This window comes from Schistocerca gregaria, chromosome 1, assembly GCF_023897955.1.
Source record: "Schistocerca gregaria isolate iqSchGreg1 chromosome 1, iqSchGreg1.2, whole genome shotgun sequence".
NCBI classification, from domain to species: Eukaryota; Metazoa; Arthropoda; class Insecta; order Orthoptera; family Acrididae; genus Schistocerca; species Schistocerca gregaria.
The window spans coordinates 250,404,281-250,548,459 of NC_064920.1; the positions used below are offsets into that span (position 1 = coordinate 250,404,281).

At 41.2% G+C, this 144,179-nt stretch overlaps 1 protein-coding gene across 3 annotated transcripts; it reads left to right on the top strand.

Moving 5' to 3' along the window:
• The first annotated feature begins 11,047 nt into the window (after positions 1 to 11,047).
• LOC126339203 (rab5 GDP/GTP exchange factor) lies at positions 11,048 to 78,900 on the top strand. Of its 3 annotated transcripts, none has more exons than XM_050001614.1 (11): positions 11,048 to 11,509; positions 12,043 to 12,209; positions 19,747 to 19,868; positions 22,229 to 22,489; positions 22,607 to 22,736; positions 26,348 to 26,445; positions 46,878 to 47,134; positions 58,001 to 58,132; positions 71,246 to 71,356; positions 73,407 to 73,538; positions 73,632 to 78,900. In XM_050001614.1, the coding sequence occupies exons 2-11, from the start codon at positions 12,046 to 12,048 to the stop codon at positions 74,346 to 74,348; spliced, it is 2,124 nt and encodes a 707-aa protein (XP_049857571.1). In that variant the 5' UTR covers positions 11,048 to 11,509; positions 12,043 to 12,045; the 3' UTR covers positions 74,349 to 78,900. The 3 variants fall into 3 exon arrangements, with proteins under 3 accessions (XP_049857571.1, XP_049857569.1, XP_049857568.1); XM_050001612.1 differs by having other exon boundaries at positions 11,377 to 11,774; positions 11,928 to 12,209; positions 73,632 to 75,473; XM_050001611.1 differs by having other exon boundaries at positions 11,378 to 11,774; positions 73,632 to 75,473.
• The last annotated feature ends 65,279 nt before the right edge of the window (positions 78,901 to 144,179 follow it).

Consider the following 144,179-nt stretch of genomic DNA (forward strand, 5'->3'; position numbering starts at 1 on the left):
GGAACACTGGTCCGATGTAAGAGAGGGCCTGATGGCCCTAATCTGATCAGGTTAAATAAATAAATAAATAAAGAATACCTGTTGGAGCTCCGGAACTACCATGAAGTTAAACGCCCATCGGAACGAGTCATCCCCTTTCGCCCTGGCGACATCGTGCTGATCCAAGAGGACCTTCGTCCACGACTTATGTGGAAGAAGGCCAGGATAGAAAAGGTACTACCAGGAAGAGACGCCAGGGTAAGGACGATAATACTCTGGACACCAGAAGGTCACATCATTAGTCGTCCTGTGCAGCTGGCCGTACCTTTGGAGGTCGACCAGGGTGGGGAGGATGTCACAGAATGATGTACTTCTGTCAAGTGAGAGACTGTTTGTTTACTCTTAGGACAATGTATCTTTGACATGTTGTATTGTATGTTCTGTGACTATGTAATAAAGTGTTATTAGACTGCTAATCGCTGCTCTACGGTGTTTCACGACGTCAGCCATCAAAACTTTTCTTGCTGGGAAACCTTAACGGCGCCGAGCATGGACACGTATTGGGAGAAAATTAGCTTCAAGGTCACATGATCAACAATGGGCAGATGACATCAGCCATCAAAACTTTTCTTGCTGAGAAACCTTAACTGCGCCGAGATGTGATGTGACCGCCAGTGTGGATGCCACAATTTGAAAAGCATTGCAGAATCTTTTGATGGGACAGGACATGATGTGACATGATGGCCAGAGTGAATTGTTCTTGAGACAGTCGACACCCCCCCACACATGAGTAACAGATCGCTACCATCCATTGCATGCGATTTCGCCTGCAATCGGTCGCTCATCATGACACCCCACGCATGAGTGATTTGCCCAGCAATTTCAATCATAATTATAGCTGTTACTATGTCGAGAACTTCTGATTTGGAGCATGGACTGTACGTTTAGCAGAAGTTACAGTTAATTTCAGTATCCTCGCACATAATTGCAATACATAATATTAAAATGAACGAGATTTGTAATTCATTAAACATGTTTTGAAATGCTTTCCTTGAGAACTGTAGGGTACTTTAAAGAATATATTATTTTTTCACTGTTGCTGAATGGAATGTATACATCTTTCCAGAGTACTGATACAATTCGTTTTACGTTTATTAGTCTTCGATTCCTTTTCTGTTTTTTAATCTTACAGTTTATCTGCAAGTATTTACACAATTTACTCAATGTGTCAATAGATATTTTACCAGTAACAGCATCACTGATTATCATAACTCTTTTTATAAATTGTATGAAGGAGAGTTATATGAAATGACAATTGACTTGAGTATAACTGTCTAACAGATTTGCCCTGAATATTTAAATTAAAAAGTTCTCTTGATGTTATGGTAGGTACATATACCACTCTATTTAGAAGTTAAGAACTTTAATAATGCTTTAGAAGTGCATGCACAAAATTTGTGATGGCTTTCTCGTGTCCTAACTTTGCATTATTCTGCAAGCAGCATGCTATGGATCCGCTTCTTTGCTTGGGAGTTTGTGCTGTGTTTATTGTGATGAAAAGGCAACAGAAAAAGAAAATGCAAAAGCTGCTGTAGGCAAAGAAGTATCTCAATAACATAGGTATGAGAAAGACAAAGCGACGGCAATATTTTGTTTGCAAATTTCAGAAGGAAGTCACAGTGAGATTTTTATTTACTGCTTGGGAAGCTCAGCAATAAGGCTAGCAATAAGATTTCGTTTGCTGGCAACCAGCGACATATATGCCAGTTTTAACTACTTATTTCATGTTTCAGAACAAAGTATTTCAATGATTATTACTGAAACTGAGAAATATTCAAGTGAGGTTCTTAGTCGTTTTGTTAATTAACTTTCAATGCATTATTCACAATATACTTTGTAGAAAAATTGTTCACACAGCTTTAATCTTGAGAGATTATAGGCTATGTAGATTAACACCTTGGGACTCGATAAAGTTGCATAGACACCAGAATCCATGTGGTGGATGGTGTGTTTTCCAATTTTGTATTCTTTGCATTATCAGAGTCCTTTATATGTATTTATAGTAGTTTGTTTAGGAGTTAAGCATATCCCATCATTTGTTTTGTTCAAATGTCAGGCTCCTCAGTACTTCTGTTAAGTCCATACAGTATGAATATTCGTCCACATTTTTAATATAAAATTTTGATAAATTTCTGTTTTATCGATCGTTGTTTTCCTACTTCGAAACTTATGGTATCCATTTCATTAAAGTAATATGATAGAGAATTTTTACCTAATATTTGACGCTCTTAGAATCACATCTCAAGTTTTTATTCAAATAATCTTTAAAAGCGGCATCCCATACGACTTTCTGTGTGTAAACATCTATAAATTTAAGTGTGCTTCTTCAGTAGGCAGCAAACATTACTGCACATAAATCGTTTCGCACCATAACTTCAACACACTACACAATGTAATGCACAGCTACTTGTCATCTGGTTATGGGGGGTTGTAATGGATTTTTGTCCAAAAAAAATCAATTTTTCAAAAATATTATTTTCTTGATCTACACAATTTAGTCTTAGTCGTGTGTGAATTTAATCATGATAGAAGCTTTAGAAATGCCTTTAAATTGCTAAACTGTTTAACTCTGCACTGGCGGCCACTCCTACCTTTTCCGATATTTGGGGAATTACTTGCTTCAGCAGAATTTTGTCAGTGTGAAGACTAGTTTCTTTCGATGTCTTTGGCTGACATCTATATCTCTGGCTGGCATCTATATCTTTGCCTGAGAACTATCTTGCACGTGGGTTATTTAAGTTTTGACAAAACTAACACATATTAGTAGATGAAAACTGAATTCGCAAACCTTTACTTGGAAGTCAAGATTTATGCATAATGGGTGGTTAAACTATGTTCAGGAAATGGAGGCTTCGTGGAAATCAGTTTACCAACAAAAAAGAGGAAGCAGGTTGGAATGAAGAACACAAGCTCTCAGCTTCATCATCGAAAATTGGAACAGGGGAATTGTACAGATGTGTGAATGATGTTGATATAGATTCCACTGGTTCCAGACTTATTGACTTAGAGTTTATCTGCCAGGGTATAAAATTTTCATGTTCATGTATTGGCTGTAAAAATATGGAATGCGTGATTGTTGTTGAAGAATGAATGGGAATAGATTGTGATTTTAAATTAATTTGTAATTCGTGTGGCGATGAATTTCATTTTCCTCCTTCAATAAAACTAACACTGGTACCTATGAAAGCAGTTGTAGGTTAGCATGTAATCTGAGATGACTTCGACAGAGTAGGGAAGTAGATAATTTATTGTGTGGTTTACTGAACCTTCCTCCACGTTGTGCAGGGACTGAAAAAATAAATAAAGAAATGTCTGATGGTTATGTGATATTGCCAAAGTTTCTATGAAAAAAGCAGTGGAGGAATTGGTGGAAATAAACCAAACAGAAATAGATTCTGGGGTAGATATTCATCACAGTTGATCTCCTGCAAATGTGTGTGTCTGTAGGTGGGACCTGGATGAAAAGGGGTCACAGCTCTGTATGAAGTTGCATCTGTTATTGGTGTCAACTCAGGGAAAGTTTTAGACGTAGAAATTATGTATATATACTGCCACTACTGTGAAATAAGGAACATGTACAACAATAAAGACAGTGAGAAACTGTGGCAAGAAAAGCATGCAGTAGCATGCTGTAAGAATTATAGTGGCTCAAGTGGGGGCATGGAGGCTGCTGCAGTATTGAGGATGTTCTCCAGATCTGAGGACCATTATGGTGTTAGATATACTAAATACCTGGGTGATGGTGACTCCTCTTCATTCAAACTGTAACAGATAGAAAAGTTGGAATGTGTTGGCCACATCCAAAAAGTGGCTTGGTGGTAGGCTTCATCGCTTGCTGAAAGAGAAGAAAGGTGAAGTACTTGAGGATGGAAAACAGCTAGGAGGAAAAAGCAGGCTTACTCTGAAAGAAGAACACACATAATTTACAGGCAATGAGGCAAGCTGTATGTGCAATTTTCTTCAATGAACTATCCACTGACCAAACACTAATGCACAATCTGTGTCCGAAATACGATTGTATATGTTCAACAACATAAATGAAACATATTCACATAAACTTTCATTACCAAAACCTTCTATGAATGCAAATAAGCCCACATTCAGGTTTCTCGCAAACCCTGATTTGTTGAGGAAGTGTTTTCACAGAAAAACACAAATACAAAAGAAAGCCTCAATAATTTATTTTGAATCAGATGTTCAAAAAGGACATTCTGTGGGCATGAAGTAATCAAAATAGGTGGCTATGATGAAGTTTTATGTTACAATAACGGAAATAATGGCAGAACTGTAATGCTGAAGAGAGTTGGTATAAATCCTGGTGTGTTTACAACAAAAGCATTTTACACCATCGATGAGAGCAGGATCAAGAAAGGCTAACAGTTCAGTGTCTTACCTGCAAATGCAGGCCAGGAAGATTCGAAGAGGAGAGAAGAGAATCCTGGAGTATGAGGAGTATCAGTATGGAGGATTTTAAAACCGAGATAAGCTTATTACATGTAGAAGTGTGAGAAGAAAATCTGTTTTCCATTTTTTACGTTATTAGAAGTGTTTACTCAGAAAGTATATGTACTAATGCTATGAAATTTTCAGGAACTGTTTGCAATGTGTTGCTATCTCCCTCGAACTAAAAAATACGAGATGCTGCAATTACATTCTGATTTTTAGATGATTGTCTGTAGAAAAAAGTTCATTTTGGATGTCCAAAATTAAAATCTCTGTTAGTTATACAATTTGTACTATAAATTAATAACTGTAGTTCAGTGGCCTTAAAACTTTCTAAGGAAACTACAATAAAATTTTCAGATTTCTTGCATGATTAGAATTTGAGTTATGGCTTTTTATAAAAAAGACAATAAAAAATTATTAATTCAAATTTATCATAAAATATTAATCCTGCATATTTTATTTTTCTGCTAAAACGTAGCTGTTCTTCTTTACACATGCAAAATTTTAGATTTGTACATTAATAAATATGGGTGTAATGATTTTTATAAATAAATGTTTGCATGTTCCGTTACAGCCCCCTTTAAAACGTAATGAAAGGCTTTCTTTTCAAAGATATTACTCCTGCAGAAATGGGCATGCATAGTTGCACTTTTGGAAATTTTTGCATGTGTGCAAAGCTGAACACAAAAAAGGCATCATGTGAACATGGATCCAAACCTCAACTTAGTGCATTGATTACTTAACAGGCGCTATAAGCCTTCAATAGAAAAATTTAGTCTCATACTTATTACAAGTAATAAATTCCATATTTCAAAGTTAGCGATATTTTTTTTCTCAATAAAACCTTCATGACTCTGTGGAGTGGGGGCAGGGGGTTTGGACCACCTCGTCATCGTCACCCCTCATCTTTGTCCCACCATATGTATCTATGCCCGTGTATATTACAGATACACATAGGCTACAGCTGGCACAGAAGACATCAAAAGGTACCCAGCCTCAGCAGTACCTCTCCTCGATTTTGACTGATACTCTTTATAACAAACATGTCTATGACAATGAAATCGAGTATTTGCACAATACCCAAAAACTAAACACAACTTTACCCTTCCATGATATGTCACAGGTAGCAAGAAAGCTGCTATTGGTCTTATTCGGCATCCTGCATATCGCAGAGGTTTTTTTCCTTGGCACTTCTTCGCACTGCTCTTAAACCTGATACAATTTGTTTGCAGTGGTGGATTTACATATTCGCCCATTATCACGAGCCAAGGGGCGGCACCTTAAGGGTGGTGTCATTTTTTGCTCTGTACTCATTTTAACTTTTTACATTTTAAAATAATTGAACCTACAAAAGACAATTTTTTTAATATTGTTAAACAACTTGCTAGTTTAAATAAGCCATAAGAACGAAATTCGACAATACAAATTTGGTAATATTCATAGTTTACTCGGGTTTCTATCTGGTATCATGTTCATGATTGTTCAAAATATTTTGAAGTAAGCTGTTAGGATGGTAATCTACACTACAATGTTTGAAACATTATTATTCCGAGAAAATCCTACCATATTTTCCTCATGAAAATACTGGGACCCTTGAACAGCTGTGATAAACTAATCAGCAGTTTCTTAAATATTGTAACATGTCTGGACCTCAGTATGTAAACCTCACTCTACTTAAATTTCTTGTAGAAATTGCAAGGACTTTTCAAGTCAGCCCTCCATTACTGTAATTAATGTAAACGCTCTGTGGTCTTCAGTATCTGAGCTTTGATTTAATGACACCCATTTAACAAAACAAGTTGGTACTCGGAATGTTTTACATTTTTAAACACATGTTAGACGAAAGAACATAAGCAGAATATTTATTAATGTGTGGAATACGCTTCATAACAGTTTAAAAATTATATTTATTTATTTAGTTCCTTTTTTTGGCGAAAAAAGAAGAAAAAACAAACTTTCGTTTTTCTCACTTATTGTGCTGCGGCCTGTACGATATCAAAGTTCCCACTCTGTACAGTTGAATAGTACATTGCATTGCAAATTTTACGTTAAACTTCTTAACTCAGGTTTTTTTCTTTGAGGAAACGTTATTTTCATTATATGTTTGAACAAAAGGTGCATTTGCGTGTAGACATAGCAGCAGTGTTCACACAAATGACAACACACCACATCAACTGCCAACAAGACTACTTAAACATGTGTAGTCTGTCTTCTCTGCCCACAGATTGGATTGGATCAAACAACAAGGTCATCGGTCTCATTGGATTAGGGAAGGACAGGGCAGGAAGTCAGCCGTGCCCTTTCAAAGGAACAATCCCTGCATTTGCCCGGAGCGATGTAGGGAAATCACGGAAAACCTAAATCAGGATGGCCGGATGTGGGATTGAACTGTCGTCCTCCCAAATGTGAGTCCAGTGTGCTAAACACTGATCCACCTCGCTCGATTTCTGCCCACAGAAACCACTAAAATGTTATAAGAATAAGTGGAATACGAGTCGATCCAGTATATCTCACTGCAAGAAACTGCAAAAATTATTTTCTTCTTAAATTAGAAAGACGGTGTCAAGAATATTCATATTTGCGTCCCAGCTAAAATTCCAGCGAAGCAGGGACAAAAGCCGAAAAAGGGACTGTCTCATTTTCTTTACGATACGAATTCCAACCGGCAGGTGTGCTTCTACTCTTCGCTGACAACAGAGAAGCAGGCGATAATGAAATTGAATTATTCTGCATTCATTGCTTTCATAGCACAGGTACATCTAGTAATCCGAGTTGGACAATTCATCACTCTGCGTTAAAAGGAAAAATCTTTGTGCTCATGTGCCATGTTTAACGTAAGCTTTCTGCTCATGTGTGGGGTAGTACGATTGGAACTGGATACAGTCTTTCTTTCATTCTGTCCTTTACAAATTTTTCTTTTGTTTTGACTGTTGGTTGACAATTTTGTAAGTGTCTTAACGTGAATAACAGTGAAAAAAGCAAAGTCCATAATTAAGGGGGGGGGGGGGGCATTTCGGAAATTATCGAAGAAAGGCGAGAACGAGAAGCCAATGTTTTAAAAACGTTTGGTAGAGTAGATAAAGTTTTTGCAAAAAATGTTGCTGGTTCGACTTTGGAGTTCAAGCAGTATGGATGATATTTCTGGCACTGTAGCTTTGTAAAAGAAGTACAGATAGGCGAAACAAAAATCAAAAATGAAGAAAAACAATTTGTTCCTGATTTCGAAAAACTGAGTGAGTCAGACATTACAAAAGGAAATAACCTCGTTAGCGATGATGATCCTGCAGAATGGTGTGTCAATGGATCAACAATCGACATTCTCTTTCAATGTGACATTAATCAATATTGTAACTTCGATTTTTCTAATTCAAGAAGATCAATAAAACCAGATATTTTACCAAAAAGTATTTTACTGTAAACTTTTAAATGGTGAATCAAATCTGCGCGATTTCCTAGTATATTCCTGCAGCACCGGTGCTGGTTTTCGTACACCATGTAAACTGTTCGGAGGTAAAGCCGCGATTGCTACTAATGGTATTGCAGATTGAAAATATATTTCTAATATTTTACCTCATCATGATAATTCACTTGAAGACAAAAATTCTGAGTTATCAGTCTTAAGAAGAAAAAAAGTGACTTGCAAGAATAGATAACCATTTTGAGTCATATGTTGAGACAGACAAGATGTACTGGCGCATTGTGCTGTAAAGGGTGTTTGCAGTAGTGATGAAGCAAGCAAGTCGTGGACTTCCACTATGTGGACACGTTGAAAGATTCCATTTATTACATAATGATCAATTTATGATGTCTCTTGAACTTATAGCCGAGTTTGATCGTTTTCTCACAGAGCACAATGAATGATTTGGAAATCCAGGGCAGGGACATACAAGTTATCTTTCTTCAATAATCTGTGATGAAATAATAGAGCTTCTTTCTGAACGAATAAAAAGAATTATCATAAGTGAAATATAACAGGCCAAATATTTCTCTATAATAGTATATTCTACTGCAGAAATTTCACATATTAATCTATTATCTTTCATGTTAAGATATGTGAACGAGAATGATGAACCTGTTTAACCTTTCTTCCTGTTTTTATCAGACCCAGGACATAAGTCAGAAAACTTAGCTGATGTAGTGCTAAAAGCCCTGTCTACAAATTCCATTGATATTATTGACTGTTGAAGCCAGTCATATGACAATGCAAGCAATATGTCAGGAAACTACACAGGTTTGGAGGCACATATTAAAGAACGAAATCCGAAAGCGCATTATGTGCCTTGTGCAGCGTATTCTTTCAATTTAGTTCCCACTAGTGCTACAAGTATGTACGGTTATAATTTTTTCTATGCTTCTATACGGAACTGGGATAAACTCCTTTCTTTCATGAAACCAGGAAGCAAAACGATAAAAAGTTTATCAAAAACGCATTGGTCAGCAAAAGAGGAAGTGTGTGTAAGTCTATATGAAAACTGAGAGGGCATTATCAATGCCCTCACACATATTGCCAATAATCTGTTTGAAAAACCACTTGTGCGAAATGAGGCTTCAGCTTTATTGAATCAACTCAGCAGGTTAGAAACAGTATTTGTGATGACAGTTTGGAAGGACATACACCAGAAGTTTAATAGTGTAAATATGAAACTGCAAAGTGTAAATATAGATACTAAAACAGTGCATGAATTATATGAATCACTTGTAGGATTATTGCTTCTATTTGTGCCTTGTTGGACTATTATGAAAATAAATCCATGGAGATTGTGACTGATATAGACTATGAATGCACCTATAAAAGATCACGAAAACACAAACTTCATGATGATGAAGGAGCAGACTCTGCAGAAGTTTTTCTGACTGAAAGGGAAAAGTTTAGAGTTGAAACATTTCTCCCAGTACTCGACAACTTATACACCGAATTAGAAAAGCTGTAGAACACTGTTGGACTCCTTCACAGTTTCAGTAACCTTAAGAACAGTTCACTTGACGATATCGCTGAACGTGCAGCAAAATGCCAAGCATCATATGACACGGATTAAGAGCCTTCCTTACCTAGTGTATGTGTACATTTCGTGGAACTTTTGAAATCTTCTGAGATTAGTGATATACCAGTCGAAATGAGTAACGTTTTACGAAAAGAAAGATTACAGTCCTTGTTTCCGAATGTTGACATTGGTCTTAAAATATTTCTTATGTATGGCACTTACAAATTGTTCAGCGGAACGCTCGTTTCCGGCTCTTAAAACACTGAAATCGTACCTACGCTCTACGTTATCTGAGGAGAAACTGAACGCCTTGTCCATTCCTCACATTGAAGCCGACCTCCTAACTGATAACCGGCTGAAATATGAAGATATGACCAACGAGTTTTCTGTCGTCAAAGCCAGACGCAAACATTACGGACTGGTGAGTTTGTTTATTTATTAATAATAGTTTTTAAAATTTTACAATTGCCGATTACAGACCACTGAACTAAAACTCGTTTACGCGCAGACGTGACCTAAGGCGCCCGACAATACTAAACAATACACGAATGACCCAGGCCGCTCGGCGCTGTACAGACAAATCCTACTGATACTGTACTATATTAAAATTGACACGTATTCTTGGCGTCTGCTGAAATGTATAGTTATCGCGCTAATATACGTTATTGGAGACTACGTTTGGATGAAAAAGAATTTAAGCAAAATGCAAGCATGTGAAATGAAATATTGCAGAAGCAGTGTAGGAGTGCACTACACATCAATCTGTTATTGGATCTTATTTTTGTTTTATGTATGTAGTTTGAAGTACAAGTGAACGTAGTTCAGTTCTGTCAACAAATACGTAAAAGCTTTGCTTGTACCGTTCGAAAGAGCTATAGTTAGAGCAGTAGCTGCAGTACAAAACTGTTCAGCCCTTACATGAATTAAGTTTGTTGTGTACACTTATTACGCAGCATCTAGCTAGACAGACCCTAATGCTTTACACGCCAACTATTAGATTCTAAAACAAGTTTAGTTTTTCCACACAAGTCTGTAAAATTACGTAATAGCAAATCCTGTTCTGTGTTTGTTTGTCTGTATTTAGTTATTAGTTCATGCACAGAAATCTCTATTTTATTTTCATTTCTTACGTTTTCCTATAGATTCACGTATTAGTACCGAACGCTTTTTTTTTTACCTGCTACACATTCAAGGTTTTAGATCGTAAAGCGACAGTTTAATCTTAATTTTGAACGCTTCTCTGTAAAAGTACGTATTAATTTTTTGTGTATGACACGTTCGCTTCAGTTTTTACATCGCAACACAACTTTTTTATTTTCATTTACGTGTAAAATAACATATAAAATGTGAATGTATAAGACAAATTTTTTGTCTCCTACGCCCTCTGCTGAACTTTTAGGCCATAAAAGAAATGTTATTTGCTTGTGTTCGTTTTTGTTGTCTTACGACAGAACAATGTGTTAAAACAATGCAGTTTTAAGTTTGTTCTATCCGCTGCCGTACTCCAAGTACAGTTCAGGAACCATACTACACTTTGAGCGCGACTAGACCGCTGACGCGTCCTTCAGAACAATGAAAAGCGGAGTACGGGAACAGCTCACAGCGCTCCCACCGGAAATGGCAATTGTGATCGGGTACTAGTTATTATTTGAGACGTGATTTTTTGGAGGTCATGTAGTACGGTGTGCCTTGAGGGGCAACATTTTTTAATTCGCCACTGATCGTTCGCTTTTCGACCACTTTTATGGCCCATGTTAGTGGTCCCAGATGCACGCACAACATAACTGCCGCACATCATGTGATTTTCTCGATTGAAACTAACAACACAAAAGAGACAGTTGAACTTTTGCGATGCTCACCACGTCAGTGTGGGCGTGGAAGGGTTCAGCCTTAAAAAAAAAAAAAGAGAGAGAAAAAAGTAAGACTCTAGACACAAGTCTTTCCGTCAATCTTTCTGCAAGTAAATCAACATCTTTGGCAAGGTACAAACAGCAGTTTGACGGCTAAAGAATGGCGAGGAAAACGATTGTCAACACACTGACGTAAGTAAAATGTACTAGTAAATGCAAATTGGCATTCACGTGTTAATATGCCTGTTGATGAAGTGTGCTGCAGAATGTTTGTTTACGACAGAAAGGAATGTTGTGATCCTGATTAGCTTGAAGTATTGCGTAAATACTGTTTTTTAAAGGACAAACAAAATTTGCAGTCGTTATTTACCGACAAAAAATTTCGCAGCTTTTATAAGAAGCAGTAACTGCTGCTGAATGATTAACAATTGTGAAAAATTGATTACTAAAGTGCTAGGTGAGCATAAGCATATAAGCTTGCATTTGCTACCCTTGTCCTTAGAGTAATACATTCGTGTACAAAACACCTTGATTTTAATGGAATTGACACTTTTGTGCGCAACGTTAGTGAGCTGCAACTGTTACAAACCTTTTTTTACTGGACTTTCAGATAAGAAGATTTTAAATTTGTGCCACATATTGAGGTTGAACTTGGTTTACATTTTTGTTGATTACACTACTTGCAGAACATGTCACTATGTTTTCTATTGTGAATCTTTGCGTAGATTATGTACGCAACGAAAGGTCCCAGTTTGAGAATTGGAGAAGACGACCTAAAGTGTAAAAATGGTTGCGGATTTTATGGTACGCCAGAATGGGGCGGTTATTGTTCTCAGTGCAACAGAGAACAACGGAGGAAGACTGGCCACAGCAGTTTATCTTCAGTTGAAAGGTAAATATATTTTTCGCTTATTGTAAATGCCTGTGTGATTTTGTTGAAAAGTGTTGTCTGTTATGGGGGACAGCACTTTTGTGTATTGACGGTTCAGTTATTCTTTGGAGTGTTTTTGACGTTGGTAATTGTCATAAGAGCATTGATTAAATCTTACTAATTACATGCCAAAGTCAAAATCTTTTCCATAATTCCAAAACGGCAGGACAGCACGAATATATTTCAGTCTTTGAACTTGAAATGGGCATACTATATTAATTTGCTGGCAGTGTAGTAACAAATTGTGTGTGTCCAAATGCATGGGATGTCAAAGCTGAAGTTCTGCGAAATAAAGTGATTTCTGTGGTAACTGAAACCATTAATACAAAAATTGCCATGTCTTTGAGTAATTAATTCGAAAAAATAGCTAAATCTTACTAGACTTAGTGAAGGTAACACAGCACTGTCCTTTGCAATGTTTTTACTGCTCTGTACAGACACAACTCATGAATTACATCTGCATCTTGAATTTTGGCAGTACCCCTCTCTTATTTTCAGTAAAACGGAGGTCTTGGTTGGAGTCCCAATGTCTCTCACATTTGTTATCAGTTGAAGTTTCTTAAAGGAAAATCTGATTGAGTAAAAAATTGGTGTGAAGTAAATCTTGAAAAGTGCAGTGAAGGTTGCGGTACGGTTGTTGTTGTTCTGATTAGAACAATGTCATCACTATCACCACTACTTACAAATGAAAGTAGTTGTGATGTACCAATCTCTTGCATAACTCAAGCTGTAGATGGTTTTGGAAGGTGATAAGTGCATTGTGGGTTGGTGAAGCCAACAAATGTGCCATGACAATCCATTTTCCCACTGTTGTCTGATATCTGCAAAATTTTGCTATATCTGAAACCTTTAATGACAAGAATATACCTACTCCAAACCCCAATATTCCCAAGGATGTCCTAGTAGTTTGTGTGAAGTCATAGTTGCCACAGTGAATGGTGAAATAGATCCTTTGTCAATGCTGTCATTGGTCAAAGCTGACAGTTTTTATTCTATGTTATTTCTTTCTTTTGAACAAAACTGATTTTAGTCAAGGACAAAACGTTACAAGAAATGTTAGGAGTGCTGACTGTGAATGACATGTTTTTTGGTGCTTTCTAAGATAGAGTTGGTGGCATTCATGTACAAGGAAGAGACATTGTTGAGGGTAATATTTAGAAGGATTGTGAAGAAAGAACACAGCTAAGATGCTTTTGGAAATATGGTACAGCTACATATCAACCGTTATTTTCTGTTAGCCCCATAGCAAACAATCCCTGAAAATGGAAGTTTAGTGTTTCTTTTGTGTGTGTGTGTGTGTGTGTGTGTGTGTGTTTGTGTCATAGTCTAGTTGTCCCTATTTCAGTAGCAGTTGTTGTTACATGCCTCTCTACAGTCTCACATCATGATCTCCACCTGTAAGAGGCATTTTCTTGTTATGGTATTCGCTGATCTTTTTTGCTCATTGTATGTGCTGTCTTGATTTACTCATTGTCATGTTTCAAGCCATGTTCTCAGTAATTTTTTTTTTTTTTTTTTTTTTTTTTGCTAATAAGCCTTTCCATTTTTTCTCTATCCTCTTACAACCATTCTGCCATAACTCTGCTCCTGTAGTGGTACTCGCTTTACCATCTCCCTGATCTCTTCATTTCTCATCCTGTACATCCTTGGTACTCCTACTCTGCTTCTGCAATATTTTATTTCACATGCTTGCATTTTGATTAAATTCTTTTTCTGAAATTGCCCGGTTTTAGAAGCATAGGCACATAGTAGGTTTGATGTATTATTCCCTTGATCTTCTGTGCGAGCCTCTGTTCCTCAACAAAATAAGGAGATTTCTCAGACATTTTACTGCTTGCTTCCCTCTCCCTTTGACTTCACCATTTCTCCCTTTTGTTTACATCACAATTTCGAGATTTATTAAGCTGTCAACTTCTCTGCTGTTCCTCTGCCAGCATGAATCTTGGAATAGTCTCCCTCTTGAAGGTCACAATTATGATCTCTGTCTTCCTTACATTATATTTCTTACCAGATAAGCCAATCACCTCTGCCCATGTGTCTAATTGCTGGGGAACCCCAACTTCATTACATCATCAGTAAAAGCCATTGTTATTCAGAGGCAACATTCTTTATTTCATGAATAGTTCAAGTTTTTGAAATACAGTTTTTGGCAAGTGATGCTAATTTTTTAGTGGGATTCAGAAGCTTTGGTATGAAAGAGAACAGTGTTATAATGCTTGTTAACGTTGACAGTGAAACTCACACAAAAGTATACAAGAAATGGGATGAAACAGAAATTGCAGTTACCGTGTCAATGGATGTTATGTTGCATGCCAATACTGGTAATGATTAATGTGATGAACGTTAGGAACTGAGTACAATGAATGGAATTGTTTGTCAATAGGGAATGATAATGTATGTTCATAATTTTCTATGGTTCATACATAAAATTACTGTGTATTTTGTTCTGTTAGGTTACAATTTAATCATGTTGTCACAGTTTTTGGTGAAATGGGAAGTAAGACTTACAAGTAGGTAATTGCAATGACGGACGTATGTTTCAGACTACACTACTTATCAGCCTGTTATTGGATCCTATTTTTGTTTTATATATGTAGTTTGAAGTAAAAGTGAAAATTTGTACCAAGGTGGGGAATTGAGCCTGTGTGTCCTGCTTACTAGGCAGATGTGTTAGCCACTTAGCCCCCCTTGGCACAGTGCGTCACAAAAAGGCACAGATTATCCTGGCATGCCTCCTTCCTGAATCTCAATTCTCACTGCTGCCCTAGTCTACTTTCTGTTCATCTCTAAGGAGGAATTTAAAGTAGTTTGGGGTAGCAATGAGTATCTGTACCAAGGAGGGAGGCATGGCAGGGTAATCCATGCAGTTGTGTAAATCACTGTGTCAAGGTGGCTTCATGGCTAATGCACCTGTCTAGTAAGCAGGAGACCTGGGTTAGTTTCCTGATCTTGGTACAAATTTTCACTCACTGTTTCAATTGGTTAACACAAAATCAAATCTGTAAGAGACCAGTAAGTCTCTGAAATTATGTCATTTAATTAGCCTATTTTTGTATTCATTTCTTGTCTTCGCCAACACTCAAGCAAATTGTCAGTGCCTGAGATAACTAATTTTTCCATTCACCAAATAAATACAAAAATCTGTAACCAACTTTAAAATTCATAATAACAAGATCAGTGAAAAATATTTGGCACTCTCCATATCAAGAACAAAAGTTATCAATTCGTATCTGCTGTCAAATGAAATCTTTAGATTCAGCGATTTTCATTGGCTACCATATACCATTGCCCATTTGGCTATGACAAACACCAATGAATTGCCAACATCAGCATGCAACACAGCAACTGCTGAAACCATAAGTGCACCTTAGCCTAATGTGGCTGGAATCAGATTTTTCAGTCCAAATACTGTCAAGTGAGTCTCTCATGCTAAGCTCCATCATTATACACAGAAAGAAAATAGGCCTGCACTAATAAGCTAAAATATATTTTCTCTTGACCCTCACTTTACGTGACGTAGAGGTAGAGTCAGCTAAGATATTTGTAGATTGAACTACATGCTAACTTCTAACAGATGATAAGGGGGCTAGGAAAGCTGTTCCAAATTTACATACATACTCGTGTTTAAGTGAACAGCTTTTGTAAATAAGTAAACAACCACAAGGCTTCATGCATGACAGAGTCTCTCATGAGAGACCCACTTGACAGTGTTAGTATATTCAGTGTTAGTATATTCCTTCCAAGTTGCCTGTCAGTTTTAGCAGATTTGTTGGATTTTTCGTGAAAAGTTATGAGTGCCAACATAACAAGCTTTATGTCACTATACTCATCCTTTCAAGAGCTTTTGAATCCTGGTAATAAGTATACTGTTAAATTAATTTTTTTTCAAATTATGTCTTCTCGCTTTCAGTTGTTAGTTGTTTCAGTTATTTTGTGATTGCAGTTTCGGCATTATGCCATGGTTATGTTAGACAGAGATGATAATGTAATATGCTCATCGAAAAACAGTTAATCAGTGATACTGTTCAATAATCCCTTTCATGTGCTGCAATCTTGAGTGGATTATATATATCATGACAGGTGACACATCTAAAAGTGTGCACTTGAATACAATAGAGTAAATGTCTAAAACACTAGACAAAAAATGTTAAATTTGAGTTCTGTTACTTGATTATGTATTGTGGTTGTCCCTTAAAGGTGCTACATATTTCAGTTTCTTCCAGAGTGTCCATTAATCTGCCTTCCTCTAACCTATCTAGTGCAAAGGGCGTTAAAGACGTTTTGCACAGTCGTCTCTAATTTTTTTATTTTTTGCAGGAGGAAAATTAAATTTTTTGTGAACATACTTGGAACATTTAGCTATACATAGAGCCTAATCAGTGTAGCCTCCATCAGCTGTGACCCATCTGGTCCAACGTTCTTTCCATGAAGTAAATGCACTTTGGTGAAATTCTGGGGATTGACTTTTACACCATTGTTTGACACAGGAAATAAGGTCTGTCTCACTGTCAAATGTTTTACCGCACAGGTGGGCCTTCAGACAACCAAAGAGGTAAAAATCAGACAGAGCCAAGTCTGGACTGTAGGGAGGATGAGGAACAATTTTCCAACCCATTTTCCTGATATTCTCCTGCATCATAAGGGCTGTATGGGGTTTGGCATTATCATGGTGTAGTCTGATGAGCCGACCCTGAAGCTGTGGTTTGTGGGTCTTGATCGCACATCACAGCATGTCCAATGACAAACAGTAACAATCCCAGTTCATTGTGGAGCCAGGATCCCGAAAGTCAATGAAAATGACACCACACTCATCCCAGGAGGAGGAGGCTATCACCTTTTGGACTGCTGTTCTTGAAAGTCTTGGTTTCTTCTTCAGAGGGGAACCTGGATGACGCCACTCCATGGGTCGGGTTTTGCTCTTAGTTAGGGGAAAAACAACTATGTTTCATCCTGGGTAATGACACCGTCAAAACACTGTTTTCACTCTTCAGTAAAGATCTTCATGAGAGTCTCGCATCCATTGTTCCTCATTATTTCCATTTCGCTTGAAAGTAATCTAGGCACCTAACGTGTATAGACTTTTCCCTAGTGACTGTGCCTGTGATACCACACTACCCAATGACAATCGAGTCATTTCAGCAAGCTGTTGTTTTGGATGATTTGGTCAGTGGTCTCCTTATTCACATCTCTTACTGCAGTCAGTGGTCTACCACATTGTGGATTGTCCAGTAGAGAGAAATCACCTTCTTTAACCATTTCACGTCAGCACTGTAATTGTTGCATTGTGCGCTGTGGATGAGCGCCAGTCCCACCTGGTCGTGCCCTCTGTATGGCGCATTTTTCACACTGCCTGCAGCGCTACTTGATCCTGCTTTCACACTCAAGTGTTATCACAATTATTGGACTTTATACTATATATTTCTTTGGGAAAATATTTATACAAATCGCACATGTTTCTGATAGCTTGTACAAATAGTCATTGTCATGAGGCTGTTCGTTATTGGGGAAATGTAAAAAAGTCCAAGATATGTTGAAATCGGTCTCTATGTAGCAGCTTAGGAAATATTGGTATATGAATAATGGTGCATGGGTCAGACTTCCACACAAGTGGAGCGTAGTGAAGCGGAGAAATATGACGTGAGGCAGAACTGCTACAGCAGTCCACTGGCTGGGCGGCACAGGCCATATTCAACTGTTGCAGCAGTACACTGACTGAGCAGCACGTTCGCTCCTGACTTCTACAGAAGTTCGCCGTAGCGAAAGGGTTGAACCTCTGCAACCACCTCTGGATACTGCTGTGATCCGCTGTGCCTCCCCTTAAACACGGAGCAGCTTCCTTTGAATTGATGTGGCAGAGTCTTTGCCAGTCTTGAAGAGGAACTCCATCACCCTGCATCGTCACAACGTAACATCTACTTCATAGTCCATTATGTCTCACCTGTAAATAAAAGAAAATACTTTTATATACCAACTTATAGCTAAATGTTCAAAGTATCTTCACAAAAAATTTCATTCTCCTCCTACAGAGAAAAAAAAAAATAATAGAGACAACAGTGCAAAACTTTTTGAACGCCCTTTGCACCCTTAAAGATTTCTCGGTGTTGCTGGTCTAGTATTATGATTGTAGTTTTGTAGGTGAGCACTAAATGAAGATTTACAGTTCTTGCTTCTGTTTGTGTGTTCTCTGAATCTGATAGGAAATGTCTATCTGTTTTCATCATATAAAAATTTTCAGTTTTGATTTGTACATTAGTTTTACATAAATTATCGGCACCATAGTAAGGTACACATTACATTGTAATCTCTGCCTTAACGTAAACCTCGATGTCGAAATCTTGTTGGTATATGAGCATGCTAACAAACAACAGAGTGATGATCTTGCAGATAATACTAACATGGGTAGCACCACATAGGGATACTGGGCTTTAATTTCAATACAAAGTCCCCCTCCTTAGGTGTTGTTGATGAAGGGACAGAGATGTCCACTCTTTCCTGTTTTCTTTTTGTTCTCTTCCTAAAATATGCCATAAATTTATAATATCCTGCTTACAAACTCAAGTAATTTTTCTTTTCACCTTCACGTGATGCTGCATGGGCAACAGTGCTTGTGTCTCAACTGTGCAGCTTTATTCTGCTGTGCGGTGGTGGCCATGGTTTGCTAGCTGTCTATGTGGAGCACTACAGACTGCATAAAGTAATAAGATGGCAGACCTAGTAGTCATAATGCAGCTTGTGTGTGTGGGGAGAGGGGGAAGACAGCTATGTGAATTATTATGTTTTGCGACATTTCAAATTGGCATAATACCAAAATTGCAGTTGTGAAATAAAACAAACTGACAACTGATAGCAAGATGAGATTTTTTTAAAAAAAATTATAGAATCTATGGACCCATATTACAAAAAAATGCTTGTTTCGGTATCTCAGTTGATATTAGATAAGAGGATTAAACATGCATCAAAATTATGGCTCCTCCATATACTATAACAATTTGCTGCTCTCTCTCTCTCTCTCTCTCTCTCTCTCTCTCTCTCTCTCTCTCTCTCCCCCCCCCTCACTCTCTCTCTCTCTCTCTCTCTCTCTCTCTCTCTCTCTCTCTCTCTCTCTCTCTCTCCCCCCCCCTCTCGCCTCTCCTCCTTGCTGTGTGTGTGTGTGTGTGTGTGTGTGTGTGTGTGTGTGTGTGTGTGTGATAGAGGACTGCTGACACTGTATAATATATTATAGCTCCTTTCTCATGCTTCCAATTTTTTTTATTGGGACTGTGATCCAAATTTTAGAAAATTCTTAGACTATAACGTTATCCCCCCCCCCTCCTCAAAGACTGTAAATATTTATAGTGCGCCTAGTTAACTTGGCATAGTGACTCTCACTTCATTTCACTTTGTGTCATTGTTCATGATGCATTTATTTCTTGTGATGCAGTTTTTAATTACCTGAAGTATCAATGGTGCATTAACCAGTAATAGAGGTGTGCAGAAATATTTCATCTTCTTTTTGCAGAGGACACAGTACTGAAGGACAGTCAAGAACTTCTGTTGCTGGATTCACAAAATTTGAAGTTAAGAAGCGTCAGCAAGCTGAAAAAAGAACAAAGCTGCCAAAATTTTTCAAGAAAACCAAAGGTATGATTATATTATCAGGAGGGAAAAAAAATAGGTGGAAAAAACTAAAGCTAAGCAAGCACAAATTATTCCAATTTTTGAATTGTAATAATTCTGGAATTTATATGATAGGAAAATTTTAGCCGAGAAAATTAATAACACATGTGAAAGAATTTCTGGCTGGTACTTACCTTCAGGATTCGTAATATGTAATACTACAGACACACACAGAAGTAAAAGGGACACACTACCTGCTTTTTGGAACTAAAAGGTGTTTTCTCAGTGAGAAAGTAGTATGTTAGCAAAAGTTAAAAGTAAGAACATGTCAGTCAGACCTCAGAATGAGAGAGGCCCATCTGTAATGAGGAGGAGAGTAGTCTACAGTGAAACAGTAATTGTGATAAAACTTCTGAATTCTACAAATATTTTTATGTTTATTAAGGAATGATAGAGGTCATAAGATTATCTCCTAATTCTGTAGAGAATTGGGGGAATTCCTAAAAGCCAAGGAAGTACTCTAAATGTTGGGTTATTTTAATAAACAGCTTACGAACAATTGAGTTTCATGGATAGAAGACTGGCAGTTTATCATCTTGTTAGTGTCCTTATTTTTCTAGATTCATTTTTACAAGTCTACCACTGCATTTGTTCCAGGTGCCAAGCATTGCTTGATTTGAGAGTGCAGCAGGGAGATGAAAATATAGTAGAAATTTCATAATAAAAGAAACAACAAACAAAAACTTTGGGCAGGCAATCACTCACCAGAAGATGATTGATACGTGGCAGGAAGGCTCCCTCAGAATTACTAAGTCATGGAAAGCGATTCGTTTTGTATCTGTTATATTTGAGTTATTGAAAATGGATTTGAGGAAGGATGTTGAATTCAGGTTTGAAGTATTGAATTTCTTGTGGTGGCTGTACATAAAGTTGGGAGAGAATCTTGCATGGCAAAATTCAAGGCAAATATTTGATTAATATGGCAATGGAATGAATGGTTGTGTGTAAAGCTGGGGGAGGATTGTGTTTGACAAAATTTAAGATGAGTATTTGATTAATATGTTAATGGAAATTCTCCGGTGGAATATAAATAATGGAAGGAGTAGGAATAAGAACTTGCCATATAGCTGAGGCGTTGATTTGTTGACAGGCAAATAAACAAGACAGAACATTGCTGGCTTTTGGACAGGTCATGCTTCAAGACTAACAGAATACATGCACATGTGGCACATTCCTCGCACCCCCCGCCCCCCCCTCCCCCCAACCAAAAAAAAAAGTAAAAAATAAACACACACACACACACACACACACACACACACACACACACACACACACACACACCTGCATGACAACTTAGTACTGGCTAACTGCATTGTTCCAGCTTAGCAGCCAGAAGGGGGTGACTGTCATATGTAGTGGGCAATGAGAAGAGGAAGACGGGGAGACAGAGGTTTGAGAAAGGTTGTCTGATGGTTGGGAGGGAAAAGCACCAGGGGCATGGGATACCTATGTGCAACTAGTGAGCTCATTATCTGTGATGATATTGGAAGCTGTGTGCATTGCACAATGCCATGGAGGAGAGGACTGGGAGGGGGTGATGTAACTGAGGTAGAGGAGACTATGGAGAAGTGAGTGTGAGTGCAGGATGAATGAAGTTAGTGACAGGGGTGGAAGTGTGTGTGTGGTAGGGGCTAGTGGTGATTAAGCCCAGGAGGAATATGGTATAGGAGGATGTGTTACATGGACAATTTCCACCTGTATAATTTAGAGAAGTTGGTATTTTGTGGAAGGATCCAGATGGTATGAGTTTGAAGCAGCCATTGAAATCTAGTATGTTGCACACAACAGTGCATACTGGTGCTGGGTGGTAAACCATGCTATTGGGCACAAGTTGGTAGTGCCTGTTCATTATGATGGTCAGTTGGTTGGTTGTCATGTCCACGTTAAATGCTGTGTAGAAGTTCATTAGAGCTGGTGTATGACTATGGTATCTTTCCTTCTTCTTTCCTCTGATTAAGAGGAAAAGGAGCTTTTTGTTCTCTCAGTTTGAAATTTTTGTATTCTGTGGTTTTTGTATGTATTGTCTATTCTATACTGTGGCTTGAATTTACAATTTCAGCATTTCTAGATGAAATACCAAGAAAGAGACTGCTAAAGGTCGCAACACTGGCTCATATTCTGGTTGACTTTTTATCTGATATGCTCACATTTTTAAGTTGATGTTAATAAAAATAACCTTTATAAATCACAGAGCCTATACTTCCACTATCTTTACTTTGTGTTCATAGTGAATGCAGTTGCAAAATGAAGATATTAGCTATAGCTTTCACTAAAAACCATATTTGGAAGGAATCAGTAGTGCATTTTGACATCTTTATTTTTAGATGCTGGAAGAACTGAACTGCTCCATGAAACACATGTCAGAACTCCAGAACTTGAAAAACTGCAGCAAGAGCATCAAGCTTTGTTTGAGGCTGTTGGACAGAGGGCTGATCAGGATGTTCACAAATATGTGCATTCAGTAATAAAGGCAGTTTCTAAAAGTGCAGAACAAATCACAGCTAGTGATGCAGATGTGTCAGAAGTTGTGCAGAACTTTTACCAAAATTTTGCAAAACGTATGGATGCAAGTGCCAGTTACTTTGGTGAGGGGCCATTCAATCAGCTTATTGAAGTAGGCTGTGTAAAATCAATGCTGGTCTAACTGCTGTTATTATCGTAAATAATTTCTTTTGTAAATATTGTCCTATATTTCTTTCTAGGTCTCACACAGGAGGACAAGGAAATGCTTTTGGATTATTTTGAGAAATATCTTATGATTGCTGTGTATAGACTACTGTTTTGTCCTCCTTGGACAACTGATGAAGAAAAGGATTTAGCAATCCAGAACAGGTATTCAGCTTTTATAATTTATTGTCGGTTCTATTAACTTGTTGTGAAAGTTAACCCATGAACATCACAAATTTGTCTGTATAATGTATGTTTTCCTCTAGGTAGGAAACATTGAGCTCTATAATGCATCTTTTGGATCATCAGAATCTCTGTTGTGTACATACTATTACTACCCACTCAAAATGAATACAGTTCCACATACTGATGGCTCTATCATAAAGGCTGTATGTGTCTGGCATTGCCTTAGATCTTCTGTGTTTTGAACTATGAGGCAATGCACGAAGACAAGATTAGGAAATCCATGCCATTAAATAGATCCCATATTTTAACACATCATGAACAATGTAAGGGAAACTACCTCAGTGAAAAACACGTTTCTAAAATATGTGCCAGGGAAAGACTTGCAGGAATGAAGAACAGCACAAAGCAGGCCAAGGGAAATAGTACGTTTCTGTCTTCCACTTAAGTAGCTGCCAGGTTTTGCCTTGACCATTGCTATACAATCAGTTAGTTGTTTTCACAATTTAAGCAAATAACATAGGCTTTGACAGCACTATTGTTGTCATGGAGCTTCTGAAGAACTCTTATTGTCTGCATATGTAGGAAGTTCAGTAGTTGACAACGACACTGCATTACAAGCAGTGATTTATGCTTTTAGTGGTGTCATGAAGAAGAAGGCATAAGCTATGGTTAGCCAATTGTATGATCAATTTCTCAGGCCTACTTTAATAACATTTTTTAAATAAGTTTTTTGATTATAAGTATAGGTCTGTGTGCAACTTCCTGGCAGATTAAAACTGTGTGCCGGACCGAGACTCGAACTCGGGACCTTTCTCCACGAAAGGCAAAGGTCCCGAGTTCGAGTCTCGGTCTGGCACACACTTTTAATCTGCCAGGAAGTTTCATATCAGTGCACACTCCGCTGCAGGGTGAAAATCTCAAAGGTCTGTGTACTAAAAATATTGCCTTCAGGAAAATGAAGGTATTTCAGGTATGCTCCAAGTTATCTGTATACTTTCAGAAGAGCTTCTGAGAGTAGTTTTGATGATATGGAATACCTTTACGTGATTCGTAACTTTTAGAAACTAAACAATGGAAAATCCAGGACGGAATGTAACAATATTATGAAAAATATAGTTGGTACTCACTGTATAGTGGAGGCGATGAATCACAGATAGGCACAACAAAAAGACTGTCACAAAATAAGCTTTTCTGAAGCCTCACTATGAGCAGCAGCAGTGCTTAATGGGAGAGGCAACTGGATGGGGGTAAGGAGGAGTGTGGGGCAGGGAGGGGGAGAGGTAACACGGTCGTGGTGGGGGACGGTGAAGTGCTGCTGGGAAGTGTGCAGGGATGAGTTAGAGAGAGGGTAAGGCAGCTAGGTGCAGTCAGGAAGTCAGACAGAGAGCGGGAGAGAAGTGTGGTAGTAGAAAAGGAGAGAAGTGAAATGTGTGTTGGTGGAATAGAGGGCTGTGTAGTGCTGGAATGGGAACAGAGAAGGAGCTGATCGGTGAGGACAATGACTAATGAAGGTTGAGGCCAGGAGGGTTACGGGAGTGTAGGATATATTGCAGGGAGAGTTCCAACTTGCACAATTCAGAAAAACTGGTGTGGGTAGGAAGGATCCATATGGCACAGGCTCTGAAGCAGTCACTGAAATGAAGAATGTTATGTTGGGCGGCGTGCTCAGCAACAGGGTGATCGAGTTGTTTCTTGATGATCATTTGTTGGTGGCCATTCGTGCGCACAGCCAGCTTGTTGGTTGTCATACCCACGAAGAATGCAGCAGCTTAGCTTGTAGATCATATGGCTGGTTTCTCGGGCAGCTCTGCCTTTGATGGGATATGTAATGTTTGTGACTGGACTGGAGTAGGTTGTGGTGGGAGAGTATATGGGACAGGTCTTGGATAGGTCTATTACAGGGGTGTGAGCCAAGTGGTAAGGGGTTGGGAGCAGAGGTTGTTTAGGGATGGGTGAGTATATTGTGTAGGTTTGGCAGATGGCAGAATGCCACTGTGGGAAGGGTGGGAAGGATATTGGGGAGGTCATTTCTCATTTCAGGGAATGATGAGAGGTAGTTGAAACCCTGGTGGAGAATTTAATTCAGTTGCTCCAGTCCTAGGTGGTACTGCGTTACAAGGGGAATGCTCCTCTGTGGCTGGATGGCGAGACTGGGAAGATGAGGCACAGGAGATTTGTTTTTGTACAAGATTGGGGGATAATTACCATCTGTAAAGGCCTCAGTTAGACCCTCAGTATATTTTGAGAGGGACCACTCATCACTGCAGATAGGGCGAACTTGGGTGGCTAGGCTGTATGGAAGGGACTTCTTGGCATGGAACGGGTGGCAGCTGTTGAAGTGGAGGTATTGCTGGTGGTTAGTAGGTTTGAAATGTTCAGAGACGTATAGCTGCTGTACTCTCTTTCCACCTCAGCCCTGCACGCTTCCTGGCTGTACTTCATCCCCCAGCCCCTACCCTGCTATCCTTCGTCCTTCCAGCCGCTGCCTCCTCCTTACCCCTACCCAATTGCCTCTCCCATCAGGCACTGCCACTGCTACTCGTAGTGTGGCTTCAGCTGCCACAGACTTTTGTTGTGTTTGTGTCAGCTGCACTTGCATGAGTGTGTGCATGTGTCTGTCGTCTATTTTCGACAAAGGCCTTGTTGACCAAAAGCTTATTTTGTTACAGTCTTTTTGTTGTTCTTATCTATGACTCAGCATCTCCATTGTATGTAGAGCAGCAACTATCCTTTTCATAATACTGCCATTATTCCATCCTGGATTTTCCATTCTTTCACTAACTGTTCTATTGTCTTTCATCTAATTTTCTAGGCGTTGCCTCAAGCCTCTTGCTCCTATTATCTTTGTCTTTTGTGTTTTGCATGTTGACGTGGAATATGCATTACCAATCAAAATTTTATTTGAAATGGAGATTTCATGTGTACACTACCTCATCAAATGAACACGGGGAAAATAAAAGGTTAACCTAATCTTGTTTTAAAGGATGTTCCTCTGTAACTCGGTGAAATGTCTAGTGTGATTGCAACCAATAAGTGTTGTGAAAATTGTCTGGATGTGTGATCATCTTATATAGCTAAACATTTTTTACCTCCCTTGGACTAGATAACAAGAACTGTTGTTGATTTCTTTTTTGGTTTAGAGGGCGTATTTTATAAAAGTCAGGTGCTTAAAAAGATTTATATATAAAAAAAGACATGTTTTTCTACTTATGAGGTGTTGTAAAAGTTTCGTACTTTATAATCTGTTCCCAAGAGTAACTCAGTAAATAATGATTAATTTGAAATGTATACGAGTTTATTCAGCCGTAGTACTGCCGTCAAACGTAATATCATAGTGAACGTTTTGTTCAGTGATTTTATTGTGGGCATACAAACCAGTTTAGTGCTCTCACATATGTACCTTCAGCTACTGTTTTCTTTTTCCATATTGGTTTCCATTGAACTGAAGATGTGTTATTGTTTGCACCCACCATCAGACACTGAAGAGAAGCTATTACTGGTTTATGTTAAAGTTATGGGTATTATTGCTGTGTCAGTATTTGTATAGTTAGAAGTGATTTTTGTAATAAATAGCATTTATTTGTTTGTAGGATACGGCAACTGAGTTGGGTTAGTGCTAAACATTTGGACTGCAGAATTGATGAAACAAATTTAGAAGTTCGTGATTTTGTGTACACTGCTATCACAGGTAAAGATAGTTTTCGTTAATTATGTTTCAAAAGTTTCAATTACAGTCTGTGTATAAAGTTCTTTAGAATACTGTAAACTGATAGACTTGCATCTGAATATGGAATCATTATATATGAAGTGCTCAGTGCTTCAGGAAATCTGTTGAATAATGTGCACTGACATAACTGGAGAATTTTGTAGTATGTGAGCAGCTGATTCATGATATAAATATAATGCTTGATTAAAATAACTATGTTATTTGCTGTTCCAGTGAGATGGGTGCTTGTGGTTAGCTGTAAGTTAATCACAGTTATTTCTTATATCTCAAATGTTCATTGTATTGCCTGTTTTGTATGTGCATGCAAAATCTTGTCAGGCGTGGCAGTTTAGAAATGGCAGAGGGGAAGGACCCAAATATTGATGGACTTTATATCATCCATTGTCTTTCTCTAAAAATATTTCTATCTAAAGAATCCAAATTATCATTCATTTATTTAGATTGTTTCTGGTCAAAGCTTTACTTTCTATATGAAAACTTAAAAACTTATTTCACATCTTGGCATTGCGTTGCAGCTTGGCAATCACACTTAATTCAAAGAGCTTGCAGTGGAAGATGCGCATACTAGATACATAGTGTTACATAAACTTAGAATTGTATCATATTTCTTTGTGAAACATGGTTATAATGTTCAAACTGATTTCTAAGCTTGAGTAAAGATACACTGAAGTATGTTATTTGGTGGTGGGAGGTCACATCCTGCTTGAAACTGTTCTCTCAGGCTTTGTCAGATTCATTGATGAGCTTCGTGTTTCTCTATTGGGATCTATTAATCAAGCACTCTGAGTCACAGTCAAAATCTACACTCAATTAACACTTGTTTTATTTTATGTTATTTAAAAGTTAATAGTATGGCTCTATGGTAAAGTGCCATGCTACAAATACAGAAGTCTCGGGTGCTATGTTTAGTCAATCCAATGATATTTATCTGTCACTTATCATGTCTTCCATTTCTGGCAGTGTTTGTTGAAGTAGAAAGTGCCAAGTTGCACCTTGCTTTGGAATCCATGTTAAACTGTAGGTCCCCCTGTAACTAGCTGGATAAGCCATTTCAAAGCTCCTCTTTTTTTGTAACATGTACTTAGTCTTCTTGGGTGCGAAAGATAATTTTAACTCCTTGGCACGTATTAAATAATTTTGGAAGAGCTGTGTTACATCCTTATTCCATGTTACTTCTGGAACTTCCCTTAATAACTATTATGTCATTGACTTAAGCCACTACTCCTACAACTGCATTGTCTTCTTTCAGTTGTTTTGTTACTTGTTAGTGTTCAGTTCCCAGAAGACTTGTGGATCCCAGTGAGCAGTCATTTGAAATTTCTTTTCTAAGTTTCTCTCCTGGGCACCACAGAGTTGCTTCTGTATTTAAGCAGTATTTATTAGAATGATTGTATACCAGTCATGGACAGTCAGAGACCCACAGGCAGTCAAAGAATGCTTTCCAAGTGATCGAATGCCCTTACGATATCTACCATTATGATTATAACGTATTTATTAGAATGATTGTATACCAGTCATGGACAGTCAGAGACCCACAGGCAGTCAAAGAATGCTTTCCAAGTGATCGAATGCCCTTACGATATCTACCATTATGATTATAACGTATTTATGCAGAGCATACACAGCGCCTCCTGTTGACTTCACACTTGTGAACTCATGTTGTGTGGAGTTGATTCCATGAAGTCTTTTTCTCCTGCACTGCACAGCATTTTCTTCAGCAGTTTCTCTGAGGTATTGAGAAACCAAGTTGATCTAGAACTTTGGAGCTAGGGGACATTAATCTTCACCCTTTGCAAGATAATCACATTTGGTTTTCATCCCAGTGTTTGATATTCTTCCCCACAGTAAACACAATGTTATAGAGTTAACACTAACATAAACTTAGGTGCATATGACGAGCATGTAAAACTTCAGCAGGGTTTCCATCAGGGTGAGTGATTTATTCCTTTTCAGTTCCTGGGTGTTTTTCCTGACACCCTATACTGAAAATGGAAAATCTGTCCCATTTCACCATATGCTTCCTTTCTTGTATTACACAGTTCTCTATCTTCCTCTGCAGTGTCATCTGGAAAGTGCATCTGCATCAGTAATTTTGCATATTGCCACCAATTTGTCGTGCTGCCATCTGCTCACTTTAAAGTTGATAACTTTGTCTGTGATTTTACCTGTTTACAGACAATTTCATGTGGTGTTCCAAATGGGTCAAGATATACATTCATTGCCAAGAATCATTTACAGCTCTCCATTTTTGCCTGCAGCAGGTGGTCTTTAAATAGCTGCTTAAGGTCTACATATCTGCCCTGTCTGTGAGTTCTTTCTTCCACAGTTTATCTTTTCTGGTAATGATTTGTATTCTCAGTCTTTGGACACCATTGTTCTGTGGTAATTGTGAACTCTTGACTCATTTGTTTTATGGCTAATATTGCACTTTTAATGGTCTCTTGTATTACAGTGATAAGGTCTACAGCTTTTGCCTCCCCATTGTCATATATTTCCACTGTGTCCAGACAGTCTAATATACTCCTTAGATGTTTCCAATCAGCTTTCCTTGTCTTGTATTGTGTCTTTAATGTGTTTAATGCATTATTATCTCTGAAGTTCATTTCTACAGAAATCAACAGTAGAGATTAGAACATTATCATCATTCATGGTCAGGCCTTTTTTAACTTTCCAGATTCTGATCTTCCTGGTAGCACATTTGCCAATTATTGTGATGTCTAAAATAAACTGGATTCCAGGCATCCCGCCATATGTGGAAGGATTTGCACTTCTGCCTTCATCTTACATATTTAATTCTTTTATGTATTTCCTTAGTAATATGGCTTCTTCGCTCCGCACTGAACTAAACCGTAATGTTAGCTTAAGGTTTGCATCTGTGGTATACTATTGGCTTCCTTTGGCTAGGGTGACTGATGTCTTTAAATTGCTCTACGTACTAATCTATGATGTCACTGAATGGGAAAACATTGTGTCCTTAAAAGAATGACCCATTATAAACTATGCTCGTATCAACTGTAAGGATTGTAGAGTGTTGATTCAAGGACACAATTAGATAAGTGTACTCGGTACTCTGCTTTGTTCTCTTCATGCTTGCAGCACATAATATGCAAAATGGCGACTCATGAGTTTACAGTGTTTTGTGTTCTGCAGTTTACTGAGAGTGAATCTGTAATTAAAGTTCAGCATGCATTTTGTTTAAATTTTTTTATTATCCGTGTTGCAAAAACATTTTCCAGTGCCTTAGTCGTATGAAACAGTCAGATGTGTGTGTAAAGGGTAAAGCATGGGACGACTGAAAGTATCCGAAGAGAAAGTTAACCATGTCATAGCATCTTATCTTTGTAGTCCTAAGAAGTCTGTTTGGAACGGAAGGCTTGAACTTCAGTTGCCAAAGACGGCAGTGTGAAACATTTTAAGAAAACGTTGACACATGTGTCTTTTTTGGTTACATTAAGTACATGTTTTAAACTCAGATAATTGTGGCTTATGTTATAACTATGCAACTGAAGTGTTAGTCTTGATCGTATGGTGTTGAAGAGGCAACTTTTCATGCAACAAAGGGACCACCCAGCAATGAGATTCTTGTAATTTTTTACAGTTATAGTATGTGCAGTTCAGAACTCAAATATACCTCTCCCAAAGCAGTTCAATGCACCTTAGCCTATTTTTGAAAGAATTTTTAGTTTTCCAACCATGTTTAGTATGCCAAAATAGGACTCTTTACTAGAGTGTTCATTCATGGAAGCCTGGTGGAATTAAATTTTTATACAAAAATGCATATTCTACAAGCATTACTGTGAAGGGTTGAATACATTAAGTGCACAAGACTTGCAATCACTAGATTGAGTCTTGTTTCAATCTTTTTTTCTGTTCAGTTCGATTACCTATGTCATTTAAATATGAAATGAATCAAATACATTCTAATTAACATACCTAATTGTCACAATATTATGAGAAGGGAAGTTGCTACTCACCATATAGCGGAGATGCTGAGTCACAGATACACACAATAAAAAGACTTTCACAATTACAGGGTGTATACGACCAAGGACAACCGGGAGATCTGGGAAAAACCCGGGAATTTTTTCATCCGGGAGAAAACCGGGAAAAACCCGGGAATCTTTTAGAATTCCGGGAAGTTTTCATTGTTTGTGTTTTCAGTTAACTTTTTGTAATTTTGACTGGCAGGAGCCGATACTCTAACAAAGGATATTACTGTATACCGCTATTTCAGAATAATACTGCAACAATAAAACATGAACGAGAGAAAAAACAAAGGCGCCGTATACAGCAACAAAACACAGTGCTCATACAAGCGTCTGCCAACAGCAAAAGGCTTTAGGAAGACTATGAAATGTTCCGTAACAACAAATTGCCTCTGATGAATGTAGTGTCACAACTGTTTACATTAGATTCGTTTTAGCAGTTATGAGCAGAATCATGCACATGCGCAGTTGACTAGTACCTTCTCCCGCTTCTGGCTACAGAAACTTGACTTTTGGCTGTGTAAGCAGTCGCAGAAAGCAACTAGTTGCTACAGGGAAAAATTTTACTGGAGTGGCCAAGCTGCCAGATTCTTGCATGCGCAGCAGGCCCAGTTCTAGGACGGGGGTGGGGGGCAAATTTATACTATTGAGGGGAAAAACCTTGTTTCACAAAGCGACTAGCATCCAGCGCACGTTAGTCTATCGATTATTCATATGACTTTGAAATGCATCCCTGTCGGTTTTTGAACATTTTTGAACACATTCTAATTTGATTTCTGAATCAATCATAAGTTGATTTGTGAATGCGCGCATAGTGTACATGATGTCTCTGTCAGGGGAATCCTTGTCACATGTAGAAACAAACTTTCCTACAGACAAAAGGTGCCATACGAGCTGAGTGGAGTGAGGCCGAAAGGATGAATGACAACCGCTGTGTGATTGTGTGGTTGATTGGGTTTGCGAAAGATGAGCATTGTTATAATTACTAGCTAAATCCATAGATTCAGACTAAAGGAGTGGAAATAATCAAATAACAGGTAAGAAAGATTACATATTACCTTCTTGATGTATCTAAGAAAATGAAATTTTGACAGAAAATTTTTAGCCAGATAGCTATATTAGTGAGGGCTAGTTGTACAGTCCCCAGCTAGCAGCTGCTTTAAATTCTATTCTGGAAGAAGTGCGGAAAACGCGTTGTACGAACATGTAGCAACGCCTAACCGGAGAATAATTGTGGGATAGCTAAACAGGCAATTCTGCCAGAGTTAGTGGAGTTAACATGCAAATAGTGCAAATAAGCTTTGACGTTGGCAGGAATAGTTTCAGAATTACTGATAACAAGACTGTTTGTTAGAACGAGGAAGGAGAAGAAACGGGGACATCACATAAATTATGGAACAATATGACGATTCCAAGTTTGTATACAAATTTCGTACTAGTACTTTTCAATCTTATACTTGAGAAACTGGAGCGCATAAATGAAGGGTGAAACTATTTCCTAATGTAAGGCTTTTTTCCTGTAGTAGGCCTGATAGGCATTTGATATTGGTACTTTGTGAATTATATTCTGTTGTTACAAAAAAGACCTTTTGTGCCCAAACAGTCTCGTTTATTTGGTGTGTATGACAACTGTTGCAGTATGAGAAAGGCCAATTTTGTTTTATCTAGCAGAGAGTGACAAAATAGACGTAATCAGATCGGGAAACCACACCAGTCTTGGGTTTATTTGCATTAACAGCTTTTTCAGTATTAAACAACGACATTTCGACTTTTGATGTAGCAAAACATTTGACGAACTTTCATGAAGTAATAGATTCTTTCGCAGAAAGGAAAGCACGCCATGTAAAGCTGTAGGAAGATTAGAGAGAAAAAATTCTAGGAGCTAAGGATTGTAGAAATGTGTATTGTCTTGCTGTTCTCATGTCTTTACTGGGTTTATGTATCGTATATTTAATTTTATGTCACACAAAGTAGCAAGTTGTTAGCTGATAGGGAATAAAGAGTGCAAATTTTCCGAAGAGTTATTTGCTTAAAAAAAGAGGAACAGGTTGTCAAACCGGCAATCTGTAAACAGGAGAGGCACCACAGGACATTTTAATTTCCACTGTCCTGAATATGGTTTGATGGCATCCTTTACAAAATATACATGTTTCAGTTCCACAGAGCGAAGTACAGTGTTGTGCGATAGAAGAATGCTGTGTGAGGAGGCGAGGCACTGTCCTTTGGCACTCTTACGACCAAATAACATGTCTTACGTTTCCTCAAACACATGTTTTATGTATCAGACTCTTCAGAAAGATGTGCGCTACAAAATGAACATATTTTTGGAAATTCGATTTTTTTAAATTTTTGAGTCATATCTCAAATGCTCGAGGGAGTGGCAGGTTATTGGATCGGATCGGAAATATCGCAGATCCGGGGCTGATGCGCAAGGCAGTCTGAGTTACAGTGGGGTAGTGGGTAGTCTCCACATGACCTGTATTTACATTTAGTAATTTTGCTGTGTCCTCTTCGTTCACTGCTCTCATGTCAAATGAAAACAACAGATTTCTGATTTCCGCCTTTCTGACAGTCAAGCATTAATTGCCATGCAGAACAATGAAGTTATTTTTGTCGGTTTGCTAAAGAAATTTTCTTTTTAATCCCACACACTGTTTGCTGCATTTCAAGTGCAAGTTTTCACCTTCCAGCACGTATGGCAGTATGCCATAATAAAGAACCAGAACCAATCATTAGATAACACAGTACTGGTACTCAAAGAAAATTTACATCCCGAAAACCACATTGAAAAGCTTAATATCAGGTCATGGCCTACTTAACTGGGACTATGGACATACAAATGTGCACTTTAAATGTGCACATTTTAGTATAGGTCTCGAAATTCCGATGCTTTTGGAGTATCCTTTGATATCTTGTTTCTTCTATGACATAAAGCACGATCTTTTAATGTTTTATGCATACAAACATACGTCCGTCATCTGGCACTGTCTGACAACTGCGGAAACGAACCTATTTCTAACAGGTCACGGGAAAATATCCGAATGGCGGTTTGAAAAGCGTTACCATCAAAGTACCATTCTGGCAGTTACAACAGAGCTATGTGCGATGAATTTCTTAAACCACAGAGTGTTTCACTCTCATTTAAAAATCAACTCTTTGATGACGAGCCATTGAGAAGAATTTCAAGCCCAGAAGATGAGACATTTAAGTAATTATTAAAAATTTTATGATCACATTTGTGTGATATATCTTAAATTGTAATACGAGCATAAAAGACCGACACTGTATGTGAAAGCTTAGCTTCTCTTGCAGCGTATTAATCTTAGAGACCAATATTATATGTGAAAGCATTGCTTTTCTTGTAGCAACACTATGTATATTAATTTAAGCTATTAACTTTCCCTGTTTGTGTGTTTGTGCTACTTAACAGTGATGTTGCTGTTGGCTGACTACATCACGTGTCCTATGCTCTGAATATCCGCTGTCATCGGCTGGCGAGATCATGTGACATGAGCTACGAACGGCTTACAAAAGCGCATCGCAAACTCTATTTCAATGCTTCGGAAAGTAACATGTGGTGTTTGGTGGAATTCGAATTTATACTTTCGTAATACGAAAATATGCAGCGTATATGTTGCTGCACATCAAAGATCTTTCCAAAACGTATGTTTTCCCCCCTGTGTTTAGTTTTATAATGCGCCGGAAATTCTACTCCCGTGTATAAAACCATAATCATTCAAAGGACTGATAAGTTATACAGTTCCGAGGGAAAATATACTGTCAGTTAACAGGGAAAAAGAATGTTTTCACCCGGGAGAAAGGGTATTTTTAACCGGTAAATCCGGGAGAAATCCAGAATTTTTTTTTCCTTGTCCACATATACACCCTGAATTAAAGCTTTCGGCCATAGGCCCTTATCAACAGTATACACACATACTCACATACGAACACACACACTCAAGCAAACACAACTCTCACTCACGGCTGCAGTCTCAGGCAACTGAAACACACACTTGACAGCAGCCGTGTGTGTGTGAGTTGCATTTGCTTGTGTGTGTGTGTGTGTGTGTGTGTGTGTGTGTGTGTGTGTGTGTATTGTTGATGAAGGCCAGTGGCCGAAAGCTTTAATTGTGAAAGTCTTTTTGTTGTGCCTATCTGTGACCCAGCATCTCCACTATATGGTGAGTAGCACCTTTCCTTCTCATAATATTGTTACATTCCATCATGGATTTTCCCATTGCAAAGAAAAATTCTTAGTTACTAATATTTTATGAAAGATTGTTAATCAAGGCTGTATAATTACAAAATATTACATCTATCTTTTTATAATTTAAGATTCTTGTTAATGCTCATAGAACATTCATCTTTGTTTAAAAATTTTATTCCGCTAGGATGATGGTCAGTACGAGAGAGGCCTTTTCCATTGTCCTCCATGTTCATCTGACCTCTCACCATATGATTTTTTTCTTTGTAGCTGTATCCCAACTCAGCAGTTTTGACGTAACCTAAAATGCTTTGTGTGTACTGTGTCCTCTAAAACTTTTCACTTAGAGATAAATTGTCAAAAGGTAATAAATAACTCCTTAAAAATACATAAATTTTTAAGCTAATTTCTATCAGTTTATGTATGTTTGTATTCTGTAATAATTTGGTTGACTTTTCAACACTGGTGAAGTGAATCGAGCATTTGCCATAGTTAAATTGCTTCTCAGTATAATATCTTGAGATAAGTAGATGGTTGCAACTTGTTTTCAATTACTAGACATCAGAGGCATTTCTTTCCTTCATCAACACACAAGAGTAGATAACTGGACATTACAAACTCTGTAAGAATATATATCACAGGTAGTATTCTCATGTCTGCTGACATGTGAGTGTACAAAACTGTACTTCAGTATCCAATACGTGACCTAACTCACTGAAAATGGTACCACATTTCATATTGTTTTGGTTTGTGAGGAGACCTCTCTTATTACAAAAGTTGTCAGTATGTTGTGTCATGCAGCTCTCATATTTTCTTCAGTTCTTCCCCTCCATTATTTTACTGAGTTACTTATAACTTCCTATCGTAAGTGGCCAGTGTAATAAATTTGTCTATCAGTCTCATTGGTAGTTGGTAAACACTACTGCCACTCAAGATCTTAAATGTGGAACAATCAGTTTTTATGTATGGAACCCAGGGAATAGTAAGTTTCTGTGTCATTCAGTATAATTTCATGTGAATGAAAAAAAAAAAAAAAAAAGTGAACTATTAACTCTATGCTCTGTGTTCATGTTTAGTTAATATCACTTATACAATAAATCAAATCAAGGTTTATTCTGTCATCTACATTATTTGACCCATAGCCTGCATGTTTTACGTACATTTGTACAGTCAGATCTGTGACAAACACAGCATGCTGAGATTTATGAAAAGGTTGATATTTGAACTATTGAATCTGTGCAGTCACAGTAGATGGTCAAGAATAAGTATTTTGTGAAGTCAAAAGTTGCAATAAGGACTTCACCTATCTTAGCTTCATCTCAGAAATACGTTTTATTGTGTTCGTGGGGGATGTTACACTGAAACTGGATCAATTTTGAGTCAGTGTTACATTAGTAGTGACTGCTAGAAAACATCAGTGGAGCAGCTCTTCAGTAAGCAAATTCTGAAAGGGTTACACAAACAGTAACAAAAGTACAATGGCTGCTCCTACACTCATTGCATACCAGTCCAATGCTCAAACATTTACTGTATGCAGTCTGTGTCAGTTTGTTCCAGAAGGTAGCTTAATTTTGAGCATAGCATTAATCAAGGATATCAAACTGTGGTGCAGGATTTCAATGGGAGTGGTCTTTGGCTAAGGGTTATGTGTGTTTGACAAACACTAACTATTTGGTTTTATTAACAATAATTTCCTGTGCCAGAGTGCTTACAGAAATAAACAAGGCAAACACATGCTTCCAGTTTTCACATCAATTAACCCTTCTAATACCGAATATTTATTGTCACATTGAGTACCATTGGGGTCTTTAGGGACCCCAACGGAATTTATTTTTATTAAGGATAGTTTTAATAATGGTAGAATAAAATCACATTCCTTATTTTTTCCACAATCTAAAACATGATGTCAATGACATTACATTAAATTGAAATGCATTTTTTAAAAATTATTTATTTCTGTAAAATTTACAAATGATTCTCATGAAACTACAAACATTTTGGATTGAATTCCGAATTGACATTTATGACGCATTACACTTACAGCAATAAATTGCAGAGTGATTTTCACACACAGAACATTCACATTTTGAACATTTATCGGTGAATTTTCTATCCTCGGACTTTTTTTTTGTCTGTACTGTTGATGGTAGTACTGGGGAAATAATTTTGTCCAGCTTTCTTCCGATGAGCTGCTTTCCTAATTCTATGAGATTGTAGCTGGTCCTTTCTGCCCAGTCTGGTGTAAGATGTAGCCATATGATAAATACATTCATTGCACTGATATCAGTCATGTTGTAAAATAATGCCTTTGGCCACCTTCTGCTCATCCTCTATGTATTGTACGTTCTAACCAGCTTGTCCATGGTATCTACTCCTGATTTTGTTTTATTACAATCCAGAATCATTACTTGCTAGCATTCTTCATGATCTTCCACTTCCTTCCTTGGGTACATTGTACTGAGCAAAGTTACAACTTTCCCCTTTTTCGGAAAATATGAAACAATAGATGAATATTTGACTCGACCTTTCGTCTGAGTGAAAGCTTATGGTAGTTTTCCTTTATTTTTTCTAATTGTTCCTAAAAATGTGAGAGTGATTTTCAGAAGTTATCTCGCCAAACTAAGGCTAGTGAAAAAATTTTCAGTTGTTATTTTTCTGCCACTGTTTTCTAAGTCTTTCACCATATCTAAAGCAACTCTCTTGCCTTGACCAACTTCACGAGATTCATTTTCTTGTCAACCAGTGTAAACTTGGATATTGAGAATGTAAGACGTTGCACTATCACATACAGCCCATAATTTCAATCCATATTGTCCTGGTTTTGATGGAATATATTGCCGAAATGGACATCTACCACGAAATGCCACAAGTTGTTCACCACTTGTTACGTTACTGTGAGGAACATATGCTCCTTGAAATGAGTGTACCCACATTTTAAATGTTTTTCTAATGGGAGCCAGCTTGTCAGGAGTACAGTTGTGATGTCTCACATCTGCGTCATCAAATCGGATGCACCTTGAAATTTGCGTAATGCGATTTCTAGCCATTGCTTCACTAAAAATGGGTCTACCATCCTTTTTGTTCCACAGATGTGTAACTGCTTCATTATGGGCCTTGTAAGCATCTGCTAGGATCAAGACACCGATAAAGCACTTCAGTTCAATGGCATCTCTTGGTTTTCATTTACTACCGGAAACAAGACTACCCTCTTTGTTAGCTCACTTTAGAATTACAACAACAATGTTTCTCCCAAGAAACAACAATAGGAAATAAGGTATATTTTACAGAAAATTATGGCCTGGGGTCATTATAGACCCCAGGGTATTAGGAGGGTTAACTTCAAATGAAACATTAACCAAACACTTGCCCTACTGTAATAAAATAATAAAATATTCGAAGGTGACACTAAGAACATAGAATAGTACTTAACCTAAGATATTTATATATGCATGTCATTCATAACAAATATGTCTTCAGTCCACAAAAACTGACTTTCAAAGGACACGGAAGTAATACTGCCCAACAATGCTAACCCATCAGAAAATGCATCACCCTACTACAACCAACACCTTAACCACAGTGTTCGGCCATCTTGATTTAAGTTCTCTGTGATTTACCTAAATCACTCCAGGCAAATGCCTGGATGGTCCCTTTGAAAGGGCACCAACGCCTTCCTTCCCTGTCCTTCCCTAATCCTATGAGACCGCCTTCCCTAATCCTATGAGACCGATGACCTCACAGTTTGATCTCTTCCCCCAAATAACCAACCCTTAACCACACACCAGACAGGCAACACAATTTACACGGACACAACAAGCTAACCTACAATCAAGTATTAACCAGTGGCACAATTACACAGTTTATCTCTGACACTGTTAAACACTTCACAGCCTCGCTGTCCCATTTTTATTCAATTATAACGCAATCAGAGTGCACCACAGCCTTGCCATACCTTTTCAATTACCACTGCATAAGTACTTGTCTACTAATACAGGTGCAACATGGCGTCACTGTGTTTTGACAGGTGCAGGTCGCTGTCACACACTAGTGCCAGCACATGTACAGTAGTGGTAGTGGACACACTCAATGGTGTAAGTAACTCATGCCCTGCTTTAGAATCATCATAAAGGAAACACTCTTTTGCAATTCCTCCCTGCTCCTAGCTGCCACATCTCCTGCACAAATGGAAATGCCATCTGCTGCCCCAGCCATATGATGTCCACGTGACAACCGGCCACACCACCTGTTGACCATTGCACTGCTCTGCTGCTCCACAGCACTGTCTGCTTCTCCAGGATCTGTCTTGTTTCACAGTTGTAGGCTAACTATCCACTCCACTGAAGCGCCCCCCCCCCCCCCCCCCCTCCTTGCAGGTTTGGGGGTTAGAATAGTTCTGAGGTATTCCTGCCTGTCGTAAGAGGTGACTAGGAGTCGTCCCACGCGTTTTGGCATTGGATTGTCCCCTGCAGTGTTGACCTCCATTTTTCAAAATTTCACAAAGAATGAGCCAATTGGGGAACTGGCCTTACATGGTGCATAATGTCCATCATGCGCTGAGACCTCTCGCATCCTTCGTCAATGTGGATCTGCACTTCCACTCATTCTTCAGCGAGGTCACCCTCTGGGTGCATTTTCCTCCATCCTCTGTGCAGTATAGCTTTCTGCACTGTTGACGATAATGGACTTTTTAGCTCGTTGTGCCTTATATCCAGCACAGTAGCCAGTCTGTTGTGGTGGGGTCGCCATGTACCCTGTTGGTTGTAGCCCCCTGATTACACAGGGGTCACTCTGCTGATGCCTCCACTGGATGTATGCCAAGGAGTAAATGACAGTCACCCTGGGTCATCGGGATTCCCGGCAATGGCTATCCTCCCAGGTGGCCTTTGCTGCGGTTGTGTTGCACCTGTGTGGTGGTGAATCCCTGGTTCGAGTGGGTGGCATCAGGATAGGTGACACGCCATGAAGCGTAGTACATCATCTATTGCTGGTGGTCAAGCACCAGGAGTCTCTAACAAGTCAAGGTCTAACTTCAATGCTAAGAAATACGACCCCAAATCATCACCCCCCCCCCCCCCTCCTCCCCGGCTTCACCATGGGAGGAACGCTGGGGTAAGGATGGCAGTGAAGCTTATTCAACCTGGTACTTCGTATGTACAAGAGTTGATGGGGAATCTTTCTTGTCAGTGAAACCTCAGTTTTTGTGGGGCATTTAGTGGACATGTTTGGGGAGGTGGAGGGCTTGTCCAAAATGCAGTCATGATCAGTCTTGATCAAAACAGCATTCTCTGCCGAGTCATGGGTACTATTCACCTGTGCAAACTGGGCGATGTCTCTGTTTCCATCACGCCCATACGATCTAAAATCTGGTCAAGGGTATCAATATTTCACAGGGACCTTCTTTCGTGGTCTGACGATGAACTGTGTGCCAATTTAGAGCGGCGAGGTGTCCATTTTGTCTGGTGTGTCCGCCAGGATCCGAGGGATAATCAGGTAGCCACCGGTGCCTTCATCTTGGCCTGAGAAGGTCAAGGTGATTCTCTGCCGCTGTGACATAAAGCCACATATCCCTCTCCCAATGCGGTGCTTTAAGTGCTGGAAGTTTGGGCATATGTCTTCCCACTGTACTTCCAGCGTCAGCTGTTGGGATTCTGGACATCCTGCACATCCCAATACTCCCTGTGCCGCGCTTCCAATCTGTGTCAACTGTGGAGAGCACCATCCGTCTTGCTCGCCAGAGTGCAGGATTCTCCAAAAAGAAAGAAAAAATAATGGAATACAAGACCCTGACCGACTCACTGAGGCTAAGAGAAAATTTGAGAGGTTACATCCTGTGCATATGACGTCAACCTATGCCGTCACTACGACAACGGCTCTACCATCTTCCGTTCTGCAGTATACAGTTGGCTCTCAGAGAGGTCAGACTCCACCTGCTCCCTTGATGGTGAGGGGCACTTCCGTCCCTGTTGCTCCTGCACAACCTTCTTCAGGTGCAACAACCCCCCCCCCCCCCCCCCCCCCCAATCATCGGGGACGTCAATGGCTTCATGTTGTTGCTATGTTCTCGTCATGTGCCAGATTACCCACAGCTGTGTCACACACTACAGCAAGGTACGACATGGTGCTGCCTGTGCCAGTATGCCAACACCAGCACCCACTGATGAAAGTTGAATGCCTGCTGACACAACTAGGTGAATAGGGAGAATACAAACATGCTGCGAAATTTCATTTTCACGAGAGAACAGCTTACATTCTAGGGTTGGATGGAGAAGGTGTTCAGCTCTACATCTGTACTTTGTAAACCACCATGAAATGCATGGCAGACGGTACTTTTGATTGTAACAGTGATTTGGACTTTTTTGTGTTCCAGTCAAGTATGGAATGTGAGAAGAATTATTGCTTAAATACCTCTGTGTACACCGTAGTTGGTCTAATTTTGTCTTCATGTTTCCTATGGGAGCAATTCATAGGGGATTGTATTATATTCATAGACCTATCGCTTAAAGTTAGTTGTACAGCTTTTTAAGTAGGCTTTCATGTGATATTCAGTTGTCTTTCAGTTCAGTTCATTTAGCAATTAGATGATACTATTTGATGAACACTACCAGTGATTGACCTACCGTAGCAATCACCAGAGAAGAACTACTCATATCTGCCTCAAGAGTCATGGAGACATATACTGAGCTATCTCATGGAAACTTTAGGGTTCACACACACAAACAAAAAAGTTCTGGGCCGTAATTGAGAGAATCTTAGTTTTCGCTTGACACACTAAGCCTTTGTCAATGTAAATCTCTTAGAAACCGAACTATTCCTGAATTTCAGTCTCAGTGAATGGGCAAATCCTTACCAATATCATACCTAGATTAAGGAACCTGGAACAACCAGTGTAAGGAAACCATTTCAACAAGGGGAGACATATAATGCTTTCAAAAATATTAACAGTGGCAAATCTGACGACCTTATAATATATTGAACTAATTAAATATCTTGGCAGTAAAGCAATTACATATGTTCCAGTGAACTTTCAATAGTTTCTCTTAAAATCACAAAAATTGACGACAATAATCACAAGTCATGGTATTTGTGTATTGAACCCGGGTCCTGGAAACGATGGAGAGACTTCATCTCCACCGTAGCCTTCTGTGGCTCACAGCCCCACAACAGGCTTCAGCAGTCCGCTCACCCCTCTGCTGCCCCACACCGAACCTAGGGTTATTGTGCGGTTTGGCCCACAGTGGACACCATCCCCGTCCCGGGAACATCTCGTACCAGACGAGTGTAACCCCAAATGTTTGCATGTACACATATGGGGTAACAGTGTTTGCTCAGCAATCGCTGACATAGTGTAACTGAGTTGGGATAAGGGGAACCAGTCCGCATTTGGCGAGGCAGAAGGAAAACTGCCTTAAAAACCATCCACAGGCTGGCCGGCACACCGGACCTCGGCACTAATTCACTGGGCGGATTTGTGCCAGGGACCAGCACACCATTCGGCTCAGGAAGCAGTACACTAGACCGCATGGCTAGTAGGGCGGGCAGTCATGGTATTACTCAAGCCAGGGAAGCCGTCAAGTGACCTTTAAACCTTTCATGTCTTGGTTTTGTTTCAGTATGAGGGTGTTTTTTTTTGTATTTTGTTTTTTAAATTTCACTGTTTTCTCACTGTATTTATTGCAGAAAGGAACTTTGATACAGAACAGGTAGGATTCAGGGCTGAACAATCCTGTATTGACCGTGCAATTTGAAGATCATTTTGAAAATAAACATAATTATTGTGTGCTTTGTGGATATAATTATTGCTTATGATGCCATTTTTGGTAATCGGCTTCAACTGACTAAAATTTGTGATTTTAGAATGATAAGATATATGCTGCCTAATTGCCAATTCATTGTTATGCTTGGTAAAAAAAAAAAAAAAAAAAAAAAAAAAAAAAAAGGAAAATGGAAGTCTACCTCAGGAAATCATACCCACACCAATTTCATTCATTATTTATTTGAGTGACAAACCCATTCATTAAGTATTCAGATCTTCATTCACTAGAAGACAACCTAAACGCCCATTAACACCTGTGTGACTTTCCATGTGCACTGGTTGCATGCTGCCATTTCATGAAGAGGCAAGGAGACACTGTTGTCAGTGCAAAGTCATGCATGCCTCTGATTTGTGTGAATGAGCCCCCATGCACAAATGCTGCAGTGTCCTCAAACCAGGCAGGGAGACACATGCAACAGTTGTGTGCCTGTTCACAGTTCTCCCCATTTGAAGCCCCAGTTCAACCTTGAACTGGAGCTTCAAATTGGAGTAATTGTCCTTGGTAGCAAGAGTTTGAATGTTAAAGCGAACCTTGTTGCCACTGGTGTAGTATGTCTGTATTTTGTATTTTCCTTTGGTGTCATTGGTACAATGTGGTAGTGGAAGAACAGCAAGGAAATATGGCCCCATATGATGGACAGCAATAGTTCTAGGTGTGCTCTTGGAAAAGGTACACCACAACAAATTGTCAGATCTGTCTAAAACATAAGCTTGAGAGTAACTGATTAAGTACACATTGCCAGTGAGGAGGCTCTTACCCTGCTGCACTTAGATAATACAAGTTTTTGAAAGGTTTATTATGCTACTTTCGTTGGAGAACATACTGCTGGAAGATAACAAAACAGCAGCGTGTCTCCAGTGTCAATCAGAAATGTGTATCCACAAAGTACTTTTTGATTTGGAAACTCACCATTTGATGTCCGATATTTCTTTATTAGCCATCAGCCAGTACTAATTATGTGTTGTAAATCCATATACTGCGGAAACTGCTACCCTCTGTGCATGAGAAATTTCAACTCCTCATTACACCCACCCAAGACAGTGAATCAAATCCATCAGAGCAGCAACAAAATGCCAAGACCTTGCAGACTCTTTGTAATACTTCCCTCTATGAACTCTCCAAGTGAAGTAAAAATATGCATTCATTATATAAAATGAAGGACTTTACAAGCATGGTGATTTGATGATAGTTATTTTTTTCTTAACATAAAATTATATTTCCTATTTAGAACTCATTATTATGATTATTCTTATTGTGAGATCAATAAAATACACATACATACATATTCTTGATCTGTTCTTTGTAAAGTTTAAGAATGTAGTAAGTATTTAATTCCTCACAATAAGCCTTGCGAGTAATGTTGGTGGTACTCAGCATGCCTTTAGAAGGAAATATTTATGCTGGAGCGTCACTAATGCACATCACCAGCACAACTGGCAGGCTCTCATAAAAACAAACCCACTGCCCACTGACTAGCTGCACAGTCATACACTCCTGGAAATTGAAATAAGAACACCGTGAATTCATTGTCCCAGGAAGGGGAAACTTTATTGACACATTCCTGGGGTCAGATACATCACATGATCACACTGACTGAACCACAGCCACATAGACACAGGCAACAGAGCATGCACAATGTCGGCACTAGTACAGTGTATATCCACCTTTCGCAGCAATGCAGGCTGCTATTCTCCCATGGAGACGATCGTAGAGATGGTGGATGTAGTCATGTGGAGCGGCTTGCCATGCCATTTCCACCTGGCCCTTCAGTTAGACCAGCGTTCGTGCTGGACGTGCAGACCGCGTGAGACGACGCTTCATCCAGTCCCAAACATGCTCAATGGGGGACAGATCCGGAGATCTTGCTGGCCAGGGTAGTTGACTTACACCTTCTAGAGCACGTTGGGTGGCACGGGATACATGTGGACGTGCATTGTCCTGTTGGAACAGCAAGTTCCCTTGCCGGTCTAGGAATGGTAGAACGATGGGTTCGATGATGGTTTGGATGTACCGTGCACTATTCAGTGTCCCCTCGATGATCACCAGAGGTGTACGGCCAGTGTAGGAGGTCGCTCCCCACACCATGATGCCGGGTGTTGGCCCTGTGTGCCTCAGTCGTATGCAGTCCTGATTGTGGCGCTCACCTGCACGGCGCCAAACACGCATACGACCATCATTGGCACCAAGGCAGAAGCGACTCTCATCGCTGAAGACGACACGTCTCCATTCGTTCCTCCATTCACGCCTGTCGCGACACCACTGGAGGCGGGCTGCACGATGTTGGGGTGTGAGCGGAAGACGGCCTAACGATGTGCGGGACCGTAGCCCAGCTTCATGGAGACAGTTGCAAATGGTCCTCTCCGATACCCCAGGAGCAACAGTGTCCCTAATTTGCTGGGAAGTGGCGGTGCGGTCCCCTACGGCACTGCGTAGGATCCTACAGTCTTGGCGTGCATCCGTGCATCGCTGCGGTCCGGTCCCAGGTCGACGGGCACGTGCACCTTCCGCCGACCACTGGCGACAACATCGATGTACTGTGGAGACCTCACGCCCCACGTGTTGAGCAATTCGGCGGTACGTCCACCCGGCCTCCTGCATGCCCACTATACGCCCTTGCTCAAAGTCCGTCAACTGCACATACGGTTCACGTCCACGCTGTCGCGGCATGCTACCAGTGTTAAAGACTGCGATGGAGCTCCGTATGCCACGGCAAACTGGCTGACACTGACGGCGGCGGTGCACAAATGCTGCGCAGCTAGCGCCATTCGACGGCCAACACCACGGTTCCTGGTGTGTCCGCTGTGCCGTGCGTGTGATCATTGCTTGTACAGCCCTCTCGCAGTGTCCGGAGCAAGTATGGTGGGTCTGACACACCGGTGTCAATGTGTTCTTTTTTCCATTTCCAGGAGTGTATTTAACCTGCATCTTGATCACTGAAGTACCAGATGTTTTCTTCTTTAGATGTGAATGGAATTACTCAGGTGCACACATTGACAACGATGCATGTACCTACATATGTGCCTCTACGTGGGTGTGGGGCATGTACAGGTATAGGTCACTAGCTGCAAGACATGCAGGTGTATGAGCAGCTGTACAGAAACACTTGAGATACTGTAAAATATCCTTAAAGTCAGATCCAGAAAACACTGTAGATTGTCCTCTGTGTTCGTGTAATTAGGATTGAAAGAAAGAGTACAGATTTAGTGTAGTACTGAGCTGCTTCATATCAAATACTCTCCTTTACTCTGTGTAGTTCTTGATTATACTCAACAAACAAGTACTTCTAATAATACAGTAAATGCCTGTTTTGAAGGCAATGGATTCATATCTTTATCTGGCTGTCCCTCACCCATAATCTTCCAGTCTGCATTGCTAATGATTTCAGCATCAGAGTGACATTAGATGTTCATTTTCCTCATTTCAAATGACTAATGTAGATGAAATGTTAATTTTGGATTTTAATCTCAATGCTACTTGCATCTTTAAGTATAACTGTAAGAACATGAAATAGAAAATGATTGCAAATAATGTCATTCACTGTTTCCTTCCGTATTTTGCAGAAATTTGTACCCATGTTGTATAAGTGTTTCCACTACAAAGCAGTGTAGTTCTCATCAAATAAGCATTTTTTATGTACAGTATTAGTACAGTGCAGGAACTTGTCAAGTTCTTACGTCTATTAGTAATAAGATTCAGCAGTCAGTTCACTGTAGACTGACCAACTGTTAATGTATTCTCTTACTATATATAAGTGTCACTCACAAAGGCCTGTGTTAAGTTATGCATCTTTAACACTGCAGAATTTACTATTGAAGACGACAGCAAAAGTATGTTTTGCTGATTCAGGAGGATGTCAGATTTGTCATAGACCTAGTATACATGCTTGCCAAGATGTAGGGAAGGAAATATGCCCATTGGCTAATCACCACCCATAGTGTGGCCAGGTTGCAACTGTTTTACATCTTTAGTGTAGAAAAATTATTCATTTCTCTACACTGCTTCTATAATAGTCCCGAGCAGTGATCATTTCAATAATCTAATTTTGCTAAGTTAACTGGAACCTTTGTAATTAGTAGACACTTTTCCATTTGGAATAACTATAGTGGCACAAATTTCCCAGAACTCTGCAAATTTATGACATATACTTACTTACATGTATTTTCGCTAATGCCTGCTGCTGCATCATGTTTAGATTATTCACATACATTACATTGTTGGTCACAACATCAAGGTGTCAAGTGTTGATACAGTATTCTACTGTGGAATATGTAATTTGCTGTTTTGAATTTTCTTTCTATGATTCACTTCCATTTAGATTGATGCTCATAGACGAACTTAATGCAGTTGGAGATAGATTGTTTACTCCAGTTAGTAACTCTTTATTTACAGATATTTTGGGAATGGATTCAGCCAAGGCACCACAAGATAAGTTGGGCTGTGTGGTACGCTGTTGCCGAAATATTTTTTCACTCCTACAGCAGTCTGTAGGAGGTCCAGCATCAGCAGATGATTTCCTCCCAGCATTGATATTCATTGTTTTAAAGGCAAATCCAGCAAGGCTGAAGAGCAATATCAACTACATTACTCGATTCTGTAATGCTAGCCGTCTCATGTCTGGTGAAGGTGGCTATTACTTTACTAATTTGGTAAGTAGTTTCAGAGGTAGCATAATAATTGAAATTATGGAAATTTTGGTTTCATAATTTGTAAAAAATAGGTTCTTGGTACCAAGAACAGCAGACGTAAGTGTGAGACATATGGAGCTTTCAGCCAGGGACTGTTCCTCTTGATATGCAGATAGTTAAAGCATATTCAGAGGTAGCAAAGCCCTTTATGTCTTAGTGTGGTGACAGAAGGAGGAAGTCAGAATGAAAATTAGGCAGTATAGAGCATCAGATGAATTGAAATGCCTTAAAAAAGTTAGTAGAGATGTCTAAAAATTGGTCTATCAACAAATGAACCTGAAACAATAATAATGAAGTAGAGGAAATACAGATACTGGTCAGCTTTCCTTACATGAATGTAGGCTTTCTTGGCATGTACTGCCGATGAAAAGCTCTTAGAGTTTCCAGATAGGTGACAGTGTTGAAATACTGTGAAACTCTGACCAGCATTGTACTCACCTTCTGGTGAAGATCAAGTGGCAGTGTTGAAATGTCATCCCATAGCTTTTCTATGGAGGCCCATTGGGCCAATAGAATGAGAGACAAAGTTATAAATTTTGGTGTTGGACAGATATACAGGGTGTTACAAAAAGGTACGGCCAAACTTTCAGGAAACATTCCTCACACACAAAGAAAGAAAATATGTTATGTGGACATTTGTCCGGAAACGATTACTTTTCATGTTAGAGCTCATTTTATTACTTCTCTTCAAATCACATTAGTCATGGGATGGAAACACAGCAACAGAATGTACCAGCGTGACTTCAAACACTATGTTACAGGAAATGTTCAAAATGTCCTCCGTTAGCGAGGATACATGCATCCACCCTTCATCGCATGGAATCCCTGATGCGCTGTTGCACCCCTGGAGAATGGCGTATTGTATCACAGCCGTCCACAATACGAGCATGAAGAGTCTCTACATTTGGCACCGGGGTTGCGTAGACAAGAGCTTTCAAATGCCCCCATAAATGAAAGTCAAGAGGGTTTAGGTCAGGAGAGCGTGGAGGCCATGGAATTGGTCCACCTCTACCAATCCTTCTGTCACCGAATCTGTTGTTGAGAAGCGTACGAACACTTCGACTGAAATGTGCAAGAGCTCCATCGTGCATGAACCACATGTTGTGTCGTACTTGTAAAGGCACATGTTCGAGCATCACAGGTAGAGTATCCCGTATGAAATCATGATAACGTGCTCCATTGAGCGTAGGTGGAAGAACATGGAGCCCAATCAAGACATCACCAACAATGCCTGCCTGAACGTTCAGAGAAAATCTGTGTTGATGACGTGATTGCACAATTGCATGCGGATTCTCATCAGCCCACACATGTTGATTGTGAAAATTTACAATTTGATCACGTTGGAATGAAGCCTCATCCGTAAAGAGAACATTTACACTGAAATGAGGATTGACACATTGTCGGATGAACCATTCACAGAAGTGGCCCCGTGGAGGCCAATCAGCTGCTGATAGTGCCTGCACACTCTGTACACGGTACAGAAATAACTGGTTCTTCCGTAGCACTCTCCATACAGTGACGTCGTCAACGAAATCCTTGTACAACAGCAACTTCTCTGATGCAGACATTAGGGTATTGTCAACTGCACGAAGAATTGCCTCGTCCATTGCAGGTGTCCTCGTCATTCTAGGTCTTCACCAGTCATGAGTCATAGGCTGGAATGTTCCGTGCTTCCTAAGACGCCGATCAATTGCTTTGAACATCTTCCTGTCAGGACACCTTCGTTCTGGAAATCTGTCTCGATACAAACGTATCCCACCACGGCTATTGCCCCGTGCTAGCGCATACGTCAAATGGGCATCTGCCAACTCCGCATTTGTAAACGTTGCACTGACTGCAAAACCACGTTCGTGATGAACACTAACCTGTTGATGCTACGTACTGATGTGCTTGATGCTAGTACTGTAGAGCAATGAGTCGCATGTCAGCACCAGCACCAAAGTCAACATTACCTTCCTTCAATTGGGCCAACTGGCGGTGAATCGAGGAAGTACAGTACATACTGACGAAACTAAAATGAGCTCTAACATGGAAACTAAGCATTTCCCAACACATGTCCACATACCATCTTTTCTTTATTTGTGTGTGAGGAATATTTCCTGAAAGTTTGGCTGTACCTTTTTGTAACACCCTGTATAACCAAGGGATGACTACGGAATTTTTTTTTTGTGATTTATTGCCTTAGAGCTCCTGCCTCATGATCATTTTTTAACAATTTTCATGACATTTTGCCAGCAAGAATGGCTGCCATTGTCAAAGGTCACCTCCAATTGCTGGGGTCAGAGTGGAGTTGAGCCTGCAGCTAGAAATTATACGTACATCTTGCACCAACAGCTATGAGCTTTTCCCTGGTCATTACTGCTGTGGTTCTCCTCTATCTACGGGCAGTGGTCATTCAGTGCAGCATGTTAATCCAGTGGCTAAAGCATGCCAATACAACATCTGGTAGGTGAATGGAATCTGGCTTAAGTCTTACCCCAAAGCAAGAAGCAGAAAGTAATCTTGGATGTGGGAAGCGAAGTAGACAGTAGAGTGGAATCTGACTGGAGCTGTGCACACAATGGAATCACTTGAGGATCTGTCTGTCGCTCACTGCTGTTCCTCCAATGTAGAAAATACTTACTCGTGCCATAGAAACATGTATTTTGTGTTCTGTTGATATTTAGCTTTCTTCCACTGATTCAGAGGATGGTGTGAACAAATTGCTGTTAAACATCTTACCTCATTCGCTGTAAATTCAGTATCAGTAAAACTGATAAAATTTACTATATCAAATCGTAGTCTAACCACATAAGTCATGGATCTGTGTAGTGCATGAAGTACATACAAAAAGTATACTAATCTAAATTCGTAGGCATCCACGTAGACAGCAGGCATACCTGCCATCACCATACCCTCCAGAAATGAAGAAATCTCTCCTTGGCTGCGTTCATCATTAGGAAAATTTCAGCTATCAGAAAGCTTAGCATCACAAATTCTGCTTACTTCAAGGGAATCACAGATTTTCTGTTATATGCTACATTGGTTTTCTTTGTTTCTACTGAATAAATTGCTCTTTCCAAATTAAGTGCTTGCCAAATTTTTTTTTAAATTTCCATTTATTCATTCCAGAGTCAGTAGAACTTGAGGCACATCATTTACAAAAATCTCAATTTTCTTTAAGCTATGAAACTTTGCTGCAAGTTAACAACCTACATTGTTGCAATCATCACTGTAGTAACAAAGATTTCTCTGCTATTTTATTTTGTGATTTTATACCTCTGGCACTTATTGGCATTTATGAACACTTTATTACTAGAAGCCAATTATCCATTCAACCTTTCAGATACACACATGAACTAAATTTAATACTCACCCAATTTGAGCAGCCTCCCTATCAGTCATTATAAACAGCACTGGTACAAAACAGTAGGTATTCACCAACCATATGATTGTTTCACCTACCAACACAGCCCCCACTGATCCAACTCCAGACTTTCATTATAACCTGTAACCCCATCTTAAGTCCTTAGTCCCTTTCCAGAATGTCTCCCTCAAATCCATCTCCCATCCCATCCTAATTACCTTCCACACTTTCTGCACAACCATCTTCTAAATGCTTCCCAAACATCAATAAACTTAACTGTCCTGGACTAACTATTGTAACTAATAACTGTGCACCTACGAAAAGAAACTTGCTATGTTGACTAACACTTCCAACCTATTGCATACAGCTGAATGTACATCAAAAACAGAATCCATTTCCTTCTCATCTGTAAACTACCCCTGTTCCATTATAGTCTGAGTCTCTGCTCTTCACTGGTGATGCCACCTCAATATACACCAATATATTCCATGCCAATGTCAAACACTACTTGTCCCACTGTCCTATCAGTTCAAAATCCACAGTCCCATTCCTTTTACACCTGACGAACTATATCCTTATCTTTAATAACTCCTCCTTTGAAAGGAAGATATACAAAGACATCATAAACACAGAAATGGGCACTAGCATGACATCCACTTAAGCCAACCTATTCAGTCAGTCTAGAGCAGGCTGTTCCAACCGAGCTCCAGGGAGCCGGAGCGCTCACTGCGACAGCTCGGAGCCTGCATGGAGGGGGAAAGCGATCTCACTGCCCCCTGGCCGCATGCAGCCGCAACTGACGCAATAATCCATGTTCAATGACAGCAATGACTAGCTGCGGGAGCCCTGTACCTCTATTGGAGGATACATTTCTATTCATTGAGAGGGATGGTCGTCCTCAGTGTCTTGTATGTCATAAAGTATTTAATTCTGCGAAGAGGTACAATATACAATGACATTATACACATCTTCACGCAGCGCACTACGATCAGGTAGAAGGCGTTGCACGCAGAGAACTGGTAGCCAGGCTTAAGAACGACATACCAGGAGACGTAAGATTAAAAACGATTTCGTAATACATAGGGTATCAAAACATGCAACATAGTTCGTGTTCTGTAATGCGTTTATAATTTTCAGCTGAATGAGAGCAGAGAAAACACTACTGAATCTGCAATTCGAGCAAGCTACAGGGGTCGCTCACATCATCGCGACGAGTGGCAAGCCGTTTTCGGTGGGACCACGTGCATGGTAGCAGTTGCAGAATGTTTGTTTCCAAGGGAGGTGCAGGCAATTGAAGGGGTTTGCCTGTCGAAGCAAACTCGTCGAATCCTGGAAATGGCAGCGGATTTAGAGACTCAGCTCAGGAAAAAGGTGGAGAGCTGTGTTGTATTTTCGCTAGCCCTTGACAAAAGCACCGACACGTCGAACTGTGCTCAGCTTACAGTCTTTGTGCTGGGTGTCGACATGGAGCTCCAAGTAACTGAAGAACTATTGGATGTGGTACCACTCGATTACACCGCAACAGGACATGACATTTTTGAAGCTGTTTGTGAATCAGTGGACAATATGAATTTGCCGTGGGAAAAGCTCCATTCTGTGGCGACAGACGGTGCAGCACAAATGATTGGGCTTCACAAAGGTTTTGCTTCTCATTTGAAAAATAAACTCAGGGAAGAACTTGGGAAAGACTTTGTGACTCTTCATTGTTTTATTCACCAAGAGGCACTGTGTGCTGAAACAGTAGAGCTAGGTGGCATAATGAAAGATGTCATGAAGTGTGTGAATTTTAGCGGCGTCACGGTATGAATCATTGTCAGTTCAAAGGATTCCTGAAAGATATGGAAGCAGAGTATGGGGATATACCTTATCACAGTACTATTCGTTGGCTGAGTCGGGGAAAAGCTCTTGATGTTTTCTTTGCCATTCGTGAGAAAATATCCCTTTTTCTCTAAATGAAAGGGGAAGAAATGTGTTGTCTGAAAGATATAAAATGGATATTAGACCTGGCGTTCCTAGCTGACATAGCTATGCATCTGAATAATTTAAATCTGTCATTGTAGGCCACTGACATGCACGACCAGATCAAAGCATTCATGGAAAAGTTACATTTATTTGAGAGACAGATGAGTAATGGACATTTAACGTTCTTCAATGGTCTTGCTTCTTTAAAACTACCTGAAGGTACTATTTTCGGCGATTACCAAGCAAAGTTAAAGCAGCTCATCACGTCGTTTGAAACACGATTCCCAGACATCACTAGTTTGGAAATGGAACTTAGGGTGTTCAGCACTCTGTTTTCAGTTTCCCTCGATGACTTGTCATCGTCACTTCAAGTGGAGATTATTGATTTGCAACTTTGTTGAAATAGAGGTACTACAACACGTTGCATTTTGTCACGATGGTATCATTCATTACAGCAAAAAACATTTCCCAAGCTTCACAACAATGCCACTCAGATCATGTGCACGTTTGGATCTATGTATTGTTGTGCGCAGCTTTTCTCAGCAATGAAAAGAGTAAAAAGTAAGGAACGATCGTTTCTTCAGGATGCAACAATGAAGGCCATCCTCCGCATTAACGCTGCAAACACTTTGACACCTGATATTTCCGATCTTGTAATGAAAAGATGATGTCAAGCTACAAAGGCCCAGTAAATTTAGTATGCAATTTCTTGTAAAACAGTTGTTTCTTATTTATTTCCTGAACATTGTATTTCCTGGTGTAGCATGTCACCACATCTTAGAAGCTAAGAGTATGAGGTTCTCGATCTAGTAAGACGTAGCTGGCACATCAAAACGCTTGCCTTGCCGTCTGCCTCAACCAGCCCTGCCACGTGCTGGCGTGCCGGCCCACTTGAATGGTCACAGCGAGCGACACGGCTCCCTGGAGCAGGGAGTGCTCCGTGGCTCACCACGGAGCCAACGAGCTGGAACAGCCAGATCTAAAGGAAACCTCCCTAGCCAGCCAAGATCCAAAACCCATGGTCCGGTTCACTGATGATATGTACATGATCTGGACCCAGGGTCAAGGCACTATCCTCATCCCTCAACAGTCTTAACACCAACTTCTCTTTGGTTCGCCAGGTACTCTCAGCACAGTGTGCTACCTTGCTTGTTGTTAACCACCACTTGCCAATGATTCCACAAAAACTTCTGTCCATATGAAACACACCAGTCATCAGTAATACCTCCATTTTGAATGCTGCTATCCCTGTCACACTAAAATTCTCCTAGGCAGTCTGGCAAACTGAATGGCACCCCAGCAGCAATGAACAATCCTTTACCCAGTACAATGAACGTCTTCTACGGCCTTCTGAATATATGTATTGCACATACAAATATCTTGTGCCATGCCCATGCATGCCCCTAATCCTCTGACAAATTCTATAAACCAGCTGAAAAGGATCCCCTCATAACCCAATTATTGCCCTGGACTGGAACAACTGAACTGTATATTTTACCAGGGTTTCCCCTAATTATGGTACTTAGGAATGAGCAACACATTATCCATGATCATTCCCATCCCTTAAAGGCAATATTCTGCTGTTCAACCAATTTATGAAATATCCTTACGCTCCCTTATGTCATATCTACTCCGACACCTTGCCAAATGAATTACCCAAGCACAAAACATTTTCCATGCAACCACCCAGCAGATCCTGTTTCAATCCCATAACAGGCATTTTTAAAGACAGGACCACCAATGAAAGCAAAAATCATATCATATATACCAGGTCCATTGTCGCTTTTGCACAGCTTTATATGTGCACACAATTAACCAGTTGTCCATCAGAGTGGATGGCCACCACCCAACTGTGGCCAAGAGAGGAGTGGCAAAGTAACTGCTGAACACAACACACTTGACTTCTATAGCCGCTTTACAATACACACCGTCTGGAGCACCACCCTACCCATTCCCAATACCAGCCAGTTTTTCCAAACTATGTAGGAGAGACGAGAATTGCCCCACAACCTATCCTTTGATCCCTCAATCATCTTGGGCACCCCCCCCCCCCTTCCCCGTCACTTAACTCATTCTACGTTCACACTCTCCTCTCCACAGTCTTCCTCTTTCTCTGTCCCACCCCTCTCCCACGGACAATCTGCCCCTTCTCCCTCACACCTCAACACCTATACCCTCGTCCACTCCTGCACACCACTGCTCTTCCATTTGGTCCATGTTTGTATAGAAAAACAACAATATTGGAATTGTGACTCCACCTTGAGGCAAAACATTTAGTTAGTTGTTTACTTATTTATTTCCCAAACTAGTTTTGGCAACGAATGTTCTTGATCATAAACAAAGCGCAAAAGTTTTGTTTTTCTGTGTGTAGAATCAGCTACATGCTGTCCAGCGAACTTGCAGATGGCATGATGTATGCTGAGAAAAAACAGCAACAGAAAAACGCACAGAAAATATGCAGCAAACAGGGACAATAATTCTTAAAAACATGGCATAACATACAATAAATAAGATTTAAAGAACCCACTGATGATAGTGATATTTGTTACTGAAACTAGTTTGGGGAATAAATAAGTAAACAAATAACAATGTGTTTTGCATCAAGGTGGGCTCTCAATTCCAACATTGTTGTAGTGCCAGTACAATTTGTGTGTGCGTGTGCGTGCGCGTGCGCGTGCGCGTGCGCGTGCACGTGCTCGGGCGCGTGCGCGCGTGCGCGCACGCACACGCACACACAAATTGTACTGGCACTACAACAATGTTGGAATTGAGAGTCCACCTTGATGCTCACTAGTTAATTCTGAAGGCGGAAATGGTCTCAAAATGTTAGCAACAACTTCACTGTTGTTGAAGTGCATATCGGCTATTCAGTACTAACTACATGGTTAGTTGTTACCTTCCAAAATTTATAGTTGTTTTATTATCCAGTATCATAGCAAGTATCATTGATATTTTTAGATAAAACAAACTGAAAGTAAGTGTCTAACAACCAAGTTTTCTTGTTGAAATAAGATTATGTTACATTTTAAGGAAGATCCTGACCATAAATGAGTGAAGAAACTATTTTCTGTGTGTCATTGAAACCATGAAATGATTAATCCGAGAAAATGCTAGATGGGCTCATATGCCTGTATATCTGACTCTTGCCGTTAAAGTAACACTCAACTTTAAAACAACTGCAGAACAAAATTTAAACAATAACAAATATCGTCTTTAAGGCAACCACAAGGGTTCATAATTTTGTGTGTTCCACATGTGTAATTTCACTTCCTATTTTCACATAAACTTGCACCTTCTCCTTTCCCAGGTGCTGAATTTCCTTTTTGATGAAATTTATAACAACTCTCACAAATCATTTTAACAGCTCCTCAAATAAATAGACACTGAAACTGTCATTTCTTATTTTTGGCAAAATGAATATAAAATGCTGGCAAACTCAAATTTGCCAAAACCATTCCAGTTCCCCCTGCACTCACTTATTTGACACAATCATTTCTCCCTTGACAAGATTTTATTTTCTACTAGTTGGTTCAGATACAAAGAATAATATGCAAGAACAATTTAGTACATTGTTCACATATACTGAAATTAATATGTATACCTTGAGACATACCAAATTTTTGAGTGTTGTGATGCTCTGCACTAGACTGTGTTGCATAACATTCTGAATTAACATATTAATGAGACTGAGCTCACAATACACAGTATCATCTCTAATGTTTGTTTAAACACTTATGCCATTCAACCATTTGTGCTAGTATAGCCCAAAACTGTGCCGAACAAATAAAAAGAGTGCATAAAAGCAGTGTAGCTGTCCCTCTTAAAATTAATCTAATTATAAAGAGCTATAACTTTATTTTACTTTTAACTAGTTCATTACTGCAGTGCTTATCTTTAAAGTTATGTGGCAGCACGTTGAAGATTTTAATATTGGTGGATTGTACACATTTCTATGCTGAACTTTAAATCTTTATACATCACACTGCGATGAGCCTTCCTTCTTGTGGTATAAGGTCAGGAGTGTCCCAGCTAAATGCGATAGGCCAGTTCTTGTTCTCTGTGCCTGTAAACAATTTGACAATCTGTGATTGGTTGCTGACGACGTGGAAATGAATGGGACAGTGTCCTTTTTAAGTGACTGTAGGGGAGGATACAGGATGACTTCATCAAAATTTCTATTTAGTGTGACTAATGGGAGCTTGCACTAAATGTGGACAAATGTTAATTAATGGAGATGAGAAGGAAAAACAATCCTATTCTGTTTGAATACAGTATTGGTGGTATGCTCTTTAACAGAGTCACATTGATTACATATCTAGGCATAATGTTACAAGGTGACATCAAATGGAATAAGCACATAAAGTCATTTATAAGGAATGTAGACAGTCAAACTTCAGTTTATTGGGAGAATTCTGTAATACTGTAGCTCATTTATAAAGGATACCATAGACAGAACACTTACGTGAGCCATTGTTGAGTACTGCTCGAGTGTTGGAGAGCTCCACCAGGTCAGATTGAAGGATGACATAATGCAGTTCGGAGGTGTTTTGCTATATTTGTTATTGATAGGTTCAGTCCATAAGTGAGTACTATGGCAAAGATATGTGAACTCGGAACGGGAATCCCTGGAGGAAGGAACACATTCTTTTCATAAAACACTATTGAGCAAGTTTGGAGAAACAGCATTTGTGATTGACTCTGACATACAACTCACCTATGTACCACAAAGACAAGATAAATCAAGGCTTGTATGGAAGTATGTAGACAGTCATTGTTCCCTCACTCCATTTGTGAGTGGAACAGGAAAGGGAATGACTAACAATTGTACAAGGTACCCTCCGCCATTCACCATATGGTGACTTGCGGAGTATGTATGTACATGTAAGTCATGGTAAATTTTGTAAGATTGGTAATGTACAGGACTGTCAACAATGTACTTCTTATCAGATAAATATGCTGAAAAGTGATGGTCAGCATGCTTAGGCACTGTGCAATTAATTCAGACAACATTTTCTTGAAAACAGATTTTCATTGACAGTGGTATATTGCCCCCGAAGATAACACTATAATACATGAAGTGGCAGAAGACCCCTTGATATTTAGAGGGATCCAAAGAAAATTGGTATGGTAAAAATAATTTGGGTCTTTCTAATGAGTTCAAAAGCAGATCAACCTTTTGTGTACTTAGTATAACTGGGTAGGTGACATACTTAATGTTCAAAGGAATGGTTTAATCATTTCAGTTAATGTAGCTGCATTTTCTCTTTGTGATGTTTTTGGTTTGGTTGAGTAAAGAAAATGTAGTACTTACAATTAAATCAGTATGTCTGTGTTTAGAATTTGTAACTTACAAATATGAAGCAAACTTAAACTTATGTGCAGTAAATGTGTAAACGTAGACTGTTGTAATAGGTTGTACTTCTTAATTCCATTAACTCGAAAGGTTGTTTCAGTAAATCTTTGTAAGTACCTTTTAATTCATGCAGATTTCTCATGGCTGATTTTTTTTTCTGTTGCAGTGTGGTGCTTTGTTTTTTATTGAAAATTTAACAGCTGAATCCCTTAACATGCCTGTTGAAGAATTTGATCAATATATGTCTGGAGAATTAGCACCTCCAAGTACTTGGGAGTCAGCACTCCTGATGTGTGAGGTATGTACATAAAGCTAGGATGTCACAGGTATAACCAATAGACTGATCTGCAATTCATTATGTTTTCATGAGTAATTTTCTTACATGTAATGCATCATTAACACACTTTTTTGAGAATGGGTATTGTGAGCATAAATCATGTATAAGCTTGAATAAGCAAGAACATATTTTCACACTACAGTAGAGTACATATTGAATTCATTGCTTGAGGGTAGGTTAAAAATCTTCTCTAGCAAGAGGATCAATAATCATGGATGGGTGGAGAAAGTACCTTAATTAATTAGCTTGCTTGCACTCAGAAGTAAGCTAACATCACATACATATGTGCTGACAAAATGTTACCGTATTTACTCGAATCTAAGCCGCACTTTTTTCCGGTTTTTGTAATCCAAAAAACCACTTGCGGCTTAGAATCTAGTGCAAAGTAGGCGGAAGTTCTGAAAAATGTTGGTAGGTGCCGCCACAACTAAGTCCTGCCCTCGAATATATGTAGTGCTACACAGGCATGCTTTGCAGGGACAAAGATAAGTACTGGCGCCGAAACTTCTGTGTCAGTAAATAAATTTTTAAAAAAAGGTGGAAGATAAGCTTTTTTTCTCCGCCCTGAATTTCGACCACTACATTTTCATACATTATCCGACGAAGTAAATACAAATTCCATATTGTTCATCTTCGAATGTAGCAGCATTTCAATGTACTACGAAAATCCGACTGGCAAGACTGTTTGGGATGTTTGTCAATATGGCCAACTCTACATTCTGAATTTTTTCCTACCTGTGAGATGATTGCTAATAGGAACTTTTATGTATTGTGAATCACAAGCAGTATTCTCTTCACCGTAAGAATAGTATGAATATAAACATTTTGCCATGTATTGTTTCGTGTTTGCTGCTATCTCATTTAAATCCAGTCTGTCTAATAAACTACAAAACTAGAGTGAGACAACAGCAAACGCGGTAGAATATACATATCGTGTCATGTTTATATTCGTATTATTCTTATGCCTAATAGCGATACAGTCAGAAATGAAGCAAGGCAATTGACTAGATTTTTAAATTTAAGATGACTAATTTCTGTGCAGAATATAATGTAATGTACTAAAGAGGTGTCTGCAAAGATTTTCAAACAGAGAAAAATTTTCGCTAAACTCTCATTAAGAACATATTCTATCATACGCAGTCTATTCTTTGCTTCTTGATGATTATTGAAGAAAGCAGCAGTGTAAGTAACAACAAATAGCAGTCTCTTGCTATTGTTTCACTAATTAGACGATTCATCTCTTTTGTTTTTTAATTCTAAGTGGCGGTAGCGTGCACGAAAGCAAGCCATGCCGCAAGTGGCGACAGGTCGTAAACACACGGTATCAGAATGCGATAAACAATGCAAGACACAGTACAGTAATGGATTTTCAGCTTAGAGTGACATAAACACCTATAACAGAGAGAACAGCACTTATCAGATCAAAGAAAAATAAGCAATCAATTCAAACCAAAGGAAGCACGTGAAAAAGAAAGTGTACCCGTATAAATACGGAGTGCCTGACGCATTGCAATGGCTACCTGGTAAAGCTTAACAGCTAAGCTTATGACTCAAACCAAACTACTGTAGCAGTATTGTCTCCTATTACAATGCACCAACTTTGTTTCGATTTGGAGGCGCGGCCTAAAACTTTTCTCTCCCCTTGAATTTCGAGTCTCAAATTTCAGGTGCGGCTTAGATTCGGGAAATTTTTTTTTCCCTTGATTTCGAGTCTCATTTTTCAGGTGCAGCTTAGATTTGAGTAAATAAGGTAATCCATTTATTTTAACACTTCTTTAAACCAAATTCCATTCTGTGAACATTTTCTCTCTTATTGGTGTCAGTGCCTTAGTATACCTCTTTAAAATGGTAACTGTGACTGAAATAACACAGTCAAGTGAAATGTTGGTGTAGTTTGTATCACTGTCACAGGGATTGAAACCTGTAACCTCTGTAGTTATTTACATTGATCAATGTTTACAGAGTTGCAATGTGTGTCTCTCATGTTGTTAAAACATGAAGTGTTATACATTGAGTACGTGTGAGATGAAGACTTAAACCTAGATCTCTGTAGTACATGAGGAGTGTTATCAAAACACACCTCACCTTTTGCAAACATCTTTCGTCAATCTTTCTAAAATATGTACAGGCTCTCCCAAGATCACTTGAGCTGCTCTGCAAGCAAAAGAATGACATAACTTGAAATTAATTCCTGGTTGGAACTTTCCTTTATGTAATCTTGATCATGTTGGGCACAGCTGATACAGATGTTAATCATTAATAAAAACCACCTCAGCTGCAGTTTACACATTTATTGTGTTGCAACTGGCTTTGTTCATTGAACACTTCATGTTGATGAATTTTGTTGAAGTAATGACATAAATCGTCTGGTTGTTGTAGGTAATGGAAACCCAAATCCTAAAACACTGAACAAACATTCTACTGACCACCTGGCGGAAGTATGGTGAGCATGCATGGCATGCTACGTACATTGGTTGGCAGAAGGTTTATGATCAGCGTTTTTGGATTTGGTCTTTAATGTTACCTATGACAACCAGACCATTTATGTCACGACTTTGGAAAAACTCAGCAACTTGAAGATGTTAAACAGACGAAACTGGTCATAACACAATAAACTTGTAATAATACAGCTGCAATGGGGTAAGATAGATACTGCCTACAGGAAAATTAAAGAGACCTATGGAGAAAGGAGAACACCTTGCATGAATATCAAGAGCTTTGATGGAAACCCAGTTCAAAGCAAAGAAGGGAAAGGAGAAAGGTGGAAGGAGTATATAGAGGGTCTGTACAAGGGCGATGTACTTGAAGGCAATATTATGGAAATGGAAGAGGATGTAGATGAAGATGAAATGGGAGATATGATACTGCGTGAAGAGTTTGATAGAGCATTGAAAGACCTAAATCGAAACAAGGCCCCTGGAGTAGACAACATTCCTTTAGAACTACTGACAGCCTTGGGAGAGCCAGTCCTGACAAAACTCTACCATCTGGTGAGCAAGATGTATGAAACAGGTGAAATACCCTCAGACTTCAAGAAGAATATAATAATTCCAATCCCAAAGAAAACAGGTGTTGACAAATGTGGAAATTACTGAACTATCAGTTTAATAAGTCACAGCTGCAAAATACTAACGCGAATTCTTTTTCAGACGAATGGAAAAACTGATAGAAGCTGACCTCGGGAAAGATCAGTTTGGATTCCGTAGAAATGTTGGAACACATGAGGAATACTGACACTTTGGCTTATCTTAGAAGAAAGATTAAGGAAAGGCAAACCTACACTTCTAGCATTTGTAGACTTAGAGAAAGCTTTTGACAATGTTGACTGGAATACTCTCTTTCAAATTCTGAAGGTGGCAGGGGTAAAATACAGGGAGCGAAAGGCTATTTACATGAAAGGGAAGCAGTGGTTGGGAAGGGAGTGAGACTGGGTTGTAGCCTCTCCCCGATGTTATTCAATCTTTATATTGAGCAAGCAATAAAGGAAACAAAAGAAAAATTTGGAGTAGGTATTAAAATCCATGGAGCAGAAATAAAAACTTTGAGGTTCGCCGATGACATTGTAATTCTGTCAGAGACAGCAAAGGACTGGAAGAGTAGTTGAACGGAATTGACAGTGTCTTGAAAGGAGGGTATAAGATGAACATCAACAAAAGCAAAACGAGGGTAAGGAATGTAGTCGAATTACGTCTGGTGATGCTGAGGGAATTAGATTAGGAAATGAGACAGTTAAAGTAGTAAAGGAGCTTTGCTATTTGGGGAGCAAAATAACTGACAATGGTCAAAGTAGAGAAGATATAAAATGTAGACCGGCAATGGCAAGGAAAGCGTTTCTGAAGAAGAAAAATTTGTTAACATCAAGTATAGATTTAAATGTCAGGAAGTCGTTTCTGAAAGTATTTTTATGGAGTGTAGCCATGCATGGAAGTGAAACCTGGACGATAAATAGCTTAGACAAGAAAAGAATAGAAGCTTTTGAAATGTGATGCTACAGAAGAATGCTGAAGATTAGATGGGTAGATCATATAACGAAAGAAGAGGTATTGAATAGTATTGGGGAGAAGAGAAGTTTGTGGCACAACTTCACTAGAAGAAGGGATCGGTAGGTAGGACATGTTCTGAGACATCGAGGGATCACCCATATAGTATTGGAGGGCAATGTGGAGGGTAAATATCGTAGAGGGAGACCAAGAGATGAATACACTAAGCAGATTCAGATGGATGTAGGCTGCAGTAGGTGCTGGGAGATGAAGAAGATGGCACAGGATAGAATAGTATGGAGAGCTGCATCAAACCAGTCTCAGGACTGAAGATAACAACAACAACATGGTTTTTATTAATCATTAACTTCCTTTATGTAGCAGGGAGAAGTGTCAAAGTGATGGTTATGTTCTGTACAGCATCAGCTTAAAAACAAATTCTAAACTAATGTTACCATAGGTATTAATATTTGATCAGAAGGGAATAATTCTGACTGAGTAACATGCCATGTTGGCAGCAGTATGTCTTGGGTACAGCTAATAAATAAAAATTTAAAGAAAGTAAAGAGCTACTAGTAAAGGAAACCTTTAACTACTACCCATTTTAATTGAAATGATCATCAGGCAGCTCTTAATGTGGCATTAACCCGTTAGTGCTGGAATTAATTTTTTCGTGATTTTTTTTTTTTTTAATGTTGTTATGCCTGTAAAAAGCATAAATTACACAACAGAGATATTTCGAGGAAAGTTATTACCGTCATTAGCGAGATATTTGATGTTGCCATATGGCATCGCTAGGGGCTTTCACTGCCTAAATATATATGGATTACAACTTCAACAAAAATAGGTAGGTTATTGAAATTTCTTATTACATATACAAGTTTTATGCAAATTTATTATTCAGTCTCTGTCATACAATTGATACTTTATAACACAGTACAATTAATAATCAAAAATCAAACCTTGAACTCAGCATTATTTTACATGAAATGGAATAAAACAGTCAATACACAATCCCACAATACACTTTGAACACATTGGTCTCACAATAGATTTACAGTCCTTGTGTGCACACCTTTTCTTCTTCTTTCCTTCTGTGTTCTGGACGAGGTGGTCAGTCTTATCAAACCCAATTGAATCTGATATGCGACTGTCAGAACATGACCTTGATGCAGATGGTCTCCCAGCTCCTTTTGGTAAAGCTTGGTGTCTTTGCAAGTACACTGTTGCCACTTCTCTCTTGAAATCAAGCTGAGAAATAGTTTGGTTTCTTGCTTTATTGTACAAAATCCATCTGTTTTGTATGGGGACATCTAAACATCCATGTAAAGAGACACCAGTACCATTTCTTGCTTCTTATTGCAATGTGATAGCATGCTAGATTCTGATCCATCTGATCAGTACCTCCCATATATATATATTATATTTGGCTACCAGTTTTGGTGTGGGAATCATTATATTTCGCTTTTTTAGTCGCAAGAATCTCTTGACTTGCCAACTTCTTGTGCACCACGTGAAGAAGAGATCATTGTGACAACTGTGTTGTCCAGCCACCGCACATACAATAATCCATCATTCTTCTCTATTGCTGTCTCAAAATATCCCCAGTCTTTCTTGGGAAATAATTTTTTGTTTTCCAGTGGTTTTCCAGTAGTGTGTAAAAGTAGGATGAAGCAAACAACATGGTGGAATGACAGTCAAGGAAGCCTCTAAAAGGAAAAAGAAGGCGTATCAAAAATGGCTACGTACTAGAACTCTGGTAGACAGAGAAAGTTATGTTGAAAAAAGAAACAAAGCCAAACAGATAATTGCAGCATCCAAGAAGAAATTTTGGGAAGACTTTGGAAACAGGTTGGAGACTATGGGTCAAGCTGCTGGAAAACGATTCTGCAGTGTAATTAGCAGTCTTTGAAAGGGAGGTAAGAAGGAAATGACAAGTATTTTGGACAGGTCAGGAAAACTACTGGTGAATCCTGTGGATGCCTTGGGCAGATGGAGGGAATATTTTGAAGAGTTGCTCAATGTAGGTGAAAATACGATCAGTAATGTTTCAGATTTCGAGGTAGAATGGGATAGGAATGATGACGGAAATAGGATCACATTTGAGGAAGTGGAGAAAATGGTCAATAGACTGCAGTGCAATAAAGCAGCTGGGGTGGATGAAATTTCTTCAGAACTCATCAAATACAGTGGAATGGCAGGTCTTAAATGGCTACACAGGATAATTGAAATGGCCTGGGAGTCGGGACAGGTTCCATCAGACTGGACAAAAGCAGTAATCACACCAATCTTTAAACATGGAAACAGAAAAGATTGTAATAACTACAGAGGTATTTGTTTAATCAGCGTTGTGGGTAAAATCTTTTCAGGTATTGTTGAAAGGAAAGTGCAAGTATTAGTTGAGGACCAATTGGATGAAAATCAGTGTGGGTTTAGGTCTCTTAGAGGTTGTCAGGACCAGATCTTCAGCTTACGGCAAATAATGGAGAAGTGTAATGAGTGGAACAGGGAATTGTGTCTATGCTTTATAGATCTAGAAAAGGCATATGACTGGGTTCGTAGGAGGAAGTTATTGTCTGTTCTACGAGATTATGGAATAGGAGGCAAACTTTTGCAAGCAATTAAAGGTCTTTACATGGATAGTCAGGCAGCAGTTAGAGTTGACGGTAAATTGAGTTCATGGTTCAGAGTAGTTTCAGGGGTAAGACAAGGCTGCAACCTGTCTCCACTGTTCATATTATTTATGGATCATATGTTGAAAAAAATAGACTGGCTGGGTGAGATTAAGATATGTGAACACAAAATAAGCAGTCTTTCATATGCGGATGACTTAGTTGTGATGGCAGATTCGATTGAAAGTTTGCAAAGTAATATTTCAGAGCTAGATCAGAAATGTAAGGACTATGGTATGAAGATAAGCATCTCCAAAACGAAAGTAATGTCAGTGGGAAAGAAATATAAATGGATTGAGTGCCAAATAGGAGGAACAAAGTTAGAACAGGTGGAAGGTTTCAAGTACTTAGGATGCATATTCTCACAGGATGGCAACATAGTGAAAGAACTGGAAGCAAGGTGTAGCAAAGCCAATGCAGTGAGCGCTCAGCTACGATCTACTCTCTTCTGCAAGAAGGAAGTCAGTAGCAAGACTAAGTTATCTGTGCACCGTTCAATCTTTCGACCAACTTTGTTGTATGGGAGCGAAAGCTGGGTGGATTCAGGTTACCTTATCAACAAGGTTGAGGTTACGGATATGAAAGTAGCTAGGATGATTGCAGGTACTAGTAGATGGGAACAATGGTAGGAGGGTGTCCACAATGAGGAAATCAAAGAAAAACTGGGAATGAACTCTATAGATGTAGGAATCAGGGCGAACAGGCTTAGATGGTGGGGTCATGTTACACGCATGGGAGAAGCAAGGTTACCCAAGAGACTCATGGGTTCAGCAGTAGAGGGTAGGAGGAGTCGAGGCAGACCAAGAGGAATGTACCTGGATTCGGTTAGGAATGATTTTGAAGTAATAGGTTTAACATCAGAAGAGGCACCAATGTTAGCACTGAATAGGGGAACATGGAGGAATTTTATAAGTGGGCTATGCTCCAGACTGAACGCTGAAAGGCATAATCAGTCTTAAATGATGTTGATGGTGATATGATGATGATGATGAGTGGACATTCTTTAGGAATTCTGTTTTCTCTGATGGTACCGATGGCAGAATATCCGCCAACATGTTCATTTCCCAAATCTTTATCTTTGTCTACATTCGGATCTGGGGGTTCAACAAACACATCACCTTTCATATTGTCATTATAAAGAATCTCCAGCACCTCAGCAAGCAAGAAACCTCTTCTAAAACTAAAAAGAGAAAATTCATCCTTTTACTGAGTACAAGCGCCTAGCGTTGCCATATGACAACACTGACGTTCAAACGGCCCAAATGAACATAATTTATTTCACAGCAAGCAGTAACCTCCAAAGAATATATATTTGAGTATTTAAAGCACAACCATACTAAAAAAACCAAATTATATATATCGTAAGTTACTGTAAAACGTACTTATTCGAACTTATACTCCATTTTTCTTCGTCATTCAGCAAATGACGACTTACAACACTGCTTACGCTACAGAATGTAAATGTATTGTTAAAACTGTTGCATTGTAGTGATCTTTACAGTCTTGCAGAAAGGAATCCAGTGCTGCCAACACACTAATCAAATTACATTTTATAATGGAAGTACATATTTTAAATTGAATTTTTTGAAGGAAAACTGTTTCTAAAATCATTGATGTTTTAATTGTAAGTGATTAAAACATTGTCCTTTTGGTGAAACTACGAGGGTTGTACCAAAAGTAAGGTTCCCAATGAGCTACAGCCTCAAGGGAAGGTGCTAGGATAAATCTGACAATAGTGCTATGCACAGTGGTTCCCCCACTCTCGAGCCTGCCTGTCTGCAATTCGCTATATCACTCAGAGTTGGTTTGGCAGCCATCAGAGCTGGAAGTGTTGATCGCCGCTCCCGCTAAGTGCGAGGTTCAAGCAGTAATCCAGTTTTTCCATGCAAGGAAGTTGCCACCCTTGGAGATTATCGGCAACTGACTGAAGTTTATGGTGAAGAATGCATGCCCATTCAGCACGTCCACAAATGGTGCAGGGCCTTTGCTGAAGGTTGCACAGAAGTTCACCATGAAGAACAGAGTGGAAGATCGCTGGTTTTAGATGTGATTGTCCAGAAGATCAACAGTGAGCTGCACAAAGAATGGAGGGTCACTGTCTGCGAAATTGTTGAACGCATTCGTGAAGCTACCCATGGCACAATTGAAAGAACTTTAACAGAAACGTTGGGTTGTCTCAAGGTGTGTGCTTACTGGGTCTCCCAGATGCTGACTGACAGACACAAGGAGCAATGTCTTGACTGTACAGTGTGGACTTAGTCACCAGCAGTTATCACCTCTTCACCAAGCTAAAAGAACTCTTAGGTGGTAAACACTTCAAGAGTGACGATGAAGTCTGAGCAGAGGTCACATTGCTCCCTCAGTGGTTTGCAGAGAGACTTCTTCGACTTAGGAACAAAACAGCTGGAGCACCGTCTTCAAAAGTGCGTTGAAAAAAAAAGAGACTATGTTGAAAAATAGATAAAATGTAAGCTTTTCAACAGTTTGTAAATTAATAACAATATACAATATTTTCTATTTGTAAAAAAAATGGGAACCTTACTTTCGGTACAACCCTCATAGCCGCACGGAGTGACCGTGTGGTTAGAGGTGCCATGTCACTGATTCCGTGACCCCTCTTGCTGGAGGTTTGAGTGCTCCCTCGGGCATGGGTGTGTGTGTTGTTCTTAGCATAAGTTAGTTTAAGTAGTGTGTAAGTCGAGGGACCGATGACCTCAGCAGTTTGGTCCCTTAGGAATACACACACATTTTAACATTTTTTACAACCCTCTTACATAACTGAATTGAGCTATTTTGACTTCGTGCTTTGATCGAGACACGTCAATTGCTTTATAAGATGATTTTCAAAGAGTAACATACCTGGTCCTCAATTAATGCTCAGTGCAGTATGGCAGATGCCAAAAGTCATGTTTTCCTAATTGTTTTGAGTAGTGTAGTTGAAAGTTTGGTAATTTTATCACATCCTATCACAGTTAAACACACAGAAGAATTCCATTGAAACTTCTTTGTGAACACTGCTACTGTAAATATTGATGAATAATATAGGTCCTCATGATGTACCTTAATGGGATACAGAAATTAATTGTACGTCAGAGTATGTCCTTTATATTAAAAACAAAGATTCCAAGACTTACCAAGCGGGAAAGCGCCGGCAGACAGGCGCATGAACAAAACACACAAACACACTCACAGAATTACTAGCTTTCGCAACCGATGGTTGCTTCTTCAGGAAGGAGAGGGAAAGACGAAAGGATGTGGGTTTTAAGGGAGAGGGTAAGGAGTCATTCCAATCCCAGGAGCGGAAAGACTTCCCTTTGGGGAAAAAAAGGGACAGGTGTACACTCTCGCGCGCGCGCGCGCACACACACACACACACACACACACACACACACACACACACACACACACACACACACACACACACACACACACACACACACACACATCCGCACATACAGACACAAGCAGACATATTTAAAGGCAAAGAGTAAGGGCAGAGATGTCAGTCGAGGCAGAAGTACAGAGGCAAAGAAGTTGTTGAAAGACAGGTGAGGTATGAGCGGCGGTAACTTGAAATTAGCGGAGGTTGAGGCCTGGCGGATATCGAGAAGAGAGGATATACTGAAGGGCGAGTTCCCATCTCCGGAGTTCGGATAGTTTGTTGTTGGTGGGAAGTATCCAGATAACTCGGACGGTGTAACACTGTGCCAAGATGTGCTGGCCGTGCATCAAGGCATGTTTAGCCACAGAGTGATCCTCATTACCAACAAATACTGTCTGCCTGTGTCCATTCATGCGAATGGACAGTTTGTTGCTGGTCATTCCCACATAGAAAGCGTCACAGTGCAGGCAGGTCAGTTGGTAAATCACGTGGGTGCATTCACACGTGGCTCTCCCTTTGATCGTGTACACCTTCCGGGTTACAGGACTGGAGTAGGTGGTGGTGGGAGGGTGCATAGGACAGGTTTTACACCGGGGGCGGTTGCAAGGGTAGGAGCCAGAGGGTAGGGAGGGTGGTTTGGGGATTTCATAGGGATGAACCAAGAGGTTACGAAGGTTAGGTGGACGGCGGAAAGACACTCTTGGTGGAGTGGGGAGGATTTCATGAAGGATGGATCTCATTTCGGGGCAGGATTTTAGGAAGTCATATCCCTGCTGGAGAGCCACATTGAAGGTCTGATCCAGTCCCGGGAAGTATTCTGTCACAAATGGGGCACTTTTGGGGTTCTTCTGTGAGAGGTTCTGGGTTTGAGGGGATGAGGAAGTGGCTCTGGTTATCGGCTTTTGTACCAGGTTGGGAGGGTAGTTGCGGGATGCGAAAGCTGTTTTCAGGTTGTAGGTGTAATGCTCGAGGGATTCAGGACTGGAGCAGATTCGTTTGCCACGAAGGCATAGGCTGTAGGGAAGGGACCGTTTGATATGGAATGGGTGGCAGCTGTCATAATGGAGGTATTGTTGCTTGTTGGTGGGTTTGATGTGGACGGATGTGTGAAGCTGGCCATTGGACAGATGGAGGTCAACGTCTAGGAAAGTGGCATGGGATTTGGAGTAGGACCAGGTGAATCTGATGGAACCAAAGGAGTTGAGGTTGGAGAGGAAATTCTGGAGTTGTTCTTCACTGAGTGTCCAGATCATGAAGATGTCATCAATAAATCTGTACCAAACTTTGGGTTGGCAGGCTTGGGTAACCAAGGCGGCTTCCTCTAAGCGACCCATAAATAGGTTGGCATACGAGGGGGCCATCCTGGTACCCATGGCTGTTCCCTTTAATTGTTGGTATGTCTGGCCTTCAAAAGTGAAGAAGTTGTGGGTCAGGATGAAGCTGGCTAAGGTGACGAGGAAAGAGGTTTTAGGTAGGGTGGCAGGTGATCGGCGTGAAAGGAAGTGCTCCATTGCAACGAGGCCTTGGACGTGCGGGATATTCACGTATAGGGAAGTGGCATCAATGGTTACAAGGATGGTTTCCGGGGGTAACAGACTGGGTACGTTCAAGGCGTTCAAGAAAGTGGTTGGTGTCTTTGATGAAGGATGGGAGACTGCATGTAATAGGTTGAAGGTGTTGATCTACATAGGCAGAGATACGTTCTGTGGGGGCTTGATAACCAGCTACAATGGGGCGGCCAGGATGTTTGGGTTTGTGAATTTTAGGAAGTAGGTAGAAGGTATGAGTGCGAGGTGTCGGTGGGGTCAGGAGTTTGATGGAGTCAGGTGAAAGGTTTTGTAGGGGGCATAAGGTTCTGAGGATTCCTTGAAGCTCCGCCTGGACATCAGGAATGGGATTACCTTGGCAAACTTTATATGTAGAGTTGTCTGAAAGCTGACGCAGTCCCTCAGCCACATCCTCCCGACGATCAAGTACCACGGTCGTGGAACCCTTGTCAGCCGGAAGAATGATGATGGATCGGTCAGCTTTCAGATCACGGATAGCCTGGGCTTCGGCTGTGGTGATGTTGGGAGTAGGATTAAGGTTTTTCAAGAAAGATTGAGAGGCAAGGCTGGAAGTGAGAAATTCCTGGAAGGTTTGGAGAGGGTGATTTTGAGGAAGAGGAGGTGGGTCCCGCTGTGATGGAGGACGGAACTGTTGCAGGCAGGGTTCAATTTGGATAGTGTCTTGGGGAGTTGGATCATTAGGAGTGGGATCAGGATTATGTCCTTTTATGGATGAGTTAAAAGCATATCTTTACATTATGTAAAGGTACTCTTCCAGAACCCTAATTGTTTTTGCCCATGTGATTATGGATATTGGATCTAGTGTTTATACAGAGAAGAAGGAAAACACGAGCAGAGCAGTGTTAAACCAATCAAGACTTTTAAAGGACTACTATATACAATATAATGTGTATACTGCAGTCTTGAACGAACCGTGACTGAAGCCTGAACAACAGGAGACTGACACATTAGAACATACATTTCTACTATGAAATGGTGCATTGATAACGACTAGGCACTAGCCAAAATCTAGTTTTGCCAAATAAAACCTGCAAGAAAAGGATGACTGATTGCTGTGCTGTATCATTTGAAAGTCATTGAATGCGCCCATGTTCCTAATGGAAGGTAACCTGGTACCAACCAAAACTGGTTACTGTGATATCTTGATGCAAGAGAGAGGTGCATAAATTTTTCTTCTCTCTTCTTTTCTTTTGTTCTTACTGAATGTGAATTGGGATGTACTAGTTGTAGCACCAGGATATGTCAGAATTATTCATAGCTCCTTGCTAGATATTAAAAATTAGTAATAGTGTGGCCACTGAAAATTTATTTACATTCTCATATAGTAACTAGTAGTTGTATGGGTTACTCTGTGCTTCAATTTATTATGATAATTTCATTATTTATAAGAGTTACATGGAAGATGATGACTAAAGTTAGTTTCAGCCTATAATGTTAGAACTTTGTGAAGCTCCATGGTATTTCTGTTGCAGGGAATGCATTTAATGTATGAGAACTTGGCAATGTTGGAAGATTTAAGAACAAGGCATGAAAGTCTTATGAAGGGAATAGCAGAACTTAAAGAGAAAATATATAATTCTAAGGTAAATTTCTGATATAATTATTTTTATATGTATGTGATTTTTCTGTGATATGCTTATATTACTCTTGCCCAAGCAGTTGATATTGATTGTGTTACTTTGATATTGTGTTTTCTGTAAGAGAAAGTGTATCAGATCCCCATAATATTAGGTTGGTGCATAAGTTTATAGTATTTGCGTGTTGCATATTGGTATTCCAGTGTCTATGGTTTTATTTCTTGATTGTCTTTGTTTGTAGTCTATTGTTGCTGTTTGAGTTCACATATTGTTGTTCGATCATTTGGAGGGAGTGAGTGGTGCTGTGGATGATAGAAAATGGAGTGCCATGTGGAGAAATCATAACATTTCTGACATAATCTTCTGTTTGAGTTCAACACAAGGGCGACAGCTGTGGAGGCAGCTACGAAAATTTGCACCCTGTATGGGGATAAAGTCATTGGACAGAGCATGGCAAAAAAAATGCTTTTCACATTTTGAGGGTGATCATTTTGACATTAGAATTTTCCACATTCAGGAATACCTTTGGGATTTGAAGAAGATTGTTTAAAGGCATTAATCCACAATGATCCACATCAGTATACTCAAGAACTGGCAAATGTGATGAACTGTGATCATTTGACCATCATGCAACATTTGCATGCAATGGGGAAGATTAAATAATTGGGTTTATTCCTACTGCATGTTCTGAGCCAAAATTACAGAAATCAGTGGGTAGTCATATGTGCATCTCTTCTAGCTCATCATCAATTGACTAGTGAACAACACATCATTTGTATCATGTATCATTACTGGTGACAAGAAATGGTGTCTTTATGCTTACATAAAGGAAAGGAAGGACTGCTTGAGCCCAAACAAAGCAGCAGCTCCCTATACAAAGACCTGCGCACATCCACAAAAGATAATGTTATGCATCAGTTGGAACAGTGATGATGTGGTGGACTACAAATTGCTTTCCCAAAGGTGTAACCATAATTACTGACATTTTTTATTAACAACTGAGACATCTTGCCACCGTAGTCCAAGACCAACAACCAGGAAGACTGTGAAGTGATGCTACTCAACAATAAGTGTGCCTCCATTCTGCTAGACTGACAAAAAAACACTATACTGAATTGAGCTGGGAAGTCATTCCACATCCACACTATTCATCCAATCTTGCTCTCAGGTTTTCATCTTTTCTGCTCTATCAAACAACCTTCTAGGAACTTCCTGTCCACATGAAAATGTACTACAAACATGGCTCAATGAGTTCTTTGCCTCAGAACCACATGATTTTTGGAGTCATGGAATTGAAAAATTACTCCAGCATTGGCAGACTGTAGTAAATAGTGAAGGAGAATATATTATTGATGACTAGAGCCTCTACTATGTGTATCAGTTGTGTTTTTTAAACTTATGGAAAAATGCTATGAGCTTATGCACCAACCCAATAATCTATACATTCACCATTAATGGTGTGTGATCAGAGCAACACAGCTGTAGATAATAAATTAATAAATCGGTGTAAAACCAGCAATGGAATATAGTTTTTATCAGCAGCCATTCATTAAATAGAACAGGTCTTTAGCAGCAGAGAGACATGTAGGAAAGGACAGTGAGCTACAGTGATGGGTCTAAACAAGGGCTTTATTTGGAAACTTATGAAATTATTGCCCTTTCTGTGTGCTTTTCACCTGCTAAGAATCTCTGCTATTTGATCAGTAGTTTAATGGTGCATACATGGTTATTATTGTCATCATGTTATGTAATTATGACTAAAATAATAAAAATATGTGCTGATGCTGATGGTAAAAAGTATTCAACAACAGCACCCCCCCCCCCCCCCCCCCACACACACACACACTGAATGACTTCAGTGCATTATTGTTTTTATGCATCATTGGCTCACATTCTTGGTGATGTGCTGGATAACAACTACAAACTAAGCAAAATGGTTTGCAGATTCTCATATATCATTTTGCCACAAAAAGTAGTTAGTGCATTTTTATCTTTATGATAGTGAAATTACTTTTGAAGAATGAGAACATTCCTGCTTTTTTTCCTTTCTTTCAAGAATGAAGTGACTGTGAAAGTTGAAGCTGTTCTGGCACGCACACCTCTCAAAATTCGCCCAAGGAAGACTCCAACCAATATTGACTCGGATGATCCAACATGCCAGGCCTTGCCCCCACCAATTACTCCGCAGGTTTAGTACATTGTGTTGTCATTTTCATTTAGTGATTGCATACACTGTTCAGTCATTTCTTTCGATGTTTAATATGCCCATTCTGATTTGCAGGTTGTTGCTCTAAAAACTGAGATTTCAAAGAAAACCGATGAAACACAGTGTTTAACTGATAAGAAATTACCAATTCAAGAAGCAGAGTTGTTTTTAGCAGAGTCTATTCCTGCTTCTACATCTTATGACTACCTTTCTTCACCTTCTCCAGGGTTTGGGTTTTCTGATGGCCTCAATGGACTGGCAACACCAGATGAGATCTTTGCCGCCCAGGAGAGTTTGAGTTTTGTCCAAGGATTAGCATCAGTTAATTATGACATTGATATTTCAGATCTCAGTACAGAAAATAGCTGTGCTGATGATCCTATTTCACGCACTTCTCCTAAAGCTGATGTGACTTTACCTATTGAAACAAAACCTATTGACGAATCAGCTTCGTCACTCTTAGACAGCACTGAATCTCCGACTGGGGGCCTTCTTCCTTCTCCGATAAAACCGGTGTTAACAGCAGAGTATCATGGCTTCTCCTCACAAGGACCACAAATACCAAGCATACCATGTGATACAGGAGATACGATGGTAGTACTTCCAGAACCACAGTCATTAGCAGCCTCTAATACTGCCAGAGAAGTATTGAGTCCTGTGAGAAATGACAGGTATGGCTCACATAATTCAAGCCAGGTGACTTCTAGTAGCAGGCAGAGTTCTAGTCAAGTAGAAGAAACTTTAGTAAAGGCACTAAGTGAAGTAATGAACACTTTTGATAAACTCTTTTGATAAGTTACATGTGTGTGTTTATATTTTGCATCACAATTTCTTTCCTTAAAGTACAAAATATTCAGGATATGGTTCAGAATTTACTTTTGATTTTATAAATAATGTATATTTTATAACTAGAATCCACACATTTGAAAGACTGCAGTTGTCAGTTGTGAACTGCTATTTGAAATTCGTTTTTATTTAAATATGTGATTTTATCAAGGTAATTAGTAGTATTTTGTTTGTAAAATACAAACATTAATTGGTGTTCCACACAAATTGTTCATAACATTACTAGAATTATCCTGACATTAGTTGAATTCTCGATTAGCGGTTGGCAAGTCTTGATAGAAGAACAAAAAGAAACCCTCTTTTCACATTGAAAATGTAAGTGAAGTGTTTACTTTTGTTCTTGAAATCATAATGGTTAATGATACATCACTCACTGCATAAAAAAACTTCAGTTGTTGGGTCAGTGGAAATCTAAGAAAATAAACTCCACATGTTAGACAGTTGTGATAAGACTGATTTGTAGTATGCAACCATTCCTGAAGGATGTGTTTGCATTGTACAGAACATGAATTACTTTACGGAACTCATTGGTCTGCTTAGATCAGTGAAAAATAGTTTGAGTGTTCTTTATCCACATTATAGTTAGACTCTTTATTTGAATTTTATCCCATTTACAGTATTTGTTATTGATAGTAGATACTCTTCATGACAGCATCAACATATGAAATAGCTACACAATTTTAATGAGGTTTCTGATCGTTATTAGAGACTGCAGTATAAGCAGGATGAATGTATTGAAGAGTATTTGGAGTTACTTGTTGTAACTGACATCAATAACTTCTTTTTTCATTTCCTCCCTTTCTAGTTTAATTCCTTGTGTTCTACGAATATATATCTAACACCAGTGGTGCTACTTCTGTATGCAGTTACACCAATACCAGAGTTACTGTCTTTGCATATTAATTCTGGTGTACATTTCAGCTGTATTCATCATTGCTCACTTACTTTAATATGTATTGATGTAGAGACATCTAATGTATAAAGACTTGCAACAATGACAATGTAAAATGTTTTATGTTTATTTCAAACTGTGATCATGTTAAATATATTTAAGTAAATGCCTGAAAATCAGTTCCCATTATTTGACATCAGTAGCTTTGATGACATGAAAAGTCTACACATATCTGTCAGAAATAGTTCATAAGTATAATAACACAGCCAAGATAAAAATTAAAAATGTCTGTTGTTGTTCGTAAGAATTAATGTTATAACAGTAAGAATTGAGTAAGAATTGCTGACTTTGGGGTGGGTTGGATTTGGGAGGGGGGGGGGCGGGGCAGTGGAGGGAGGGAATTAATTTTTTTTTTTTTTTTTTTGTCAAGAACAATTGCTTGACATATTTCATCAATTAGATGTTCCCCACACTGTCGCAATTCCTTGGTGAGTGAAATTTGCCATGGTGCACCATGGCGGTGGTGGGGTTGTCCCTCAGTGCAGCGAAATTTGCCATAGGGGCTTGCCATAGCCAAATGTTTGCTACAGTGAATCACAATCATACATTATCTCTCAAAAGCCAGACTTTTCTGCTGCATTGAATAACAGTATTTTTTCACAAACAGTGCAAATAAAAACTGCACTAAAAACAGAAAAATTGAATCCTGTATTCTAAAATGAAATCAGTTTCTGTTTTTTATGTTCAGTTTTCTTGTGACACAGTACCCCCATCTGTGAAAATCTTGGAAATATTGTGCATTCATCATTCTGATGGCACTTAATTTCAATATTCTGCATTTGGTAACTGTTAGAAAACAATAACTTTACGTACTAAGAATTTTTGTATGTGATCCTTGGTTCAGAAATTGTCTCCAGGTAATGGTGGCTGTTTAGTAACATTCTTGATCTGTCAGGCTTAATTGGCTTGTACCTCTGTATGTAAATAGTTCAGCTAACATTAACACAGGAGCACGCACCTGCACACCCTCCCCCCCCCCCCCCTCTCTCTCTCTCTCTCTCTCTCTCTCTCTCTCTCTCTCTCTCTCTCTCTCTCTCTCTCTCTCTCTCCACCGAGCTCCCTGAGTTGGCGGTCATATGTGTGATTTGCTTGTGTGAATGAATGGGATGCGTTTCTTTTTTGGATGTAGGCTGTAACTGAAAGCTAATATGTAAAGGTCTTTCAATTGTGCCTGTCTGCAACTTACATGTCATCTTTACGGTAAGTAGCAATCAATCTTTTCCTTACATTGTTGATATTCCATCCTGGAGTTTTCTCTCTTATATAGAGCTAACTTTTAGACAAAAACCTAATCATATTGTTAAGAAACACCACGACTTCATTTGGGTGCAAGTTTGGTGACCAGGAGAGGAGACAGTATCCCAGTCTTTACTGTTACACATTTGTTGCCATACTGAAAGACTGGATGAAAAAAATATGTCTTCTGAATTTTGCTGTTTCCATAATGTGGATAGAACCAATGGATCATACAACATATTTTTATTTTCATCTCACAAACATAGAATCACCTCAAAAACAAAACAGAATTTGTGTAATATCCCAATTCCCCAACTTCAATAAGGGATGTTTAAGAATCGAAGTCTCATGTATAAAACAGCTTCAGATGAGCATCAAGCATGTAAGCAAGAAAAAGTTCAGAAAAGGTTTGAAATTTTATACACAGTTTTTTGGAAGTTGCTATGTGGTTTCATTCTCAAATACTGGGTGAATATAGCCCAGGCATTCATGCATATCATGAGTTACATTGCTTCAAGATATAATACTTGTCTTACTGTGCTAATCCTGTAATCTAAAATTACACAACTTAGTGAGTAAGCGTGTAACATAAAATCATAATCCTTAGTAGATTTTAAATTTTTAAATTTTGTCAGTAAATGAAGAGTTGACATGGAAAAGGATATATGTGCCAAAAAGTAAATTTTTCAGGAGAAACAAAAAAGTTTTATTGGTACTATACGTAAAAAAAAAAAAAAAACGGTTTGTATGTTTTGTATGTAAAAATGGCATTGTTCAGTGTTTTGAATTATTCTCAATAATTAAATTATCAAACATTTATATAAAGCATTGTTATCTACAGCAGTACAGAATTTGTAGGAATCGATTGCCTTGCTGAACTTGTTATATTTTGAGACAAAGTAATCCAGCACGGCCAATAAATCTTTTTTATTGCCATAACTGATTGCCGTGTTTACCGCATATTATGGTTATGTGACGTACATAGTAAAATCACATGTTGTTTGTGCAGCTGTGCTGTGTAAGCCGCATTGTGTACTGTACAGGCAACGGATCGGTTAGCTGTGTAGTTTATGATGTTAACTGTGTTCGTGCAAGCTCTGCTTTCAGTGCCACATGTCTACAGTAATGAGGAATGTGCAGATATGGTGTATGTTTGTGGGTTCTGTGACGGTAGTGCTACCGCTGCAAGAGAAGAATATCACACATGCTTTCTGACTCAATGATTACCGGATCGCAGGGTGTTTACCAGAGTGTTTATCACTTTGGGTGCAACAGGCTCTCTTCCATTATGACATTTTTCATCTGAGCCTGCACGCCAACAAACTTTACAAGAACAGGAAAAAATTTCGCAAGTGTTGAGCAAAGTCCCAGTACAAGCATACGAAGAATGTCCCTACGTATGAATGTCCCACAGACACATGTATGGGAAACATTACATGCGGAAAACCTGTATCCATTTCATATACAGCATGTCAAAAATCTCCACGTTAGCGACAATGCCCAGCGACTTCAATTCAGTCACTGGGTAATTGAGAATAGTCATTTGCTGCCATACATACTATTCACTGATGAAGCCCAGTTTTCATGGCATGGAATAAACAACACATGCAATAATCATCTATGATCACGGGAAAATACACACAGTTCAGTGGATAGCAATTTCCAAGTTTGTTTGGCCATAAATGTTTGGTGCGGCATGATCGGCAATCTTTTGATAGGTCCATTTATTATCAGTCAGCGATTGACGGGAGAGGTACCTGCATTCTTTGTGACATTCATTTGTGGAACTATTGGAAGACACTCCTTTAGCCAAGTGAACTGGAATGTACTTTCAACATGGTGGTGACCCTACACATGTTATCTTACGTGTGAGGGACCATCTCAACCGCACCTATCTTATTCGCTGGATTGGCCATGGCGCTGCTATTAACTGGCCTCAAAGATCACCTTTAGATTTCTGTTGTGTGGTTGGATGAAATCAGAGGTGCACAAAGTGAAGGTAAATACACAAGATGAACTGCTTCGTCGCATCTTGGACGCTGCTGAATTGATTAGGAACCAACCACACGCAATTGAACAAGAAACACAACACATGTTATCACTAGAGCACAAAAGTGCATTGGCATTCATGGTGGGATATTCGAACCTGTTCTGTGAACTGTACAACATCTGTACGAAAAGTGTTAAAGCCATTTGTAAAAGACATGCTATATCTTTTTGATCTGAATACATGTAACATGCATGTTGTAATGCATTCTGTACTAAATGCAAAGTAAATAAACATGATGTAAAAATGTGTAACAAACTGTACTTCTCTGTAACATTGTTTTCAAGACAATCATGTTATGGCCCACTTGTATTGCGTATACGTTCACATTGTGCACATCAGTTTTGCAGAATTAAAGTTTCTTTCGATACTCGTCTCTCCCTAATGAAGCATTTGCCAACCTATGTTCATATAACATTTTTTGTTGAAAATTGCTTACACTGTCACTGTGTAAAATATTGACCTTCCTCCCAAACACCCTGTGTGTACGTCCCATTTATCTTGACCACCCTACATAACTGTTTGTCCTGATGCAAATTACAAAATGTTTAAAGCAAATGTTCTTTAGCTGTCAGGGGAACATCAATTAGCATGATTACCTTTGTTGTAGCTTTGTCTTTTACAAAGATGTTAACAGTAGTATGACTTTTTTAAATGGTACCCTGTATTTTTTATTCGGTAATTCATTTCCTCTCCTAAAGACGTATTCAAAAATGTATCATAGTGTACCATTCACTGAAACTCACCATTATTAATTAAATAACACAAGACTGACTTTGAGCCCGGGATCACAAACTTGTCCACTTGCTGGAGTTGTCAGGAAACAAATGAAAACCAACCAAAATTGACTTTGGCTCTACTGTACATTGCCCAGGAGTAGAACATTCGAAGGTGCTCAAAGTGATGACCCTGGACACTGCTACACAGGTGCACTCGTTAAAGGAAAGAATTATTTACTGCTTCCAGTGTCGCCTGCTGAAGAGAATTACAAGCAAGCACAATAAGTTCATGCATGTGCTCTGGAGTTGTTGGAATATCGTGATAGACAATGTTTTTAATGCATCCCCAAATAAAAACATCCAGAGGATTTAAATCAGGAAACCTAGCAGGCCAAATAACTGTTCCTCCTCGACCAATCCATCTGGCAGGATACCTTCAGTTCAGAACACAACATGCACAAAAGGGATTATGTGCTGGACATCCATCGTATTGATACAGCAAAAGCATTCTGGTTCTTAGTGGCACTTCATCCAGAAGATGAGGAAGAATTCGTCTGAGGAAGTTGGTATACACAGTACTGTTTAGACTATCAGTGATGAAATAAGGGCCAATAATTGTAATATAAGCATCCCTCACCAGATATTAACTCTTCATTGATGCTGATGTTCGACCTGTTGTGGGTTGTCGCTGGACCAATAATGCATATTCCTTGTATTCACCTGTCCTTTGTTTGAGAAGGAACATTCATTGGTAAATAGAACATTGGAGAAGAACTTCAAGTTGGCAAGGATTTGCTGCCGTGCCTGCTGACAGAACTGTACACGATTCTGGAAATTATTCCCATGAAATTCTTGATATAGGTGTACCTGGTAAGGATGGAACTGCTGATGTGTAAGAATACGATGTACACTGGTTTTAGGAACTCCAATCTCGTGTTCAAGCTGTTGTGTATTCACACGTGGATTCATAGCAACGAAAGTGAGAACAGTAATTTTGGCAGCTTCGCCTGTGAGAGCGCTATGACGATTGAATTGTCATGGGTTGAAACGTCCTGTTTCCTGAAGCATCGCAACAAGATGAGAAAACACCTGTTGGGAAGGTGGGTTCTCGTCAGGATATCACTCTCTGTACAGTTCCACTGCCTGTGTAGCATTTTGCCTACCTTCAACAACAATAAATGAAATGTTATGTCGATGCATTTTGTAGGAAGTACAGTCTTTACTGAATGCCTACTGTACACAACAGTATTTAAAAGGACTGAACTATGTACTAAACATTCCCGTACATAAAGAAACAGTATTGCAATTACTGTTTTGCCTACTCACACAACTCTTCAACTGACAATGGTTGAGCGAATGACAGGTGTGAATTCTACTTATGTTTACATTTGTCCTCTGTCAACGTCAGCACGTGGATGTGTTCCATTACGCTGAGTATGTGCTCTAAGCACTTGGAGCGTCAATGTCAGTGTTGTGTTATGTAATTAATAATGTTGTGTTTCAGTGAATGGTACACTGTGATACATTTTTGAATAGGTCTTTAGGAGAGGAAATGAATTACAGAATAAAAAATACAGGGTGCCATTTAGAAATGTCATACTGCTGTTCATATCTTTGTAAAAAACAAAGCTACACTGAAGGCAATCATGCTGATTGTTGTCCCCCTGATGGCTAAAGAACATTTGCTTGAAACATTTTGTAGTTTGCATCTGGACAAACAGTTAATTAGGGTGGTCAAGATAAATTGGACACCCTGTACACGACTGAAACTACAGTTTTCAATTAAAACTCTACAAATGTGCCAGTTACATTCAAAATATCATGATAATTATGACTAATATTGAAAAAAAAAAAAGAAACCTAGCCCAAGACCAAGAATACAAAAATGTGAAATTATCAATTTTTCAACCAAAAAGTTTCCTCAAAATCTTTTGAGAGAGGTTGATGTCTCCTGTGCACATCAGCAATACATGCGGCATGCATCAGCAGTGGCACGACAGAAAATGTAGTGTGCAGCGATCAGATGGCAGCAAAAGCAGCAGTGCTGTGACGCCATGTGGTAGACAATCATATCAGTACGAGCACTCCCATTAGAAGCCATATGTCCCAAAATTCATGTGTGATTTTAAATGCTGTGGTGGTTGTGGCACTTTTTCTGTCCCATCAGTGTGGTGAACCATCAAATCACCAAAGTTAATGGCTGTCGGGCTCTGCTAGCACGTGGGTGGGTGACGGGAAGGGTCTGTTGAGAAATGCTGGCATGCGGGGTGCACTCAGCTCTTGCGAGGCCAGTTCAGGAGCTGCTTGATTGAGAAGTAGCGGCTCTGGTACAAAAACTGACAGCAGCCGGGAGAACAGGTTGCTGATCACATCTCCCTCCATATCTATATCCAGTGATGCCTATTGGCTGAAGGTGATCTGGCAGTTGGTCAGTACTGTTGGGCCATTTGAGGCCTGCTCGGGCAGAATGTTTAACAGGAATGTGGATGCGATCTATACAGGTAATATGAGTGATTTTGTATTAAAATTTTACAGGGTAATGTAGCATTAGCAGTTCATATGTGCAAGTTCAGACATGGTCATCAATATCTGTAAACCCACGAAGTTGTTCAGTCTTTGTATATTTTAGTTAGTATCTATTTTGGTTAAGAATTGGACCTCATACTGCTGCTGATAGATGAGTGATCTGATCGGTGATGAGCAAAACATGCAATATCAAGTCATTTGACAGCAGCCAGATTAAGGGTGTTCATCCCATGTGATCCTTCATCTCTGAAGTCTTTCATGCACTGGGCTTTTCATATTCCACTGTGTCAAGGGTATACAGTGAATGTTTTTATTCAAGAAAACTGTCACCTCTAGTGAAGTGATGTGAACAACAGTCTACTGTCCATCACAGATGCAGAAAGTGTATGGTTCACAGTACAGCAAGTAAATTGCTATTACTGGATGATGACCACAGCTAGTGATGTGCAGCTATTTTGTCCAGAGCTACCTCCTCACAATGAGGCACAGGAAGTACCTCTGCTCACTGTCGGGTCCACTGGATGCTCCAGACAAGAGAGATCATCACTTCGATGGCTGGATTATAATACATGTTGTACAAGCAGATGACAGATTATAAATGTATTGAAAATCGTGCAGTGATGGATCCTGCTTACCATTAGGAGTGGAGAGATTACTGTGTGAGGAATATTGTAAACAAAATTAACTGGGAGCCGTGATAGGTCTGTTATCATGTTGAACCAATGAAAGTCATAAACAGGAATTTGCTGTTTAGTCATTTTAATCTGTTTGTTTGCCTACAGCATACTGCACGTATGATGCGTGCCTTCAACAAGAAAATTCACCACTCAGTCATTGTCAAATTATGACAGAGAGGTTCAAGCAACAATCCACAAACATAAGGATTCTTGAATGGTCCATCAGCTCACCTGATTGTAATCCTGTTGAGTATATCTTGGGTGTCACTGAGCGTTTGTCCCAGTTCCTAGTATTAAATGTTACTATGTAGGTATCTTTAATTTACTTGTCCATGAGTAAGTGACCAGCTACACTCTCTTGAAGCTGAAGATACTGCCTGCATTCTCCCATAGTCAGAATTGTTTCATAAAGTATATCACTTCAAAAATAAAATGAGAGTGGCTCTTAGTGGCCACCAATGTTAGAAAATGTAACCTAGGCTAGACAAAGTCAAGATAAAAATTATTTATGTGTCTCGTATTGTTTGAAGAAGTAACCATTGAACTGGGGAAAAAAAAAAAAAAAAAAAAAAAAATTTGGCTGTGATTTTTGCCTATGGAGAAGAATGTACTATTTGGGAACTATAGCTTGGGAAGTAGAATCCCCAGTTCTGAGTGGTACCAGTTGAAAGATTTCATGCCCATAATGATTTGCAGATGTTTGTTGCCACATGTTTTGCATATTATTAGCTGCTGTTGACTGCATTGTGTGCTTTGACATCATGTTGTGTATTTTTGTGCTGTTTTGATTGTGATTTTTTTCAAAAAGAGTGACATGGTGGCTGCTGGCTCATCACAGGAGTTATCTTCTTCTCCAGTTATGAAAAGGAAGCTGGTTATTAGGAGCAGGTCAGAAAATTATGTTGAATACAGTGAAGTGCTGTGGTGCTGAGAAAGTACACAAAGAACTGGTACATCCAGTTGCGCAGTCTTCCCTCAGAACTGCAATATACTCCAACAAGTGTAGAATTACTGTAATTAAAGTTTTTGCCAGGAATCATCCAGACATACCCCAGGAACTCCTGACAAGAAAAAGTTAACCATAGTTGTAATTCTAATAGAGAGTAACTCAAAAGAACACCACACTTCGTCATTGTTGTTGTTGTGGTCTTCAGTCCTGAGACTGGTTTGATGCAGCTCTCCATGCTACTCTATCCTGTGCAAGCTTCTTCATCTCCCAGTACCTACTGCATCCTACATCCTTCTGAATCTGCTTAGTGTAGTCATTTCTTGGTCTCCCTCTACGATTTTTACCCTCCACGCTGCCCTCCAATACTAAATTGGTAATCCCTTGATGCCTCAGAACATGTCCTACCAACCGATCTCTTCTTCTGGTCAAGTTGTGCCAAAAACTTCTCTTCTCCCCCATCCTATTCAATACTTCCTCATTAGTTATGTGATCTACCCATCTAATCTTCAGCATTCTTCTGTAGCACCACATTTCGAAAGCTTCTATTCTCTTCTTGTCTAAGCTATTTATCATCCAGGTTTCACTTCCATACATGGCTACACTCCATACAAATACTTTCAGAAATGACTTCCTGACACTTAAATCTATACTCGATGTTAACAAATTTCTCTTCATCAGAAACGCTTTCCTTGCCATTGCCAGTCTACATTTTATATCCTCTCTACATCGAGCATCATCAGTTATTTTGCTCCCCAAATAGCAAAACTCCTTTACTACTTTAACTGTCTCATTTCTAATCTAATTCCCTCAGCATCATCCGACTTAATTCGACTACATTCCATTATCCTCGTTTTGCTTTTGTTGATGTTCATCTTATATCCTCCTTTCAAGATATTATCCATTCCATTCAACTGCTCTTCCAAGTCCTTTGCTGTCTCTCACAGAATTACAATGTCATCGGCGAACCTCAAAGTTTTTTTTTCTTCTCCATGGATTTTAATTCCTACTGCAAATTTTTCTTTTGTTTCCTTCACTGTTCGCTCAATATACAGATTGAATAACATTGGGGAGAGGCTACAACCCTGTCTCACTCCCTTCCCAACCACTGCTTCCCTTTCATGCCCCTCGACTCATAACTGCCATCTGGTTTCTGTACAAATTGTAAATAGCCTTTCGCTCCCTGTATTTGACCCCTGCCACCTTTAGAATTTGAAAGAGAGTATTCCAGTCAACATTGTCAAAAGCTTTCTCCAAGTCTACAAATGCTAGAAACGTACATTTGCCTTTCCTTAATCTTTCTTGTAAGATAAGTCGTAAGGTCAGTATTACCTCACGTGTTCCAACATTTCTACGGAATCCAAACTGACCTTCCCCGAGGTCGGCTTCTACTAGTTTTTCCATTCGTCTGTAAACAACGCGTGCAGCTGTGGCTTATTAAACTGATTGTTCGGTAATTTTCATATCTGTCAACACCTGTTTTCTTTGGGATTGGAATTATTATATTCTTCTTGAAGTCTGAGGGTATTTCACCTGTCTCATACATCTTGCTCACCAGATGGTAGAGTTTTGTCAGGACTGGCTCTCCCAAGGCCGTCAGTAGTTTCACTGGAATGTTGTCTACTCCGGGGGCCTTGTTTCAACTCAGGTCTTTCAGTGCTCTGTCAAACTCTTCACGCAGTATCGTATCTCCCATTTCATCTTCGTCTACATCCTCTTCCATTTCTATAATATCGCTCTTGTATAGACCCTCTATATTCTCGTTATACGTTTCTGCTTTACCTTCTTTGCTTAGAACTGGGTTTCCATCTGAGCTCTTGATGTTCATACAAGTGGTTCTCTTATCTCCAAAGGTCTCTTTAATTTTCCTGTAGGCAGTATCTATCTTACCCCTAGTGAGATAAGCCTCTACATCCTTACATTTGTCCTCTACCCATCCCTGCTTAGCCATTTTGCACTTCCTGTCGATCTCATTTTTGAGACGTTTGTATTCCTTTTTGCCAGCTTCATTTACTGCATTTTTATATTTTCTCCTTTCATCAATTAAATTCAATATTTCTTCTGGTACTGAAGGATTTCTACTAGCCCTCGTCTTTTTACCTACTTGATCCTCTGCTGCCTTCACTACCTCATCCCTCAAAGCTACCCATTCTTCTTCTACTGTATTTCTTTCCCCCATTCCTGTCAATTGTTCCCTTATGCTCTCCCTGAAACTCTGTACAACCTCTGGTTCTTTCAGTTTATCCAGGTCTCATGTCCTTAAATTCCCACCTTTTTGCAGTTTCTTCAGCTTTAATCTACAGGTCATAAACCAATAGATTGTGGTCAGAGTCCACATCTGCCCCTGGAAATGTCTTACATTTTAAAACCTGGTTCCTAAATCTCTGTCTTACCATTATATAATCTATCTGAAATCTGTCAGTATCTCCAGGATTCTTCCATGTATACAACCTTCTTTCATGATTCTTAAACCAAGTGTTAGCTATGATTAAGTTGTGCTCTGTGCAAAATTTTACCAGGCGGCTTCCTCTCACATTTCGTAGCCCCAATCCATATTCACCTACTATGTTTCCTTCTTTCCCTTTTCCTACTGACGAATTCCAGTCACCCATGACTATTAAATTTTCATCTCCCTTCACTATCTGAATAATTTCTTTTATTTCATCATACATTTCTTCAATTTCTTAATCATCTGCAGAGCTAGTTGGCATATAAACTTGTACTACTGTAGTAGGTGTGGGCTTCGTATCTATCTTGGCCACAATAATATGTTCACTATGCTGTTGGTAGTAGGTTACCCGCATTCCTATTTTCCTATTCATTATGAAACCTACTCCTGCATTACCCCTATTTGATTTTGTGTTTATAACCCTGTAGTCACCTGACCAGAAGTCTTGTTCCTCGTGCCACCGAACTTCGCTAATTCCCACTATATCTAACTTTAACCTATCCATTTCCCTTTTTAAATTTTCTGTCCTACCTGCCCGATTAAGTGATCTGACATTCCACGCCCCGATCCGTAGAACGCCAGTTTTATTTCTCCTGATAACGACATCCTCTTGAGTAGTTCCCGCCCGGAGATCCGAATGGGGGACTATTTTACCTCCGGAATATTTTACCCAAGAGTACGCCATCATCATTTAATCATACAGTAAAGCTGCATGCCTTCGTCCTTATTACTTTCAAATATGTACTCGATTACTGGCATAGTATTTTGTACAGAGTGTCAATGCATACAGTGATGACTAATAATACATTTTTAATCCATTAGGAAAAGATTGTGTTGAGGGACATTGAATAAATTGTTGGTGAATCCAGCAATTGCTGTCAATAAGGACATAATAGATGAGTTCTACACCATGCGAAAGGTAGTGCCTAATGTACAAAAACTGCTATTTCTTTTATAGAAAATTAACTAGAGATGGAGTAGTACCTCTGATGGAGTAGTACCTCCCTGAGAAAAGTGTTGAACTTTATTGGTTTTGTACAGAGAAAGCTGACACACAAATATTTTGTTTCAGTGAATAGGAGATGGGCAGGTTAATGTGCATCAAATGTTGGCAAAACAAAGATACTGTGGTTATTACTGTGTGGGGAAGTGTCTAGAAAACTAACAGTTGAAATTGTGAGTCCTAAAAAGGGATTTTGTCAGACAAGCACAACTACAGTTCATGGCCAAATCAACCCAGTGAGACTGTCAGTGTCAGATGAATTCTGCTCATTTTGAAAAATGGTACAAGTATCTTGTGTTACCAAATCTTTCTTCTCAGTCTGAAATAATCATGGACCTCTTATCACAACAGGCAGGCCAACAAACTGCCCATAGGATTGGATGGGAAACTATCTGATAGTGTGAAATGATAATTAAATCAAGACCCTACGCTGCGGACAGGTGTTGATATACATCAACGGGGACAGTTGAAAATGTGTGCCTTGACTGAGACTCAAACCCGGGCTCTCCAGCTTACATGGCAGACGTTCTATCCATCTGAGCTACCGAGGGCACAGAGGATAGTGCGACTGTAGGGATTTATCCCTTGCACACTCCCCATGAGACCCACATTTCCAACATGATGTCCATACACTACATTTCGTAGTGCCCCTGCCCATTAAGCAGGAGATCCCAGGTTCGAGTCCTGGTCGGGGCACACATTTTCAGCTGTCCTGTTGATATCAACGCCTGTCTGAAACGTATGTTGATATCAACGCCTGTCTGAAACGTAGGGTCTTGATTTAATTATCATTTCATTCTAGAGTGCTGCATGGTCACCAGTGGTATCTGATAGAGTGGCTACTGAAGAGAGTATCTGATGTCTTGAGAGCATGTCAAAGGAAGCTCTATACTCCCTGAATCAGGAGAATAGGTCGGCTGCAAACTTATATACATCTGGCATATTGGCCACAAGCTATTGTGACTTTAATGCATTAGAGTTAATGTGGGCAAAAATGAAGACATTAGGGAGTGGTATCACAGGTGACACATCATCTGAAACTAAGTTGAATCTTGCAGATATTTCCTTTCAGGCTATTATTGAGCATGACTGAAAAGATTACTGCAGAAAGGTACAAACAGCTTGAGGAGAAGCAATGAAGGCATGACAGTGTAATGAAAATAGCCGTTGATAATCCATTGTCAATATGAACACTTCATTTACCAGTGATGAGTCTGAGTACATTGCAATAGTTGTGATGGTTATTTTCTCTGTTGTAATTAGTGTAGTATCTTTCCTTCATGGTTCAAGATTTTAATAAAAGTTCATATGTTAATTTAAAGATATTTTAAGGAATAAAGCTTCACATTAGTAATCATTTACCAGCAATAAAGAGTATTTAATAGTCAGGTTCAACACATACTTTCACTCATAGCCGAATATTTTGATTTACTGTATAATTCAAGCAAGCAGTTCTGTTGTCTTGAAAGCAAAGTGTATAAATCACACACTATTGTAATCTAGTTCTCTCTAATGAAATAAATTTCTTTTTGAGATTAGTTCAATTATGACAAGATGTTGCTACACTGATGATAAACTGCAGTTGGCAGGCATAATTACATACACACAGCTTTGCTATAGATCTCTCCCAGTAAAGTTTCTAGTCATGTGCAACTCTTGAGTAAGAGCGTTTAAATAAATTCATGATAGTTTAAACGTTCTTAATCTTGCAACATTAATAGACAGCAACTGTGCCCTAACACATATATAATTTACCCACCTACACAATCTTGTAAAGGCTGTTGACAATATTATGAAAAGGATAACTACTACTCACCGTGTAGCACAGATGATGACTCACAGATAGGCCCAACAGAAAGACTGTCAAACAAATAAGCGACAGCCAAAAAGGCCATCGGAATCACATGCCCCCCCCCCCCCCCTCACACACACACACATATGGAAATACAACTCACACATGCATGACCACAGTTTCTGATGATTGCTGAGGCGAAGCTTTGAACTGCACTGCATGGTGGGAGAAGCAAACTGGATGTTGGGGGGGGGGGGGGGGGGTAAGGAGGCATTTGGGGTGGGGATGGGGTGGGTTAGCAGGGTAGGGCTCGGGGACAGTAAAGAGCTGCTTGTGGGAGTTCACAGGTTTGAGAAAAGGGGGGGGGGGGGTAGGGCAGCTAGGTGCAGTCAGAAGGTTAGACAGAGGGAGAGAAGTGTAGATTGTGGGTGCATTGGTGGAATAGAGGGCTGTGTAGTGCTGGAATGGGAAAAGGGAAGGGGTTAGGTGGTAAAGGATAATGAGTAACAAATGTTGAGGTCAGGAGGGTTATGGGAATATATATAAATTGCAGAGAGAGTTCAATCCTGCACAATTCAAAAAAATTGGTGTTGGTTGGAAGGATACAGATTGTTCAGGCTGTGAAGCAGGCATTGAAATGAAGAATGTCATGTTGGGCAGCCTGCTCAGCAACTGGGTGGTACAGGTGTGTCTTGGCCACAGTTTGTCAATGGCTATTCATGTAGACAGACAGCTTGGTGGTTGTCATACCATACAGAATGCAACACATGGTTGTAGCTTAGCTTGTAGATCACGTGACCGGTTTCACAGGGAGCCCTGCCTTTGATGGGGTAGGTGATGCTTGTGACTGGACTGGAGTAGGTGGTGGTGGTGGTGGTGGTGGGAGGACATATGGGACAATGGTCTGCATTTGATGTCCAGGGAGGGGACAAATAAGCTAGCAGCTCTTGGAAAAAATGGTGATGGTGAGTACTCAGTGTGATGATGAGCAGGGAATGTATGATGAGACGCAATTTTGATAAAAGTAATTGTATTTTGTTAGAAATTCGAGCGGTTGATATGACAAAGATTTTCTCCCTCATAACTAGTGTAGTAGAATTCAAGAGTTTAATATAAGTTCAAATGTGATGTGTGTTAATTTTGTTTTTTACACAAATATATATGTCTGTGTATGTTTGCTATGTTAAAATGTAGGATTAAATGAAAAGTTCTTGTGTAAATATCTTGTGTAAGTAGAAATTAATGTAGCCTGTATAAGGTATTGGTCTACAGTGTGGCTGGTGGTTGGAGTACTGTAAGGAATCTTTAACTGAATATCTTAATTTGCCTCTGTGTATCAGATATAAGTAAATCAACACTCATCAAAATAATGCGTAAGGAGTTCATGTGACAACAAAATTAGTCAAAGACATGAATGAACTCAAATTATTACACATGTACATAGTTGAATTCACAAAAAACAGATGGAACGAACATTAGAAATAAGTAGAACAATGCCTTGGCAATGTTATTAAAGTGAATTTCTATCTGGACAAAACTTTTACATTTATGGGCATCATAACCTGATTGCTAAAGTTCAGTGCATAGAGATAGGATATGCGTATGCATCTATTTCTGGAGTTGAAAACATGTTTAACCTCTTACTGCCATCATGTCTTCATAATGAACATAGTTACAAATGATGTAGCTTTTCGTACAGTTTGCCTCGCTGTTGCAGGTCTATCTCACCATACTCATAATCATCAAGTGCTGACTGATGTGGCTGCAAAATCAGTTATTGGCTCAGTACCAACAACTCCTCTCTGTCTGCATCTGAGTTCCACTCAGCTGGATGAGAGCCTCTCGTCCCAGATGAGCCTGGAGAAGTCACCTAGAAGTGAAGCCTGCCTGTCAAGTTGCTGAAGAAAGAAGCTTGTTCTCTGCATTTTTCAGCATTGTGTAATTTGTGATTGACTGAATACTAAGTCTTTTCAGTGCCAATTAACGAGAAGTTACCTTACAAGATGATCTCCTTCCCTTAAACTTTCTAAGATGTTTTAATAAAAGCCCATGTTTATTTTTGGTGACTTCGGACTGCCCACAGTTTCTCTCCACAATGGTGGTTCTTCTGAAACACTGCCATTAAGCAGCATGCATCTCGTGGCCATGCTGGTTGTGAGAAACAGTCTCTGTTGTCCTGTACATCCTGAAAATGTAATCAGCAGTGTTTGACTTTGGGTGGTCAGCACCATGGTGTTTCCTTTCAAAATGCAGCCCAGCTCGACATTATGCCTGACTGGCATTTCCCTCCACATGGGAGTGAGTGGCAGTTTATGAATGAGGGTGAGGAACTGACTCCCTTCGGTTTATGACCCTACTATGTATCCCTTGTATGCAGAGCACAACTTGCTTTCACAGTGGCTTCTCATTTAGTTACGCATGCTATTCAATGTATGGAATCATAGTCTAATTATAAAGTATTGTCAATCACTGGTACGATTCACATTTCATGAATTATTCTGATTAGTTTTGACTCTTTCTCTCACAGATTTTACATAAGTTATAGGACAGTTTGGTGAAAACAAGTCATGTAACACCTGGTAGGATAACACCATATCTCTGTTGTTAAAAAATTGATTGGTAGACAGTTCAAATCTGGAACTCAAGGTGAGAGGTGCACGGTGGTCTGTGTCACATTTGTGGAAGCTGACACTCAGCAATTTTGGGGTGAAGAAGCTTATTTCCAGTCAGATCTGGACAGCAACCAGCAGGATGACATTAGATGGAGAAACAATTTTAAGAGGCAAGTATACTGAAACACATCTTTGAAAACTATCATATGAGTAATGAAAAATCTTCCAGAGACTAGTCATAACATCGTTATTGCAACAGTTTTGTAATGGAGAAGAGAGAAGATGGAAGAGCCGAAGGTTGAAGATCAGAACAACAAAGATTTAGTACAAAGATATGCAGAAGACTACAAGAGAGTGAACATTTCAAGACATCAGAATAGACTAAGAATTGTGGTTAGATTTCATCACAGAAATGCGAGTATATGGTGCGGTAACAGTGGCTGTGAATAGAGTAAGTAGGTTCTTTTATACTGACTGCGAGATGTGGAGAGACAGTGATCTACAGCAGGAAGGCAGACAATACGATAGAGAGTGAGTATTATGTGAGCTTTGTGTTATTGAAAACAGACTTTGATCATTGCTGCATTTGTTAATTATTTTAAAAGTGAGAGCCACAGTACCTGTTGAGTGAAAAGTGTAAGTTTTAACATAAATTGTCATCATGCTACTCAAATAAATTGTGATATCAGTGTCCATTGTTAAACTACGAAAGTGTGTGTGTATGTACTAACCTTTCAGATCGCCTCAAAAAATCCCATCGAAAGTGTATTAAAGAGTTCCAGAGGTTGGGCAGAGTCAAAAAACTACAGTTTGAGTAATTAACAATTTTGGCTAATTTTGATTATTACAAAATTAATCATTACCACATTGGCAACTCGCACTATCTTTCAGCAGAGCTGAAAGATAGTGGTACAATTCACCACCTTCAGATCCCTAAGTACAGCAAACACTTCATTCTCTATACTACACAAAAAACAAAATCATGGTATCTGTATTTACTTTTTTAAATGAGGAAATATTACAGTATTAATATAGTAAGACATCAATTGCAGTGTTATAATTATAACGGCTAAGGATGATGGCAGAGTTGAACTCAGTCAGCATTATGGAGAACGCATCTGAACGGGCGTCCATAGGAGCAATGCTGAGGGAGGGATAGGAAGATTGGGAGGTTGTCACTACCACACAGGTCAGTGAGGACCCTCCAGTGGATATGTGATAGAAGACCAGAGCTGCAAAAGGAGAGATCAATGGCTGAATATGTTCTGTGTGCCACGCTGAAGTGTGTGGGAGCACCAGAGTTTGAGCCAAAGATTGAGCTGTGCCCATGAAGTTTTGATATTTTTACCATGGCCAGTGATCGTTGTACGACCCAACAAAGGTTATGGGCGTTGCAGTTTCCCAAGACCGAGAAAGGGAGGGGGAGCTGAGAAAGTAATGAAAGTACATGGGACACGAAATCATTTGGGGAATCAACATTACGGATGATAAAATACTGACATGCCCTCACCTGAGCAGCCACAGCCGCCAATGGTGTTTTAGGAGGCACACGGTCACTGTATATAGAGCCCAGCACATACGTAAAACTCCACCTGATACCCTTTCAGAGTCAGTATGATTCTTAAAACAACATTGGTAACCAATAAAGGTAGGTGTTTGAGCTGCTGGAAACCACATTTCCTGGATGGTGATATATATGCAGGGTAAGTGCTTAAAAGGTGCCATAGCTCAGCCAGGTAGTGGGAAAATATGTTAAAATTCCACTGGAGGATCAGACTGTGAATAATGTGTGTTTGTGTGTGTGTGTATGTGTGTGTGTGGGGGGGGGGGGGGGGCATGAAGCGACTGGGGGAGAAGAGGGCGAAGGCAGGTTAAGACCCAGGGTCATGTGCTGCCACCAGTTGAGATGTTGGGATCCACTGTCATAGATTCTGCGGCACATTGCCTTGAGAGATGTGGTGCCTCAGGGGCCATTGGGATCTCCACCCTGGGCACAGGAGGAGGACTACATGCAGAGTCCAGTGGTGTGGGAGCCACTGGAGTTCCCTTCATCTTAGAAGACTTCTTTTTGTCCTTCTCCTTAGAAGACTGACATGGTTTCCCTGAAATGTTATGTTTTCATGGACAGAGGAAGAAACTAAAGTCTGACGGCCAGCAACCTGTGATTTCTTCAGCCACTGGCTGGCATCTGGCTGTGGACCAGCAGGAACCATGGAAGGAAAAGTCTTGAGGGCCTCTTCCTAGCTAGAGAAGCAAGAGGAGATGAGGTGACTCTGGCGGGGGGTGGTGACTGTGTCCCCAGCAGGTGGAGAGCCAGTGCTCCTGAAGTGGGTGGAGTCGAAGCACCAGAAGGCCCCCCAATCACGTGGGCAGCAGGTGGTTAGCAGGTGGCTCGGAGGGCTCACTGTAGGAGGCACAACAGAGGAAAGCACCATTGACAGAGAGGGCAATGATGTCGCGGCTGTAGCGTAATATTGTGTCATTTGTATGGGACTGAATCACTCATACTTTTTTCTAGCCTCTTGGTACATGAGGTTATCCAGGGTCTTATACTCCTGAATTTTCTTCTCACACTTAAAACTGGAGCAATCTGGTGAACAGGGAGAGTGGAGCTTGCTGCAGTTTACACCGATAGGGGTAGGGGCACACTGAACTTTCATGTGCAGAGGACGTCCACAATGCCTGTGGACAGTTGGCGGTGAAACGGGAAGACATACATCTGAACTTCATACACCTGAAGCATCTCATAGGATGACGAACATAGGATTTCACATCACAGTGGTAGACCATCACCTTGACCTTCTCAGGCAACATATCACCCCTGAAAGCCAAGGTGAAGGACTTGGTAGAAATTCTGTTTTCCCTTGATTCCCTTAGGACAGATGAAGTGCACACTCCATTGCCTAAGCTGGCCATCAGTTCATTGTCAGAATGTAAAAGAAGATCATGGTGAAAGATGATGGCCTGTAGAATATTGAGACCCTTGTGGGGAGTAACAGTCATGGGAATGACACGAATTTTCATCTGTGAGCAGCACCTGTAACTGGACAGGAGAAGATGTTTTAATCAGCAGAGAACCACTCTTAGTCTTAGAGATGAGTGCAACTTCCTTGTACTTCTTCTCAGTGTGTTGAACAAAACTAAATGCTGTCAGTCCTAGTATAGACCGGGTATTGGAGGAAGGGTTTTGCTCCTGCTTGCCTAGTTGTGTGTACCTCCCCCGGCTTGGCCAGGGACAGGAATACATTTGGGACCATTCTTAGTTGCATCATACGCAGTCTTTCCATGTGAAGGGACTGCTGGGGCAGTGTGACCACTGGTGGGAGAAAGTTTAAGTTGCTTCATGTGAAAAACATCTGCCATGGTGTCATCCACTTGGAAGGGGGGGGGGGGGGGGGCTCTCTTTGTGGGCTACACCCAGCCATAGCAATGGCTGCCTGGTCAGTAAGACATTACTGGGGGTCTCCATGCCCCAGTCATGACAGGCACATTAGGAGTGTGGAGTACAGGCACCAATAGTCTTCTGTGCTGCATGCTCTTTGCAGAAGTTAACTGTAGGTTGGGTGTCAGGTGGATCAAGAACATTTGTGTGTTTAATTCCTTCTTAAAAATATTTCAACAGCACTTTCATTCCAGTTTCCTTTTTATGAAACTGTAATGAAACAGAAACTACATAATGTCCAAGAATGGTGTTGTACGTAGGGCAGAAGTATGTTAATCAATGGCTCAATCTGTCACATCACCTTCGGGCAAGCCAATAGCTGAATGGGCATGTAACTGGCACACAGCGAAAATATTTAACGTTGTGGTTGCATATTAAATCAAATGTGCAATTTTTTGGAACCCAGGTGGATAACAAACTAAAATGAAGTCAGGTCAATGGCCAGCTTATCATGAAACTAAGTTCCATATCCGTTGCAGTCTGAACATTTGTGGTGCTTTGCAAGTGCTACCCATAACTACTTCTCAAATAAGAAAGCTAACTATCCACAGTGGCAGTAGACATTTGTTACGAAACGCATTACCCCTGCATCACTCCTCTCCATTGTGGCACCTGTTTGACCTGCACACTGCAAACCTATATAAAATGTGTACTCTATACTTACTGTTCATAAATCACTTGAGTGCTACCCTCCTTACTTCTCAACTGGCAGAAGCTTGAAGACTTCAGACTGTTAATGATTTGTGTCTGACCACAGCCACTAATAGTAATACTAATACTAATAATAATAACAATATTGTATACAGCAGTATAGTAGCCATTATGTAGTTACTGCTATGTCATGCTGACAATGAATTCATTTATCTGTTTCAAAGTGAGTAATGAAGCAATTTCGGGGTTACTGCAGGTACTACCTACAACTCTGAGAAGACATTTTCTTGAGATATTTAGCATTTGTTATGTATATGTTTCACTTTTATCTCTGTGGTGTATGGGACAAAGCACAACATATGTTTGTAGTGGGTGGACTATGTGAGGAACCTGTGATCTCTGCTGCATTAACGTTACTAATTGAGAAAAAGTAATCATTGATAACTTATATAATCAGTATTAGAAACTTACAAAATTGTGATAATTGTAATGATCTTTTGAAAATAATTTAGTTTTGTGACTGAAACAGAATTGAATCATTTAGTTTTCACCCTTCATAAAATTTCATTTTACTCCTCAGGGGATAATTAACCCAGATTGGGAACCACTGTGATATTTAGAAAAGAATGGTCTGTAATAGCATCAAGGATGTAAGCATTTCAAAGCTATGCCACTATACCAATACCAATGAAATGTTTGAGTGTAAAACATTATAATTTTCTGCCCAAATTCACTGCCAGGCAGCAACTGGGATGCATGTGTGCATATTTAATGGTGGGAGGATGATAAGAAAATGGATTAAGATTGCTCTTGCCTTAAATATTGCAATGGCAATTATAACAGAAAGGGCAACCATGCCGGCAACCCTGGAGGTATTTCCCTTGTACCTATTTCCTTTTTGATAATCTAGATAGACACCGTCAAAATGGAGGTGAAGATCCTGTTTAGACAGTTTTGGTTGACTAGGGACTATGAAAGAAAGGTCCTAAACCATACTGTAAGGGAAAGAATAAATTACTCTTAACATAATGGTGACTGGAAACCAGGTTGTTTCAAACACTGCAGTTTGTAACATGTTGTTCTCTTAGAAACAAAACAAACTAAAACAATAGATTCTAAGGAAGTGATGAGAAACAGCTGTTAAGTATTTGTAAAAAGCCTTTTTCAACACACAGTTGTATGAGTTATCATTTACTGCAGTTAGTTTCTATCTACGCTAATTATGTTCTTGGTATTTAAAAGGTCATACATTAGGTCAGGGCTTAACAACTAGGTGATTTTGGGTATGAGCACTCACTCCTGCTTGACTCTTGCTCATGAACCCTCCCTCACATCACCTGTTGATTGTCACTAATTACCAAATTAATTTCTTTTAATAAGCTTTGAGAGGGGTAAGATTTACAAATAAACTTTCCTTTACTTTTCTTCTTTTCTCATAGTTGGCTCCAGTTCATAATGTCTAGAGGTTGATTCTTGAGGCTGTAATTTTTGAAATTGTAGGTTCCAAATGAAATTATAAAGTTTAAGTGAGCCTGCTCTGTAATTTCTGTTTTTGTGATTTTTATTATATCACATTCTTATATATATCACACCATCTTTACAATTTACACTTCATTTTCAAAAATTATATTGTTATTGCCAAACATAAAAATATGCCTGATCACATCAAAGGCATGCCCACTGCTACTGCATTCTGTGGTACTAAAATATTCCAAAGAGTTTACAGATTTCGTTGACAACTGAATCTTCACCAATTTATATTGTTATTTTATAAATGAACCCAGAAGTAAATATAATAAATATTGTCAGACTGTGCAATTAATAATAGGAATTTTAAGCATGCCTGATATTTCATAATTTCAAATGTTTCTAGAAGAAGAGTAAATATAACTTTACATGTAGAGCTAGTACATATAAGTTGTGACAAAGAAAATTTCTTTTTATACATTTTAGCCTGAAATATAATATATTGTATACAAAATCACATGAATTTCTTTCAGTTAAACAGCTGGGATAATATTAACCTACATAAGATTCGAAAATATTTTTGGCATCAATTATTTCTGTTGGATAAAGTTGATGTTAGAGGAGGGTGTCCACTTACAAGGTGCAGTGTTGGGGGAGTGAGGGGAAATGTGCTTGCACTGTTTGGCCATGACAATACGGAGAAATTTCAGCTGTGAATTGGGAATGGCCAATTTTGACAGCAGTATGGTCTAGTATGAGCAATGGTGAGTTGAAATTGTGTAACACTGACCATGTCTTCACATTTTAATCTGCAGTGCAAGGAATCTTATCTTTTTACACAAAAAGATGAGTTCGCGAAATATTTAGTCTATCATAAGACACCGAATACTTTCGAACAATGCAATTTACATAGAGACTACATGTCTCACCATGTCAAAGGATATGGAAATGGGAAATGTGAAGGATCTGAGCATGCACACAAGGTTTTAAAACTTAGAAGGAAGCTCTCTGAAAAGGAGGAAGAAGAGGAACAAAATTGAGTGTGTCATTCCAATACTATGAACTTCACTACTTTTAGCAAAGTCTTTGTGCCTTGTCATGGATGGTAGTTTAATAAAAGAATACTTAATAGCTGCAGCTGAACTTTTATGCTCACTTTTGGTAGAATAATTTCTTGTGATACCGTTATCAAACATTGTAATCATGCATCCTGCACAGGTTATGGCACATGTGAAATATTTGTAAATAGTTTGTTGCCTGTTCTGTAGTGCTCTAAGAAAATGAAGATATCACAGGCATGGAGCTGTATCTGACAATTTTAGCAGTGTTTAGGAATGCTGCGCGGGATTAGCCGAGCAGTCTAAGGCGCTGCAGTCATGGACTGTTTGCTGGTCCTGGCGGAGGTTCGAGTCCTCCCTCGGGCATGGGTGTGTATGTTTGTCCTTAGGATAATTTACGTTAAGTAGTGTGTAAGCTTAGGGACTGATGACCTTAGCAGTTAAGTCTCATAAGATTTCACATACATTTGAACATTTTTTTGAGTGTTTAGGAATGTGTAGAGAATATAGGTTAGTCGTGGAATTTATTAGTTTCTGTGTCTACAGATGGAGCCACAGTCATGTTTGGAAATGAATCAGGATTCATAGAGCAATTGAAAGGGGAAAATGAAAAAGCTTCCAGTATTCAAATCACACAGATCACCAACTTCAAGTAACTGATATACAATCTGCCAGGAAATATAAAGACTTCCTAGATTTCTGAGGAATTTCTCTCAGAAACGATTTCCTCATTTATATAAGAATTCACATGGCTCCCCACCCTGTTACCTGTGATGAAAAAGGGGGTACAATATTCACTACTCAGTCACCAGTCACCATCTACTCAGAGAGCACGTTTGCTGTGAATTTGTTGTTGTTGTTGTTGTTGTTGTTGTTGTCTTCAGTCCTGAGACTAGTTTGATGCAACTCTCCATTCTACTCTATGATGTGCAAGCTTCTTCATCTCCCAGTACCTACTGCAGCCTACATCCTTATGAATCTGCTTAGTGTATTCATCCCTTGGTCTCCCTCTTCGATTTTTACCCTCCACACTGCCCTCCAACACTAAATTGGTGATCCCTCGATGTCTCAGAACATGTCCTACCAACCGATCCCTTCTTCTAGTCAAGTTGTGCCACAAACTTCTCTTCTCCCCAATACTATTCAATACCTCCTCATTCTTTATATGATCTAACCATCTAATCTTCAGCATTCTTCTGTAGCACCACATTTCGAAAGCTTCTATTCTCTTCTTGTCTAAGCTATTTATCATCCAGGTTTCACTTCCATACATGGCTACACTCCATACAAATACTTTCAGAAATGACTTCCTGACACTTAAATCTATACTCGATGTTAACAAATTTTTCTTCTTCAGAAACGCTTTCCTTGCCATTGTCAGTCTACATTTTATATCCTCTCTACTTCAACCATCGTCAGTGTTATAACCTTTAATCACAATAATTGCGTGGATTTTCACACTCTCTTAGAAACAATAGCTGATCACATGATTACAACTCAGTCTCTCGTATTCGACTGCTGTGCCGTGACATGCGGCCGGTGCCGTTTGTAGCTAGGTGGCGCTCCCGCGCTCATCTGATTTGCGGAGCGCCTCTATCGCCGTTTGTGCGTACTGTCGTGGCGGCACTGTTAAATGTCGTGGCACTATCAGAACACTTTTCCCCCCTTGAAAAAAATAAACACTCACTTCCTTGGAGACATGGACAGCGCAGAGACATCCATGGCCTCTTGTGAGGCCCCGAGGAGATCCCGCGCAGAGACACGGGAGTATGGTCGAAAATGTCCAGGACGGAAGCTCGTGCGAGGAACGTGTCTCCTGGATGAGATGATGGGTGACAACTCCGGAGCGGCATCCATAGGTGTCATTGACCTGGGAGTGTGCTCCAGCGAGATGGGTCCCGGAGAAGGCGGCGTCGCGACTGGGGCCGGTTCCGGAGTACTTGGAAGCGGCAGCGACGGCGGCTGCATCAACACGGACGGTAGATCGGCAGCAGCGACAGGACTGGCGTCTCGAGCTGGTGGAGGCGAAGGATGGGGCGGTGGCACAGGCGTGGCCACCACTCGTGGGCGCATCTGGTCGTAATGGTGAACAACCGTGCCGTCGCCCGTACGGATTTCACAAAGCCGGCGGCCACGAAGAGCCTTGACCACCCCTGGAATCCATTTAGGGCGAGATCCATACCCTCGTGCCCACACGTCGGCGCCCACCGAGTATTTTCCCGCACTAGGGGACACAGTACAAGGCCTGACAGGGTGAAGCAGGTGCAGTAGAGTGCGCGGTTGGCGGCCATGCAAGAGTTCGGCAGGGCTGTGATCACCCAGAGGCGTGAAGCGATAAGAACTCAGAAATTGCAGCAGGGCGTCATCTGTGGAAAAATCACTAAGGAATTTTTTCATCTGGCATTTGAAAGTGCGGACAAGGCGCTCGACCTCCCCATTCGATTGCGGATGGAAGGGAGGTGCGGTAACATGATGAATCCCTTGTCCAGTACAAAAATCACGGAAGGCCTGCGAAGAGAACTGAGGGCCATTGTCCGTGACGATCGTGGATGGAAGACCTTCTAGCGCAAAGATTTTGGACAAAGCCAGCGTCGTCGCCGCAGTGGTGGGCGACGGACATCTAACAACAAATGGAAACTTCGAGAAGGCGTCAATCAACAGTAGCCAATAAGTACCGAGGAAGGGGCCAGCAAAGTCGGCGTGCACCCGTTCCCATGGCTGAGCTGGATCAGGCCACGGAGAGGGCATTGTACGAGGTGCCGCCAGTTGTTGAGCACACTGGCCACATGCAGCAACCATATGGGCGATGTCCGAATCAATGCCGGGCCAATAAACGTGCCTGCGGGCCAGGGACTTAGTCCGAGAAATACCCCAATGGCCTCCGTGCAACAGTTTGAGAACATCTTTGCGAAGAGAGGCTGGCACCACGACCCGTGGAGATGCGCCATCCGTGGCCAGAAGAACAACACCATCACGAACAGACAGACGAAGGCGCAAGGCATGGTAGTTGCGAAGGGGATCCGATGCCCGGCCCCCGGTCCTGTCCGGCCAACCTCGTTGTACAAAACCGATCACCCGACGCAGGACCGGGTCCCGCGCAGTAGCTGACGCGACCTGCGAGCCTGTAAGTGGAAAGCCCTCGACCACACGACGTTCTTCCTCATCAATGTGGAAACAGAGGAGTTCATCGCGATCGAAAACAGGGTCGGGGCCCATCGGCAATCGCGACAATGCATCCGCGTTTGCGTGCTGGGCCGTGGGGCGATAGTGAATCTCATAATGAAAACGAGACAAGTATAAGGCCCAACGTTGCAGGCGGTGAGCTGCCTTATCCGGAAGTGACGCCGAGGGGCTGAACAGAGAGACCAGCGGTTTGTGGTCGGTGATGAGGTGAAACTTAGAACCATACAAAAAAACGCTGAACTTTTTTAGAGCATAAATGATAGCGAGCGCCTCCTTTTCGATTTGAGAGTAACGCCGTTGCGCCTCGTTGAGGGTCTTGGAAGCATAGGCAATGGGTCGTTCCGACCTATCCTCATACCGATGGGCGAGAACAGCCCCTAGGCCATACTGTGACGCGTCAGTCGCCAGAACCAAGTGCTGACCCGGACGGAATGTGGCAAGACAAGGCGCCGACTGCAAATGAGCCTTCAGGCGGACAAAAGCCTGCTCACACCCGTCGGACCAACAGAAGGGGACGTTTTTGCGTAACAGCTGATGCAGAGGATAAGCTACCGCTGCTGCGGATGGAATGAATTTGTGATAATAAGCAATCTTGCCTAGAAACGCCTGAAGTTCTTTGACCGTAGACGGCCGGGGTAGAGCGTTAATGGCCGCAACGTGCGCACGGAGAGGGCGTATGCCCTCACGGGACAACTGGAAACCAAGATACTCAATGGAGGGTTGGAAGAACTGTGACTTGTCCAGATTGCACCTCAACCCAGCCGAATGCAAAACTCGAAACAGTGAACGTAAATTACGAAGGTGCTCCGCAGTGGAGGCTCCCGTGACAACAATGTCATCCAGATAGTTTATGCAGCCGGGAACAGAAGCCGTGAGCTGTTCCAAAAACCGCTGAAAAATGGCCGGTGCGCTAGCGACGCCAAATGGTAATCGCTGGTACTGATACAACCCACAAGGAGTGTTGATAACGAGAAATTCCTTGGAAGGAGTGTCCAACGGCAACTGATGGTACGCCTCCGATAAGTCAAGTTTGGAAAAGAACTGGCCCCCAGCGAGCTTGGTAAACAACTCCTCAGGACGAGGAAGAGGATAAGTGTCAATGACGCTCTGAGCGTTGACAGTGGCTTTAAAGTCACCACACAATCGCAGACTCCCGTTTGGTTTAGAAACCACCACGATCGGCGATGCCCATTCGCTGGAGGTAACTGGAAGGAGAATACCTGAAGCTGTTAACCTGTCTAGCTCAGCCTTGACAGGTGCACGCAACGCCACCGGAATAGGGCGTGCCCGGAAAAACTTAGGGCGAGCCGTAGGTTTAAGAGTAATGTGGGCTGCAAAATCCTTGGCACAACCCAGACCAGCAGAGAACACGGACGAAAATTCACAACACAATCCATCAAGCTGTTGATACGGAATGTCCTCAGATATGAGGTGCACATCATCATCAATGGAGAACCCAAACAACTGGAAAGCATCATAACCGAACAGGTTTTCAGTGCCCGCATGATCCACCACATAAAACGTGAGGGGCCGAACAACAGACTTGTAGGCAGTGGAAGCATCAAACTGGCCCATGATAGGAATTTTCTGCTGATTATAAGTCCTCAGATTGCGCGTAACTGGAGACAAAGGAGGGGAGCCCAACGCCAAATACGTGCGAGAATTAATGAGAGTTACTGCAGAGCCAGTGTCCACTTGCATGCGGATGTCTTTATTCAGAACACGAACAGTAACAAACAACTTATTTGTTTGAGAAAGCACACAGTGAACATCCATGTCCGACGCCTCGTCCTCGTTGACAGGAACTTTATGGGACTGACACACAGAAGCAATGTGGCCTTTTTTCCTACATGAATTACACGTGGCCCAACGTTTTGGACACGCTGCCCTGTCGTGCTGTACGAAACAACGGGGGCAAGAAGGAAGCGCGGAACGAACCGGCTTCTGTGGTTGCTGGTTTCGCTGCGAGCGTTGCGGCCCAACGCGACGTTGTTTACGCGAGTGAACCGCCGCCACATCTTCGTTCTCCTGTGCAACAGGCAAATTGTCCTTGTCGAGAGTTGACTGTACAGCGCCTACATCACACCACGCGTCTATTTGCGCGCCAGCAGCGTGAGACACTTCAAAGGATTGAGCGATGCTTAGAACTTCCGACAACGACGGGTTTGGCAGTTGTAGGGCACGTTGCCGAACTTCTTTATCAGGAGCAAGCCGTAGAATAGCATCCCTAACCATTGAATCCGCATAAGACTCGTGATGAGTGTCCGTGACAAACTGACATTTCCTACTCAGGCCATGTAGTTCCGCCGCCCAAGCCCGGTAAGATTGATGGGGCTGTTTACGACACCGGTAGAACGCCACGCGGGCGGCAACGACGTGGGTGTTTGTTCGATAATAGGCAGACAATAAGTCACACATTTCTTGGAAGGACAGGGAGGCTGGTTCCTGCAGAGGGGCTAACTGAGATAGCAGCTGATAGACCCGAGGGGAAATCCAAGATAGAAATAACGACTTACACATAGGAGCGTCGACAACGCCGAAAGCCAAGAAGTGTTGCCGCAAACGCTTCTCATAATTCTCCCAGTCTTCAGCGGCCTCGTCGTAAGGAGGGAATGGAGGCGGAGAAGAGGAAGACAGACGATGAGTAAGCAACGTCGACAACGCCTGAATCGCTGCCGTCAGCTGTGTTTGTTGTTCAATGAGCGCTTGCATAAGCTGTTCCATGTCTGCCCCGTCACGAACACGCAAAACCACAACGCGGTGAAAATATCCCGACCTCGTCGCCAAAAAGTGTTATAACCTTTAATCACAATAATTGCGTGGATTTTCACACTCTCTTAGAAACAATAGCTGATCACATGATTACAACTCAGTCTCTCGTATTCGACTGCTGTGCCGTGACATGCGGCCGGTGCCGTTCGTAGCTAGGTGGCGCTCCCGCGCTCATCTGATTTGCGGAGCGCCTCTATCGCCGTTTGTGCGTACTGTCGTGGCGGCACTGTTAAATGTCGTGGCACTATCACAACAGTCAGTTATTTTGCTCCTGAAATAGCAAAACTCCTTTACTACTTTAACTGTCTCATTTCCTAATCTAATTCCCTCAGTATCACCCGACTAATTTGACTACATTCCATTATCCTTGTTTTGCTTTTGTTGATATTCATCTTATATCCTCCTTTCAAGACATTATCCATTCCGTTCAACTGCACTTCCAAGTCCTTTGCTGTCTCTGACAGAATTACAATGTCATCGGCGAACCTCAAAGTTTTGTATTTCTTCTCCATGGATTTTAATTCCTACTGCAAATTTTTCTTTTGTTTCCTTCACTACTTGCTCAATATACAGATTGAATAACATCGGGGAGAGGCTACAACCCTGTCTCACTCCCTTCCCAACCACTGCTTCCCTTCCACGTCCCTCGACTCTTATAACTGCCACCTGCTTTCTGTACAAATTGTAAATAGCCTTTCGCTCCCTGTAATTTACCCCTGCCTCCTTCAGAATTTGAAAGAGAGTATTCCAATCAACGTTGCCAAAAGCTTTCTCTAAGTCTACAAATGACAGAAATGTAGGTTTGCCTTTCCTTAATCTTTCTTCTAAGATAAGTCGTAGGGTCAGCATTGCCTCACGTGTTCCAACATTTCTGCAGAATCCAAACTGATCTTCCCCGAGGTCGGCTTATATCAGTTTTTCCATTCGTCTGTAAAGAATTTGCATTAGTATTTTGCAGCTGTGACTTATTAAACTGATAGTTCGGTAATTTTCACATCTGTCAACACCTGCTTTCTTCGGGATTGGAATTATTATATTCTTCCTGAAGTCTGAGGGTATTTCACCTGTCTCATACATCTTGCTCACTAGACAGTAGAGTTTTGTCAGGATTGGATCTCCCAAGGCTGTCAGTAGTTCTAAAGGAATGTTGTCTACTCCGGGGGCCTTGTTTTGGCTCAGGTCTTTCAGTGCTCTGTCAAACTCTTCACGCAGTATCATATCTCCCATTTCATCTTCATCTACATCCTCTTCCATTTCCATAATATTGCCTTCAAGTACATCGCCCTTGTGCAGACCCTCTATATACTTCTTCCACCTTTCTGCTTTCCCTTCTTTGCTTAGAACTGGGTTTCCATCTGAGCTCTTGATATTCATGCAAATGGTTCTCCTTTCTCCAAAGGTCTCTTTAATTTTCCTGTAGGCAGTATCTATCTTACCCCTAGTGAGATAAGCCTCTACATCCTTACATTTGTCCTCTACCCATCCCTGCTTAGCCATTTTGCACTTCCTGTCGATCTCATTTTTGATACGTTTGTATTTCTTCTTTCCTGCTTCATTTACTGCATTTTTATATTTTCTCTTTTCATCAATTAAATTCAATATTTCTTCTGTTACCCAAGGGTTTCTACTAGCCCTCATCTTTTTACCTATTTGGTCCTCTGCTGCCCTCACTACTTCATCCCTCAAAGCTACCCATTCTTCTTCTACTGTATTTCTTTCCCCCATCCCTGTCAATTGCTCCCTTATGCTCTCCCTGAAACTCTGTACAACCTCTGGTTCTTTTAGTTTATCCAGGTCCCATCTCCTTAAATTCCCACCTTTTTTCAGTTTCTGCAGTTTTAATCTACAGTTCATAACCAATAGATTGTGGTCAGAGTCCACATCTGCCCCTGGAAATGTCTTACAATTTAAAACCTGGTTCCTAAATCTCTGTCTTACCATTATATAATCTATCTGTTACCTTCTAGTATCTGCAGGATTCTTCCATATATACAACCTTCTTTTATGATTATAGAGCCAAGTGTTAGCTATAATTAAGTTATGCTTTGTGCAAAATTCTACCAGATGGTTTCCTCTTTCATTTCTCTCCCCCAATCCATATTCACCCACTATGTTTCCTTCTCTCCCTTTTCCTTCTCTCGAATTCCAGTCACCCATGACGATTAAATTTTCATCTCCCTTCACTACCTGAATAATTTCTTTTATCTCATCATACATTTTATTAATTTCTGCGTCATCTGCAGAACTAGTTGGCATATAAACTTGTACTACTGTAGTAGGTGTGGGCTTCGTGTCTATCTTGGCCACTATAATGCGTTCACTATGCTGTTTGTAGTAGCTTACCCGTACTCCTATTTTTTTATTCATCATTAAACCTACTCCTGCATTACCCCTATTTGATTTTGTGTTTATAATCCTGTATTCACCTGACCAAAAGTCCTTTTCCTCCTGCCATCGAACTTCACTAATTCCCACTATATCTAACTTTAACGTATCCATTTCCCTTTTTAAATTTTCTAAACTACCTACCCGATTAAGGGATCTGACATTCCACGTTTCGATCCGTAGAACGCCAGTTTTCTTTCTCCTGATAGCGACGTCCTGTTGAGTAGTCCCCACCCTGAGATACGAATGGGGGACTATTTTACCTTCAGAATATTTTACCCAAGAGGACGCCATCATCATTTAATCATACAGTAAAGCTGCATGCCCCCGAAAGTTGTGTATTAAGTGGATATAATATGACATTGTTGTTGCATATAAAAGACAACTGGACTGATTTTTTAACAGACAGTGTGGGTCCTGAGGGACCACACTACACTGCTGACTTGTGTGACATCTCCTGTCTCCACCCAAGCTACCCATTCATCTGCTGATTCCTGAGTTGGGCCATGGCCTTCAGTTATGTCAGAATATGTATGTACAGCATGACAAAAAAAGCATAGTGTTTTGAAAGAGCAGCAGACAAATGTAAAATTTTAGTGAAACTGGCAAAGTGCATCACAGAGCCACATTGCTGATTGAGACATGGGTACAATGGTGAATGTCTTTTACACATTCAAGTTTTTGAGTGATTTAGCCCTTTATTTGGTACATGAAGAAATATTGTGAGGAAAATATATTAAGTTAATCTAATTAGATGTATATAGACATGTAAGTAATATTGCGCACAAAACTGAATAGGTGCTACAATAAAGTAGAACTAAGTGACTGAAAAATTGTTTTATTTTGCCCTATTGCCTATGAAATGCCTGAAAACAATTCTTTTTTGCTACAGGGCACAGAGAAAATGCCACATTTTCCGCATTTTACAGTCAACTGTCCCTGAGGATGAAGTCTAGGTCTTTTGCTTTTGCCTCATAGTCTGGCTAGTGGCCAAAACTGTCATATCACATGTTTCACTGACACAGGAACTGCTGTTTACTTCTTCTTCCGGTGTTCTTGCCAATACATTACTCAAAGCCAGATTTCCTCTTCCCAGGAAAGATAAATGCATTTGCAGTGTCCCAAGTAAGAATTTGCCAAAACATTTGTATAACAATTCACCTCCAAGACTTCCTCTTTCTGTTTGTAAGCAGTTTTTATTGCACAGCAAAAAACAGTGCCACAAAATCGAATGAAACTGCTTCACTAATAACTGATGGTCACATAATATTGCAAGATGTATGCTAAAGATTCACACTATTCAGAAACTTTTCACCAGAGACAACAGTATTTCATTGTGTATGGTGGCTTATATGTTGTTTGCAAACAGCCTTATCCATCCTAGGACAAAACTTCAGACCAGTTTTGGAAAAGAGTGTGTCATTTTGATGTTGCTTGAGAGCAACACTGCCAAATAAACAGTTCTGCAGATTTTACAATAACATTTTCACAATAGAAAAATTGGTTCAAAAATGGTGGCCAAGAATCCAGTGCCTGTGAAGTTATTTTTGGTTAAGCATTGATCCTTGTGTTGGAACATCCACCTTGATCATCATACATTGTTCTGTGTGACTTTTTTCTGTTCCCAAAAGTGAAATCTGCACTGAAAAGAACAAGATTTGAGACAGTTGAACTGTATAAGAAAAAGTGACAAACATGCTGAACATGTTTTCAGAAAATATCTGCAGGTATTGCTTTGAATAGTGGAAAATTTACATGAAGAATTGTAAGGTATGCGGAGGAGGAGGGGCGAAGTCTTTTGAAGGAGGTAATGTAAAATTGGTGATGAAGTAGAAATATGTTAATATTGCTAATCACATTATTTTTTTGACAAATCTTGTATGATTTAAAATCCTTATCACTGAACTAGATGTGGTGTGAGTTGTCACATAACTATAATTGAAATTAGTGTCTTAGGTCAATGTTTACTACTATACATTGAGATGTAACTATACACAGTAAGAACTAACATACTGACTGATAACAAAATATTATAAACCAGAATGAATATTTCACTCTGTAGTACAGTATAACTGTTTTTAAACTTTCCAAAAAATTGAAAGTGTGCATTGGATAGGAAACCAGACCTGAACTCTTACTTTTGAGGACAACACTCTTAGCAACTGAGCTTTCCAATCACAACCCACCCCACCATCCACGAGTACCTCTTTGGTGAATTATAGCTGTGGAAACAGGCCATGAATCATGACTGGATAGCTCGGTTCGTAAAAGCATTTCCCACAGAAGACAAGGTTCCATTTTTGACTCCCTCTCTGGCGCATAATTTTAATTGTCCATGAAGTATTATATTATGATTCGTTTGATACTGTTGCATGCATGCCAACATTACATTTTCTGAAATGAGGAACTAATACAGTTTTCTGTAATATTGGTTGTTAAAAGTTGATGATTGCAGATAAAAATTAATTTGACATCAGAATTTTTCATGTTATATGTGAGAAATACTTTGGCTACATTTAGTTAATTTTTGAAAGTAATTGCACACATGTAAAACTTACTAAACAACTAATATATAAATGTAAGTGTTAATAGACGAATAGCAGCACACACTGTGTGTGTGTGATACAAATACTGTAACAAAATTATACAGTGATTTGTGATAGATGCTGCTTGGTCACTATGTAAATTCTGTAGAAACTGATTTGATGAAAGAACGTATGTTTCTGGTCTTACACATTTCTCAGACAAATGCTAATAGTAACGTGTATGAAGTTAATTAACTGCAGGTACCTGGTACAACCTACGCTGTAGTCAAGATAAGCGTCTACATGGAGTTGCAATATGGTAATTTAACTTTGTTACATCAGAACTACAGTCAGTTTTAAGTCTGAAAGCAGGATCATGAGTGAAGAACAAACAGTACCTAGCACTGAAAGCATGTTTATTATGGACACCAACATACAGACAAAACTGCCTTCTGGATGCAGAGTGTTGCTATTTATACAAATATTGAATATTACAGTTTCTACAAGCATTACAAACTTAAAAAGTTTCAAGAACCTTCTCAAAATGATAAACACTAAGTAATAATTTTTTTCTTGTGTTGGATTTTGAACTGGTGATCCAAAGCACACCATTCAGTAACTCTAACCACTACTCCTCCCTTGCATGCAGCACAACTTGAGGTATTGTTTCCTTCCCTGAAGAATCATCAACCTGTTGCTTCAGAAGTTCTCATTGGAGCCAACTACAGCATCCCTCATTTTTTTTTTTTTTTTGGGTCATCAGTCTTTTGACTCGTTTGACGTGTCCCTCTGTGAATTCCTCTCCTGTGCCAACCTTTTCATCTCAGAGTAGCACTTCTAACCCATGGCCTCAATTATTTAATGGGTGTATTCCAATCCCTGTCTTCTCTTACAGCTTTTACCCTCTGCAGCTCCCTCTAGTACCATGGAAGCTATTCCACGACGTTTTAAAAGATGTCTTACGATCCTGTTACTCCATGTTCTTAGTGGTTTTCATATATTCCCTTTCTTGCCAGTTCTCTGGAGAACCTTAACAATCCAACTAATTTTCAACATTTTTCTGTAACACCACATCCCAAAAGTTTTGATTCTTTTTTTTCCCAGTTTTCCCACGGTCCATGTTTCACTACCATGCAATTCTGTGCTCAAAATGTAAACTCTCAGAAATTTCTTCCTCAAGTTAAGACCTATGTTTGACACTAGTTGATTGGGCCAGGAATTTTCTTTCTGCCAGTACTAGTCTGCTTTTTATGTCCTCCTTCTTCCTTCTGTTGTGGGTTATTTTGCCACTAGCTAGCAGAAATCTTTAACTTTGTCTGTTCTATGATCACCAATCCTAATGTTAAGTTTTTTGCTGTTCTCATGCCTGCTGCTTCTCTTTACGTTTGCCATTCTTTAATTTACTCTGTACTCATCAGACTGTTCATTCCATTCAGCAGATCCTGTAATTATTCTTCATTTTCAATGAGGATAGCAATGTCATCAGCAAATCTTGATCAGTGATATCCTTTCTCCTTGGACTAATTTCCACTCTTGAACCTTCCTTCCACTTCCATCGCTCCCTGCGGGTTCGGGGGTTAGAATAGGCCCGCGGTATTCCTGCCTGTCGTAAGAGGCGACTAAAAGGAGTCTCAAACTTTTCAGCCTTATATGATGGTCCCCTGTTGGGTTTGACCTCCACCTCTCAAAATTTTCCGAAGAGCGAGCCGATTGGGGAAGGGCGCCTTACTTGGTGCATTGTGTCCATCTTGCTATCAGACCTTTCGCCAGCTTATACACCGTTGAACTGCAGTCCTGTCGGCTCTCCATCTCTTGGGCATGACACTTTTTCTGCGTGCGGATAACACCTTGCACTATGCAGTGCCTCTTTCTGCACCGACGGCGACCATGGACCACATGTTACCGAACATCCAGCACGGTAGTCAGTCCGTTGTGGTGGGTCTGCCATGAACCCTGTTGGTTGTAGCCCCCTGACAACACAGGGATCGCTCTACTGATGCCTGTGCCGTTAACTCCCCACGTATGCCAAGGAGTAGATGCCTATCCTCCTGGGGTATCGGGACTCCCGGCAGCGGCCATCCTGCCAGGTGGCTCTTGCCGTGGCTGGGTGGCGCCCGTGGGGAAGGCCCTTGGTCGGAGTAGGTGGCATCAGGGCGGATGACCCGCAATGAAGCGTGGTACATCGTCTCTCGCTGGTGGCCAGCCGCCAGCAGTCACTAAGCGTTCTCGGGCTCAGTTTAACACTCAGAAATACGATCCGAAAACGTTCCCCTCCCTGGCCACACCATGGGAGGAACATAAGTCTCAGGATGGCAGTAGCAGTTATCCGCCCCGCTTCTTAGTTTGTACAAGGGTTGATGGGGAGTCTTTTCTCTCCACAAAGCCTCAGTTCTTCGTCGAGCATTTAGAGGACAAGTTTGGAGAGGTGGAGGGCTTGTCAAAAATGCACTCTGGGTCAGTCCTGATACAAACGGCATCCTATGCCCAGTCACGATGGTTACTCGCTTGTGACAAGTTGGGGGATGTTGCCGTTACGATCACACCCCATAAGAGTTTAAATATGGTCCAGGGAGTTATTTACCATAGGGATTTTCTTTTGCAGTCTGATGAAGAGTTGCGCGCCAATTTAGAGCGCCGAGGTGTACATTTCGTCCGGCGCGTTCATCGGGGTCCAAAGGAAAATCAGATTGCTACCGGTGCCTTCATCTTGGCCTTCAAAGGGGATACATTACCCGAAAAAGTCAAGGTGATGGTCTACCGATGTGACGTTAATCCCTATATCCCTCCCCCGATGCGGTGCTTTAAGTGCTGGAAGTTCGGCCATATGTCTTCTCGCTGCACTTCCAGCCTCACATGTCGAGATTGCGGACGCCCATCACATCCCAATACTCCATGTGCCCCGCCTCCCATCTTTGTCAACTGCGGGGAGCACCATTCACCTTGCTCGCCAGACTGCCGAATTTTCCAGAAAGAGCGTAAAATCATGGAATACAAGATCCTGGACCGACTAACCTATACTGAGGCCAAGAGGAAACACGACCGACTCCATCCTGTGAGAATGGCATCTTCCTACGCTGCTGCTACAACACCTGTGCTAGCCCCGTCTGTTACTCCAATTGTGGCCGGATCGATGAGTAGTACAACTCCTCCTGCCCCCTCGCCAGTGGGGGGCTCTACCCAACGGGTTGCTCCTGCGCCACCTACCTCAGGAGCAATACCATCCCACCCATCGGGGATGTCTGTCCCCACTTCTAAGCTGGAGAAGTGTCCAACTTCTTCGGCTTCTCACGCTCACAAGGGGTCCCTTGGGTCCCTACCTTCCCAGGTGTCCGCCAGCGAGAAGCCTGACGACCGACAATGGCATAAGTGCCCGCAATCAGCTGGTCGTAGGGCTTCCCGATCCTCCTTCGTCCCGGAGACTGAATCGGTGAAGCCCTCCCAGCCGGTGCGACCCAAGGAACGGCGTGAGAAACCAAAGAAGAGCTCTCAGCCCAAGGAACTCGCGGTGGCAGCCATCCCACCGCAACCTTCCAGCTCTGTGTCTGAGGATGCGGTGGAGATTCTGGCGTCCGCTGAGGACCTCGATCTCGCCGGTCCATCAGATGCCATGGAAAGCACTATCACAGGTGCTAAATCGGAGGCAGCAGGTGACCCAGCGGAGTAATCTCCCTTCCCAGTCCCGTCAAGCCTTTCTCAGCCATGGACAACACCATCCTCCAGTGGAACTGCAGCGGTTTCTTCCACCATCTAGCTGAGCTCCGCCAACTTATCAGCCTTCACCCTTTCCTCTGCATTGCTCTGCAGGAAACTTGGTTTCCGGCAATGCGAACCCCCGCCCTCCGTGGCTATCGGAGTTATTATAAGAACCGGGCAGCTTATGAAAGGGTGTCTGATGGCGTCTGCATCTATGTCCTGAACTCTCTTCACAGCGAGTCTGTACCTCTCCACACACCTTTAGAGGCTGTCGCTGTTCGGGTGTGGACGCCACAGGCTGTTACCGTCTGCAGTCTTTACCTTCCACCGGATGGTTATGTCGCGCAGCATGTCCTGGCTGCTCTGATAGCTCAATTGCCTCCACCTTTCCTGTTACTGGGTGACTTTAACGCCCATAACCATCTGTGGGGTGGGTCAGTGGCAACAGGTCGAGGCGCCATCGTTGAGCATTTATTGGCGCAGCTCAATCTCTCGATCTTAAATGATGGTGCCTTCACACACTTCAGTGTGGCGCATGGCACATACTCCGCCATTGACCTTTCCATCTGTAGCCCTAGCCTCTTGCCATCTGTCCAATGGAGAGTGCATGACGACCTGTGTGGTAGTGACCACTTTCCGATCTTTCTGTCACTGCCACAGCGTCAGTCTTCTGGGCGCCCTAGCAGATGGGCTTTGAATCAGGCTGACTGGGACTTGTTCTCCTCCACTGCCGCTATTGAGCCTCTCTCTAACGACGCCATTGATGCAGTGGTTCAATCGGTCACCACCGGCATCGTTACTGCCGGTGAATCTGCCATTCCCCATTCTTCTGGGTCCCTTCGGCGGTGGACTGTGCGTTGGTGGTCGCCTGAGATCGCTGAAGCGATTAAAGCTCGCCGGCGGGCGCTCCAGCGTCACAAGCGACATCCGTCAATCGACCACCTTATCTCCTTCAAACGGCTGCGTGCGCGAGCCCGCTGCATTATCCGCCAACGCAAGCAGGAGTGTTGGGAGCGGTATGTGTTCACCATTGGCCTCCATGTCACTCCATCGCAGGTCTGGGCCAAGATTCGCCGCCTCTATGGCTATCGGACCCCTGTCAGTGTCCCTGCGCTCTCACTGAATGGAGCAGTTTGTACTGACTCCGATGTCATTGCAAACCACTTGACAGAACATTTTGCTATGACTTCCGCTTCTGCCAACTACCCCTTGGGCTTCCGCTCCATTAAGGAGTGGATAGAACGTAGGAGTCTTTCTTTTCGCACTCACCATCCTGAATTGTACAATGTTCCATTCAGTGAGTGGGAATTTCGAAGTGCCCTCGCCGCTTGTCCTGATACTGCTCCTGGACCAGATAGCATCCATTCTCAGATGCTGAAACACCTTTCAGTGGACTGCCAGCGACGCCTCCTCGATCTTTACAACTGCATTTGGGTCGAGGGTGAGTTTCCGTCGCAATGGCGGGAAAGTCTTGTTGTCCCCATTCTGAAACCAGGGAAGAACCCTTTGGAGGTGGACAGCTACCGTCCCATTAGCTTCACCAACGTTCGTTGCAAGTTGCTTGAACGGATGGTGAGCTGGCGCTTGAATTGGGTACTGGAGTCTCGAGGCCTTCTGGCTCCGTCTCAGGGTGGGTTCCATAAAGGCTGCTCTGCCGCCGACAATCTGGTGAGCCTGGAGTCGGCCATCCGTACTGCCTTTGCCCGCCGTCAGCATCTGGTTGCTGTCTTTTTCGACATGCGGAAGGCGTATGATACGACATGGCGTCATCACATCCTTTCTACGCTTCATGGATGGGGTCTTCGGGGCCCTCTGCCGATCTATATCCGCAATTTTCTGTCGTATTGTACCTTCCGCGTGCACGTCGCGGCCTCATATAGTTACTCCCAAGTCCAGGAGAAAGGTGTGCCACAGGGTTCTGTTCTCAGTGTGTGTCTGTTTTTAATAGCTATTAACGGGCTCGCTGCGGCCGTGGGAAATACTGTCTCCGCTTCCCTGTATGCTGACGACTTCTGCCTTTACTACAGCTCTATTGGCATTGCAGCTGCTGAACGTCAGCTACAGGGCGCAATCCACAAGGCGCAGTCTTGGGCTGTAGCGCATGGTTTTCAGTTTTCCGCAGCCAAGACCTGCATTATGCATTTCTGCCGGCGACACACTGTTCACCCGGAGCCACGGCTTTATCTTGACGGCGAGCTTCTTAAAGTGGTGGAGTCACATAGGTTTTTGGGGATGGTTTTTGATGCCCGGTTGACTTGGCTGCCTCATATTCGGCAGCTTAAACAGGCGTGTTGGCGGCATCTAAATGTTATGCGATGCCTGAGCCACACCAAGTGGGGCGCCGACCGATCTACTCTCCTACGGCTTTACCAGGCGTTAATCCAGTCCCGTCTGGACTACAGGAGTCTGGCTTATGGCTCAGCATCCCCATCTGCGTAGGGGTGCTGGACCGAATCCTCCACAGCGGGATACGCGTTGCCACTGGTGCCTTCCGAACCAGCCCTGTGGACAGCATACTTGTGGAGGCAGGTGTCCCTCCACTGCGGTTACGACGCCAACAATTACTGGCTGCTTATGCTGCCCATGTTTTTAGCTTGCCCGGGCATCCAAATTATCGTGTCCTCTTCCCGCAGTCAGTCGTTCATCTGCCAGAACGTCGGCCCCAGTTGGGTTGTCCGATCGCCGTACGTGTCAGACAGCTTCTTTCCTGACTTGGGTGTTTCCCTGTTCCACGTCCTTTCCGGGCCCCTCTGCGTACACCCCCGTGGTGTGTGCCTCGCCCTTGCCTTCGGCTCGACTTGGCACATGGCCCGAAGGACTCAGTCCCTCCGGAGGCCTTCCGACGCCACTTTTATTCCATCCTGGCCGCGTATCAGGGCTCTGGCGTTGTCTACACCGACGGTTCAATGGTTGCTGGTCTAGTCGGTTATGCACTAGCTCTATGGGACCATTCTGAACAACGTTCGTTGCCTGCTGGCTGGAGATTCCCTGAGCGGTTTACGAGCTCTCGACCAGTGTTTCCCTCGTTCTCGTCTGGTGATGGCTATCCAGGAGTCCCTGCATACTCTCGCCCATAGTGGCAGGTCTGTGGTCTTAGTTTGGACCCCAGGCCATGTTGGTATACCAATGAAACTGTTGACCGCCTGGCGAAAGAGGCCACCAGTGCGCCATCTCCGGAGATTGGCCTCCTGGCAGCTGATTTGCGGGCAGTCTTACGCCGCAAAGTTCTCTCGTTTTGGGATGCTGAATGGCGCGGTCTGACCACCCCTAACAAACTCTGTGCCGTCAAGGACACGACGGCTGTGTGGCGGTCATCCATGCGAGCCAACCGCAGGGACTCAGTCGTTCTTTGTCGGCTCCGCATTGGCCACACCCGTCTCACGCACAGTTATTTACTGTGTCGTGAGGATCCCCCTCTTTGTCATTGTGGGGCGTCCTTGACGGTGGTCCATATTCTGTCGGAGTGCACCCTTTTAACCGAGCTCAGGCAGACTTTTGCAATGCCTGACACGCTCTCTGCTCTTTTATCAGCTGACTCTGACATGATGGACTTGGTTTTGTGTTTTATTCGGGCAGGGGTTTTTTATCCTTTAATCTGAGTTTTTTAGTGTTGATTCTGGCTTTTAGCCTCTGATTTTAAACTGAGTTTTTAAAGTGTTCTTGGTGGTTGGCTTTTCCTCTTTTTCTCTATGGTCGGCCAACCACCGTCACACTGTGTGTTTTAATTTGTTTTGTCTGGTCTCTGTCAGAGTATTTCATGTCCTGTTTCATCTGCTGTCTTTCCTGTTGTTCGTTTTTTATTCTCTTTGGGTGGTTTTAGTTTTTATGGAACAAGGGACCGATGGCCATAGTAGTCTGGTCCCTTTAATCCCACAAACCAACCAACCATCCACTTCCATCATTGCTTCTTTGATGCATAGATTGAACAGTGGGGGCTGAATACTACATCCCTGTTTTACATTCTTTTTAATCTGAGTACTTATTTCTTGGTGTTCCACTTGTATTGTTCCCTCTTAGTTCTCATTGTTATTGTATATTACCTGTTAATTCCTGTAGCTTATCCCTATTTTTCTCAGAATTTCGAACATCTTGCACCATTTGATATTGTTGAACACTTTTTCCAGGTCAACAAATCCTATGAACATGTCTTGATATTTCCTTAGTCTTGCTTCCATTATCACCCGCAATCTCAGAATAGCCTCTCTGGTGCATTTAGCTTTCCAAAAGTCAAACTGATCATCATCTAATACATCCTCAATTTTCTTTTCCATTCTTCTGTATATTATTCTTGTCAGCAACTTGGATGCATGAACTGTTAAGCTGACTGTGTAATAATTCCCACACGTGTCAGCTCTTGCAATTTCCAGAACTGTGTGGATGATGTTTTTCCAAACGTCAGACAGTATATCACCAGACTTGTACATTCTATACCCAAACATGAATAGTCATTTTTTTGCTACTTCTCCCAATGACTTTAGGAATTCTGATGGAATGTTATCTATCCTTTCTGCCTTATTTGATCTTAAGTCTTCCAAAGCTCTTTTAAATTCTGATTCTAATACTGAATCCGCTATCTCTTCTATATCAACGTCTGGTTCGTCTTGTATCACATCATCAGATGTGTCTTTTTCCTCACAGAGGTCTTCAGTGTACGTTTTCCACGTATCTGCCCTCTCCTCCTCAGTTTCGTTGCTCTAGAGAACGATAGATTTTGATTAGTGGATGTAAATAACAATTCTACCCCTTGCTTTTAATTTCACTGAAGGTTGTTTTGACCTTTTTATATGCTATGGACATCCTTCTGGCACTAATTCCTTTTTCAATCTATTCACATTTTCCATGCAGCCATTTTGGCGTAGCTTCCATGGACTTCCAATTTATTTTATTCGTCTGTGACATGTGTTTCTGTATTCATGAACATTTGTGCACATCCTTCTTTCATCAATCAACTGAAGTATTTCTCCTGTTACTCATCATTTCTTCGCAGTTATTTTCTTTGTAGCTATGTTTTTCTTTCCAACACCTGTGATTGCCCTATCTAGCGACATCCATTTTTCTTCAACTGAACTGCTTACCGAGCTATTCCTTATTGCATATCCCTACAGCCTGAGAGAATTTCAAGCATATCCCTTCATTCCTTAGTACTTCCTTATTCCAGTTCTTTGTGCATTGATTCTTCCTGACTAGTCTTTTAAACTTCAATCAACTCTTCATTCCTACTAAATTGTGATCTGAGTTTATGCCTGTTCCTGGAAAAACCTCATAATTCAGTATCTGATTTCAGAATCTTCACCTGATAATGCAATCTAACTGGAATCTTCCCGTAACTCCCGGAATTTTCTAAGTATACCTTCTTCTCTTGTGATTCTTGAACATAATATTCACTATTACTAGCTGAAATTTATTACAGAACTCAATTAGCCTTTCTCTTTTCTCACTCCTAATACCAAGACCATAAACTCCCATAAACCTTTCTTTTACTCCTCCCCCTAGAAACTCATTTCAATCACTCTTGACAATTGGATTTTCATCTCTCTTTGTGAACTGAATTACTCATTCAATATCCTCACATACTTTTTCTCTCTCTTCATCTTCAGCTTGCGACGTCAGCATGTATATGTGAACTATCATTTTCAGTGCTGGGTTACTGTTGATTCTGATGAGAACAACCCCTTCACTGAACTGTTCACAGTAACACATTCTCAGCTCTACCTTCCTAATCATAATCAATCCTACTCCCATTATACCATTTTCTGATGCTGTTTATATTACCCTATATTCATATGACCAGAAATCCTTTTCTTCTTTCCATTTCACTATATCTAGATTGAGCCTTAGCATTTTCCTTTTCAGATTTTCTTACTTCCCTAGGGCGTTCAAACTTCTGACATTCCACTCTCCGACTCATGGAATGTTATCCTTCCATTGGTTATCAACTCTTTTTTCTCATGGTCACCTCCCCCTTGGCAGTCCCCTCTTGGAGATCCCAATGGGGAACTAGTCTGGAATCTTCTGCCAATGGAGAGATCATCATGATACTTTTTCAATTACAGGCCAAATGTCCTGTGGTTACACATTGTGTGTCTTTAATGCAGTGGTTTCTATTGCCTTCTGCACCATCAGGCAGCTCCTTCCATTGAAGCCCTGTGATCGTCAAGCAGGCTTTCAGTTTACTTGAATGAGAAGCCTACTATTGTCGATCTGTGCCGCAGGAGTGTAATAGGGATTTATATGGAGGACAAGGAGTCTGTCATAAACCTTGACTTTGTACGTGATGTCCAATAAACAATGAAAGATACGATATAGCCCAAAATAGCACATTAGTAACTTTTGCCATTTCCCCACTCATACTAAGTTTCCTATGCTGTATCTCTCTGGCTAGTGCTTGGCATTCTAGTGCTCTCAGTCCTTCTCCTTGCCTTTTTAAAATTTGACACAATGCCAAAATAACCTTTCAAATTTTTATGTAATGAAGAGACATTTTTAGTACATGATGATATTATGCTTTTATTGACATGTTTTATAAGACTTCATGATGCTTAACTGTTAGCAGATTAATTACATCTGAAGATGACAGTCAAGTGCTGAAACTTGTACTGTGAATATCATAATGTGATGTGAATATCATAATTTTTAAGCAAGCCTGGACATAATAAATTATTATGTAACCTTTTCTTGTGTGTCCAGTGACAATAGGCAAGCTGACTTTTTGCTTATTTAGTCCTAGCAAAGTGTGTAATGTGACCATCCTCAGTATTGTCTGGTTGAAATGGAAACAGTGTTTACGTCATCATTTCAGCCTCGTGGCCATGGCCATGAAACAGAAAGAAGGCTCTTGCTTCACTGTGTTGTAAGTGAATGTCATGACAGGCAATATTGTATCCCAGTCTCCCTGTTTAACGTCAATTTGACAGCATACCTGTCAATGCCGTATTAAAATTTTCTGAGGGCCATTCATCTGTTTGTGATAAGCAGCTGTCATTCAGTGGATGATGCCACTTCGTGAAATTATCTCCGATTCTAGTCTAGACTGGTAAACTTTTCCATGATCCAAGTAGTTCAAAATGATGTCTTCTACAAGAAACCTTGCAGTTTCTGGAGCTAAACTGATTAGCACATCTCTGGTGACAGTGTAGCAGGTGAGGTAGTCAGTGCCAGCTATTATCCATCGATTCTCCTTTTTAAATTGTGGGGACCTTCCTGAAAGATCAATTGCATTTCAATGGAATGACATGGTTGCAGGCAGAATTGGTACTAGATACCCAGGAGGTAATTTCAGGACATAGCATCTAATGCATCAGTTAAGACCTGGTCAGTGGTACACGAGTCTGATTCTGCCTAAAGTGTTCATGAACGTCAGATGACCAGATGTTGGAGCATTGATAAAATATTTCATGGTAGCTTGCCAAAGATGAGTTGGGTGGGCAAGCAACCATTTCTGCCATACTAAATCATAGTTCATCTTACACAATGCTTTGTTTGTTAATTGGAATTCTTCTTAGGTTGGTTCTCCTCCTTCAACACTTTTATGGTTTTCAGAAGTGCAGCATCTTCACCACCAATGTCATTAACTGCAACAGTGAGAGATTTCATGCATGCTGCTGTGTTCTGTTGAAAGATTTGTTGCACAGCAATCAGCATCCTTGTATTTGTGTCCATTTCCGTGGGACCATTGTACACCTGAAGCCTGTGTTCATCTTAACAGTCAACCTACAGATCCTTCAGGCTGTTCAGTCAGCATAGACAATGGTGGTCTTTCACAGTGGTGAATAATTTGCAGCATACATGTAAACATGATTGGAAATTGTTGATGGCCCAATAACCACAGGGCACTCTTTCTCAGATGTGAAGTAGTTCATCTCAGTCTTTGAGAGTGCTCTTGGAAGCTTAAGCTGCAGCCTTTCCAGCGCCTTTCTTATTTTGCACTAGAACTGCACCTATCCTACAACTGCTAGCATTGGTTTAAAGTTCTGTCTCATTCTACAATGCTAGAACCAGAAGATATGTCAGTGCTTCCTTAAGGACAAGGATGGATCTTTCTTGCACCTTGTTCTAGGAAAGTCTGGCATCTCCCTGCCATATGGAATGTGCGTTGGCACGTAAGTCCTTTATGAACTACTGTAGTATGAGCATGTTCTGGGAAAGCTAGTCACATAACTGTCATTATTCTGTCGGTGTGATACTGTTGTAACATTCGAATGTGTTCCAATACTTTATTAACTGTGATAGATCCTTCCTGTGCATTAATAAAGGAACACAACTTTTCCAAAAACTCTGGATTTAACATGGAGTTTAAATATGTCAGATTTTGCATTGGTAATATCTCTCTCCCACTAGAAGTTACTACAACATCGTACGACATCCTCAAAAATTCCTGATAGTTCACTCTGCCTCTATCGAAATCTCTGAAAATAGTCTCCCCCATACAATGACAAAACTGAAACAACAAACAAGAAAAACACAACTATTTTTTGACTCCCCCCCCCCCCCCCAAAAAAAATCAAATTATCGCTTGATTCTCCCTCCGTGACTGTAACACATATGGGACGCTATGTGTCCGCTGTTGTCCCTCCGCCGCGAACTCCTTTCATGTGCTTTGCCTAGCCTCTGCAGTTGGGTCACTTCCTTGTAATTGAGATAATCCATCCACCATTCCTTTAAAATGCTTTACTCTACTTATGTGGATAACAGATGTTTTGGTTGGCAGCTGCACTTTAACATTTACAGGTGAAGTCATCTCCACGACCTGTTATGGTCTGTGGTACTACGTCAAGAATTTTTTTGTCTTTCCCTTAGGTGTATATGGATTCATGATCAGTACCCATTGGCCTACCCTGTACTGTGGTAAAGGTCCCAACCGCTTATTCTGTTCTTCCTGCCTTTCCAATGCTTTTGTATTGGCCTCCTGTACCCTCTTCCAGACTTCCTGTATTGTCTGTGCAAATTTCCTTACTGCGTCCCCATTATCTCCCTATTTTGGATGTAGAGTGTCAAACAGTGATGGCAATCTTTTTTCCATAGACTACCTCGAGCTGTGACATTCCAACCCTCGAATGTATTTTGGTGTTATAACTCAATACCACGTACAGAAGATAAACGTCCCAGTTATCATGGTTTCCATTCACATAATAACTTAGCATTTTTGAAATTGTCTTATGTACTCACTCCATTCTCCTATTCGCCTGCAGATGAAATGGAGTGGTCCGTAATTTTTTAATTCTCAATAACCGACACAACTGTGACATTAATTCAGAAATGAAGTTCATTCCCTGATTTGTAATTATGGTATCAGGCACCCCAAACTTCAATAACCAGTTACTGACTGAAGCTTGTGCTACCGTACTCGCCTGTTGGTCTGGTACTGCGACCATGGCTAGAAACCGTGAAAAGTGGTCAATTATAGTTGAAATGTAATGATTCCTTGCTGGTGTTTTGTTATATGGCCCAGCAGATATCTAGCCCGATACACTCGAAAGGTTTCGAAGCCTTTGGTAACCGTTGCAATGGAATTCTTGCCCACATCACATCTGCTCACTCCCACACAATACACAATTTGATATGTATTGTTCCACATCCCTTCTCCGAGTGCGCCACCAAAATCGTTCTGATACTCGTCTTTCCGTTGCTTGATGACCCCCATGCCCTGAAAACATGTGATCATGAGCCTGCCTTAAGACTTCCTCTCTCACACTCTCTGGTACCACTACCCGTGGTCCACACCTGATAACTCTACACAACAAATTTCCCTCCACAATGAAATGTGGTTGAGTTCTAAAACCCTGCCACTCTTCATGCTCTGCTTGTGCCATTTGCCATTCCGCGACCCTCTTATCCATTGCTTCTAATGCGTCTAACTTGCGACTTAAAGCCTCTGCATTCCCGTGTTTTTTCCCTGGCATATGAATCACTTCAAAGTCAAACTCACTTAATTTTAGAGCCCACTGTGTTAACCGACTAGAAGGATCATTGATTCACAGTAACCATCTCAGTGCTGCATGATCTGTCATGAGCTTAAACTTTCTACCATAAAGGTAACAACGAAAATACGTTACTCCATATTTTATAGCCAACTTCTCCTTTTCCGGTGTGAAATAATTCCGCTCTGCCCCATTTAACTGTCTGGAAGCATGAGCCACCGGATGCTCCTGTCCCTTTACGATTTGGCCCAGAACACATCCTACTGTGCCGTTTGAAGCGTCACGTGATAAGATGAAGTCTTCTTCAAAATTCGGAAACACCAACACTGGACCAGAAATGAATCTCATTTTTAATTCATCAAAAGCTTGTTGGTATTCCTCCATCCATTGAAATTTAACCCCTTTCTTCAAAAGCTTCATTAACGAGTTGGCTATTTTAGTAAAATCCTTTACAAATTTATGATAATATGAACATAACCCAATATACGAATGTAATTGTGTCATTGTATGTGGTGTCAGAAAATTTTGAACTGCCTCTGTTAACCGAGGATTGGTTTGAACCCCTTGTTCACTGATTACATGACCTAAATATTTGAACTGCGTCTGTGCAAAATTACATTTTCCTAAACTTAACATCAACCGTGCTGACCGAAATCTTCTAAGGACTTCTCTTAAATGGGATACATGTTCTGATATATCCTTCAAAAATACTATAATGTCATCTAGGTAAACCATACATGGCTTTGGTTTCAGTCCCCTTAAAATCCCCTCTAATAATCGCTGAAAAGTTGCCGGTGCATTCTTCAACCCGAACGGCATACGTATGTACTGATAGTGTCCCCCAGGAACAGTAAAAGCTGTCTTTGCCCTATCCTCTGGCACTGCTTGGTGGTATCCACTCCATAAATCCATTGTCGTAAGATACTTAAATTGTCCCAGATTATCCACTATGTCCATGATATTAGGAATTGGATATGCAGCTGAAATGGTTTTCACATTCAGAAACCTGTAATCACAACAAAACCTATATTTCCTTGTACCTTCCACCACCTTCTTAGGTACAAGAACTACATTGCTTGAGTATGGGCTATCGCTATGCTCTATGATTCCATCTTGTAGTTGTTGTTCTATAAACACCTCTAGTAGCAGTTGCATATGACGTGCTATCCCTATGGGTACCTAAACACTGGTGTATTATAACTCTATTGGTATGTGATGCTTTGTAATCGGTGTTGCTGGTAACCTACTCTCCATTCCAAAATGTCAATAACAATTCCTCCAAAGTGACCCTGTCGTCTCCGTGAAAGTGCTGTAATTTTCCCCTCAATTGCGCTGCATTGACATTTTGCTTATGGCTTGCCTCTAAATCCTCCCCATCGAGGTTATCTTCATCAAAAACCCCCAATGTGTCCAATAACAACCCTTTTGACAAGCTAAAATCTGCTCTGCTGAAGTTATCTATACTTACAGGAATCCTATGATCTCCTTCCACGTAACTTGTGTGAGCTAAACTCCTCCACAAAAAACAGTGCACATTATCCAACTCCTCATTACATGAGAGTGGCTCCACCATGTACAACGTCTCCTTTGACAAGTCCGTATTTATCGAAACGCAAATTACCCTCCCTGTATGTGCCAGTATGGTATCCTATTGATCGACCTTTAATGAATCCATTCACAGTTTACTGGCGTTACCTTCGTGTTAAGTGTGCCTTGCAACATTCGTCCATTTGCAACCATTTCCCCCATGCAGAACATTGTTCCACTGAGTTCCACTGTTTGTTGCCAAAGATCTATCTTCACACGATGTTTGTCAAGGAAGTCCAGTCCGAGAATCACCGAATACGCTTCAACCACACATGGTAAAACCTCTACCTGCAATCCTTGGCTGCTGCTGCTGCTCGCAGGACAGGACTGGACTCGAACTCGCACCCTCGTGGATGTGGTGCTGCAACTTGCTGCTAATGGTGCTTGCCGGATGGCAACACCTGTCGCCGCCTCTCCAGCACTGCTCCAGCACTGCCACGCCTCCTGCAGCGTACGTCTTGCCTGGACACCGGTACGCCAGGTGTGAAGTGAACTTGGCCCATCCTGGACCTGCTGCAGACCGCTGTCACTGCCCTCCTCCCAGAAGACCGTGCAATCTCCAAGTACCCTGCTGCCATTCTGTCCCATCCCGGTGTTGTGTCCCCAGAGGCGGAATACAGCCCGAACAATTTCTTAGAAATAAAGAACAGGTTACACAGAATAGTTACAACATCGCTGCCAGACTGGCCCCTATAATCGTAGACCAGCACAGGTCCGTCCTGACTCTCAACTGACCTGGCATACACTTGTCTCTAGCTAAACTTGCCCATTTATTTATACTCTTTTTCCCCCTCACTTCTAACATAGTGTCAGAGAGAGACAGAAACTATGGCAGGGATAAATTTCCATACGTCAGCCATTTACACATCACCCTCCTGGCTCCGGCCTACTGCCTCGCCTGATACATCACAATAACTTCAGGCAACGCTGCGGTTTCCTGCCTTCCTGTTGCTTCACACCAAACACATTGTACGTGCAATACGCCATCACAGCTCTCCACCATGTTTCCTCTGTCTGGCCAACTGGCTGCCGACTATTACTACACACTGCCAGCAGCCACAGACTTCATTGCCCAACCACACCTTTACTGAATTTTAACAAAATACTGGTGCAGAACTGCTCTTGTGTTCTCCGGATTGGGATAGACTACATTGCCATTGACTAGATGTCCCCACATTTTTATTTTTTGATGAAGAGAGACTTGTCTGGATTCAGGCAGAGACCTGAGGTCTGAACACGTTTCAACACAGTTGACAAGCAGTTTAGATGTTCTTCAGATGTCTTCGGAAAGAAAAAGTGTCGTCCATATAGCAAAGACACATTATCTATTCAACGTGTTGCAGCAAGTTGTCCATCATATCCTCGAAGGTACTGGCATGTACACAGTCCAAACTAAACTCCATAGGTTTGAGCTCACGAGGCCATCAGGAATTATGAAGGCAGTCTTTTTCTGGTCAGCCTCATCAACCCCGATTTCCCAGTAGCCTACTGCATATCCTTAGTTGAGAAATATTTTGATCCTGTAAGGAAGTCTGCTATATTGTCATTGCAAGGCAATGGAGAGACAATTTTTTTTTTTTTTTTCCGCCGTTGTAAGTAGTCAATGCAGAAACTGTATGAACCTACCTTTGTAACAAAGACTGCACGAGAGCCCCAAGGACACTCTGAAGGTTTAACAATGTCATCTTGCGGCACCTTTTACACTTCCTCCCGGTTATGTGCTGTTCATCCAGCAACATCCTATACAAGTTCTGGCTAACTGCTGGGTGATCCCCTGTATTGATACTGTGATTTTCCATACATTGCTTGATCTGTCTTTTCTCTACTGCGGAATTGAAAGCGTCTAAAAATTGAAGCAGAAAAGCTGACATTAGCTGATGACACTCCACCATCATGCTAGACCCTACTGGCAGTGGCATCCTCCACTGCATTGTCTGAAGTGATAACAGAGCATGATTCTTTGTTGATGGCACTCAGCTGCTCATACTGGACTGGTTTGGCTGCTCATATGCACACAACTTTAGGAATGAATTATGACTGCATGTGACAGACAGTGGTCCAAAGTTTCCATGACCTCCTGCAGTACTTGTGATCGCTGCTGGAGGTAGATTTATTTTCTGAGCTTTGTGTAATTGAAAAATGATTCACGGTTTAACTGAGTATGTAGGTTGACATATGGAAATTCTCTTGCTGATGACAGCAGGGTAACAAAGTCTTCAGTGGCAAACAACTGCCCACAGCAATCTTTGTTATGTGTGCTTGTAGGAATAGCTTCAGCTGTCTGGAGCTCTGATCTTGCAGTCTATGACTGCTTGTGATGCCTGCAATAGGTCCCATCCAAGAATAGCATTATGATAACATTCAGTTAAAACAATAAATCCAATGGGCTGCATAAATTATATTGGGATATTATGATAAATTATTCTTGCAATACATTTTCCTTTTGGCTGGCTTTAGTGCAATCAATTTCATATCACAGAATATAGTTGTCTTCAGTTGGCAGTGATGAGTAGACGAGTAATCAACTAGTGCCTGGATAGGTTGGCCATTGATGATGATAATCATGATCATGATCGTGGTGGTGGTGATCTCAGTGTTGATTACCTGACACCTTGGCTACTGTCACCTGTGGAGGATTTTCACTTGTGGCAGCCTCATGTGCATAGATGTCACCTCAATTAGTCTTTTTGAATTTGCCAACTGGGAAAGTGTCTGGTACCTGTGTACAGTGATGGGGAATGGCTACAACACATGGTGGGGGGGGGGGGGGGGGGGGGGAGACTTCGTCTGGGGTATACTAACAGGGTTTGTTCCACAGGTCAACTATAATCATCTGCAATTGACTGACATGAATAGGACTGTCATGATGGCTGACATCTTGTGGTGTAATAGTCATTGAACACTCATCATCTTTCTCTGCAGTAGAGTAAACTGTGTCCAGGGCATCCACAGTGGAAACACACCAACATATTGTCCTCAGTTTGTGAGTTTACAGACTTAGTTTAGTCTTGCCTTGAATAAGGACAAGCCACACACATGGCAATAAGATCGGCCAGCACAGTGAGCTTAGTATGCTGCATAAAGGGGTTATTAACAGGAAGTGGATGGTAAAAACTCAGAGCAAGGGTAAACATGCATACTTATGGACAAGTGAAACTTCCACCTACTGAATATATACAATAAACACATAACAACCTGGTTTATATGAAATTCAAATGATACTTAGTAATGGCAATTTTAACTGATCTGATTCAGTCAAAGGAGCCAGAGAACAATGTGATCCACGTAGCAAGACATCAGCACGTGTTCCTTTACACCTCTAACTATTCCATAAATATGTTTAATATTAATTCCAAATAACATTTATGTGCTATGTTACACATTTTGTTGATATATTAAATCAGTTCATTATGTAAATCAGTCACAATTTAAATCTGGTATGTCTTAGTTATGAACTAAGTGCATCACAAGGAAGGATAGAAGTTCGTGTAACTTTTTGATATAGCACAGCCATTTACATGTTATGTTTCTTTATATTCTCTATCCTACAGTAGTGTGTATTGACACCAGACATTATTTTTATTGCTAATTGCTATAAGATGAATTTTAGAAGTATTTGGAAGGTGGGGGAGTAATCAACAAGAAAAGACACTTATTTTGATCTGTTGTATGATAATGAATGTATGCATTGGCCCTCTGATAGTCATTTTAACAATAATTCTGTAAAAAGTCAAATTTTACTAGTTTTGTCTGGCTTCCAAGGTTTGAAGTAGGTGTTATTGGAGCACCTTGTGGCCTTTTGTTGGTAGGTCTTGTTTCAGAGATGGCCTGAAGAGTCAGTAATCAGCAGTCAGCAGTTGGTGGAGACACACAAGTTGGACTTACTTTTTCTGAGTGGCAATACAGGCACACCATTTCAATGCTTAGAAAATTCACGGGGACAGAAGCTGAACAGCTGCCTGATCTTGGTCATTACTACATTGCTCTTGAGTGTTGTGTTGACCTTTGACTGAAGAACATTGGCTTGTCATGAGTGTATAATCACAAGTATTACATTGTAGTTGCGAAAATTTCGCTGTGATTTTATGATTGGGTAAGCTGAATGTACTGGGGACTCTGTCAAATAGTCCACAATTTTATGCAACTTAACTGCACTCCCTTAATTTGTTATTAATCAACTTGAGGTGGAACAGGTGTGCTTTAATTTTCTTTTGTAAGGCCATCATATTTTGAATGAATTTTGCTGACAATACAGTATTCCAATTTTTAAACTACATTCATCATTGTGTTGACTACATTATTGAATCTTCTGTTGCATTCATTTCCTCACTTATATTTAGTTTGTTTTATCAATTATTTATTTATTAGCATCATTGTCTAACTTTATGTATAGTGCTTAGTGTTTGCCCATAAGACCTTATAATTAACTAAAACTAAAAATAAGATAGTGACATTCTCCCACTCCTCAGACACAGACCCAAAGGAATTGACAGGGGAATGTCCATTTGCATCCTCAGTGTCTAGTCTGGGATTAGATTATCCCACAGTGCAGCATTGATGAAAGTCATTTTGGCAGTGTGCTGATGGCTCGTGAGTGGCAGCAAATTGCCAATAACAGCATAGTGAAAGGCAGAAAGTAGAGAATGGATAGTTTTATGATGAAGTAGCCACTGGATTTCAGTTGTTGGATGATGAAGCAGTAATCATCATCAGAATGGGAATAGCCAACTTTGAGCAATTGTTATCAGTGTGGCAGCAGCCCCCAAAATGCTGTGAAAGCAAATGCCCGCTTCGAGCCAGCAGCAGTCGCGCGGCACAGAGCAGCTGACATGAATAAGTTAAAGTGCCACCATACATGTACAACTTGCCCTACAGAGTCATTTGCACACAGGGATGGAACAGGGGTGATCAAACAATTACTAAGTGTGTGTGGGTCAGAGATACTGAGGAGTTCTATGTCAAGACAAGACTGTGAACTCTCTGATGATCTGCTATTAACGATTACTCGGTCAATAATGGTGATCATTGCAGACTGTGGGGGGCAGGAGTGGGGGGGGGGGGGGGGGGGGCAGCGGCGGAGTGGAAAACAAATTTGTGGTAATAAATGATAAAAAATTCAGAGATGAAATCAGAAATAGGTGAACTTTCTTCTGAAGTCGGGGAGGTCCAAATTACAGTCAGTAAAGAGGAACATGGACTGATGGGAAGCATTAATAATTGAGGAGTGATCTGCATGTCAGGATGGAGATTGTGGAGCAGAATTCTATGGAGGAGCTGTTGAGATGAATGCAAAAGTTGTAGGAGAATGTTGCGGTGACATTAAAGGATTTCAAAAGTAGCTTCAAAATTGAAGTCACCAGCAAAGCTATGGAGTCTGCAGTGCCAATTCCAGAACGAACATGGTGCTTGATTCAATTGCATCTGGTCAGACAGCACATCTTCTTGATGGTGTGATGTGTCCAGAGGTTAATCGAAAATATTTCACAGGTGAATTTAGGTATCATCCCACTGATTTTCTAGCAGCAAGTAATGTTAATTTTCGTGTGGGAGTATCTGATACAGCTTTATTAAAGTACACTAGGCAGCACTTGGATGGTATCGATTTGTCATTAGCAAATCAGAAAGCTGACAAATTTATCAGCGGTAAGAGTTGTGTTGAATGCTTTTACCTTAAGTTTTGAAATGATACAAGGCAGACTTACTTGCAAAATGAATTCTTGAATGGCCCTGTGAACAGAAGTTGTCAGCTCAATGAAGAAATTTTAAGAACTGAGATTGGTCACACACTTGAGCAGACTGTTAGATGTTGCAACACAAATTTCAACCCTGAAGAGATGGCTACTAGAGAATTTGCGGTGGGATTTACTACACAGTCCAACTGGGTCAATGGATAATTTTATAGATTTTATTGAGAAGTTAGACAATGTGCTGCATTTCAAACAACGTGGTCCAAGTAATTGTAGTAACACAAATGAGCATGATTACAGTAGACACTGACACGGGAATAATAATAGTAGCCAACAGTGAAAATATAGTGGAATGAAATAAATGTTAACTATATTGACTACACTGATAATGAAAACGACAATGAAAAACTCGAATTAGCTCTCAAGGGAGATGCATTTAATTGTAGTTATATTTTATTAGCATTCATCGTCAATCCCTTTCCATACAGGCTTCAAAATCCCACTGATGGTAGAGAGAGTGATGAAGTTTCAGGCAACAACAACTGTATGTATACTGTCATAATTTTTACTCAGACTTGTAAAAATGAGGGGAAGGGGAAGAGGGAGGGAAGAGTGAAGTGTTTCATTAAAGTGTGGTTTCAAGCTATTACAAGCTGTGTTCAGTTTGTGTGCTGGAAGAGCATGTTACTGAAGTGTAGGTGGTGCCTGTGGTCATTTTAATTTCTGTGATTCAGTATACCTCGCATATGTGTAAGCAGTGCTGACAGTTTCTGCTACATTTGCAGACAGGCCACATAGAGATCACATAGGAGGCCAATAGTGCCATATATTAGAAAGGTGTACAGACTGTACTTTGGCTGTGAAATCTGGTATCAGGACAAGTCCTGGGCTTTTCATGTATGTTGCATGTATTGTGTCTCGAGTCTTCATTTGTGGCTGAATCATAAAAGATCTTCCAGGGGCTTTGCTATATCCATGATCTGGCAAGAAGCATCAAACCACATGAATGACTGTTACTTTTGTATGATAACTCAATAAACACATGGTATTTCCAGGAAGAAAAAGTCTTCCTTGGCATATCCTAACATACCTCCAGGCCATGCGATGAGTGCCTTCTGTCTCACCTGATTGTGACAGTGATGGGGGCAGTAATGGAACTAGTGCTGCACTATCGCCTTCAAAACAGAGTTCTTTGAAAACATTTGATTTTGTGTATGAAGATAGGTGTACAGAGATTCACAAAATAATGCAGTGTGAACTTAGTGCTGTACTGAGATATTTGGAATTGTCCAAAGGTAAACCTGAATTTGTTGGTATCGAGAAATTTTGGAAATTTGTGGAATTTCTAGAGGACTCAAACCTCCAACGGATGGAGCCGCGCGAACCATGGCAAGACGTCCTAGGCCGTGCGGCTGCCCCCACATGGCTGGTGTCAAGACTACAACAGTGGAAATGTCTTCATAAGACGGTAAATGAGACACTGTTCTGTAACTACCGTATGCCATTCCTTCCATTTTTTTGGAAATGAAAAGAACTTGGTATTTTATAGTGACGTACAGGGACTAATGGCAGCTATGGGTATTGACAATAAATGTAATCAGTGGAGGTTGTTCATTGACTCCTCCAAAGTGAGTCTCAAGTGTGTGTTACTGCACAATGGCAGCATGTTACCATTGTTTCTGATTGGGTAGGCACATACATGAAAGGAACATATATTAACATGAAACAATTGTTATTGCGACTGAAATATGACAAATTTAAATGGCAGATTTCCAGAGATCTGAAAGTCATAGGCACATGACTTGAGCTACAACGTAGCTACACCAAACTCTGTTGCTTTCTGTGCCTCTAGGACAGCTTTGCCAAAGTACATTGTTATAAAAAGAAAGATTTTTCTAAGCATCTATCATTTGAACCAGTTCTCATAATATCATGCACAAAGCACTTGTTGAGTCCGAAATGTAATTCTTCCTGTTCCTCATATAAAATTGAGGCTAATGAAGAACTCCATTAAGGCCTTGGACAAAACTGGGGAAACATTTCTATATTTGCATGAGAAATTTCCAAGTTTTAGTGAAGTGAAAATAAAATGGGATTTTCATAGGTTCCCAGATACACAAACTGTACAAAGATGAGCATTTCAGTACCATTCTGACAAGTGATGAAAAATGCCTTTGTTCAAGAGTCAAAAAACTTTCTAGAAAATAAGAGGATAGCAAACTATAAGATTCTTGTGACAAATTTTGTGTACTGCTACAATTGTGGGTTTTCCATTTTAATCTATACCAGCCGATATCTGTGGAGTGGCACAATTCTGCAAAAAAAGTATGTAGAAAAAGTTTTAAGCTTTGAAGGGGTTCATGGAGTGGTTACCTCAAAATGTCCTGGAACCATTTTCTAGCTCAAACAAAGGTCAAGTTCATTTTTGCAAATTTTTTATTCCATATCCGTATTCTATGTGGAAAAAATACACATTGTTTGTAGGGAGTGTCTTTTTTCGAAAACCAATGGTTTCTGACCAGGGAGCACTTCATTGTAACTTTTACATGTTACCAGTATCTCAAGAACAAAGAGAGATTGAGAAAAATTTTAGATGGAAATCTTGTATGGTTTCTGAACTCTGTCCACTGGTGAAACTTTCACGAATTTGAATGGCCTTGAAATTTTTCAGTAGGGATTAACCTGAAAGCAAATACTGTCAGCATTAGCGGAACCCAATGTGCACGACTTGGAGGGTCCGAATCAGAGACCAGCACTGCGCTTGTGCCGGCACAATCGGAGAATAGAAGGGTGGAGCTTTGAGGCTAACTAATAAGTGTCATTGTTGGGGAATTTGAAATCATGATTGGAGGTTCAGAGAAATTTTATCTTTGGAGACTGAAAATTTCCCAGCTATTTTCACTTAGAATGATTCTTGACTGGTGTCTCTCATAAATTTTTCTCTTATGGACTTAGAAAAAAATGTGTGTTAAGGGATAAAGAAAAATTCCACCTTACCGAACTCTGATGAATTTCACCTCTTGGGACTCAGAACAAGCTCGTTTCCTAGTACTCTAATGAGTTCCTTCAAAGTGAAATTTTTCCAAATCCGTAAAAGCAAAATTATTCTCAACATGAATGTTTGGAGTCTATAAGAGAAAAATTTGTTTGAGTCACCTTGTCTCGCAAGTGACTTTCTCGGGCCAGTCTTTCATTTCTTCTCCCCATATTTGAATAGGACGGATTACTGTGGGGTATTTTATTATATATGCCAATGTTGAGATATGCAAAAGATGCCCTCTTGAAAGATACACATCCATTAGACACCTAAGTAATTTTCTGAAAGAGTGCACTCAAATACTGTATGTTTGGCTTCACGTTGTGGTGTAAACAACAGCAAGCATGTGTGAATAAAAGGGTTGCATACACTGTAACAAGTCAGTTGTTCTGCAAACTTCATTGAAAGAAAAACCTAAGAAAACCAATAATAGTAAAAGTGATAAGTACAATTTATTTTTCCAGTCTAATCTGTCTGAAACGGCTAATTACATGCCATTAGAAATAGTGAGAGTGTAAAAATTGTTGGCGAGTGTCATAATAATTGTGCAGCCGTGCAAAGACTGTATGGTAAAAGGTATCTCGATGCCCATCATCCCACGTAGGTTCCAGTTAGGTCTCTTGTAAGACAAGCTGAACGAGGGCCCTTTAAAAGGCAGAGACGAAAGACGGGCCTGAGAGAGGCAACTGCGCTGGTAGTTTGTGCTATAAGGATCCACACCTTTCAACTCATCAGATTCAGCAAACGCATGACGTGCATCGATCAATGGTATCTTGTGTTTTAAGATACTTTAAATTCCGCCCATATCGCTTACATATTACCCAACCAATTGAGCCTGGGGATCCTGAGAGATGCCTGGCATTTTGTCGATGAGGTCGACATGCAAATACATTCTGATTGCTTTTTCTTTGCACTCTTTTTACAGTTGAGCCAAACATAGACAACATGGGAAGAGTCAATCTCCATAGCTCACACTACAGGGCAGAAGGAAATCCTCGCTGGCAACGAGAATACCGAACACAGAGACGGTGGTCAATCAGTGTCTGGGCAGGCATAGTTGGAGATTAGATGATAGGTCCTGTTTTTTATGGCAAAACGTTGAACAGCTTGTGCTATCTTCATATTCTCCAGAATCTAGTGCTTCCTTAACTAGAATATATCCCCCAAGACATATGAGGATGTGTGTGGTTTCAACATGACAGTGCCCCTGCACATCAGGCCTTACCTGTCAGAAGGTACCTTAATGCAACTAAGGCAAATGAAGCAGAATGTGTACTCCACTCACCTGATGATGCCAGAAGTTATGAGACATAGGATTGTGGCGGCTTTCCAGGCAGTCACCCATCAGACATTGGATGATGTTGAGACCAGTTTCCGAAGGAGAGTGCAATTGTGCATTAGGCAAAAGGGGCATTTGATCAAGCCTCTCAGATCCTAAATTTCCAATGAGAACAATGTTAATCAGCCCTTTTCAGGGCTAATGATGTGTGAAGTCCACTGGGCAACCTCCACATGGTGCACACTGGGTACCGCTAATGCAGATGGTATTTGCTTCCAGGTAAATCACGACTGAAGAATTTGAAAGCCATTTCAAGTTCACGGGAATTTCACCAATGGACAGAATTCAGAAACAATACAAGATTTTCATGAAAATTTTTCCTGATCTCTCTTTGTTGTCAAGATACTGGTTACCGAGGAAAGTTAAAGTGTCCCCTGGCAACAAACCATTGGTTTTTTGAAAAAAATGTTCCTTACAAACAAGGCATAATTTTTCATGTAGTATATGAATATGGAATAAAAAAATAAGGGTTACTGTTTGCAAAAATGAACTAGACCTAGGTTTGACCTTGAAAAGAGGGCTCCAGGTCATTTTGAGGTAACCATTCCATGACCCCCCTCCAAACCTTATAACTTTTGCTAGAGACTTCTTTTGCACAATTATACCACTCCAGAGATATCGGCCGGTATATATTAAAACTGGGGTACATGTCTTCAAAGTTACATTTCCTCTATTCCCACTTGGACTTCTTTCCTGACAAATGTGGAGCTTTAACCAATGAGCACAGAGAACAATTCCACTGCAAATTTCTGACAGGGAAATGAGATACCAGAGAAATTGGAGTGCACCAGTATTAGCTCATTACTGTTGGACAATGATCACGGAATCACCCAGCAAAAAATTACAAACGCCAGGCAGAATGCTTGTGCCCTCAATGATCTTCCTTCAAGAGATAACACCAAGGTAAATACATGCATAAGCTTATCTAAGAACCGAGTGAGGTGGCACAGTAGTTAGCACTCTGTATTAACATTCGGGAGGACAACTGTTCAAACTCCCCGTCTTGCCATCTTAATTTAGGTTTTCAAACAATGGAAAATCCAGGATGGAATGTAAGAATATGTGAGAAGGGAAGCTGCAACTCACCATATAGTGGAGAGGCTGAGTCGCAATAGGCACAGTAAAAAGATTCACCACAAATCATAGCTTTCGGCCATTAAGACCTTTGTCAGCAGTACACACACACAAAACGTGCACACACGTGTACAGTTCCAGAGAGCTGAAACTACACTGCGAGAGGGGCAAGGAGGAGGCTGGGGAGGGGAGAGGGGGAGTGATAGTATGGTGGGAGAGGTAGACAGTGAAGTGTTGCAGTTTAGTTTAGACGGAGGGCAGGAGAGAAGGTGTGGAGAAAGGAGGGGGTATGTAGTGGAAAGGAAAGAAATAAAAATAAAAAGAAATTAAAAGAGTGGGTGTGGTGGTGAAATGATGGCTGTGTAGTGCTGGAATAGGAACAGGGAGGGGACTGGATGGGTGAGGACAGTGACTAACAAAGGTTGAGGCAAGGATGGTTATGGGAACGTAGGATTTACTGCAGGGAAAGTTCCCACCTGTGCAGTTCAGAAAAGCTGGTGTTGGTGGGAAGGAGCCATATGGCACAGACTGCAAGGCAGTCATTGAGTTGGGGTGTATCATGTTTGGCAGTGTGTTCAGCTACAGGATGGTCCACTTGCTTTCTGGCCACAGTTTCTCAATGGACATTCATGCAGACAGACAGCTTGTTGGTTGTCATGCCTACATAGGAAGCAGCACAGTGGTTGCAGCTTAGCTTGTAAATCACATGACTAGTTTCCATAAGTAGCCCTGCCTTTCATGGGATAGGTGATATTAGTGACTGGACTGGAGTAGGTGGTAGTAGGATGATGAGTGGGACAGGTCTTGCATCTAGGTCTATTACAGGGGCAGGAGTCATGAGGTAAGGGATTGGGAACAGGAGTTGTCTAAGGATGGATGAGTATATTGTGTAGGTTCGGTGGATGGCAGAGTACCACAGTAGGAGGGGTGGGAAGGATACTGGGTAGGACATTTCTCATTTCAGGGCACAACAAGAGATAATCAAAACCCTGGCAGAGAATGTAATTCAGTTGCTCCAGTCCCGAATGGTACTGAGTTACAAGGGGAATGCTCCTCTGTGACTGGACTGTGGGACTTTGGGAGATCGTGGAAGACAGGAAAGATAAGGCACGGGAGATTTGTTTTTGTACAAGGATGAGAGGATAATTCCGGTCAGTGAAGGTTGCAGTGAGACCCTTGGTATATTTAGAGAGGGACTGCTCGTCACTGCAGATCCAATGACCGTGGGTGGTCAGGCTGTAAGAAAGGGACTTCTTGGTATGAAACGGGTGGCAGCTGTCGAAGTGGAGGTATTGCTAGTGGTTAGTAGGTTTAATATGGATGGAGGTACTGATGTAGCCATCTCTGAGGTGGAGGTCAACATCTAGGAAGGTGGTTTGTTGTGTTGAGTAGGACGATGTGAAGCAAATGGGGGAGAAGTTGTTGAGGTTCTGGAGGATTGTGAATAAGGTGTTCTCACCTTCAATCCAGATAGCAAAGATGTCATCAATGAATCTGAACTAGGTGAGGGGGTGTAGGATTCTGGGTTTTTAGGAAGGATTCCTCTAGATGGCCCATGAATAGGTTACCAAAGGATGGTGCCATGCAGGTGCTCATAGCCATACAGCGGATGTGTTTGTAGGTAATACCTTGAAAGGAGAACTAATTGTGAGTGAGGATATAGTTGGTCATGGGACTAGGAAGGAGGTTGTTGGTTTGTAATCCATAGGGTATCAGGAAAGGTAGTGTTTGATAGCAGTAAGGCCATGGGCATTACGAATGTTAGTGTACAGGGAGGTGGCATCAATAGTGATGAGCAGGGCACCGTGTGCTAAAGGGAAAGGAACTGTGGAGAGTCGGTCGAGGAAATGGTTGGTATCTTTTATATACAAGGATAGGTTCCGGGTAATAGGTTGAAGGTGTTGGTCTACAAGAGCAGAGATTCTCTCAGTGGGGGCACAGTAACCGACCACAATGAAGTGTCATGGGTGGTTAGGTTTATGGACTTTAGGAAGCATGTAGAAGGTGGGAGTGCGGGGAGTGGTAGGGGTAAGTAGAGAGCTGGACTCTGGGACCTAAGGATTTGAGTAGTGACTGGAGATCTTGCTGGATTGCTGGAATGAGATCACCATGGCATGTTTTGTAGGTGGAAGTATCTGACACCTGATGGTGTCTTTCTGCCACATAATCCTTGGGGATTCCAACCAACAACCTCCTTCCTAGTCCCAATCACCAACTATATCCTCACTCACAATTAGTTCTCCTTTCAAGGTATTACCTACAAACACATCCGCTGTATGGCTATGGGCACCTGCATGGCACCATCCTTTGGTAACCTATTCATGGGCCATCTAGAGGAATCCTTCCTAAAAACCCAGAATCCTACACCCCCTCACCTAGTTCAGATTCATTGATGACATCTTTGCTATCTGGATTGAAGGTGAGGACACCTTATTCACAATTCTCCAGAACCTCAACAACTTCTCCCCCATTTGCTTCACATGGTCCTACTCCACACAACAAGCCACCTTCCTAGATGTTGACCTCCACCTCAGAGATGGCTACATCAGTACCTCCGTCCATATCAAACCTACTAACCACTAGCAATACCTCCACTTTGACAGCTGCCACCCGTTTCGTACCAAGAAGTCCCTTTCTTACAGCCGGGCCACCCATGGTCATTGGATCTGCAGTGACGAGCAGTCCCTCCTGGAAATTGAAATAAGAACACCGTGAATTCATTGTCCCATGAAGGGGAAACTTTATTGACACATTCCTGGGGTCAGATACATCACATGATAACACTGACAGAACCATAGGCACATAGACACAGGCAACAGAGGATGCACGATGTCGGCACTAGTACAGTGTATATCCACCTTTCGCAGCAATGCAGGTTGCTATTCTCCCATGGAGATGATCGTAGAGATGCTGGATGTAGTCCTGTGGAACGGCTTGCCATGGCATTTCCACCTGGCGCCTCAGTTGGACCAGCGATCGTGCTGGATGTGCAGACCACGTGAGACGACGCTTCCTCCAGTCCCAAACATGCTCAATGGGGGACAGATTCGGAGATCTTGCTGGCCAGGGTAGTTGACTTACACCTTCTAGAGCACGTTGGGTGGCACGGAATACATGCGGACGTGCATTGTCCTGTTGGAACAGCAAGTTCCCTTGCCGGTCTAGGAATGGTAGAATGATGGGTTCGATGACGGTTTGGATGTACCGTGCACTATTCAGTGTCTCCTCGACGATCACCAGAGGTGTACGGCCAGTGTAGGAGATTGCTCCCCACACCATGATGCCGGGTGTTGGCCCTGTGTGCCTTCGTTGTATGCAGTCCTGATTGTGGCGCTCACCTGCACGGCGCCAAACACGCATACGACCATCATTGGCACCAAGGCAGAAGCGACTCTCATCGCTGAAGACGACACGTCTCCATTCATCCTTCCATTCACGCCTGTCGCGACACCACTGGAGGCGGGCTGCACGATGTTGGGGCGTGAGCGGAAGACGGCCTAACGGTGTGCGGGACCGTAGCCCAGCTTCATGGAGACGGTTGCGAATGGTCCTCGCCGATACCCCAGGAGCAACAGTGTCCCTAATTTGCTGGGAAATGGCGGTGCGGTCCCCTTTGGCACTGCATAGGATCCTACGGTCTTGGCGTGCATCCGTGCGTGGCTGCGGTCCGGTCCCAGGTCGACAGGCACGTGCACCTTCCGCCGACCACTGGCGACAACATCGATGTACTGTGGAGACCTCATGCCCCACGTGTTGAGCAATTCGGCGGTACGTCCACCCGGCCTCCCGCATGCCCACTATACGCCCTCGCTCAAAGTCCGTCAACTGCACATACGGTTTACGTCCACGCTATCGTGGCATGCTACCAGTGTTAAAGACTGCGATGGAGCTCCGTATGCCACGGCAAACTGGCTGACACTGACGGCGGCGGTGCACAAATGCTGCGGAGCTAGCACCATTCGACGGCCAACACCACGGTTCCTGGTGTGTCCGCTGTGCCGTGCGTGTGATCATTGCTTGTACAGCCCTCTCGCAGTGACTGGAGCAAGTATGGTGGGTCTGACACACCGGTATCAATGTGTTCTTTTTTCCATTTCCAGGAGTGTATACCAAGGGTCTCACTGCAACCTTCACTGACCATAATTATCCAGCCCATCCTTGTACAAAAACAAATCTCCCGTGCCTTATCTTTCCTGTCTTCCACCACCTCCCACAGTCCAATCACAGAGGAGCATTCCCCTTATAACTCAGTACCATCTGGGACTGGAGCAACTGAATTACATTTTCCGCCAGGGTTTTGATTACCTCTCGTCGTGCCCTTAAATGAGAAATGTCCTACCCAGTATCCTTCCCACCCCTCCTACTGTGGTATTCTGCCATCCACCGAACCTACACAATATATTTGTCCATCCTTACATAACCCCTGTGCCCAATCCCTTACCTCGTGACTCCTACCCCTGTAATAGACCTAGATGCAAGACTTGTCCCATTCATCATCCTACCACCACCTACTCCAGTCCAGTCACTAATATCACTTATCCCATGAAAGGCAGGGCTACCTGTGAAACCAGTCATGTGATTCACAAACTACGCTGCTTCCACTGCACTGCTTTCTATGTAGGCATGACAACCAACAAGCTGCCTGTCCGCATGAACAGCCACTGACAAACTGTGGCCAAAAAACAAGTGGACCACCCTGTAGCTGAACACACTGCCAAATATGATACCCCTCATCTCAATGACTGCCTTGCAGCCTGTGCCGTATGGCTCCTTCCCACCAACACCAGCTTTTCTGAATTGCGCAGGTGGTAACTATCCCTGCAATACATCCTATGTTCCCATAACCCTCCTGGCCTCAACCTTCTTTAGTCTCTGTCCTCACACATCCAGCCCCATCCATGTTCCCATTTCAGCCCTACACAGTCGTCATTTCACCACCACACCCAGTCTTTTAATTTATGTTTATTTCTCTCCTTACTACTACTTATCCCCTCTCCCCTCCATACTTTCTCTCCTGCCCTCCGTCTAAACTGCAACACTTCACTGTCCACCACTCCCATCATACTATCCCTCCCTCTCTGCACCCTATCCTTCTCCTTATCCTCACCCAGTCGCCACTCCTGTCATGCACTGGTGCTGCTGTTCGCAGTGTAGTTTCAGCTCCCTGAGACTGCAGACGTGTGTGCAAATTGCGCTTGCGTGAGTGTGTGTGTGCATGTGTATGTGTATGTGTGTCTGCTCCTGACAAAGGCCTTAATGGCCAAAAGCTATGATTGTGTGAATCTTTTTATTGTGCCTATTGCGACTCAGCATATCCGATACATGGTGAGTAGCAACTTTCCTTCTCTCGTATTGTTACGTTACATCCTGGATTTTTTATTGTTTGATTTTTGCCTGATGGCTATTTTTTTATACTAACCCTGTGCTTCTTTCCTTTGTAACTACTTTATTTTGCATCACTATACTCAATGTCCATCTTTCTTCCTTTTCTTTACTGTGTTTCTCTTGTTGCCTTATGAACCGAACTGCCCAATCTACTTATGAGCCACACAGTATCAATGGACTCGGCCGCTCGCGACAGACGGCTGAAGTCCGTGCTGATTGTTGGTTCAGCAACTTATGTCCCACATTACTCCCGCCGATATAATTAAGCCTATACCTTCCAACTGATCACGCTCCATGTGTCAGTCACCGTATGTTTGCATGTTATCTCCGGCACTTTTCCAGTGCCACATGATCTTACATCTCTAACTACAAACCCCTCCCCACCCCCCACACTTACTCATTTCTATCCCTGCTCCCACACACTAACTCCACCTCCTCCCTCATCTCTACGCTTATCCACCCTCAAACCTGCTACCCACAGTAATATACATATATTTATTAATGAATAGTTATTCTCTACTTTGACCTTTGTGATTTCTCGCCAATTTTAGTGAGTTTTTGACTTTCACTATAGTCATCTTCCTCAGATTTAATCTCCCCCCCCCCCCTCTGCATCCATTTCGTTCTTTTCAATGTATTTGGGTGTATTTTTGCATAATTTTTCAGACGTAATTCTACTTTCTTACATAATATTTCGCATTTTTGAACCACCATGTATCCTTACTCCTTCCATCTGCAGCAATACAGAAAAGTTACCTTATCCCTAGCCAGATTCCAGTCCCACATACTGTTCCTGCGTTGTTGCTTGGCTTATGAAATACCCCCCCACCCCCACCCCCAATGGCCTCACCATGAAATTACCCATCTCTGGTTGTCACCCCTCCTTCCACAGTGACCTCCACCTGTTCAGATTCCGCCAATCCTTAGCCCTCACCAACATAGTCCTGCAAAACCATATCAACCAAGTCCAATCCTCCTTGCAGTACCTTCTCTCCATCTGCAAAATTCTCCATCTATGTAATTCCTTGCCTCACCATCATTCCCCTCAACATGCATACTAACTTACATCTGCAGAAAGAACCACAGTCCACCATCAAAAAACTGATCCCGACCTTATAGTCCTACCTGCATACAAAGGCTCCACCACCTTAGTTTTGAACCGCAAGGATTACGTGGGAGGACTCCATCAGCTGTCAGATACTTCCAACTACAAACCGTGCCACAGTGATCCCATTCCAGCAATCCAGCAGGATCTCCAGTCACTACTTAAATCCTTAGGCCCATCCCAGAACCTCTCCCCAGAGTCCATCTCTCTACTTACCCCTACCACTCCCCGCACTCCCACCTTCTACATGCTTACTTAAGTCCATAAACCCAACCACCCATGACACTTCATTGTGACCAGTTTCTGTGCCCCCACTGAGAGAATCTCTGCTCTTGTAGACCAACACCTTCAACCTATTACCCGGAACCTATTTTTGTATATGAAAGATACCAACCATTTCCTCGACCGACTCTCCACAGTTCCTTTCCCTTTACCACATGGTGCCCTGCTCATCACTATTGATGCCACCTCCCTGTACACTGACATTTGTAATGCCCATTGCATTACTGCTATTGAACAATACCTTTCCAGACACCCTATGGATTCCAAACCAACAACCTCCACCCTAGTCTCCATGACCAAATCCTCACTCACAATTACTTCTCCTTTCAAGGCATTACCTACAAACAAATCTGCGGTACGGCTATGGGCACCTGCATGGCACCATCCTATACTAATCTATTCAAGGGACATCTAGAGGAATCTTTCCTAAAAACCCAGAATCCTAAACCCCTCACCTAGTTCAGATTCATTGATGACATCTTTGCTATCTGGATTGAAGGTGAGAACACCTTATTCACATTCCTCCAGAGCCTTAACGATTTCTCCCCCATTTGCTTCACCTGGTCCAACTCAACCCAACAAGCCACCTTCCTAGATGTTGACCTCCACCTCAAAGATGACTACATCAGTACCTCTATCCATATCAAACCTACTAACCACTAGCAATACCTCCACTGCGACAGCTGCAACCCATTTCATACCAAGAAGTCCCTTTCTTACAGCCTGGCCACCCATGGTCGTTGCATCTGCAGTGACGAGCAGACCCTCTCTAAATATACCAAGGGTCTCACTGCAACCTTCACTGACCGTAATTATCCTCCCATTCTTGTACAAAAACAGATCTCCCGTGCCTTATCTTCCCTGTCTTCCACCACCTTCCAAAGTCCCACAGTCCAGTCACATAGGAGCATTCCCCTCATAACTCAGTACTATCCAGGACTGGAGCAACTGAATTACATTTTCCGCCAGGGTTTTGATTACCACTCGTTGTGCCCTGAAATGAGAAATGTCTTACCCACTATCCTCCCCACCCCTCCTGCTGTGGTATTCCGCCATCCACCAAACCTACACAATATACTCGTCCATCCTTACACAACTCCTGTTCCCAATCACTTACCTCATGGCTCATACCCCTGTAATAGACCCAGATGCAAGACCTGTTCCACTCATCATCCTACCACCACCTACTCCAGTCCGGTCACTAATATCACCTATCACATCAAAGACAGAGCTACCTGTGAAATCAGTGAGGTGATTTACAAGCTAAGCTGCAACCAATGTGCTGCTTTCTATGTAGGTATGACGACCAACAAGCTGTCTGTCCGCATGGATGTCCATTGACAAACTGTGGCCAAAAAACAAGTGGACCACCCTGTAGCTGAACATGCTGCCAAACATGATAACCCTCATCTCAATGACTGCTTCACAGACTGTGCCATATGGATCTTTGGCACCAACACTAGCTTTTCTGAATTGCGCAGTTGGGAACTTTACCTGCAATACATCCTACGTTCCCATAACCCTCCTGGCGTCAACCTTCGTTAGTCACTGTCTTCACCCATCCAGCTCCCTCCCTGTTCCCATCCCAGCACTACACAGCCGTCATTTCACCACCACACCCAGTCTTTTAATTTATTTTTATTTTTATTTCTCTCCTTTCCGCTGCTTATCCCCTCCTTCACCCGCACCTTCTCTCCTGCCCTCCGTCTAAACTAAACTGCAACATTTCACGGTCCACCACTCCCGCTATATTATCTCTCCCCCTCCCCGCCCCGTCCTCCTCCTTACCCCCACCCAGTCGTCACTCCCATCATGCACTGGTGCTGCTGCTCACAGTGTAGTTTCAGCTTTCTGAGACTGGAGACGTGTGTGCAAATTGTGCTTGCGTGAATGTGTGTGTGTGTGTGTGTATGTGTGTCTACTGCTGACAAAAGGCTTAATGGCCAAAAGTTATGATTGTGTGAATCTTTTTATTGTACCTATCGTGACTCAACATCTCTGCTATATAGTGAGTAGCAACTTTCCTTCTCTCATATTGTTGATTTAGGTTTTCCGTGATTTCTCTAAAATCACTTCAGGCAAATGCCTGATGGTTCCTGTGAAAGGGCAGTGCTGACTTCCCTCCCCATCCTTTCTTAATCCGAGCTTGTGCTCCCTCTTTAATGACCTCATTGTTGACGAGACGCTGAACACTAATCTCCTCCTCCCTCCATATCTAAGCAGTGACAG

Coding starts and splice junctions, on each gene's coding strand:
- LOC126339203 (XM_050001614.1), top strand. CDS start 12,046: ATGTACGCAACGAAAGGTCCCAGTTTGAGAATTGGAGAAGACGACCTA. Junction 26,446..46,877: donor TGTGTACACTGCTATCACAG/GTAAAGATAGTT, acceptor CTTTATTTACAG/ATATTTTGGGAATGGATTCA. Junction 73,539..73,631: donor CCCCACCAATTACTCCGCAG/GTTTAGTACATT, acceptor TCTGATTTGCAG/GTTGTTGCTCTAAAAACTGA.